This window comes from Phodopus roborovskii, unplaced genomic scaffold (assembly GCF_943737965.1).
Source record: "Phodopus roborovskii unplaced genomic scaffold, PHOROB, whole genome shotgun sequence".
Classification (NCBI taxonomy): Eukaryota; Metazoa; Chordata; class Mammalia; order Rodentia; family Cricetidae; genus Phodopus; species Phodopus roborovskii.
Genome location: NW_026126409.1, coordinates 11,942,173 through 12,064,068, shown reverse-complemented (window position 1 = coordinate 12,064,068; position 121,896 = coordinate 11,942,173). Strand labels below are relative to the sequence as shown.

The window sequence follows — 121,896 nt, the reverse complement described above, 5'->3', positions numbered from 1 at the left end:
CCAGAGTTTGACACACTCCAGGGCCCCAGAGCAACCCTTACCCAGGCTCTACAGGGGGTTGAAAAGCTCCAGTAGACATGCAGAAGGGACATTTGGTCTTGGCCTCTGCCTTGGCCCCTTGGAATTTCCATCCACTAGCCTCCACTCTGTAGCAGCTGTCTTCCACCGCTAGCCTCCAAATTATGACACAGAGACTGATTACTAGTTACAAATGCTTCGTCTTATCTTACTCTTGTCCCACTAGCTCTTACAACTTAATTTAACATGTTTCTTTTCATCCACATTTCACCTTGGGGCTTTTTACCTTCTGTGTGTCCCACTTTCCTACTTCCTCTGTATCTGGCTGGCTGATCCCTCCCTGGCCGCTGGCTGGGTGTCCTTTTCTCTCTGCCCATCAGCCATGCTTATCCCTCCTCTGCCTAACTATTGGCCATTCCGCTTTTTATTAGACCATTAAGCAGACAAGGTGAAACAGCAATACATCTTTACATTGTGAAACAAATGAAGCATAAACAAAAGCAACACACCTTTGCCTAATTAAATATTTTATTCCATAATACCACTTTGCATTGACTACTCAACTCTAGGTGAGAGAGCCAAGCTTGATGTAGATTGTTCTGATGTGGTGTGAAGAAGCCAAGGCCTCAGTGGTCAGTAGAACTGGGCAGGGCACAGGCAGGATTCTGGCTCAGGTATCTGCAAATCCCATGTCCCTTGCTCCCTAGCCTGTTAACCAGTGAGGGCACAGCCCAATATTACTAGCAATTAGACTGTGTTTCACTGAAACAGGTGGCCCAAAGCTAGAGATGCCTGCTCAGGCCCCATGTCTGCAGAGAAGGTTGAGGACAGCACCAAGAACGTCTTAGCTACAAAAAAGACTTCTAGCAGGTAGACAGCCCAGAGAGACTTGCTGGGTACATTCCTGTCCTGCCTCTGCAAAGCATTTCTGGGTCCTCCCTCTGGTCTATGGATACACAGGGGTGGTGGTCAAGATGCTACAAAGGGAAAGTCCCACAAGTTCAAGACTGTGAACTGCACAGGCAATGTGAACCACTCAGTTGGCCAGAAGCCAAGAATTCAGTAGGAACCGATCATCAGATCATACCAAAGCTTGAAGATCACTCTTAACAGAAACTGCTCAAGTGAATAAAGTGGCTTTTGACCCTGTGACCCCTCCTGGCTCCTAGGGGACCTACTCTAAAGGTTCAGGTGTGAACTGGGGCCCAGATGCTCAGCAAGGGAGTCCAGTATCCTGATGTTCTATGTCTGAGACATCAATGTCCAGGACATCCAGCTACAGAGGGTTCCAGGGCCAGGAGCAGGCAGATATTGAAGAACCTAGAGGAATGGAGAGTCGGGCATTCTTGAGGCTCCCCACACAACAATCAGAGTCTGCATTGACTGGGAAAAGCATGGAGGAATTAGCTGCTTGATAGTGAGCCTGAGGTTGCTGAGCCTTGAGCTTCACAGAAGATAAAGGAGAGGGGATGTCCCAGAGGAGGGGCACAAGATAAGCCTTGGGTTGCACTGGAGGCTATGACACAGGGGGCTCTGATGCTAAGTTTCTTGTTATAGGTATAATCAACATGTGCCCTTAGGCCTCAGGTCAGGGCTGTCATGGTGTGGCTTTACATTCAGGCTTTCAGGATAGCCCCCGTATGCTTAGGGATAGAAGTGTACCCATCATATCACTACCTTGTCCCCTCCCCCTTCAGTAAAGCTAAGAGATTCTATTTTGCACAATACCCACCAATGTGACCACCTCCAACATACCTGTGCTTACAGTTTCACCCACAGTTTCTGTTAGCAAGAAGTATGTGTGCACCTTACATGATACCACACCCATCTGTAAGAAAACAGAGGTCGGTAGTCCCCTCATTGCGGCGTAGGGACCTGGGCACAGTGGAGACTGAGCTGCGAGCCTGGCGTGCATGCGTCAAGCCTCGTGCCCCCCCACCCACGAGCTCTTCACCTTGATGCTGAGCACCGGTGCTGAGCCTGCCTGGGTCGGGATGATGGTGAAGTATTTCCTGGGCCAGAGCGTGCTCTGAAATTCCTGGGACCAAGTGCCTTCTGGCAATGGTACCCGAATCCCTATAGCAAACATGTCTTAAGACATCGTGCACTGGGAGGTGTCCCTGACCAGAAGCTTCTGTCTGGGAGACTCCTGACCAAGACCAACAAGATGCCACATTGAGCAGAGCGACTGTTTCCTGCCAACGTTGCCCACTCTGTGTACATCCTAGAGGACTCGATTGTGGACCCGCAGAATCAGATCATGACTACCTTCACCTGGAACATCAGCCATGCCTGGCTGATGGTGGTGGAGGAGCAGTGTGTTTACCCTGACAACAGCGGCTGGACCAAAATCCGTCGAGAAGCCTGGGTCTCCTCTAGCTTATTTGGCGTCTCCAGAGCTGTCCAGGAGTTTGGTCTTGCCTGGTTCAAAAGCAATGTGACCAAGACAATGAAAGGCTTTGAGTATATCTTGGCCAAGCTACAAGATGAAGCCCCTTCCAAAACACTGGTTGAGACAGCCAAAGAGGCCAAAGAAAAAGCAAAGGAGACAGCTCTGGCAGCTACAGAGAAGGCCAAGGACCTGGCCAACAAGGCCGCCACCAAGCAGCAGCAGCAGCAGCTTGTGTAGCTCCCTCCTCCCCCTTCTCATTGTATGTGACTATTAAAAATCCACCTCCAGCCCTCTCTGCTGTCTGGTGGTAGGTCAGGGTGGTGTCCTGGTCCGCATCTGCAGTACATCCGCTCAGTGTCTGCTGAGCCCAGCCTCCTTTTACCCCATTGGGCAGAAAGGTGCAGTGACTTGCCCTGGGTCACAGCAGTGTGCAGGAGAAGTCATCCATGGTAGACTGTGTGCTCCTCGAGGGCAGGGCTCCTTGTTTCATTCTCTGATGTGTCCCAAGTACTCAGAACAACATTTAGCACATAACAGGCACTCAATAAACATTTAAATTGATTGCCCCCCCAAAAGAAAACAGAGGTCAACCACAGTTCCTGTTAGCAGAAGTGTGTACACCTTACATGATACCACACACATCTGTAAGAAAACAGGTGTGAAGCATCAGGACTACAGGAATCGAAGCGACAATCTGTGGCAACACACAGAATAAACCTCTTGAGACGTTTGATCTGGTTTAATTCACAATTTAATTTTTCAAAGCAGGTTACTGGGCTATCGGTTAAACATTAGTGTTGGAGAATGACATGTCTAGTGTACGTACTATATTTGATAATTTAAAACAAATCCAGTACTTATGACAGCTACAGGTAACCATTCATGTTAAATAGAGTCTCTCCTGTTCATACATTACATCGTAAATGGACATTTTAAGTGGTAATAGAGACACACACATGATTTTAAGTCAGACAATATATGTATATTAAAATTCTGAATCTTTTGATAAGGTAAAAAATAAAGCTATATAAATTGATAAACATTTTTTCTGCAAAATTAGAATCACACTTTCATAATACTTCCAACATACACATCTTCATTAAAGCTTTGTTTAGACACAGTATCAGAACCACTCCTGTTTCTGTTCACCTGTCTTCTAGCATTTAAAAGAAAAAGATTGTGTTCGCCAAGTGACTTTTTTCCTGTCTTGACAGTCAGTCATAAACAGGAAACTTCCAAAAGAAATGTAGAACACAAGGGCCTGCTGTTCTATGGCATTGCCAATAAATTACATTAAGATGAGATAAATGTGGATGGGAGAGTCCAGTCCCAGTCAGTGCAGATAAACCTTGAACTTGGGGGTTCAGAGACCCAGGCTGGAGCTTTCTCGACATCACCAGACACCTGGCGGGTGCTCAATGACCTAGGCAGCTGCTCCTAGGAGATGTGCTCAATGAAGACAAAGTTACCCCGCCCGCCCACTGTCCTCATCCCAGATTTGGCTATGCCATCCCCCCTTTTGCTTCCTCAACCTTCAGAGCCTCCTCCCATCCAGGAGCTTCCTGGGTGGGGCCTTTGGTCTGCCTGTACTCAGGAATGAATCGATGGGATTTAGGGGCACATTTTCCTAGCTAGTATGTGGCAAGGAGCAGGTACCTGCACTCAGAGTGGCAAGAAGCTTCCAGTAGCCTGGATCTGCTTGCTGGACCCAGGGAGCAAGAGGAGGTCCTGACTGGGAAGTGCACTTCCTTGGGACCGGAGAGCTCAGCCCAGCACTGCAATGTCACCCACACAGCCCACATGTGAGCACAGCCCAAGCACCCTTTCTTAGGGTGTGTGTGTGTGTGTGTGTGTGTGTGTGTATGTATATATGTAAGTAGCCTGATCCCAGAGAGCAAAACCTCTGCACAGGGCTATCAGAATGGAGGCTGGAAGGAAAATGCACAATGCACATGTGTGCCTATGCACATATGTGTACATGTTTATACAAGCTTGTAAATGGTCATGGATGTGTGGAACAAAAAGTAAGAGAACACATATGAAGCCAGGACTCCTGGTACATATGTGAGATGGACTGCTTGCAGGGCACAGAACCATGAATTATGGTGAACAAAGTATGTCACAGATGTTGACATGTGCAATGCAATTAAGAAAATGCTTACTCCGAGTTGAACTCAATTGTTTTAAGGAAAGTAAAAAGCAGCCGCTGTGAGGTGAGGTGGAAGGCCTTCGGCATTCACATCTGGTCTCTTGTTTCTGCATTTCACCCTTGCCCTTGTCTAATTCAAATTCTTAGGCACCTTTGTCTGGTAATTTCCTAAGCACAATTTTAAAAGACACTGGAGAGTGCATAAAGTCTGGGGTGTTCTTAGGCTATCGGGGAGATGCAAGAGAGTGTCCCCACACCTAGGATGGGTTGCAGAATGCAGAGCCTGCAGGAAGAATATTCTGTTTAAGGCTGAAGGATGGAGGTAAGAAAAAAAAAATAAAAAACAGAAAACATGAAAATGCAAAGGACTGTGACAAAACAAGAGAAAATGGTTATGCTCTCAGAACGCCCTTCACCGGGTCAGTCTCCAGAAACACCAAGAAACACAGAGGCACAGAGGAGAATCACAAGGTACTAAAACATTCAGCCAGAACGCTTGCCAGCATTTAAAGTGGCCAAAAATGCTTAAACTAAAAAGCGAAAGCTTTAACAGCATACTTAAAAATCAGAAGGTATATCAACAAATGAGTAAGAGCCATAGAAACAACTATGAAAATACTTCAGTGCAAAGGCAATTTTAAGATCCCTAAAAAAATACATTACAAATAATTTGTTAACTAAACATACAGAGAACCTGCCCCTCCCTGCAGGTATTATGTTTGTACCCACTTTGGGTTCTTAGAAAGGGCTGTAAAAATGCACACACCACTATTTAAGGGCTCATGTGGACTGGGGCTCCAACCCTGGGCTGACACATGGCAATGCAGGTGGGTGAATGGGCATGAGGGTGTGCAGCCAGGGACAGCCCTTAGTGGAGCTGTACATTCTTCTGTCTGTCCACAGCTCAAGGCCATCCCCCCATCTTTGGTGTGGTGTTTTATGTTCATTCGACCTCCCCCAGCTGCCAGGCCCAATAAATAGTTGCTCCTACTGTTGGCTGGTCCCCAGTTCGAGCACACTGTTTATAGGGAAACCTTGGGTAATCATGTTACGAAATTTGTGCTTGGCAGGTTATGGGCTCCCAAGTGTCTTCGACCCTCACTATGACCCCACCATGTGACCCCACAGGGATGGGGATGGCTTTCTCCCATGCTCTGGCTGGCACTTTCTGAAATGTCTTCACTATGTTAGGCCCATCACAGCTCTGTCAGATGCTCCACCAGAAACACAAATGCCAGTGCGGCAAGCAACAGGGATTCACAGTAGGTGGCCTTCTGACGGCCTGTCCACTCCAAGTAAAGCCCTGGGTGGAATTTGTGTGGCACCAGCGGGAGGCAGGCTGAGCAGCAGACTGGAACGGATGAGTCCATGTCAGCCCCAGGCAGCTCTGGGTCATGGGACTCACCTCTGGGTGAGACAAATACCTGCCTGGGTGCCCCAAGTCTCTACCTTTCCCAGCACCTCCGAAACAAATGGTTTCCAATAAGGTAAACTGACATCATTCTGGGATGTGGTAGATATCGCTACACTCCTGAGACCTGGTTAACAGTGTGCCTTATTCATATACATAAATGGCATCTTCCACAGGCAGCCGGTGGCAGGAAGGCGACCCTGACACCTTCGAAAGCTCCTTTGTGCAGGGTCAGCATCTCCTCAGCAAACAGACTCAGACATGATCTAGGGAAATGGCTTGTGAGGGGACAGTGAATGTGAGCACAGCAAGGCCACAGTCCAGGAGTCTCACACCCTAACAGGAAGTGTGGATGGTTTACACAGGAAACACGTGGTCAGGAACATCAGGATGCAACATGAGCCCAGCCCATGTGCGAGATGGACAAGGCTGCAGACAAAGGGATAGGGTCTTCTCCTCAGGTGACGGCAGAGGATGACAACAGCAGAAGGCTGGATACTCAGGCCTGGCAAGGCCAGCTTCACAGCTGCAGTGTTTCAGATGAAGCTTATCACATGTCCTTTTCCACAGCAATAGTCCGTATGGTCACCGGGCCTAGGACAACGACGGCCGTCACACACAGTCCAGTGTGCTGTGCCTGAGTGGGCCACCCGTGTTCCCACTGCCACCTCCTTGAGGATGAGGGGCGGGGCAGGTACAGGCACACAGGCACCCAGAAACATAGCTCTCAGAGGCTGACACAGAAGGCTGTCTGTCCATCAAGCGGTGTCTTCAGGCTGGACCTACAGCACCCACACCTCGTGTTGTGGGAAAGGTCTGGGTTGGGGGGAGCACGGTGCACTCTTGGCTCTCCCACTGAGCACACTGCTTTCCCACAGCTGGAGCTGCATCGGGCAGCCAAGGGTCTGGTGCCCTGAGCACCCCAGCTCTGCAAATAGGCCAGAGGGGTGAATTCTGAAACGCTGTCCCGAAGTTGTATGTTCTGCCAAAAGAACAGAAGGCCCATCATCAGTCAGAGAGCCACTCTAGGATCCCCTAACAGCCGATGTACCTGTAGCTTGACCAGCCTACCTCAGACCACTAGGTTACCCTGAGAGGCTGGAGAGAGGGCCCATCCCATGCAAACTGTGCCTCAAGGCAATTTGTCTTCAGGTCTGGGAACAAACACCCTCTGTTAAGTGCCGACAGAGGGGCCATCCTGCACGCCAGGGACAAAATAGGAGGGCAGGGGCAGGGTGGGGGGGGGGCAAAGGGCTGAACACACTGAGTTTCTTCCAGACATCCACCCTTGAACTAGGGTGCTAGCCATCATCCCAGAAGAAGAGAGGACTCACCTGTGTAGTTTACTATGTCCTAGCCTGACAGGGACTAGGGTCGATACCGTGCTGACAACATCAAGCTATCATGCCTTCAGCCTACAGAAGTGGCTGGTACTGCCTCTGTGACATGCCACAGCACACACTAACAGCAGCAGGCAGCCAGGAGAGAGGGGCAAGAGGCTGCACAGCGCAGATCTCTCTCCTGGGTGACAATCCCCAGATTACACTACTTTCAGGTGAGCAATATGACTATAGTTGGGTGCTCTGCTAACAGTTTCAGCTGGATACTGGCTGGGCTCATGTCCAGTGTAGCTGTGAGACCTTACTTCTGATTTCAAGACAGGATCATCCCAAGTAGCTTTTAAGTGAAGCTGTGTTTAACCTAAGGACAGGAGGCAATTGACTGTCAGGCAACACTGGGCGCAGCACATTGGTCACATGTCACTTGTATGTGTATACACACGTGTATATAACATTTCCCCTGTGCTTAGCTCACTCTCAGGTGTGCTACTTACCTCGTGTGTGTGTGTGTGTGTGTGTGTGTGTGTGTGTGTGTGTGTGTAAGTAAAAATGGTATAGTTTGCTTTTAGAAGAAATCACTCATTAAAAGGGGGAGGGGGGTAACACACCAAAACTTTGGAGGAAAAGCAGACAGTCTGAGAGTCACAGCACACTGGCCTAGGGCCCAGTAGGCAGCCATACTGTTACCTAGCGCTGAGCTAGACACGTCTTGGCTGCGGTAAGAACTCCTTCAGCAGGGGCCTGTCGCTGTTCGAAGTGGCATCCGCCAATGTTTTGAGTCGGGCGTTCTTCTGCAAGGGCGAGGAAAGACACTGAGCTGCTGCTGATTGCATGGAAGGCAGCGTAGGAGGCCAGTACCTGTGCCCTGGCCACTGCAGACCCAGGGCACCGTCTGCCCTGACCTATGCCATCCCCACACTCTGAACCACGGCAGACCATGAGCTCTGCTTGCAGGGTCTGCACATTATCAGTTGTGACACCATCAAGGCGGCCAGAGCTGGCTGCTGGGGCCGCCTGTCCACAAAGCTTCCTCTAGGGGGACAGATGGCTCTGAACAGGTTCATTCGTAGGAGTCTGCACCCGGAGAAGAAGTGGCAGGGCCAAAGGGCAAGTCGCAACACCATGGGAGAGGGCCGCCAGATGGAAGCTCCTAACAAGTTCCTGCTCCCAACAGAGGTTGAGTCCAGAATCGTAACGCTCTGCATCCTGCCACGGGCACCTGTGTGCCTCCTCCTCTGCAGAGCCACTGATGTGGAGCAGTGGTTTTCACACAACCTGCCTGGCAGATAGGATATTCACAGGTCATGTCCTGAAGGCTGCTGGTTCCTGGCCTGGCATGATGCAGCTTTTAAGTACTTTCCAGTCCTCATTCACCAGTTTCTCAGTACCGAGGAGGGAGGGAGCTTTCAGAGTTGAAGGGATACAAGGCTGGACGGCAGAAGAGCAGATGGAACTGGCAAGTGTCCAGCAGGAGAAGTAGCCAGAGGATGGCGCTGTTGCCCACATAGGCACAGGGATTGGCAGGCAGGCTGCTGCAAGTGTGTGGACGTAGAGACTTGTGCGAAGACACGCACAATGTTATATATACAAGCTTGATATATAACATGCCCAGTGTCCGTCACGCTTGCCTTGTACTAGGAACAGGTTGAAAATGAGCCCCAGATGTCTCAAGTCCAATTGGCCCTACTGAGGCCTGTGAAAGGGTTATTCCTCCAAAGCTTTGCATAGTCTGTGGTGTGTGAAGTGCAGTGGCAGGGCCTGTGTGCAGGTGTGGCCCTTCTATGCTGCCTGGGGGCCACAGGAGACAGGACCACAGTGCCACCTCCCCAGCAGCCGAAGTCTACTAAGCTTCATCAACAGGGAACAGTGTTTGCAGCCTGAGTTGCCATATGTAACATTTTACAAAGTCCCTGTGACATTTTAGTCTTTCTAAAAATTCCCTCCAAAATGTTGTCAAGGGTGTAAACAGCAGCTGGAATGATGTCATTTATTCTAACAGGTTGTATGACACTAAGAAACATTTTGGATGCCACTGTTTGGAAATGTACCATCCTGCTAACCATAGTGTTTAAGATGTGTAGGTGACTGCTTTCTTTGCTTTGGGTGTCTCTCAGGCATAAGCCCTGGTGGCGCAGGAACCCCTAGCAGCTAACCCTTCGAATCTCACTAATGAAGTACACTCAGCTGTCATATTTGGGCACAGGACAATTCAGTCAGAACGCCACAGCACTATGTGATGTGGCAGACTCCTTCTGACTTCTGGGCTGTGAGGAGCAGGTACTGGCCACAGTAGCCACCTAGGAGAATGGCCCTGGCAAGAAGCTCTGTGCTGCCACAGTGACCATCAACCGCAGCACAGCACAGGGTTTCTAAAATCAGGTTTTTATTTTGAAAAGTAGAAGAGGGATCTGGTAAGTAGAGGCCAGCGACAGTGTGACTCCACCCCAGGATGTGCTCGGGGGTTCTTGAGCAGAATAATCTCTCCTGGCCTTCCTCAGTTTCCACATTAAAGAGTGGGACCTAGGGAGGTGGGTGTGTTGGTTGTGGAGAACAGGGTCATGCTGTAGTCACCTTGCTAAGAGGCTGGACTGACTGTGTGTGTGACCTGCCTAATTGTCAGATGCTTGGGGGCAAAGCCACTGCTGTCAGGCAATGGTGAATGCTTTGGACCCCCTGATGGACATGGAGAGCTGCCATGAGCCTCTGTTGGAGGAAGACAGAGCCCATCATTAGTGTACTACTCGTGGGTGATGCATTGTCACAGTGTTACCTGACCAGGTAATGGTGCTGAATGACAATACCAGGGAGTGTCCTGGGTGAACTCAACTCGTAAGTTCTTCCCACCTGGTCCTGTGGCCATCACCCCAGCATGCAAGAAGGCAGAGATGGTCACCTGTTGGTCAGAAACTCAGACCACTGGCGGTCTGGGAAAGCATAAAGACGGTGGGCTGCTCAACAGAAAGGCACTTGTTCCTGGCCTGCAGGCCGCAGTCCGGAGCCCACGCGCGCGGAGTGTTTGAACAAGTAGTGGTTATTTAGGCAAAGCAGTGGAGGATGAGGGGGGCAGGAGAGAGAGACAAGAGGTAAGTTGGTTATAGGCAAACATCCTAGCACACAGTAACACCACTGCCCTAGCTGCAGGGCGCTGCCAGGCCAGGACCCACCACCCCACTCCTCCTTCCCCAGGCCCACACCTGCTCCCTCCTAGCTCTATGCCTCCTGTGCTGCAACTGGGGACAATTTGTAGTAAAGATGCTTCTTTGGGCCTCAGATGCCACAACATCACTGGGGACTTCTCTCTGATGAAGGGGACGGGAAAGCTCCTCAGCCCTTTCCCACCCACCTTCTAAGGTCATTTCAGAAGATTCTTGCGATGCAGTGTCCCACAGTAGAAGCCACAAACATACCACAGCAAATCTCAGGAGTCCTGTAGGGGGCGCCCTTGCCACCCTGCAGAGCTGAACTCTGCTCAAATGTGTCTAGTCAACACAGAACAGTCTGTCTACATGTGGACATCAGGAACAATGTGTTATTTTGACTGTAGCTATGCTATAGCTTGGGGACCCTGGAGACATCCTGAGCTGTGCTTTTCTCTTGGGGTCAGAACTCTGCATAGTGCTGTCATGAGCATGTGCTCCCCCATCCCCAAGCGCAGGGAATGGTCATGGGCAGTGCATGAGTGTCCATTCTGTCCTTACACATGGGGTGTTGTCATGAACACAGCACCTCTGCACAAGTTATCCTAAAGAACACACTCATCCAGTGTCCCTGGTATTGTGAACACAATGTCCACTGTGGCCCTGGGCACAGGGCATCTTTGTGATCTTGTGTCCTCTGTGTCTCTGTGTCAGGAAGCTGATGTCTACTGTGTCCCTGAACATAGTGATGTCAGGAAAATGCACGTGTGCCTTGGAGCTCTTCTTCTGAAGAGCAAAGACTTCAGTTTAGGCCTGCGTGAAAGACAGTGTTCGACAGCTTTCCAGTTCCCCACAGGCTGAACAATGAAGAGCATTTTCCTGGAAAGCAGAGCAACTCCATGACAGCTCCAGGACCAACTGTGCATGCGTGCATGCGCACACATGCCCAGGGGAAGAGGGGTGTCTCAGTGGCAGGTAGATAATCTTTCCTGTTGTGTCTCATGCTATGAGATGAGAGGGCCCCAGCCCTAGAGTTAGCCCTGCCTGGAATAACTTTTAGGAAGCACTAATTTGGGACTGCTCCTAGCAGCACTGAGTGAACATGTCCATGCGCATGATCAGAGGCACAGGTGAGTTGTAACAACAGATTTTATAACTGAGGCAGGAGCATACAGCAGGGGACAACTGGTGGCACCAAGTCCTGAGAGGGTTAACCAACCTTCTAGCCCCTGGGTAGGGATATCTACTTCCCATCCCAAACATGGCCAGCTGGCTCCACCCTAGACTCAGGTTCCACATGTGGGTATAGGCAGAGTCAGGTGATGCAGAACCTATGACCCCCACCCTGGCTCCTTACTGGCTCTCTTCTCTGCAGGAGCTGTGTAGCTCTGTCTTTCCATGTACACAGGTCATGTGTTGTCAGGCTGCACACAAGTTACAGGGAAGCTGCTGAAAATGCAGATCCCACAGCCCTACCTCACCTGGAGATGAAGACTTCCGTGGGTGGGGGCTGGAGAAGTGGCTCAGTGGTGAAAGAGCACTGACTGCTCTTCCAAGGACCAGGGTTCGATTCCTAGCACCCACATGGCAGCTCACAAGTATCTCTAACTCCTGTTCCAAGGGATCCAAAGCCCTCATACAGACATTCATGCAGACAATACATCATAAATAAATAAATAATTTAAGAAAAGACTTCCATGGGTAAAGTTGAAAGTCTGTGTCTTAGGGAATCCCCAGGCAACCCCGGTGGCAGGGTCCTGTTGAGGATTCAGTGTGCTGGCTAGTTTGGGAGGTACGAAACAGAGTCACCCCTTTTCCCAGGCCACACATCCTCTTGTAAAGGTGATTTTGCACCAAAATCAAATCCAACATCCTTAAAAGTAATGTAACAATCTTTTTTTTTTTCCTCCTTCAAAGTTAGGAAATTAACTCAGGGCTTTGTAACATGCTAAGTAGTTGCCATATCACCGGATACTAGCCCAGCCCAAATTCAATGATCAAAGTAACAATTAACTACATTTTTTGTGGATTTATAGAAAATAATTTTTCCTATTAATCTTTGTTCTCATTTCTTTTTCTTTTCAGTTGATTGCTTAGGTCTAAAGATTCAATTAAACATTGCTCATCTTGAGATTTACCTAATTAATGTAACACTTACAACATGTGTCATTGTAGAATTAATTGGCAATGTGTGAGCTGGTCAGCTTTATGATGTCTAGACCTTTTCCGCTATCTCTTAGTAACTTCCTGATCAGAAGACAGGGAGAGGAAAGTGGCTAGCCAGGCTAGGCAGCCTCCATACCTGAGTCCTCTCTGTTGCCGTGGGCCACAGCTGCCTGCACAAGACCTTCTTGAGGACATCAGGGAGGAGGCTGACAGTGACAAGCAGTGTGATGCCCAGCCAGGCAGGGCCGCTGGACAGCATGTGTATGAATACATAGTACATCCGCTGATAACTGAGGAATGGCCTGGGTGGGGACAGAAAACATTAGTGAGACGCTGTCTAGCCAGGGGGGACTCTATAGCCTCATGCTGCTTACCACGCCTTCCCCAAAGACACCACCATCAGTGTCTGGGCTCTCAGTTTCTGACCCCCCCCCCCAATGCTGTGAATCTGCTACCTGGAGACTTACAAGGGGGAAAGGGACTACAGACTGTCATCCCAAAGGGAAATGGGGATCCCTGAGCTCCAGCATCTGGGTGCTCTTCACACCAGCAACAGTATTCGCGTGGCACTGTTGGGGAGCATGGCCACCAAATGCTTTGAACAAATGCCTCCCTCCCAAGGAGGCAGAGAGGAACAGGGATGGTTCCTGGTATACTGACAATAGCTTCCTTGGCTCCATGATCCCTGTTTCCACCGAAGACTTGGGAATTACCTTCTACCTTCTGGTACCACAAACAGCCCAGGGATAGAGTAAAGCCACACCTCTAAGGATACACAAACTGCATGCAGACCCAAAGTGATGATCGGGATGCAGTGTGGGGAAGGTGAGGATGCTCAGAGGTGCTGGAGCTTTGGGAAGCTCCCCATTGCTTGCACCGATAACTCAGAGGAGAGGGTGCAGCAGTTATAAGATGCACAGACCCATGGTCCTAGGCCCCCACTGATGCCTCTGCTCCCAAACAGACTTAGGGCCTGCTAGGACCTCCCTCAGTTCTGGCTTTCTGGCTTAGATTAAGGGGGCTGGAGGCCACCCAAAGCTGTTCCTGTCTCTGCAGGGCTCCAGGAGCCCACAAAAGGTCCCTGGCTGAGTGGAGAGAGGAGGCTAGGGTAGTCTTGTCTAAGGCTGTTCCTCCTCAGGGGCTATGATGCAGAATGAGCAAACTTCGCTCTGGCCAGGGTTAGGGCAGGGTCAACTTACCCAAGGAAAGGATGCAGACTCTGTGTGGCTGTCCCTCCCACTAATCTCTAGCCCCAGTGCTCAGGTCACAGGGCTTGCTTTCCCCAGGCCTTTAGCCATGGTGCTACCTCAACTGAAGGGAATACACTGTGTCCTCCAGTCAGGGTTTCATGTGAGGGTCTGCTGGAGTCCTTAGAGAATATAACCACAAAATGGGCCACACTACCAATGGCATCTGTGTCCCCAAAGAACACAGGTGGAAAAGTAAATCTCAGCTCCCATGAATGACATCTCGAGGTGATGAGTATGGGTCCATGTGACACAGCAGGATGAGTGGAGGGAGCTGGTGCTCCCCACACACTCAGGCCATGATACAGCACGAGACCTTCACTAGGTGCTGAGCAGGCTAAGCTGCTGTTGCCATGTTCTGTGTCTCCAGGCACTATGGACTACTTGTCTGCTAGAGCTCCCAAAATGCATTGCGACACCAGGGACATAGTTTCCAATAGGAACCTGCACTCCAGGGCAGGAAGCTGTAGGCTGTGTAGAATGTACATCTGGACCCTCCATGACAGGGGTGTAGAGCAGTTGGGGCCACATGGGGTTTAAGGATTCTTACCAGATAATCCCTCCCCAGAGCAGGGAGAAGACGACGTAGAAGAGCAGTGACCCCCAGATGACAAAGTGGTTTATCCAAGTCCAGTAGTGCGTGTCCAGCGCAAGCTGCAAGAGAAGGAGGTGTCAACAGTAGCTTTGTCCAGTCATGTAGAAAGGAAGGCAAGACTGAAACGCCATGGCAGCGTGCCTGCTAAAGCTTACAATCAAACCACAGCACCCCAAACCCATGCTTCCACAGAAGGAAACAGCTGGGGTGGCCAGTTTCCCAAGTCACCTGGGACCTCTGTTCCTGTGTGTGCACGCACACACGTGTGTGGTGTGTGACCATGAAGCATCTTCCATGCTGACACCCTGCTGCCTGAGAAGATGATTTAACAGCCTGTTTCATACTTTTAAAGACCCAGTGTTATGGGTTCAGGAACTTCCATAATGAGAAGTTCTTTACAGAATCTGACGGGATTTTAAAAATCCGATTTTGGGGGCTGGAGAGATGGCTCAGTGGTTAAGAGCACTATTGAACCCAGCGGACCTGATTCCCAGCACCCACATGTCAGTTCACAACCACCTGTAACTTCAGTCCCAGGGGATCAAAGGGCGCTAGGTACCCATGTGGTATACCCCCACACATCCATGCACTTAAAACAAATAAAAATAAAATAGATCTTTGAAAAAAAATGTCCAAAGTACATGAAATTCAGAGCTGTTTTCATTATATAGAGAATTTCAATTTGCATCCTTTTGTAAGCGCTCAGCTCTTAGTTTCCTTTTGAGAAATTCTGGGCGTTCATACCCTAGGCAATGTACACTTGCTGGATCTGGATACGACCTGGAGAAGATGGCTTGGGATGCCCAGCATGGGGTTGTCAGCATCAGTATGGACCTAGGATTCTAAGAGCTCAGGGAGAGCCGGGGGCAGGCTGGCCATGGCTGGAGCGTGACCACATCACTAACTCACCTTCAGTGTGACAGTGAACACCATCACGGTGAACACCAGTGTCCCGAAGGTCCAGTTCCCAAACATCTGTGGAGATAAGAGTCTGAGTGAGTGCCTGCTGCCCCTCACCTCTCCTCCCTCATCCCAAACACGGATGCTAGAGAGCACAACCATGGCCTCTGTACCTCTTAGCCCAAGGATACGGGGACTACAGCTTCCTGAGCTAGAAAAAGCATGAGATCAGAAGGCCCTAGGCCAGGACAGTGGCCAAGCCTAGCTCAGAAATGACTTGTGTTAGTGTCCTGCTGGCCCTGGCACTGGCCCTGCTGGGCCCTAGCACATGACTGCAGAGGTCCAAGGGTTCAGATTCAGCAGGGAGAGACCTCATGGCTGGAGTCAATAAGCATGGTGCTTTCTCTAGAGGGGATGTCCACCTTACTGCCTATGTCTGTCCTGTCTGTCTCAAGAACAAACTCAGGGAACCTGCTTCTGATGCCCACGGGTGAGGGGCACAGCCCCTATCACACTGCAGGAGACAGTCAGAGGAGACACCAGGACACAGAGGTGACAGCATCAGGGAGGGCTTCTCTGTGAAGACCTCAGGACAAGAAGGAGGTGGGCAGGTGGCACACACTGGACAAAAGCTACTCCTCCAACAGCCAGACCCCAGGCCGCAGCCATGGCTGCTAACAGCTAACCAGTGAGGAGGGAAGACCAGGCAGATGTGGGCTGCCCTCCTTCTAGTTGGAATGCAGGCAGGACGGCAGGAGGTACAGACATGAGTCATGCTCTAAGAACCAACACATTTCTCAACTACAGACAGACACACGTGAGGTCAGTGGCTGGCAGGCCTTTCTCTCAGGAGAGCCGGTCTGCACAAGGCTTCTGTAAGAACGGCTCCCTACACAACACATGTGGTGGACACTCCTGGGTTCTGTGAACTGGGCCTCTCAGACAATATTCTTAGAACTTACTTAAAGTTTTACTTCACAAAGAATCAAAAGGCTAGGAAGCCTGTCTTTTCATCTGTGCTTAGTTTTCAATAAAAGAAACCATACTGAGGCTAGATTTCTGTGAACTCATGGCCCACAGGATGCTGGGAATCAGTGGAAGGGGAACTGGGAACGCTCTAGAACAGAAGCATCAGGATTCTGTGGAAACACTGACTGCTTACGGATGCCACCACAGCCTGCTCTCTATCCTGCTAGAGACATGCCCTCCTCCTCAGGCCTGGAGACCCATGCCCTATTCTCCATAGGCTAGAGAAATGCCTTCCCCCTCGGGCTTGGAACAGCCACCAATAGAAGCCCTCAGATCTGCATGTGGGGGGCTTCTAGCCATGGGCTACTTGGTCACACCACAGTGGGTACTGCTACAACTAGCAGGGAGAAACCAGAGATGCTGCAAGGTATTCAGGATAGGTCCCTGGGGTGTTAGCTTTCAACACCAATGCCCAGAGTTATTGACTGATGGGAGAGTGGCACAGCACTCTGACACGTGTTTACCTCTAGGGCAAGAATGTTTTTACAACTCAGGGGCAGCAGACTGGCAGTGGCCCACGGAGGTATTCACCTAACAGGATGTTGCAGTGAGCGGTTGGTGTAATGGAAAGCGATAGGTTTTGGCCAAACGGTGACGTGCAGTGAGGGAGGGGAAGCTTTGCCCTGCAGAGGCTACATTTGGAAGAAGGTGTCCTACTGCCTCCACCCGAGCTCTTTTGTGCCGTTGGCTATCACAGAATGAATTAAAAAAAAAAAAAATAGAGGACAGCATGACACAGTGTATGTAAGCAATGCCACATGTGGATCCCAGTAGCACATGCCAGGCCAAAGTAAACTCAGCAGCTTGCTCTTCCCACACCTGTTATGGGGAGGAAAGTATGCCTCCTTCGCTGCCAGGTCTCTTCAGGTTTGATGGGTTATGGCAGACCTGGGTCCTATAGGACACACAGTCACCACCATCATTTTCATAGGTAGATGAGACATAATCATCTCAAGTGAGAAACTGGAGAGAAGCCTAAGAAATGTGGTCATCTACCTCCCTGTGCCCATGGCTCTTGGCCAGCTCGCTGGGATGGATAGATGGCCACAAAACTGTTTCTGTATAATCTTCCTCATTTGTTTCCAGTATCTTACAGATTCTCTAAGGATCTATTGGGGAGGGAACACCAGCCTCTTGGCCAAATGGTCACCTTTACACAGGCTCCAGGGAGGCCCCGGGTTCTGACTTCCTCAGGACCCGAAAGCGCACACCTCCACTGATGTCCAGCTGATTCACAGCTCCAGAGTAAACCAACACCGATGGTATGATTGCCTCAGACCTTAACAACACATCTCCACTGATGGTTCACATCTCAACAATATCCTTAAACGGATGGTCTGAACCATTAACCCCTTAGTGATCTAGCTTCACTGTTGGACTGACTGATACATACCTCAGCAATATACCTCCGTCTGTGGTCTGACTGACAGTCCTGACCCTGTAGGAATGCCTGGGCCAGTCCCACCTGTCTGCCTACTGTCAGCTTAGTCCTGTCTCCTTGATTCTTCCTTTTTCCCCGAGGACGGGCACTCTCAAGGTGTTTTCTGGTCACCAAAGCCTTTTAAGTCAATTTAATTTTTATATGCAGTAATATTCTATAACAGACATGGCTTTTGCTTAAGGTCATGGTCGTGACACCTCTGAACCCCTTGGGCCAACTCCACATCCCATCTGTCAGCTGTGTGCTGGGCTCGCTCCCCACGGACAGCTATCTCAGCTGCCCTTTAGGTGTGCCCTAACTACTGGAACATTCCAACTTTAAGATCAGGCTAGGAACAACCCAGGGGTCAGTGAGGGTTGCCTCCCTACCATCGAGAAAATGATATATTTATGGTTTTTGATGTCAGTGCAAAAATGATCCATAAGCAAATTAGGAAATTACTCATAACTCTGCTATTCTCACACTACATGTGACCGATGAATGTTCCCATGGAATGTCATGGAATGTTGAAGACCTTTCCAGAAAGGTCTTTAAAGGCAACAGAATGAACTTTTCTAAACCAAAGAATCTAGAAAATGTATCCTGGATCCATGAGGAGCATCAAACATTATGATTGCTAAACTCTAAACCCAGAGCAAGGAGGGTCACTGTCTAGTCGCCCCTGCACCCAACTCCTGCAAATCTAATATTCTCACATCACCAAACACCAGCTTAACTCAGGCTGAGAAGGGCTATCTAGAGGTCTGGGACAGGGTGGAGGGAGAAGATGGTGTACATGACTGGAAACCAGACCTTTGCCTCCCCGGCCTGTGGAGTGGCTTCCGCCATCCCAATTCCGCATTCCCACCTCACAGATGAGTGTCAGTGTCTTTCTTGAAATACTCACCAGGGGATGTCTGGTCTCCTGTCTCCTCACCCTGATCAGAGCACACTCCCCTATTACGCCTGACTTGAATATACATCTTGTCAATTAGTGTCGCCTGTCCTGATGAGCACTGGTTTGGGTCCACCCTGCCAGCTTCCTTGCGGAATTCTCTTGTGTTAAGATATGTATCACACATGCTAAACCTCTGCTGACAGCTGGAGTGTATGGAAAGATGCTTCTTGACCCTGCAAAACCGTTCTAGTGGCACAGCCGTATAGGAGGCTCAAGTGAGCCCATGTCTGCCTGCGACACTTGCTTCCTAGTCACATTTATAGTTCTAATGAACATTATTAACAATGGCTAATGGCAGACTGTGGATGACAGGTAGGGACATTTGCAGGACCACCAAGAAGCAACTTTCCAGTAGCTCACACAAGCCCTAATGAAACCAAAAGGACCGTGAGGAGTTTAGGCAAAGGAATACAGGAATCCTGAGCTCCCACAATGGCAGCAGAGATGCCACCATACACACCAGCCAGCATGGTGTCTCTGGCAAGGGTTGGGAAGTGAGCTCACTGCTGCAGTCTTTCTAAACAGACAGCCACCCTAGCACTCCACCTCCAGGGCAACCCTGGAGAATGCCTGTCATTGTACTCTGAAACTCTGAGACAGCGTGGGTCCAGGTGGATGTCACATGCTGGCACAGGTCAGGATTTGGGTTCTGCTTTGCCTCTCACCATCATTGGCCCCACACTGGTTTCCCAGCCTGTATATGCTCCTTCCTCAACCTCCCACGCCAGCGACTACCAGATGAATGGTCTTTGAGTGGGAGGTAAGATGTGGTTTGAGAGTGAAGAGGAAGCAGGATGCTGATGTCGAGAGGCTCTCAAAGGCTGACTCATGGGACACAGTGTCCAAGTCACCTACGACTCAGACAACCACTCTGTCACCATGTTTATGGACTGGTGGCTTACAGGCATTGTTTGATTAAAATAAAAGACAACAGTAAGCTACTGAAAAGCTTACAATCCTTAGAACAGTGAGATGAACTTTAGCAAATCTTCAGGGTCAAATTCAGTAAACCCTGGCTTATGTTCTAACATGAGCGAACCTTCAGTTAGGAGGCAACAGAAACATATACACGATTAAACAAATGGCTGACACAGGCCAGACGACACCTGGCATTTCAACCTAACAGTCTGAGGGATCAACACGGAGAAGACAACAGGGGGAAGAGGGGAGTTGGTTAAACGAGAAATGGAAAGCATTTCTGTCTTCAAGCTCCCCCAAGGGAGGAGTTTTCTCTGATGTCGATTGCAGTGTTTGTTTGAACAGCCATCTCCAAACCTGTGAACTCAACTGGGCTTAACACCAAGCTCAGTAGATGGGTACTTGTGTCTAGACTGAAGGTCTACTCCATGCCTCTTGTTCTCTCCAGGTGGTGCAGATATGCCACCAAAGCAAGGTCCCCACCAAGCCTCCTGTCCTTAATTTATAGCAACATGCAGTCCTATGGGGTCCGTTTAATAACTCCCTTCCACCAAAGCCATGACAGACACCCGGGGAGAAGACACTTTGCAGGGTCAGGTGGCTCTGATGGCAGTAGAGGGCAGGAATGGCTAATAGCTCATCTACCAACAAAGCACACAGAAGAAGTCACATTTGAAAATATTTTCAAGAAATATTTTATTTGTAATGCACTCCAAAAACACAGAGAGGACAAACCCACGATGTCTTACCATGCTTGTGTTGGTGGTCACTATCTGAGGTGGGAAGGGAAGCAAGTGGCAAAAAGAAAAAAGCAAGATACGAATAAAACAAACCCCAGAAAGTAGGCAAACAACAAGCTGCTGTCCACTAGAGCACTGCAGAGCTACTCACTGTAAGGGGCCATGCTAGCACACCGTGGAGTGACACTCACACAACTTAACTCCCATAGGAGAACAGTGGCTGGCTGGAACCATGGAGCCACTGGGACTAGCTCATGGTGGGATACACGTTGAGAACCTGCCAGGAAAACCTGCAGACCAACCTTCCCCCAGAGCTGGTGAATGTGATGCAGCCCTTCCTCTAAGTTGCTCCATAGACCCACACCTCTTGGTGCTCCCTAGCCACAGGCCGAGCTGTCCTCACACAACTTCTCTACACAGTGACTGCACAGGGTGAGCTTGCTACTAAGCAGTAAAGTCACAAGACGTACAGTACTGACCTGTCCGTTGCTGGTCACGGTTGTGTTTTCGAACATGAAATAAGCACCAAAGAAAAATACCAAAGCGTCAAATACGCCGAGAAACGTCCAGTAAATGAACACCCGCCAGCGGAGCAACGCGTTCTTGGCAATGTCTCTGTTTGAGGAAAAGCGTGGGAAAACCGTGACCACTGGGCATATACATCTCTGTCCACATGTTCCTAAACAGCATCAACTGTGACTGATAAACATGGCCAAATACACATGTTTTTCAGACTTCACACTGGGCTATTCACCAGTATTCTCCATTAGCGTTTGAGTATTTTCTCTCCTGTATTCAACTGTAATGTTGTTAAAGGAAACCCAGTGCACTCTTGCCTTCTGAATGGAATTAACACACAGCACACATACTATCTGACATACTGATTAGCAGACTGAGGACTTGGGCATGTTACCAGTCCACGTGAGTTTCTAGGCCTGTTCCTTGCACTGGAGTTTTGTCTGTAGCACTCCCTCTGTGCATATGTCTGAAACAGTGGACATGTATGTGCATGCATGTGCAGACTTTCTCTCTTTCTCTTTTTCTCTATCTCTCTCTCTCTCCCCCCCATCTCTTTCTCAAGCTTCAAGGTCTCATAAATGGCTAAAAATTGTAATAAAGGCCTCAAAGCCTGTGAAATGGGGTTCTGTGGAACTGGACAGGGGAAGGTTGTCTGATGTTATGTGACTTCTGAAACTACACATGTGAAAACACCTCACAGAAAGTAACCACACACATGTGTGTACAAGCATGAATATGACAAAAGACCCTGGGAAATCTGAATGAGGTAGGTGAGGGATGACAATGTAGCCACTGGTTGGCTGCTACACTGCAGTATCTAACTCATTATTACTGGGAGGAAACTGAACAAGAGCATGGGAATCTCCTTTTTATATTTTAGGATGGAAAAAGACTACAAAGAAACATTGTATCTGTCAGAAAATCTGGGCAGTTCTGATAGTATAAAAGCTAAGACTTTGTCAGGCACTGGTGGTGTACACCTTTAATCCCAGCACATTGGAGGCAGAGGCAGGCAGATCTCTGTGAGTTTGAGGCCAGCCTAGGCTACAGAGCTAGTTCCAGGACAGGTTGCAAAGTAATACAGAGAAACCCTGTCTGGAAAAACCAACCAACCAACCAACCAACCAACCAACCAACCAACCAACCAACCAACCAACCAACCAACCCCCCCCCCGCCCATCCACCCCCAAAAGGAAGAACAAACAAAAAGCTATGGCCTTAATACTAAGACATGAATTCACTGGGGCCAAGCAGAGGAAGGAAGTTTCCACTCCTAGCTTTCCAAACTCTACCAAGTTTGGAATGCAGAGGGGGTTCACGTGTACGTTCAGGCCCAGTGTAGACCCCATCACCTGTGGAGCATAGTCCAGGGCACCACCTGGTTGTTTAAACACCATACTGTGGAAGCAAGTGCACCCAGCTTTGAAACAATGCCACCAGGAGCTGCCTGGAGGATGTGTACTGCCTTCCACTGTCCCTGTACTCCAGAGCACAGGGCAGGGGCACGCACCTGTACAGGGATGGGTCTCTCTTGAGCACTTCCATGCCCACGTGCTGCTCCATGAGGCTGTACAGGAGAATTGGGAGGGAGGTGAAGCTGATGTTGTAGAGGGTCAGATACGCAGTATCATACAAAGTCTGCAAGAAGGAGAAACGTTCTGAGTGGTGCTCCGAAGTGGCTTTAACGGACTGATGTTATGATTTAGCACATGCCTGTGTGTGGGCCTGTATGCGTGCATGTGTGCATGTATTCAAGTGTGTGTGTATAAGGCAGGGATCAGCATCAGGTGAGTTGGAGAGCACTGATTCAGCTAGAGTGGTTAGCCAGTGTGCCCCAGGGATCCTCCTGCCTCTATCTCCTTATCGCTGGCTTCCTATGCTGCTATACCCAGCTTGGTATAGTTGTTTAGGATTTGAACTTGGGTCCTCATTTTTTTACAGCAAGAACTTTACCAACTGAGCCATTTCCTTAGGCCCTGAGTAAAGACGCTTAAAGATACAGGAAGTGCACCTAAAATACACAAAAGCCACCATTCTGCAGACAGACAACTGGGACAGATTTCAAACTTCATGAAGAAAATTCATCAGGTTTAAAATTTATCAGGTCCAGGCAGAGCCTGGACCCAAAATTTTGCAATTCTGTTCAGTTTCATGTTTTCTCGCTTCAGTTAGCCTAGCCTGGTGGCTCCTGATACAAGCTCTTGGCCAGTGTCCATCTGAGTACATGGTGCAGTGTGTGGTGACAGAAAAGTGTCTCCCAGGCCACATGTGCCTCATCCTGCACACTTCAAGGCCCCAGACTCCAAGATGACCCCCATATCCATGGAGGTTCAGGTGTGGGTGTAGCCTACCAATGTCATCACACATCCAACCCAAAGGCTCTCTGGCTATGCCATTAGAGGCTTGTGTTTAGGAGCATGTCAGCCTCCTGACATGGCAACTCCTCACCCCATAGCCTGCCCCTTCACCTTTCTCTGTGACAGGGCCCAGGGACGGCAGGATGGATGCACCTGGGCTCCTACCAGATCTCCACGGGGGTTTGTCTGCATGTCCCTGAGGAGTGTTCCCTCACTGTGGTCACCCGCTGGGAACGAAGACAAGATTATCTATGACGAGCTTTGAATTTATGACATTAGACTGACCTGCTGTGAAAATCCGCAGAAGAACTGGTACAAAAACTGAGGGAAAATGAAGCAGACATTCTGAAAGACAAGTCGCGGCCGTTAGTTCAAGAGCATTCTGCAGAGATACATGGACTTGCCCAGAGCTCACAAAGCCACTATCAACACATGATGTTTCATATGGGGGATCGATCCAAGTGGGCTCAACATCCTACAAGACAGCTGAGTGGGGTTTGGAAATTCTTCTCTTCCCTGTGTGTTAACTGAAATGTACACACCGATAGTGTGGCTCTGGTGATCACAGACAGTGGGTGGGAGACACACAAGAGGGAAGGTGGGTGGTAACAGAGAGCTCAGCACCAAGGACCTGCCTGCATGGAAGAGACTGTTCAAAGGAACAAGAGGCTTGCCCTCAACGTCGCACAACTCTTCCTTCTGGCTCTACGTTAAACTCTGAGAAGGCTTAAGAACTGTCAGAAATCTTGTTACAGGAGCAACTTACTTCCTGATGGTCACTTCTTTTTTGCAGATAAATGGATCTAGAAACATTAAGTCACCTGGTGAAGGGCTCATGCCACTGAAACTGAGAGGAGATCTGCCTACCTTATAAAAGAAGTATTGCACAAGCTCAGATATCCTGATATAATAAAAATGCCCGTGAACAAGAAGCATCTTCTTCAAGTGCTTGAACTTGGGTATTGCATAGTCACTGTTCCTGGCAGCTTGGCGACCCTCCTTCCCGATAACGCCTAGAATGAAGGCAGAATAATGCTGGTAACCAGAGCCAGCTACGCCCAGAGACCACTGCCCAGTGGAGGCCCATGGTCCCCCTGCATGCTATGAAATAGCCTTTATCTACCTAAAGTGCAAACGAAAGTGGAGCAGCAGCAGCTTACCTATGCCCACGTGGGCCTCCAGGATCATGCTGACATCATTTGCACCATCACCAATCGCTAGGGTGATAGGATGCTCCTTTGAAAATTTGATTAGCTTGACAATCTGGAGAAGAAAGAAATGTGGAGTTTATCTTCTCTGTTTGGATTTCCATAGGGTCATTAACTTAGCAGAACCAACAGAGGCAGCAAGCTGGTGTACATCAGAGGGAAACTGTCTGCTTACAGCTCATTTACAGCTCTCAGGCTATTTCCTCCACAGAGCATCAAATCATTTCATAAAAACTAAGACATGATCAATGATAAAGGCAGGGAGAAAAGTTAGAGTAATGTTCAGTTATTGGAAAAGCCAGGGTCAATGCCAGCACTGTAGTCTGCAAGAAGGTGCTGCAACTCCATGTTACTTAGTATCAAAAAATTAAAAAAAAAAGGAACTGTTTTGATTTTCAAACCTGCCTGCCATGTTTAAAAATCAAATATGTCAACTCACTGCAATAAGTATTCTTCATGATTTCTCTTCCTTAATTTCCAAGTTGATTTCTTTCTAGACCTCCCCACATGCCCTGTGCTTATGTACAGTTCACTTCCCCATGCCTTGTACATAATGCACTTCCCCCATGCACCAGTGAATAATACATTCCTCCATGCACTGTGCTTGAGTACAGTTCACTTCCCCCATGCACCAGTGAATAATACATTCCTCCATGCACTGTGCTTGAGTACAGTTCACTTCCCCCATGCACCAGTGAATAATACATTCCTCCATGCACTGTGCTTGAGTACAGTTCACTTCCCCCATGCACTGTGCTTGAATATGAGACTGAGATGAAGGGAAACTACAGATTGCTTTTTTTTGTTTCAAGACAAGAAATGGACGCATATTATACATTTGAAAAAAATCAATTGAGAACCCAAAAATAGCACTGGAAATCCCAGGCTGTGATCAGGGAACAGGGAAACAATTACAGGATGTTTTCATGGAGTCAAACACAGAAGAAGGTAGCAAAAAAGCCATTGCCTGTTTTCTCTGAGAATTGTCCTGGGGACATTCTGGTTGTGTCTAGTGACAGAGGTTAATTGGGGCATCAAGCTGGCATTCGAAAGAGCACCTCCCTGAAACTGGCTTTCTGCATAATGTACTCCACCTTCATGGCTGGGTCACCTGGGATCGAGGAGGCATTCAGCCCCTGAAGCATGCTAAGTGAAGCTGGATCGCATCCAGGTTTATGGACACTGTAAAGATACCATGTTCATGTATGCATTCCACAATACCTTTGATGTATTTAAAAAGATAATTTGGGTATGTTCTCACAAGAACAGGGAGAGTACAGAGAATTGTCTGGAGTTAAAAGGGGGAAAGTCAAATCCTGACTGCCATGGGCACACAGAAGGTGCTTAGTGGATGCACACCCCAGGGGTAGATTCCCAAGGCACTATAGCACCTCTCTAAGAGGGGCCATCCACACCTGACCCTCAAGGAGAATCTAAGACTCAGGTGTGAAACTTCTACACCTCCCTAATTGTTTAGCAATCAGAGACAGTGAGACTTAAGAAAGGCTTTGTCCCCACGCCAAACACCTATGTCCCATCATAGGAGTAGTTTGTGACCTGTGCCTTCTGTAAGGGCGCCATGCGGCAGCACAGCACGGCACTGCAGTTCCTGCAGATCTCCAGGAAGAGCTCTCTGTAGTTGCCTGAGGAGCTCCCATCCTCTCGGGGCTTCATTATCAAGGACAGCGCAGCTCCATCGATGATCAAGCCATAGTCATGCATATCTGTGGAAAGTCTGTTAGAGCACACAGAAGGGAGAGGTCACTCAGACACGACTCTACAGAGAAGGATACCGTACACTGGATATCTGCATGGTGCCAATCCGTGGGATCAGGACACTTACAGATCTCCTTCCATCATATGATCTTTACAGATTTAGGGCCACCTCTTTGACTACACTGTAAAATCACATTTTAATGAAAACTTTTTGTGGCAGCAGCCACAGCCTCCTGCGAGTTTGTGTGTAAGTCTCATACTGGGACACCAAAGGTGGGCTTGGAAAGGCAGGTCTTCATTTCCGGTCTCCATGCCAGCCTCTTTCTACCTGTATGGCTAATATCTCCTGGGCTTTCTGCCCTGGTGACTTCCTGTTAGAACATGGTCAAAGTCTCCCTTTGCTGGGCTATAAAGATTTACTTTTTATCATTTTACATTGTGTGTAATTTGTGTGTAGGTCTGGGCACACACCCACTGAGACCAGCAGAGTCTGACCTCCCAGGAGCTAGAGTTTCAGGCAGTGGGGAGCTGCTTGATGCCAGTGCTGGGAATTAAACTTGGGCTGTCTGGAAGAGCAGTGCAAGCTCTTAACCACTGAGTTATTTCTGCAGGTCTCTTGGCTAGGCCTTAAAATGACAAAAACGCCCACAACCCCTAACTTTCGCAAGTTAACATGGAGAGATAATTTTATGCTCTTCTTAAAACATCCTAAAATCTGCATGCACCTGGAGGGCTGACTTGCTCTGTCAAACTCGTGTGCTCTAAGCCTGACTACCCAACTTTAACCCCCAGAACCCATAAGGCGGAAGAACAGAGCTTGTCCTCTAATCTCCAAATGTACACTGTGGCACATGCATACCGACATCCACACAAATAAAAACATAGAACAATGAATCTGAGTCAGACTCTGATGAGACTACCTTGGCATGACTCACCCAACACTGGTAAGGGGGGGGGCCCTTGTAAAATGTGTGAATAAACCGGTGTATACTCTTGCAAAGACCCAACCTCAGCAACAGTGCTGTCCCAGACAGACGGCCTCCATTATGTGAACTAGCTTCTGGCTTCTCTGGCAGCATCCCGAGGCGTCCACGATGGACCCAGGAGGCACAACAGCAGATGAAAACTTTACTCTGCCCGTCAGTTTGAAATTTCCTGCCCAGGCACCTCCTATGGAATGGCTTCCATGGTCACCCACATCTAAGTTACCCACAAGAACAACACCAGATGGGCACCAGCAGCCCATAGCGACCCAAGGTCCTACAAGGTGGGAGGAGTCGCCTACCCTGAGAAGGAGTCCCTGGTCAGGCTTCCACTGCAGCGCAGTACTGTCTTGCTGAGCTCGAACAGAACATCGTGCAGGCTCTGCTCCTCTAGCCTTTTGGTGGTCAGCTCCAGCAGCTGGGTACTCCTGCGGAACAGCTTGCAGGCATAGCAGGTGGCTGAGGCCGTCTCCATCTTGTCTCCAGTGAGCACCCAGACCTTGATGCCTGCCTTCTGCAGGGCCTCGATTGTATCAGCAGCTTTCTCCTGGAGCCTGGGAAGGTGGAGCCCAGACAGTGTGGCTTTAGACAGCATCTAAAGGCCACCGAACAAAGCACTTCAAGAAACACAAAGCCAAAAGATATTCAGCTATACTAACAATAGCACATGCAAGTGGCTGAGGTCTACATAAAGGACCAGGACCTGCTCCCAGAGTGCACACCATATGGCAATGATACAAACAGACACAGATGAGTCTTTAGGAAGGCTGTTCTGTGTCATGTCCCTTTGCTGAGCCTCATATCCTTCCACAATTCAATATCATTCCACTTGGGAGAAGACTCATTAAAACCAGAAACAAAGCGGAGAAATGGAATCGGGCAATAAGGTATTATCTTTCCTTTTGGTGCCATGTGTTCTAATGCTGCTACTTACCAAAGTGGAGTCCAGGCTCTAAGTATTATATACGATGCTGGTAATAACAACATTGGCCCCACAGCTAGCTAACATTTATCACTGGCTTAGCATGTGCCAGCACTTTGTGAAAGCTGGTATGACCTTTTACCTCTACATAACCCTGTGAATTCAGACAAGGCCCTAGGAGGACTCTCCTGGCCTGAAGTGTGTGTGGAGAGGCCATTATTATAGCTGCACGAATGAGGAAAGCCACCTCCAATCTCCTCGGTTTTCTGAAACAATAATAAGGGATCAGAGGCCTAGACAGGTAAGTTTACCAATGTACTGGCTCTAGGATTTAAAGAAGTTAACTTGTGATCAAATATTACTTTAACAGGATATCATATACATAACCCTAGGAGGATGCATGTTCTGTGTCACCTGGGCTACACAGTGAAACCCTGTCTAGAAAGAAAATTGTTTTACTGTCATTTATTCCTATGTGCTCCTGGGTGGCAACCTCCACATTCCATGGCCTAACTCCAGCCATGTCAGTCATGTCAGCTGCCCACAGGGGCTTCATGGAAAGCCACTCAAAAGTGCTCTCCCCAAGCAGCCTCCCTTCCTACACCACCACCCACCACCCTCGGCCACTACGATGGTTCCTTCATCTTGTAACTGGGGATTCAGAAGAGTTCTCACAATTTTATCAGCTTTAACTACTGTGTGTGTGTGTGTGTGTGTGTGTGTGTTTTTTTTAAACGATAGTTCACTACCTTCGACAAACAATGACATATATGTCAAAGATATTAAAATCTAAAAAGTCAAGCTATGTTCAGAACAGCCAGCAGCAATTGGGAAAATAACTACTAGTTCCTCTTTAAGGTATGAAATGAAAATGTATCTTCCATGTGTAATGTGATGTGAAGATGTTACTTTCACTATTCAGGCATTCTATGTATGGTCAGTAACATTATCACCCAGCGAGGGTTTCCTGGGTCGTCACTCTATGTGCAGGAAAACAGGTGAACCTTGTCCTCAGGAAGAACACACTGGCACTGCCCATCCCATTCTCACAGCCATCTCTCATTTGTGACTGTGGACACGTGTGCCAACTGCCCTCTACCCCTCTCACAGCCTGTCCCCTTTTGTGACTGCAGATGTGTACTCTCTGTCTACCCCACTCTCACGGCCCGCTCCCATTTGTAAATGAACAGACACTTGTGGCAGCATTACCGGTCTTCGACAGCTGTAGCACCAAGCAGAATCAGGTCCTTCTCGATCTGCTCATAGGCTTCTGCTAACTTCTTCTCCCGATCTTGAAGCGCCACTTTGGCAGCCTGCAGCAGTTTGCAAACATCTTCATATTCTTCTGGCTTGAGCCGCTTGTAGGCAACACACAGGGTTCGCAGCCCCTCCTGTGGATCACAAGTCAGTATTTAATGTGAATCCAGCATCACCTGCTGAATGTATTTTCTCAGGCCTTCCTCAAACCCATCTTTGAAGACCCAGCCACCCTCAAGAGATTACTGAATTACATAAAGTATGGACAATTGTATACATGACAGAACTGTAACATATGATACCTGGACCAGGCCACTACACCCAAACACAGACTTTTTTCTTCATGTAAACAGAGAGTTCAGAAGATAATTTGTAATGTTGGGGTAATGGTGTTTCCAAAGCTGGGAGCTTGTCAGAATTTAACTGTGGTGAATACCAAGGAAGACTGAAGGGGATTCACCCACACACTGGGTTCATGGGAAATGGAAACAGGCCTGAAGGATGTGAGGCTCTGACACACGTGGGGAAGGTTCGATGCAGCTATCAAGGCCACGTGGGCTGCCACTGTGTGTCACTCTTGCCAGGACACACCAAACTGTCCTGGGTGATTGCTCCTGGGGTGGTTCCCTTGGGCGGCTCTTGCCCTTTCACCTTGATTCCATAAACAACAGTGTGACACTCACAGGCACTCACAAGCACTGCAAATTCCAGATTTTAGCTTTTTAAAACCATTTCCTGTAATGTGTGTCATCACTTCTCACAGCTCTTCAGACTTCCTCCTAACTTGTATGGACAGTTCTCATCAACCCTCATAAGGGAGGGAGGGGCACAGGGGCAAAACACTCTGCTTTGATCACGAGTCTGAAGACCCATCAGACAAGGAAGGCTCTAAGGACAATAAAGTGTCCAGGATGGCGCATGCTGTGGGCAGTGAGCAAGGCTTTCAGAAAGGAGGAGGCCTCTGCGTGTGGTGACACAAGGTGGAGGTGCTTTCCCCCAAGCCTCTTGCTAAGCATGAGTAAAGTCCTGTGTGAAATACTAGCAATCTGTACAAGACACACCTGGAGTCCACTATAAAGCGCTGCCTCTTTATAATGCACATAAAGTAGGTGTCGGCAGCACACTAGCAAACTGAATCCAACAGCTACCAAAGGACTGCATGCCATGATTGAGTGGGAGCCAGACTGATCCACATAGGAAATGGGCCAATGAAACGTGATGTTGCCAGGATGAGACCCATGTGAAGATCTGGACTGACGCAGGGAAATATCAGAAATATCCAAAAACCGCAGAAAAAAACACAGAGCTGTCTTCACGGTGGTTCCCCAAGAACTGCTCTAAGATGAGAGGGCAGGGAGTCTCTCACCTTTCAGGGAGTCTCTCACCTTTCCACTTCTGCCGAACAAATTCTGTAAGAGCAACCCAGCACTGGAGGGTGGCCCAAGTAGGGAAGGTGCCTTTCTGAAGACTGCACATGCAGATGGCCAGCTCCACAGCCAGAAAACCATAAAGAGCGTACACCCCTCCTCTCAGGAAACGCCAGAGCTACTACATGAATGCAGCGATAGCACACCTGTGACATGAGCACAGACATGCCAGCTGCACCTGTCTCACATGCTCCCAACACTCACCTTGGGAACATTCCTACCCATAATTACACTAGAAGGAAAACATTCAGGAATGAGTCTGTTCACGGAGGAAAAGACTCACAGACTGAAAACTATGAAACTGGAGAAATCACAGAAGAGTCGATTACAGAAACACGCCTGTTTCCATGGCGTGGAAGAGGCCATGTTCTTAAGACAATAACATTACTCAAAGCCATTGGAGTCTTGTGATCCTATGGAACCCTGGATGGCAATCTCTGCATGAACTCGGAATTTCAGGGTATTCAGAGAGCATAAGGGTTTAGATAAGAATAAAGTTGGGCATGCATATACTTTGTTTCCAAAACTTGCTAGCACATAACAGTAGAAAAAAACTGCAAAACAGTCCAGAACTGGTGTGGAGAGAAAGAGGGGAGGGAAGAGGAAGGGAGGGAGGGAGGGAGGAATCAGAGAGAGAAAGAGAGGAGTAGAATAGAATTGAGACCCAGAAACAAATCCTGGGAACATCTGGCTAGATGATTTAACAAGAGGAACAAGCTCACTCAACAGGGATAAAACAGCCCCTTCAACAATGATGCTCAAAATCAACTCTCAAAAAACAAGACAGACCCCTTTGCCTATCACCACACATAAAATAAGATCGATGTCTTAAACTTAAAAGCGTAATGTATAAAGTTCTTAGAAAAATACAGGATAAAGTCTTCATAATGTTGTATTTGGCAGCAGTTTCTTAATTATGATTCTCAAAACAGGCAACTAAGAAGAAATGGGCCACTGGATTTGAAGGCAACATTGGTCCTGTCTGCACTACCCACGCCATCTTTACTTGTGTAGAGCTTTACTTGTTTAAATCATGTTACAAATGTGGGGCCCGCAGGCCCCTCAGTACACTGCCTGAATAACTCCTGGCTGGGGCGTGGGCTGGAGAGCTCACTTTCCTGCAGCTATAGAATTTTACCAAGAGATATGGTCAAGCTCCTCAGAAGCAGCTTGTTCCTTCATGTTGTCCGGTGGATTTGGAGCAGGGCTCTGCCTGGACCCACAGTTCACACTGGCGCTCAGTCTCAAATGTCCATCCACAGGTGAACAAATGAATAAGCACAAACTGGGTGGCTCAGTGAGAAAAGGGACACCATGCTGTAGTGTACACAGATGTGGATGAAATCACAGAACAGTTGTGAGTGGTGAGCGATGGCAAACAGTGATGCTGATGGGCAAGCTGACAAAGTAGGCAAACGAAGGTCCAAGTATGGACTGTGTCAGTGCTCATTAACACCAAGTGTGTCCAGTGGCTCTCCTGGAGGTGACCCTTGGCAGAAGGGGTCAGAATTCCCAATGTGCCCACTTGAAATGACAGTTAATCCCAGGGCCTCAAGAAGTTTGTTTGTCCTAATAATAAGTTCAGTGTAGCCAGCACATGCCTTCTGTAGCACCAGATGGGGACTTTCTTTGAGGGAATGTGATAGTGCTGTATCTGGAATGTCTATCTAGAACAGACTTTGCAGACCGTGGCAGAAAGCTATCTAATTCAGGCATGGGGTCTCTCTGGCTCCTCAGTCCTGGGAGGCACAGCTGAGAGGATTTGAGCTGCCTCAGCAGGAGGACAGTTATGACATAAGTGGAATGACAATCTCTCGCTACTGGTTGGCAGAAGACAGGAAAGCCAAGGGACCTCTGTCATCACAAAGCACAGTGGCTGAATGAAGAGTCTGTGGGAGGGCATGGGGACAGAACAGGGCAGCATCTTACCACTGCATTGCGCTCGACTCTGGACCGGACCTGGTCCACTTTGCCTTCTATCACTCGGGGAAATATGGAAGAATCTGCTCCTTTGCAAAACAGATAGATTTCTCCTGGAAGATGAGGGGGAACAATGTGGGATTTAATTATTACATGGGGTGACAAACTTACTTTTCAGTTTGTTTTTAATGAGAACAAGTGACACCAGTATGGAAACTATTTTCAATTTTAAGGACCAGTTAACACATTAAGATCTGAAAGAAGTACAACCCATGGAAGATGCCAGAGCCCATTTTATTCCTATAGCTTGGAGCTCGGATAGTCAGGAGCCATGAACAATGAGGGCTCTGGGTGCTCATATGCCCTGGGACTGGGGTTGGGCAGGCAGAGAATACCATAACAGAACAAAGAGTGTGCTGCTGACCTAAAAGGAGTGTTCAAACTTCATGAGATACCAGAAGGCAAGTGTCTAATTCCTCCCCAAAGTGGGTCTTCCTTTTTATCACAAAGCTTCATGGGAAACTGTCTTCTATACCTCTAGTTTTGTCATCAGAACCCGAGCACCTTTGTGCTGGCTCTGCACGCTCCTTTCTCAGCATGAAAGGACTTTCTCCCTCCAGGTGAGAGATACTAACAGAAAGCATAGAAGTAGCCAAGGAGCAGAGAAACCAGCTCTGATGCAACGGGCCCCGCCCAGCTGCTCTGTAATCAGTGTCAGGCCTGACCAACCCTCAGCTGCCCTACTCTGTGAAGCACTCCCAGGCCCGCCCTACTCAGCCACCCTGCTCAGCAATAATGAAATCTCAGGCTGCAGTACTATGCTGAACAGGGCATTTGGGTGTAGCTATAGAAGCATCACAGTAAGCCATGTGTGGTGGTGTACATGTTTAATCCCAGTAGGCAGAGACAGGCAGGTCCCTAAGTTTGAGGCCAGCCTTGTCTATAGAGTGGGTTCCAGGGCAGCCTGGGCTATATAGAGAAACCCTGACTCAAAAAATCAATAGCAACAACAATTAAAAAAGAAAAAGAATTACTACTGTGCATTCCAATGGCAGCAGGCTACAGAAGGCACATGATGGTGCTCATGTTCCTACCCAGGAAGGTATAATACCCAGGTGCCTTGTGGGACAGCCTCCTACGCCCCTAACCTTGAGTGTGCTGGCAAGTGTGTGGAGGGTAAACCCTGAGGTCTCAAGAGGCTGGTGGTGACTGGCTTAGTCAACTATCCAGGGTGGGAGGAAGGAGACACACTTCTGGGCTCACCACTGGAATCAAATCCCAAGGCACAGCTATTTGACAGGCACCCACTCGACCCATTTCCAAACCCTAGGAAGTATTAGTGTGGGGGTGCATAAGCAGGGAAAACACTGCCAACAGAGACATGACTGTTGTCCAGTCATAGTCTCCTGAAAGATACTTATGGGGCCTCCAGGAGGGGCAGCCCACACTAGGCAGGAGAAACTGTGGGTAGCTCAGTGTGGATGCTGTGGCTACCTGAGAGCAACCAGGAAGGCATTCCAGGGCCTCAGTGAGAGACCCATGGAGGGGCTGCCACTTCTCACCATGATCCAGGAAGGGAAACACAGCTGGGCAAGTAGCCTATGGGTGGTAAGGAGATGAAGATGCAATCTGGGGATACATCACAGTCTATGCTGGTCAAAGGCTAGGAGAGCAGTGCTAACTGGACCTCTGACACCAGAGCTATGTGGCTATAAGCAGAGCTGGGGGCATCTAGCCCAGTGTGAGGGCAGGGAGAGGATGAGGCACATATCTACTTCTGTGGGAATTCCTCTGGGGAGGATAACAAGAACTAACTCATAAGGCCTTCTAGAAAAGATGCTGACAGGGAAGGAAGGACAGCCACAAAGCTACATGGCGGGGAGGTGGCAAGTGCCAACCCACAGAGATCACATGCCAAGGTCAAAGAGAACTAGTCAAGGGGTCCCATTGCACCCACTCCTTCACCATCTAACACTTTAACCACAAGCCACAATGTGCTACTCCCAAATAAAGAGCCATTGTCATAGTAACCAGCCAGCCAAAGAAATCCACTATAATTAGTATTCTGAATTTTAGTACAGAAATATCTGCAAACTCATACTATACATACTTAAATACAGTTAAAAACATGTGCTGGTTTTTAGGTGTGTGCAGCACAGTGGTAGGACATTCATAGATGACATAAATGTGTCTGTAGGAGGCTTAGTTAGTACCCATTTCTTTCCAGAGTTGTTATTATAGAAGAGTTTACCTACGCCTTTAAAAACGGGATAAATGGGGAGGGCGAGATAGCTCAGGTGATAATCTGCCTTGCAAGCATGATGGCCAGGTTCAATTCCCTGAGCCCATGTAAAAATGTTAGGTATGGTAGTATGCATTTGCAATGTCAGTGCTAGGGGCCAGGAACAGAAGGATTCCTAGGGTTTGCTAGCCAGTCAGTCAGTCAGTCAGTCCATCCTACCTAGTGAGATCCAAGCCAGTGAGAGATCCTGTCTAAGTTCTAAATAAGTAGGGGGCAATGCCTGAGGAACGACACCCCATGTTGTTCTGTGGCCTACACACAAACCCTCGAATGAATGTACATACATATACATGCTCTATACACACATACACAGATGTGGAATAAATACTTCATATGTTCCAAACACTTAGATATCCTAAAGAATTACCCATCAGAATAAAACCACCACTATGTGACGTTAGGAGAAATCTCACCTGTAGCAGATTTTACAATCACACTCATTCTTCTCCGCACAGAGTCAAAACTCAGAACTTCTAACAGTTCAAACCTGAAACAAACACGTGGGATGCAGTTTATTCTCTCCTGCCAAGTAGGTGCCGAGCTTGAGTGACTAACAAATTACCTTCCCAGCAGCAAGGGGGCACTCCCTGCACCCTACCCAATCTGTGTGGACCCCCCACCCCCAACGCACAGAATGCCCAGCTGCAGCCTTGTGTTGGGAATCAGTGATAAGAGGCTTTGGCCCCTCTCAGAAGGGTCATAATATCTATGTCTCATTTGGAATATGGAAGGAGCATGCAACCCTCATGCCAAGTTTGAAAACCTCTCCGGGGTTTCAGAGCTGCAGCTGCCATTGAGCTCAATGGTCAGCTCGGACAGACCCTAAAACATTGCATTGTGCACACCTGCCTCTCACATAGCCCTGGGCACCTCACTTCTAGGAATGGAACTTTGTTCTTTTCCAGGGACACACTTCATGCAGACAGCTCCTCACCTCTCAACGTCATTCTCCCTGTTCAGTATTTCCATGTAATTGTCCTTCAGTCTCAGGTAAGTGAAACCAAGCCTGCAGCAGAGAGAAGGCAAGCCCAGTGCTGAATCTGAGAGCCAGGCAGGCCTCCTCCTTGGAGTCTTCATTTTACACTAAGGCCATCTTTCTCACAGAGAAAAGTACTTTCAGTAAGACAGGTTGTTTGGTGGATTATAAACCAGGACACAGGGATTCAGATTTATTTACAACTTCAGAAAATGACCCAGCAGTCTGCGCCCTACAGGGAAGAGATGCACTCTATGGATGCTGGTGGCTTGTGGAAAGACAGCACCAGGAGTTAAGGATGCATTTCTTACTTCTAGCCATGTTTCACTGATTAGTGGGCTTCAATATTAAGAGAAGCCTCAGAGGCTACCTGCCAAGGTGCCAATGGTCACAAAAGTACCTGAACCCTAGAGCAAATGTCAAGAGTGGCTGGCAGGGAGACTTTGCCCCCCATGGGATGATGAATATGGCCACTGCAGGAGAGTTTCTGCCCTCTCATCCTCTCTCCACGCTGCCACCATTCTGGGAACAGCAAGAAACCTCTGAGATGCCTTGACCCTGACCTGCCAGCCCCCAAACTGTGAGAAATACATTCTGAGCTTTTTTATTTTTTTTTCTGTTTTATATGTTCTAAATTATGCAGCCCTCGGTCAACCTGGTTATCTGACAGGAGATAGGCCCAAACTGGCCATCTGCAGTGATATTGTCCCACACTCCTGCCAGGAGAGTGAAGTAGGTCTGGCCTTGAGCAGCTTACCAAAAGATGGGAGAGAATACCATCCTATCCTGCACCAGCTGTCACAGTAGGCAGGTGCTAGGCATATGGATGATGGTGGCCACCTTCTCTGGTGGGAGCTGGCTGTAGCTGAGAGAAAGATACCCTGGGAAGAGAAGAGCTACAGGGAAGGTGGGACAGCCTGACCTGACTTTCCTGCGTGCAGCAGCCATGGCTTCTCCCTATAAATCAATTGTTCTCAACCTTCCTGATACAGTTCCTCATGTTGTGGTGAACCCCAACCATAAACGTATCTCATTGCCACTTCAAAAGTATAATTTTGCTACTGTTATGAATCATAATATAAATATCTGATATGCAATAAGAGGTTGTGATCCACAGGTTGAGAACCACTGATATAAATGCTTCCAAACTTAGCCTCAAGGGCCTTAAAGTTTTTTGTATTTTTTTTTTGTTGTTTTTAAATTTAATTTTGTTTTGGTGTGTGTGTGTGTGTGTGTGTGTGTGTGTGTGTGTGTGTGTGTGTGTGTGTGTATGTGTATTGGGGTGGTTTGGACACATAGTGAGGGCATTATCATTCACACATCTTTGCCACTACCTAAATTGTACAGGAAAAGCAGATTTGTTGAGGCATAAAAACGTTCTCTCGCTGGTATCAGTCTCTGAAGGCTACACACATTTGTTAGTAGCAGCAGAGGGGACACTGGGAGTTTACTATTCCAGAAGAATTGTGAGTTGAGCCTGAGTGATATCCATGACTTGAAATTGTGTCCCATGTCTGGAGTGTTTTTCTGCATGTCTGTTTAACATGACATACCTCACACAACAGAAAGAACTCCAGGAAGACTCCTGGGTCAGTGTAAATGTCCCAGATGGAAAGACCCCCACACAAAGAAAGAGCAGTAAAGGGCAGAGCTTTACATCCAGCTGCTAGCTCTCCAGTTCAGGTGACAGGGAGAGCTACAGGAAGCTGGCCTTGGCATCTTAGGATCAAAGGGAAGGTCTGGGCCCGGGGCTCTGCCTAGACAGCTATAAGCACAGAAAACACAATAGCAAGGGCTTGTGTCGATGGCTTGGAAATTTGTCTCCACAAACAGTGCCAATGACCTGAGGTCACAGAGGTCACAACACAGGGTTTCCTAGCATGACTCATGAGCTGGGCTGCAGACCCAACACTCTGTGAGACCAGCAGCCTGACTCACCTCTGCACACCTTCAACCAGTGCAACCTCATCAGGCGAGGAAGATATGTACACACAGGACTTTGAGTCTGGAGATTTCCGGGGACCATCTACATCATCCCCGTGATCATCATCCTTCACCTGGACGGTGTGGCACAGGCAGATAGCCCTGAAAAACAGCTCCTCCCGCTCCTGTGGAGACAGTTGGGGAAACCTTGACACCTCTGCCTGTGGCGGGAGAATGTGGATGGGACAACAGACTGGACAGGCCCACAGAGCAGAGCCTAAGACTTCCTGGGGTTTGTCTCAGTGGCTACAAAAGAGAATCATGTGTGACTGCTTCATGCTCCAGAGCTGCTATGGTAACTACTGTAAGTATTAACAGTCAATGAAGAATGAAAGGCCTTTTGCTCACAGTGACACTCCAAGGAAACGGGAAGGTATGGCTATAAGCACACTCAAGAATGGCCATGTCACAGTGAGAAAAATGTCACCTATGTCATTGGCACAATCATTCCCAAACACATTACTCTCCAGTTCCTGGCCACAGTGGCAGTCTGCTCCCGCAAAGGATGCTGCACTCCACATGAGTTAACCTCAGCTGTGTGCCTGCAGCCTGCAGCCCAATCCTAACACAGCCCTGGAGGCAAAAGCTAGGAGCCCCATGCTGAAATGAAGCGATGTGAGTGAGATCACCAGAGGCTGACCCAGATCTGAGCTCAGCTACTTCAGTGCTGGCTATGTCCCGTAGTCATTTTGAAGATCCCCGAGGTCCTAAGTAGATGGGCAGCACAGTGGCCAATGATAGGGCTTCCCTGATAACCAATGTAGTCGATGGGAATTGGGGTGGGTTCAGGAGGGTGTGGTGCTGCTATGGCATGTCTTAGGATGACCACAAGGGTCTACTCCATCCTCTTTGTGAGAAAATGATACCAATCAGAGCTCACATTGAAGGACTAGTGTTCTGACTGTGAACTGCTCATCTATCACTGATAGTCCACGCTGGTGCTCAGAGGACCCTCAGGTTCTTCGGTCATCACTTATCCGGTGTTACCATATAACTGGTGCTGGAATTTGAACCCTGACCAGAGACACTAAGACCCAAGGCCATGGCTCTCTGGGGTGTGGTGTGTGTGTGTGTGTGTGTGTGTGTGTGTGTGTGTGTGTGTGAGTGTGTACACCTGCTTGCACAAATGCTTTATAGACAAGTGCAGTGTAAGTACACATGTATCTGTGCATGTAAATACATGTGTGTCTAGGCTCTTGTGCACACATCTATATGCACATGTAGCTTTGTACACATGCAAACTGTATATTCACAGTACACTCAGCATACTGCCTGTTCCACTTGTTTTTTCTTCCCCTGGCCCCTAGGTCAATTCTATCAGAGGGATCTCCTGGCCCTGCCCCTTGGAAGGGGACACAGCACCACCATGAATTCTAACCATGACCTCACTCAGGTCCTACAAAGGACTTCTGCCTTTGTCATGTTGTCCAAATGAATGGGGCAGGTTCTGCCAATGAGAGTACCCCACAACCCCCAATCACGTGATCCCAATCATGCAGCACAGACACACACCTACACCCCCACAAGCTGCAACCTACCCTTCCACTGACGCCTGGGGAAGAATCAATCATATCAATGCCAGAAGAGTCGGGAAGGACCTGCCCATTGCAGATGACATGGGGCACGTAGACGTGACCCTCGATGCAGCACTCCTTGAAGGCCATGTTGTTCTCTGTGAGGGTGCCTGTCTTGTCTGTGAAGATGTACTCCACCTGAGGGTACCACACACTCAGGTTAAGCCATGTTTAAGCACGTGGCAATTCTTAGCCCAAGCTTATTATAATCCTAGTGGGACAGGAACATGACAGATGTGGGTACCCAGGGTACCTGCCCCTTCTCCCACACAGGTGCGATTTTTGGGGAGGAGGCCCTACCCTCCTCACACTGGTGACAAATATGAAACGGAACACACTGTGCCCTTGCCTCCATGTGTCTGCTTACGCAGGACAGATGAGAGAAAAGGGCGAACCTTCTCTAAGCCTGAGAGGACAAGGCTCCCAGGACGAGAAGAGGGTTAGAGGGCAAGATACACACATGGAGAAGGGCAAACCACACTTCAGAAAGGAAACAACAAAGTGCAGAAGATGCCTCCAGCTTCAAACTGTAAATGAGAGGGAATCACAGGCTGCACACCTTTCATGGATAGCTGAGGTTCCAGGCCAGTCCCACAGCACTGGATGGGGAGCCAGACCAGGTGCCCCATAAAATTCTTCCCAGGAACATGTTCTTATAAACCCCAGCAGATGTCCCTCCCACCCATGCTTGGCTTTAACAAATAAAACACAAGCACAAGGCAATGCTGTACTGAGACTGTATTTAGTTAGTAACAACCCTGCTGTCTAAACACCAGCTCATGGGGGCCTCTTCCAGGGTCACCTAGCCAGAGTGTGTGTGCTGGCTACATCCCTAAGGACCCAGCAGGTAGACATTTTGTGTGATTAAGGTAAAAATTAAACAATTACAATGGACATTTATTAGGTTGTAGTATATGTCAGGCACTGGACATTACCTTGGTGGATCCTCATATCAACCATGTTACAGTTTTATGAACAAAGGTTTAAAACTATTTTTAAGATAAAAAACAAACAAACTGTTGGCCAATGGCTCAGGCTTCTTACTGAGTAGCTCTCTCTTAATTATTATCCCCTATCTACTAATCTGCATAATTCTACATGGCCTTATCTTACCAGAGAACGCCTGGCACGTCCTATCTTCCTGGTTTTTACATGGCATCTCCCCAAGGCAGACTTTCTCTGCCTTCTCCTAGCCCTGCCTTTCTTCTTGCCTCTACTGGTCAATCAATGTTTCATTCATCAACCGACAAGAGAAACATAAATATACAGAGGGACGCCCCCATCATTCAGCAGAAACAAAACTTGTTGGTGCATGTCCACTGCTGCCCTCACTTCTGACTTTCACTGTGGCAGCATATCTACACGTCAGGTCCACGGCCTGGACAAACCACCAGTAACCAAGGAGAACCCAGACCACTAGGACACATTGGATTGGGAAGGGCTAAGTGTTCATGCAGTCTCTAGAAGATACCGACCTGTCCAAGCTCCTCATTTAGATCAGATGTGTTGACCAGAGGCCCTTCCCCCATTTCCTCGTCAAACATGTCTTCATCCCAGGTGATAAAGTAGGAGCCCAGGAACTTCTGCATCTCCACTGTGACGTACATGGATACTGGGATGATGTAATTGAAGAGGACCATGAAGGCCAGGAAGTCGGTGAAGGCCCTGAGAAACTAAGAGCATTGGCTGCATGAGGAAGCTGTGGGTCACATGGTAAGGACAGGAAACCTCAGACTGACATCTCTTACCCCAGTCAGATAAGTAAACACAAGTACTTCCACCCTAACACAAAGACCCAAGGGGACCATTGCCTATCGTGTCTTGCTATGACCAAGAGTAGAATTAGATGGCTGTGGCAGTGGAGAGATGGGGAGGGACAGGGATAGAAGCTCACACTAACCACACCGGCAGGAACGTGGAGAGACCATGCTAAATGGGGCCCAACGGGAATGCCACTTTTGAGTATTCATGATGTCGCTCCATGGCTAACAATCCCCAAACTGATGACAAGATGGGACTTTGTTATATAATGATTTTCTCTTTAAACTCATGGTCCCCCTGTCTCAGCCTTGTGCTGGGATTACAGACCTGCACTGCTACACCCAGCTCCGATGACTTCTCTGTAGTTTATTCCTATCTTTGAAGCTATTAGGGAGAGGGGGCCTGACAGATGGAACACAGCATCACACGGGCTCCATGTTCATACACAGGGCTACATTTGCACACAGCCTGACGTGACTTTAGTGCACACAGGCCTAGGTTCACATATGACCCTGCTCTGAGGTCAGAGCCTTTTGTCCTCTAATTTCCACAAGAAGTAGCATTTATCCCAATGGTGTGCTGAGTTTTGTAAACATCAAAATTACTTTGGTCATTTACACATTTCCCATGTAAAGGAATACTTTCCAGGCACAGCAGGCTGCTCACACCTTCCTATACCACGTGCCAGTGAGGGCCTTTATCCTAAGTTTGGGCAAGACTCCATCCTGCCTGAAGCAAATTCCCCTGTGTAGTTTCCTGGCACCATCTTTTTTGTGACAATGGCCTAAGGGTCACCTCTGCCACACAAGGGAAGTGCTTCCATACCAGATTCCTCTGGCGCTCTGACTCAGTCTTCTGGTTGTACCATGGCTCATCCCGGAACGGCTCACTCTGCCACACATACTTCAGTACCGTGTTGATCAGGGCCTTGCTCACCAGGATGCAGAGGTACACGATCAGGAATGTATTCATTGACCTACGGCGAAGCAGGCCAGCCTTCAGAGGCCACTCCTGATCCTTCCTTACCATGAAGAGATAGCACAGGGCACTCAGCAATGCCCTGGAGAGTACTGTCCAGTCTGACCCACTAAGAATAAAGGCCAGATCATTCACAGCCATCAATGCCCAATGCCCAGGATGCAGGACCAGAGCCACAGGAAGAGAGGGAAAGGTATGTGCTGCCATGTGGCTGGAGAACCTCTCTGAACCATGAGAACCCCTGCTTACAGAAAAGGGACAGCCAGCATCAGCTCCCTTGGCCATCAGGTGCACCAAATGATCTTAGAGCTTAGTGATTCTCACTCTGGAGTGGACAAAGAGAGTACCAGAGAATGGCCTGAGGCTGGAAAATGCCTGTCCTGGATTAAGGTGAGGCAAATTTGGGGTGAGGTTTTGTTTTCATGGTCTGTTTCTGAAGCCCACATACCACACACAGATGTCTGCAAGCAAAGCATCCTAGCTGATGAAAAACCCACTTCCACTTTCACACAGCAGAGCTGCAGATAGGCCCTAGGTCACCTGCAGCACTCTGCACACGGCAGCTCCTGCAGCTTCACTCTGTGACATGGAGGTTATCTACATCTCTGACAAAACCTCAGACTCCACTTCCTCATAAGTCTGACCTCCATCCCGACAGTTGTCAGCATTCCATTGTCTAATGGAAAATATTCATTCTGCTCACAGTGACTCAGTAAAACCACATCAAGACACACTCAGCTCCTACCAGGTCCCCAGGTTGCAAGAGGCTGAATAAGACCCCCATTTTGTCGTTTGCCTGGATCAGTGGCTGGGGATACGAGGCATCTGTGGACTGATCTAAAATTAGAACTTTGGGGAATGACTTACAGGTAGCATGTTAGCAGAGATAGGGGTGCAGTCGTTTGTCTCACTGGGAGGAAAGCAAGCAAATCCCCTGAGTAATAGGCTCTTTGACCAGCAGCTCCAGTTTCTGGAGGAGTGCGACCACTAAGGATGCTGTGGGCTCCCAAGGAAACTGTAGGCCCCCTGAGGACACTGTGGGTTCCTAGAACACTGTGGGCCCCCCAAGGATGCTGTAAGCCCCCCGATGACACTGTAGGTGTCTGGAGGATGCTTGGGCCCTGCAAGGACACTGCTGTATCCACAGGAGCCAGTGATAGCTTGAAGGTAGCAGCAGGGGAGTGGCCTTACTTTTCCACAGCAGATCTCTTTTGGGACTTGGACTGATAGTTCAGGGCCATCTTGGTCTCCATGCCCGTGTAGATGGCCACACCTAGAAGCAGAAGAGTCTGTGAGATGTCCATAAGTGGGAGAGAAGGATGCTCACACAAACAGGTCATACCTCCAACTTAACCAGCAAGTGAGTGGAGTCCTCACACTCAGGACTTTCCTGTGTGGATCTAATCTGCACTTTACATTATATTCTTCAGCCCAAAATCTAATGCTAATCTAATACTAATCTGATCCAATGGGTAATCTAGCAGTGGGGCACAGTGTATATTTTAAAAGTTATTTTAGTTAGAGACAGCTAACCTGAACAAGGAGGAGCTAACGGGCCCCCAGAATGATAGCTGGGAATCCAGTATGGAACTGACTCAGGCCCCCCTGAATATGGGCTTCAGCCAGAACCAGGGTCTCAGCCAGACAGTGGAACCAGGATGTATTCCTTGTTCACAAAAGGACCTTGTGAACACATCCCCCATGGAGGGATACTGCCTTAACACAGAGACAGGAGAGAAGCCCTAGTCCCTACTTCAAATGACTTGACAGATTTACATGACCCTACCTGGATGGCATTGCACTACATGTGGAATTGGAGTGGGGGGGATGGGTGGTCAGGGTACATGTGAGGGGGCAGAGAGGGTAAGAGGGAAGGAGAGAGGGAGGGAGAAGGAACTGGGAACGACATGTTAAATAAATAAATAAATAAATAAATAAATAAATAAGGGGGGGAAAGTTATTTTAGTAAATTAAAACAGGAAACAGTACACTGTCAATGGGAGGTACTGAGTGACAAGCAGACTTAGAAACCTCTCTGCATTAAAACACTTCATGAGTATCTCCCTGGATACAGCTTCATGTTCCTGAGTCATGAACTGAGGTCCTAATAAGTTAGTCATGACGTCATTGCCACGGCTGTGAGTTCAGGTTATACCACACACTCACCTCTTAGCAAGCTGCCCTGCACCAAGTCTCAGTACTCTAAGACACCCAGTGACCTCTCAGGGTGCTGGGAGTTCAGTTTGCTTAGTATTCTAGATTTTAGGAATTATTACCAGTGCTTTGTAAATTAAAATATTTACCAAAGATCTTCTCTGTGTTTTTCAGGGTGGCGCCTCTGAGAAGCAGGTTTTCTGATCCTAACGGCCTAGAAGACAAGGAGGCCAGAAGCGGTGTGACTGGAGACTGAAAATCAACCCAACCATCCAAAGAGGAGGTGCATAAGTGTATGATTGCTCATACTGAGAGTACCAAAGTCCGGCTGCGTAAGCACTGGGCTTTTCTGAGATGGAGACTTTGCCTGCTGGACTATATCTAGTCCTGTCTTCCTCGGTCACTCACGGGGACCTGGAGCTTCATAGAGATATTTGAGATGTCTCAAGGAAGTAGGGCACCATCCTCAAGTAACCAGGAGCCTGAATGGTTTAGTGACATTTCTACCAGAAGCCACAAGCAGAGACTTCAGATGGGGTCTCTATCTGTACCACCTGCTATACCCAGGGACACTGAAAATGTCACCTAGACTGACTACAAAGGAGGTCTAAAGGCAGGCCAACAACCCTCTCCCAACACACCTCCAATGTGAGTGAGGGTGGCTGTGCTAGGAGACCTCAAAAAGTTCTGAAAAGGCCAAGACCTCGAGTTTCACCTGTCCCTCAGCTGTTCCTCTCCCATTCTAGGACTTGGAAACTCCTCCTTAGTGTGAACACAGCCCTGAGTGTGGAAGGAGGCTGGGCCTCTGGGGCCTCTGCAGTGCAAGTGTAGCATGCAAAGATCACCTGTGGGAGCAGCTGTCAGTCTTTCTTCTGAGCAAAGAGGGAGTTCAAAGCAGTGTAAATCCTACTGCTGTGTTCCAGTGACCAGTGTGTCAGAGAAGAGCATCCCAGTGACCACGGTGTGCCAGAGACGAGCCTGTTTGCCTATAATTTAACTTGCTTGCTTTTCTGTACTTTTGGGCTGATGTGAATGCACACAATATTCCACCCTTAGTGGGGTCAGTGTTTTGGCCAACACGGTTCAGACTGTACCCTGCAGGAGGCCAGGGGCTGTAAGCTGCTCAGGCACCTCATCGAGGTGGCTGGCAAGCAACTGGCGGCTCCTTTCATCTGACAGCCACCACTGACAATGGCTCTCCTGGCTGTCCAGGGCTGTCAGCTTCTGTTAGCAACTTGCTTCCAATAATTCATGTCACAAACTTTAATGAACACAAAGGACCTCACTTTACACGGGTCTCTGAGAGCTCTAAACATAATGGACTTGACAAAATACTTTGCTTCAAGTATGGACAGACTGAAGAAGAAATATAATTGAGTGGACTGGGAATTTGGATAGGGAACTGATAAAAGCAAATTTTCTTCCTGTTTACACTTCCAATATTTATAAATATCTTAAAAATCCAAATGACAAACAGTCCTGATGCTGAAAGGCTGAGCTACACCTAGCATCAAAATACAAAGTGCATTAGGACAATGGTCCTGAGTTTGGGGCCATAGCTTCATCACAGCATGAAGCTCAGGGTCCATAGAACATGCTCCCTCGGTTTCATCAATGGCCTGAGAACACACCTCACTTGCTCCTTCATCCTAAACAAATCACCTCTCCACACTGTCTAGTATCCAGAGCAATAAGAACTCTTCTTCTTTGAAAACAAAAGCAATGCTTCCATCCTCCTCCCAATTAATGCCCTATTAACCTGCCGATGGATGGTGACCACAAACCAGGGTAAGAGCTGAGACAGTGGCACCAGACTGAGCCAGCACTCAGGAGGCTGAGGCTGGAGGATCGGGTGTTCAGGGCCTTCCCAGCTTACAGTAAGATAAGGTCTCATAAATAAGTAACATAAAAACTAACCACTAAAAACACATGCTAAGAAGTGCACAGGCCATTCCCTTAAAGCAGCTGCTGACCGAGTCCCATGAGAGGCAGGCTGGCTACGGGGACTCCAGTGACTGCTTATCCTGTGTACTTTCCCTCAAGAAGTCTGCCTGATACCATATCAGAACATCAATAATCAGGAAATTCCTTAAACTGTAAGAAAAGATCTGCAAAACCTTCTGAAAGACAATTTCCTCAACAACAAATCCAAATGCTTTCTCATCAAACACACCAGCTATCCCAGTCTGAGGCAGACAGGTCTCTAATGGGACATCTGAGGTGGGTGACAGCACGTGGTGCTCAGATGGGGACAGGTAAGGTGGTACTCAGGGCCAATACCAAGCCCGCAGTGGCTGCTCTCTCCCAGTAGATATTGTGGCTGCTGGCATTGAGGCAGGGATGATGGAGCAGGAAGCCCACAACACACAATACTTCTTCATAAGGCCCTCTCTTCCTAGCTGGGCCTAAAAGAAACTTCAAGCATCTCATTCCAGTGGCAGCATGGCCAGGCTGACCTACCCTCAGCCCTTTGTATTGGAAAGGTATGAAGTCACAGCACATGTGAAGGTGCCTCTCTTAGTTGGTTTGGGCCCTCCTGCTCATTAAGAACGAATCTGTGGGCTTCTGGAGAAGCCCAGCTGGAGAAGCTACCCACTGGTAGAGTTGTGGACAAGGGGCTTTGTTAATTACATCAACATGTGTAGACAAAACCCCAGAGTCAACATGGGAGAATGGAACTTGCATATGAGTCAGGGCCTGGCCTTCTAAACTAAGCCAAGGGGCACGGTAGAACCCATCGATGAATGAGCACCTAGCGTGACAATGAAAATGGTAAAGACCTGGATCCCCGAGAAGACTCACCTCACCACAGGGTCATTCAGGTCGTTGTAAACATTGATGCGCCCCACAAACCTGGCAACAGAAAAGCCCACTTTACTCATGGTACCACGGGGCCTCCAGCCTGCACCACAGCTAGCCTGCCCTATTCTACAGTGTGACCAGTGGTGGCCCAGGCACTCAGCTCTCCCTCCTCTCTAACCTTACTTCCTGAGCTTCTTCACCCAAGGCTTAGATGACCCTTAACCCAGTTAAAAATCACTTCCTCAAAATACAGAATGCTTAGGCTTCCTTCTGTGAGCGACAGGTCTGTTATGGCAACAGTAAACCCAGTCGCTCCTGGCCAGTGTGCTTGGCTTACTTGTAAAGGTCAGGCTGTGGCTGTTCACACTCGATAGTGGCATGCAGCCCATCAACGTCTTCCTCTGTGTGGAAGCCCTTGGTGTCCTGCACTGCGTAGTGAGTCTGCAGAAGGAGAGGAAGCATGAGCTACACCCCAAAACTCCACTCTACCTGGCTTCTGGAACCCACCCCACAACTTGATCTTCACATGCATCCCTACTGTGAGTATGGGTGCAAAAGGTTATAGAAAGATGGATGAGCCTCTGTTATTGCTCTACTTGGTGGTGACAAGAGCTCTGACTCTCCAAGCTTATCCAGCATCCTCATCTTAAGACCAGCAGGACAAAGGGCAAGCCTGGGACTTCTTTAACCTGATATTTGATGTACCTTCCCTGGTAAGAGCTATCAATCGCTGATGTGCTCCTCCTCTTTTAGGCAAAGTACTACTCTTCCTAGAAGGTGCCAAACATGCCTGTTGGTTTCATTTTCCAAATTCTGCTATGAATTGTCCCCTTACCATTGCTTCTATGCACCTTGGACTAGAAGGTTCCTCAAATCTGAACAAAGTATGCATCAAAGCCACAGGAGGCTGCAATGCAACACTGTTTGGACACCTTTCAGAACTCAATGTATCAGGTCTGAGCAGAAGGCCTAAGAATGGCATTTCTAAGTAGATACCAGCTACACTGTGCTGCTGTCCAGGGCTATGACTGTGGCCTAGCTAGCACCTATGGGGACCATGAACAGGTAAACATTTTTCCTCCTTTATCCAGGGAGGAGGGGAGAGGAGGGAGGGGAAGGAAGGGAACACAAGAGGAGAGATGTATGCCAGGGGCTGTCAGGAGGAAGGGACCCCTGTACCTCTGTTTATATTTCTAATAATAAGCACTGGAGAGAGTGGTCTGACCTGGAGCAGCTGAACAGGTGAAGGCACTTCACCATTTATGTCATTCAAGCACTTGCTATGTGTTGAGAATTTGGGAAGAATTCTAATCATGAGAGTGGCTACCTTTCACAGATGTAAAAAGTCCAGAAAGGGCAAAAGGCCATGCTAACGTTATGTGAACAGTGGAAGACTCCCTGAGGTTGGTAGAAGCCTTCCCATAGTTTGTCGTTCAGGTTCACATAACTCTAGCCACCAGAGCCAAACCAAATCTCTGGAAACAACACTGGGTACACAATAAAATGCATCCTGCAAACACACAAGAGACCAGCATGAAGCAGTGGCTGCAGCATTTTCCACACTGACAGCTGTTGCTGCAGTGCACTGCCCAGGAGAGAGCTAAGCCCCTGGACCCCAGACCTGTCCAGATACTGGGCCGTTCCACTGAGCAATCACAGTCTCCATGGAATGGAGTCTTGCCGTCAGATGGGGCCCTGAGCAGGCTTTATCTAATAGAGGAGAGTAGCTCAGAAGATCTTAGACCTTAGACCATGATCCCTGTCCAAGTACAATAGCCCAAGTCATCCAGAAGCCCCCCCCCCCCAAAGGATGTTGCTTATCAACCCTTAAAGAAGAATGCTCTACCTAGAAAATATGAAATCCACCCACAGGCCTTTACACCAAGTGCCATGGCTGACCCCTAAAGATTGGTACATCCTTTGCTAATCATGTAAAAATGTGTCTCATCTTACATCACGGGCTACCTGCACCTGCAGGAATCATTACTCATTGTTTTAGAGTTTTAGGGGCTGATGCCTCTCTACTGTTCCTAGGAGCTGCCAGAAGCATCAGTGGTTTCATTATATTAGATATCATAATATCATAGAAGCTCCTCCTTCCAGATTTTAAGAAGCCAAACTTGTAAATTAACAGAACTATATATTTTTTCTCTCATGAGTATCAAAGCTTTTACATCCAATATAGAATTCCATATGGAGTTCTAGAAGATTTTCTTAAGATGTTTAACCAGACAGTGAAATAACAGATAAAATCTGTAACTTCTGATTGACTTTCACACAGTTCTAGACTAGGAAAGACACACGTTTGTACTAAGAAAGGGAAAATGTTAATACCCTAACAACCTACTTGTCTCTCACTGGGTAATGCAGGTACAACTGCCCACCTCAGATGGTGGCTGTCATAAACATTAAAGGAGGAAAGAAAATAACTGAAAATAGGAAAGAACAAAAGTAAGGTTAAAGGTTCGAGGGCATGAAACCCCCTCACCCCCAGAGAGCTCTGTGACCATAGACAGGCTTAGTCTGCACCTAGAATGTAACATCTGCTGTCAAAGCCCAGTCTGATGAAGACCCCAAGCTGCACCCCAAATCCAGGCACGTTACTTTATGGCTCGACTCTCCATCTAAGCTGGCGGTGGTGACATGGCAGGTCCCATCTGCCCGGTTGCTGGAGAGAAAGATCAGGTCACAGGGAAAGGTCTCATCTTCCTTCACCATGACAATGTCCCCAACCTGCAAGACATAGAAAGAACAGCCACTATGAGGCCACCTTGGTGTGACAGCTCATTCTGGGCTGGAATTCACTCTCCGGCTATATTCAGAGTTGGTGTTAAGACACCAACCACAGTGTCTTACAGGAGGCTGTCATGATCACACCACTATGGTGTCTTACGGGATGCCAAAATGATTCTAGGAAAAGACCACGCCGGCAGCTGTTGGGCAACTGTAGGGCACACTAGGAAAGACTGTCCCAATGAAAACATCTCTCAAACAGAAGCAGTGACACATGAAAGGGCATTTATATATCAAGCATATTTAAAGTAAACATATACATAGCCATGTGTCAATAGATCAGTATGTGGAATGGAGTTAGCAAACACACATTATGTGTCTGTGATCCTTGGAAGGGGTGCTGTTCCACATGTGGCCGGGCACTGCAGCCACTTCCTGAGACACCCTCTGACCTCAAGCTCAACAGCTGGCTGGTGAGGCTGGGAAGAGTTAGATTAATCCTATATCAGGGCTGGCTGAACTCCTTGACTGGGGCAGTCTGCAATCGGGGATGAGGTCAGGACAGATAGCAGAGCTGCCTAAGAGGGAGTGGGGTGGAGTCAGGGGAGGCTTGGGCATGGGAGGGGTACCTGGGGGAAGAGAGGCAGGGAGAGAATGAGTCCAAATTTACAGTCAGGTGATGACCAAAATCAGAGCTGGGCTGTGACCCAGAGGCAAGTTTGAAAAGCCATCCTGTCTACACAAACACAAGTGTTCTCAAGTGGCCAGCACAGGTAGAAAGGCAAGCTGCTCCAGCGACTTAAACCATTCAAATATCCAACAAAATGAGACAGGGCAGTCTGACTACCCAGCAACAGGATCATTAATGGCCAAACCTGCTTTTTGAAAAGTTACATTAAAAATGATTCTGGAAAACACATCCGTGAACCAGGCAGATGCAGTGGGTGCATGTGCCACTTACTCTCAGCTTCCGACTCTGCTTCCGGACCAGTTTGCCATGCTGGATGAAGTGCACCGGACACTGGTTCATGGCATTGTCTGCCTTGTGGCGAAGCCAGTCTTCATAACCCTAACAACAGAGAGACAGAGAAAGAGATGTGTTTAAAGAGATCACGGCTATGCATGGTCTCGCCTGGGGTTTTCTCGCATCTCCCTGGTCCTTACAGCTGCTAGTTCTCACACCAACGTAGGCTGCTTTAAGTTTCTGCGGTTATAACTGATAAAATCTTGGTAACTAGACTTCCATTCGGACCCAGGACCCACCCTAAAGCTGAGCCAGGTTTCAGGATTCTGTGATGAGTCTCCAGTGTTTGGCAGCCCCTGGGTACGGACAGACTGTCAACCACACTCACCCAACCTGCTCTGCAAACTTTCAAGCATGACCTAATTGGTCTGCAACAGAGATGAACTGTTTTCAAACCTTTACAGATGACTACCAAGTGAGCAATGAGAGAAACCAACAGCAAGTAACTGTACTTTTTTTAAAAAATTGTCCTAGATAAGATCTCTCTCTCTCTCTCTCTCTCTCTCTCTCTCTGTCAACTTAACATATACTAGTCACTGAGAAAATTCTTCCATAAGATTGGCTTATAGGAGGAAGGCAGGGGGAGCAAGAAGAGCGAAGGGAGGGGGCACTGGGATTGGTATGTAAAATAAAAATATTGTTTTAAAAATAAAAATCCCTATGGCCTACAGGCAATTCTATCGGGCATTTTCTTGATTAATAATTGATGTAGAAAGGCCCAGTTCACTGTGGGAGGTGCCACACCTGGGCAGGTGGTCCTAAGCTGCATAAGAAAGCAGACTTGGCAACGTGGAGACTCCCACACCTCTCTGAATAGTGTGAGTCCCATGGCTAGCCACCTGTAGCACCTGCTCCCACACCTGTCAGAAGAGCATGTGTCCCAAGGCCAGCCACCTGCAGCACCTACTGTTGGGTGGCTGCACTGCCCTTTCTGGGGAAAGAATTTACTTGGAAGCTGACAGTCTGCAAATTATCCAGATGACTCAAATGAAAAAGTGGATTCTAAACACCAAAATGCAAATTCACACCATCTAGTGCTCTGTAGCAGAAGGACCTAGCACAAACAAAACAGGCAAAGGTCACACATCTAACTATTTACAGACGGCTTCTCGGTCCACAGAAAGATCCCCAATCTCATGGGCTATCAGGGCCATGAGAGTAAGACACCACCAGGCATACACTGAGATAGCTACAACGGGCTGAATGCGTCAAACATCAGTGGCAAAGCCTGCAGACCACTGGCAGGAAAGTGTTCTGTTATGCAGGGAGGGAGACATAGCTCAGGCTTAAAGAAATTCTACCTATAGACAAACCCAAGAACTAAGGATATACATCCATCAGTCTATGTCCATCCCACAGACACAATATATGCAATTATTTGTCAACTAGAAAATAAATATATAGGGGCAGAGAAAGGGGAAATCTAAATAAATAAGTAATAAAGAACCAGGGACAAAGGTCAAATCAGTGTCCACACAGATGCTCTGAGCAGTGTGTTTTAGCAGAGTTGAGATAAACTAATGGGGGGTCTAAGCACACAGCCCAGAGCATCTCTCATCTATGACATGGACCAGAGCTCTAAAATGCCAGAGTGTAGGTAACCCTTGAGAACACTATGATACCTGAAAAAGACCAGTCAGAAAGAACAGTGTGTCCCCGAGAAAGCTTTCGCAGATACAGTCACTGGCTGCATTTCAAGACAGAAAACACTCCCATCAAGGGTCAGCAGAGGCTGTCCTGGAGGCTGACAATACACTGGATTGCACTGGTTGGCTCACAATGTACAGACAAACTTCCTTCTCCCATTCAGAGGCACAAAACCAGTGACCCACTGCTTTTAACTCACTTCTGCCTAAAGTAAAACCAACTTTCCCTTGTCTTAACTTCTGAGTCAGCTGAGGCAAACCAGACTGCCCACATTGAGTGGAGGCGACCCCTTGTGGCGGCAATGGCACCTGCCCCTCTGCTTGTGAGATTAACTTTTTAATTTAAGAATTGTAACAATATTTTTAAAAATTGACAACTTGATCCTAAAATTTATGTGAAAATGAAAGGTTCAAGGCCAAATTAACAGGGTTGTTTTATTTACACACTCAACTTCAAAATTTTAGTACACAGCCCTATAGTAATGAAACTAGTGCATTAAAAAATACCCTAGTGATGGAGATATACCCGTTGAATAAATAGCTATACAGATATAAACCTTTAAAATGGGCAAGATGGTCTTTTCATCCACTGTTTTGCATATCTACATGCAGAATAAAGACACATACTGTTTGGTTTATATATTGTACCATATTTTAAATTAACATAAAACATTACCCAAATTAATAACTAAAGTTATAAAACTTTTGAGGAAACACCAGGCATTTAAATTATGTCTCAATCTTTGCTGTGCTTATGGCTAAATGGTAGCTCAGTAAGGGAGAAGGGAATCCCCCCTCACACTCAGATAAAATAAACAAATAAATAACCCAATGAGAAGGCATATTAAAGGAATGTGGGCTCAAATTGAATGGGCCGGTAATGGCTAATGCAAGAACAATTTAAACATTGGAGCATTACTGGAGCCCAAAGTTTAAACTAAATATTTATAGATCCGTATTGATATTAGCAAACCCCTGGATAAAAGTAAATGGGCGTTAGACAAATATTCCCTGAGTAAGAATCTGAAATAATTTACATACATCTTTATGAAGGTGATGAACCATGTCTTCAAGACTCCTTAACTGTTGGGTTGTGCATGGTAACTTGCTTACAAAGTGGAGTATGATAGGGAGAGGGGCAAAAGGACTTCACAGTAAGGACATAGGGCAGGTGACAGTATTGTGGGTGGACAGTCGAGCCTGACTGACACCCTCAGGGTGAGTCAAACTGACAGCTTATACTTTTGACTTTTAAAAAACCTCACTGCACATCTGTAGCTACTCTCTCAAGAGTCTGACACCATCTAAGTCTGAGGAAACGAAGCGTGCAGTGTTGTGCCATGCCTCACACTACAAGGTGACCTGTGAGAGTCTCACCTGCTTGATGGCTGTGACCGTGATGACGAAGAACAGTGGAAGCCCGCTCGTCACCGGGCTTGTGGGTGTGTCGATGATCAACTGTGGGGACAAGAGAGCCCTGGGGTCACCCTGGAAACACTCGCTGGCAGCCTCACAGAGCTTCTTCCCACTCAACACTTTACCTGCTCCCTCCTTGCCTGGCAACCAAGACAAGAAGGACACCACCCCATCCTGGGGGCAACTTAATAAAGGGGTGTGCTTAAGGAAACCATGTCAGTACGTGGCCAGTGACAAGTCTGACTCTGGATACAATGGTTCATTTAGGTCATACTGCAGGTGTCACACTTGAGTTTGTTCTGACAGAGTCCACGCTGGGAGATTCTACAGTTTATAGCCATACTTGGAATACTTTAGAAAAACATACTGCAAAGTGCAATCCACCAGCTGCTCCCACCCACACCCTTGCTGTGTCCCCGCCCCACATCTCTATCTCTCTGGATGTACATCTGCTTTGCATCTCCTGAGAACTGAGAATGAGTAAATGGAGATGCCAGGCATGGCAGGAGACTTCGCCCTGTCTCCTCTTGGGGCTAGAATCAGAGAACCCATGAATGAATGAATGGTAAATGAGGTGTGCCACATTCTTGCTGATTTTAATGACTGTATGTCACTTCTTGAGAATCCAATGACATGTGCTGAGAGAGAGGGCCAGGGCATCCTTACCTGCACCAGGAAGATGATGAGAAAATAAAAGTTGGCTATTCTTCTGAACTGTTCAAACAGGTTCTTAGGTATGAAGTTCCAAAATGTGTACTGAGCAAAACAAAAGCAAAAACAGTCACTTTCTGTGGCGTTCCAGTGCCTAAGAACAGGGAAGGCAGAGTATAAAGTGTTTAGTTTTAGGTACAAACTCATCAGAATTTAGATTACTAACATTCTGCCAGTGCTAAACAATGCCCTAAGACAAACTGCTAAGACAGAGTGTACCCCCTGAAGTAATCATGCCTGAATGGCCTGGCCCATCAAGTCAAGGCAGAAAGCAGAACACTGAACAAAAGTTAGTGTGCACGTGCGGAGCGTTTCTTCACTCGCTCGGGCTCAGCACAGACTTGTGGCACAACTCTTGCTCTGAGCTGCCACTCCCTGTGTCCAGGACAACTGAGAGATGCGACAGAAGGGACAGAGTCTGAGCTGCTTGGAGACTGCTTCCCTGATGGCAGGGTGAAGAAAGAGGGCGCTGCCCACTCTACAGTCTCCAAACTGACCGCTCAGGGTCTGTACTGAGAACAGTGCTACCCTCGACATCTCCTTCATGCTGTGTCGATATCCAAGGTCACTTGTCTTTTCACATGTATTTAGAGGTATGAGGGGACCCTCCAAGTCACTGGTGGGGACTCTGATTAGGGCTGTGGAGACTGCTGGTCATGTCAATAGGAGCAACATCCAACAGCACAGTCTTCCTGCCCATGAACACTGATATCTCCTCTCTCCTCGGAGGATCTTTCGTTTCTCTCATGGCAGTTGTGCAGTTTTCCTCATGACTCTCAGGTCTTAGTGCTCTTGTCTGTGTGACACACATACTGGGAAGGACTTAATGAAGCTCAGAGCCCTGGCTAAAACAGGCACTCAATATGGGGAAGGTGAAATTCTAGAACTTGACAAACATTGCACAAACAACCCCTCTCTTCACCTGATTTTGATATACATGCATTTCTCCTTAACTGGACAAAAAAAAGAAAAAAAGAAAAAAGAAAAAAGAAGGAAAAAAAAAAAAAAAAAAAAAAAAAAGAAAGCTCCACAACTTCCTTTAGCTTTCTCGGGGAAGCATTACAGCATTACAGACACACAAAGATAATGGCAATATTTGTGGCCCTCATTCTCTCACATTTCTGGGATGAACATATTAGTTTTGTTTTTTATACAACTCTATCACCAAATGTTGTTGTTATTATTATTATCATTATTGTTTTTCTGCCGGGGTTTCTATGTGTAGCCCTGGCTATCTTGGAATTGACTCTGTAGGCCAGGCTGGCCTCGAACTCATAGAGATCTACCTACCTCTGTTTCCAAAGTACTGGAAATAAAGGAAAATGGAATGATTTAAGGCCCCATTCTGTAAAGCCAAACTTATTTCCAAGCCAAGATTTATTACTTGCACATTTGTTAATCAAAATAGTCCAGCATCCACATGGTGTGGCTCATAACTGCCTATAACTCTAGCTTTAGGGGATCTGATACTCTCTTTTGGTCTCCACAGTTACCTATACTCACACATGTACATTTCTCTATACAGACACACATACACATAATACCAGCACTCAGGATGCAGAAGCAGGTGGATCTCTTCAAGTTCAAGACAGCTTAGTCTACATACTGAGTTCCAGGACAGCCAGGGCTATGTAGAGAGACCCTGTTTAAAATAAACAAAAACCCCTACATTTCTGTAATATGTTACTTAGTAACAAAGTCATTATTGATGGTAACCAATGTTTCTCTACTGAAATATTTACAGGTGACAATCATTTGGCATCAGGATTTCTTTCAGAATGATCTCAGAGGATAAGGGGAGAGATGCAGCAGCTGGCACACAGTTCAACACCGGGTGACCAAACCACTCACTGTATGATGGGGAAGAAGTTTAATGTTTCTATTTTATATAATTTAAAAAAGAATGGGGGTGTGGCTGAGGACACTGTTCAGTGGCAGAGCACTTGCCTAGCATGTACAAGGTCTTGGATTCAATTCCCAGTATTATAATGAGTAAATAAATAAATATTTTATATTTGGAAGCTCTGGTAGAATTTTTGCAAACACACTGATAATGATACTCTCCTATCAGTCAATGAAGAAAGATTCATTTGGGAATAAAGAAAAGGAGCAAAGTCTGGAACAGACCTTGGGCTTCTGGAATGTCCACATAACAAAGGAGGGCTTGGGATTTATGATACAGGCCATCACGGAAGGAAGCCCTGAGCTGTGGCAGTCACTAAGTATGGGTGGCTTTAAAATCATAGTTGGAGGTTTTGCTGTGGCTGCTAAATGACAGTGTGGTTGAACTGGCTCTGTGCACTGTTCCTGGAGGAGGTGAGTGGGACACAGCAGGTGACCCTGGCAAGCATAATACATTTCCACACAGAGAGGCCATGTGCATGTCTGGACCTGTGCTACCTGAATGTTACTGTTCTAGTACCTGAAATTCTACCAGGTACCAGAGAACGAGGACTGCTACGCAATCCTACCACTATGAAGATGCTACCATGACTGAGAACCATTAGCTTTGTAATCCCATGGTTCACAAAATGTTAATCAGTTATTACTGATGACTGAATATACCAGAAATCCAATAAGATAATTTAAATGTCCATGAACACGTGAGTCCTCTGTGACAGATAAGACAAGGCTGGAGCCCGGTCAATAAAAGGCTTGCCACACACACATGAGGACCAAAGTTCAGGTTCCCAAGCAGCAGGGCACAGAAGTGCCAGTCAGAACCCCAGGAGAAAGTAGACACAGGGTGACCCTGAGGCTTGCTGGTCAGCCAGTCTAATCAATTAGCAAGCCATGGGTTCAGGGAGAGACTGTCCAAAAAACAAAACAAAACAAACAACAATAACCAACCAAACAAACAAACAAAAAAAGGAATGAAGGAAAAGAAAAATGTGTAAATTCATTAATGAGTACACCCAACTTTGACCTATGGCTTTCATATGCATATCCACATATATGCACATATGCCCCCCACACATGTGCATCCTCCTACATGTTCTCTCACACACATTACTGGAACACTTTATTATAAGAGCTGGTACTGGTAACGTGATAGTGGCAGGTCAGCCACACATCTTTTATCTTGCTGATCTGTAAAAGCTCACGTACTTATGGAGACTTGAGGCCAACACACCATGTCTCCGTGTCATCTACACTCAGGTTCTACATTCACTCTCCTATCAGCAGTGGAAACTATCCCTACTTAGAAAAGTCTGTTACAATGATAAAGGAGAGGAATAAAACAGTTGCTTCACCTGCAAGGGTGCTGGGAAAACAAGGAGCTCACAGCATCTCCCTCCCATGAAGATGTCTCTCTTGAGACATGATGAACCCCAAGAGACAGTTAATAAACCCTCTTTCTTCCCACTCATGCAGACTTGGGCCAGGGTCTGTTGGGCTGTCTGTCCTCATCCTGAGTAGAGTATGCCCACTGGCCTCACACTGAGTAGAGGGTGCCCGCTGGACCCTGTAGTCACGCTAAGAAGAAGGAGCCAGCTGGCCTCTCTACTCTCACACTGAGCCGGTGTGCCTGCTGGTGTCTCTGCGTTGAGCAGTGGGTTCTCCTGCTGGCATGTGAATTTCATGTCCATAAAGCCTCCTGCTCCCCTGGGTGTGCCAATCTCTGGCTTTGTGCTTCTGGCCTGGAGGGTGGCTTACATACTGTCACAAGCCCATGGGACACTGGGAGGAATTAGGCATTCTTCTGTTCTGTTAGCAGCCAGGAAATAAGAAGGAGGCCCCAGAGCTTCAGCCACAGGCTGATCCAGCCCTCAGGCCCGTGCCTGTGCCCCACAAAAGCACCAGAACCAGATACTGGCCTGTAATCAGTTTGCATAGGTCAAGGACAGAAAGTCTCAATGTTATGCAGGACTGACAGTGTTGGGAGATGAGGGTATATCATGATGGGTTTAGGAGGGAGTTAGGGGGGACAACAGCCCCACAGAAGGAACACCATGCTTAGAGAACAATATGATTGATGGCTGCTTATCTGCCCTGTGGCCACTGACATGTTTCTGTCCCTAAGCCTTAAGTTTCTTTACAAATAAGATGTAGCCTCAGAAGATTTCTCAGTGTTTAAGTGACATGGTAAATATGGAAGTCATCTGTATAAATATACATTAATAAAACACTATATACTGGGTGTGGGCTGGGGGGGGGAGCAGGCAATGCTGGTGGAGCCAGTATTTACTTTGGCAACCTCCTGAAGGCAAAGCAAGGGTCCCCATGAATGCCATGCCCTGAGGACTATTCTGCACAAGGCAGTGAGTAGCATGGTACTTGAGACCAGAGTCTTCCCCAGATACAGGGGGATGGGGAACTTGTATGGCCAGAGGCCAGGAGGAGCCATGAAGGCAGTCATCTTTCTTCCTCCATGACACCAAGTCCCCACAGATGAAACAGGAATTCGGGTCAATCACTGACCACTAGTATCGATATCCCTGCCACACAGGCTGGGGCTTAATGCAATGGTAGGCATGTTAAGGCTTTCCTGTGATTCCTCGCAGGACAAACACTGCCACAGCTCCCTGGTTTAATCAAACTACTAGGCTTTGAGGCACTGTTTGGCATTTCTAAGGTAGAAACAAAAATTTCCTTGCACACACAGACATATTACTATAGACATATTTTACAAAACTTCTGTACACCTGTTGAAGAAATTAGCACTTTCCACACATCTGAGATGTTATTTAAGCAAAGACAGTTATAAATTCCCATTGATGCTTCACAGACTTGTACTCAGTTTGCAAAAACCTATTGTCAGTTGAGGTCCAGAGCCCTGCCTCCTGTCCAAATTCCTTCCTGAACTTGACTGGTACAGGGGCTGGGCTGTGCACATTTCCCCCTGAAACATCACTGGCTACTTGTCACTCAGATATGACGCCGGTGTGCCCCAGGTGCTCATGCCTCATGCCAAGAGCCTGCTAGGAGGCTAAGATGAAAGTGTTCAAGTGGTTCTGCCAATTCCTGGCCTGCCCTCTCTCTGGCCACTCTCTGTCAAGAGTGTTGACTTAATTCTGTTGGTTCCTGCTCGAAAGCTTCCTGGTATGAAGAAACCTCTCCAGGAGAAACTGCTTCTGAACACCCCTGGGACCTGCAATTCCCACACAACCTCCCTGTGGATTTCCTTTCCAGAAATCAAGGAGGCTGTGGTGGTTCCTGTTCTCCAGGGACAGAAAGAGAAGAAAAAGCCTCTCAGAGTCACTTCGGGCAACAGGCCCCAAGTGGATTAAAGCAAAGGAGTAAGGGTGGCGCTCCCTATCTCTCCAAACACTGCTAGGGCTCCTGTCAGACTCAGAGCCCCTCACCTCTCAGAGAGCTCAGTCAGGCTGCTCTGCTGGTCACAGGCATCCTGTACAGCCTGAACAGAACCTGTGTTCACACAGATGGCACATAAACACGCACACCATGAGCCCATACGTGCATGAGCGCGCGCGCGCGCACACACACACACACACACACACACACACACACCCTCTGGAGGGGTGGCAATGGATCTGTTAGCAAAGAAATCACCTTCTGAGAGAGCTGATCAGCGTCAGTACAGTCTGTGAACACAGGGGCGGGGAGGTGTGCTTCTGGACGGGGTTTCTTTTCCATTTGTCTCTTCACCTCTTTATCAAGCCTGCATCACCTCAAGGGACATTCATATGGTGGGTTTTACTAATGAGTGTATTTTACTTGCCTATGTTGTGCTTCTGAACAAAATCTTATTATAGTATTTTTAATATTGCTGTTATAAAATCTTCCCAACAAACACAGGTCTCTGAGTTCAAAAGAGAATTTTGCAGCGCTCACAGCACACACAATAGCAACTGTGATGTAAGGGGCTCCTCCAAAGAGCCGTGCATGTCAGAACACCCAGCTGCAGATGACACAGATCTCCTTCTTGGGAGCCTTATGTGACATATATAGGCCTACCTGTGTCTCAGAACATCTAGGTGTGACTTACATGTCTGCACCTTGGCCACACACACACTATACACAGTACAACACAAATGCATGTGCTTTCAGGTATGTCTGTTCATAAGGGAAGGTACGCTTGTGTGAAGTCACAAATCCTCACACCCGCCAGTCAAACACTCTCGGATTCTCGCCATGTGGACTGCATTCCCGCACCCTGCCGATGACAAAGCATTTCACTCGAGTGAGGAGATCCAGCTGCACTCTCCCTCCCTGTCTGTGACACCTCGCTGGCAGGCTGGCAGGCCTACTTGCCAAACACAGCCAGGCAATGTATGGGTAAGGGGCAGCATTGAGAAGTGACTCCCACCCTCCACTTCAAGTCTCATTCTCTACTGGGGGAGATTAAAGAGAAGTGAGGAGGAGGATGCCAGCAAAGTGCCCGTGACATCCTTGTAGGAGTGGAGTGGTGCTGCCGGGCACAGGCACAGCAATGCAGGAGCACCGTGGCTGCTGGAGACCCTAGGGACAGTTGCACAGGACACCGAAGCTTCTCGGAAGGCGCTGTCTCTTGTGGCAGCCTCCCTTGGGCAGAAACACGGGAGAAAGTGAGGCTACCTTGGAGGAGACGATTCTGTTGTCGGGATATCTCTGTGGAATGTAGGCCTCTGCACCCGGAGGGGGCTCCTTGTGTCCCACGTAGATGGTCCGACTGTCCACCCAGTTCTCTTCTCCTGCACACTATGGAGAGAAGAGCATCGTCAGCTCCTGCCCACAATGCCATCACAATGAAACAGGGACCATCCTGCTGACATGGAGGCCACAGTCCCATACATCAACCCCCTCCTTCCCAGCCTGAGTGCATTCTGATGATGTGGAGGGTCACATAGGGCTCCCAGGTTCCCCACCATAGCCTGGACACATGACTGCCTTAGCCAACTCCCCAGGCAGGCACTGGCACAGAGAGTAGCTATCTGCTCAGGGAAAGGCCCAAAGCACTCTAACGCTGGGTGCTGTCAGACCGCATGAGGCAGGGGGACTGTGCATTTCAAATATGTAGTCAGGTGCCAGGCCCAGAAGACCAGAAGGGCCTGGGACTCACCTCCCTCCTGGATGACCTTTGCTGCTGGGGACATTTCCAGTTCACAGCCAGTAAAGGTGTTGCTGAGCAGCCTAGCACCTATTGCTATTACATCCTCTATGGCTCTCTCTAGTCTTTTACATGACCAGTCCCTCTGTTCAGCTACCTGCTTGCTGCGGCCATGAAGCTCTTCCCATTTGCCCCCCCAGGAGACCATATTGCAAGGCACATAAGTGCATAATTCTGTAATGGCATTTCCTTTTGTCTCTGTGCATGCCTCCACCTGCACTTTTTCCTCAATAGGGACCAGCTTTGTTTGTGCAATGTCTGAATAAACAGCTCAAACTGTAGCCATATCCCCAGGAGCCAGGCAGAATGAATACAACCACTACAGGAGGCAACTTCCCAGCCCTGGCCACTTCCAGAGCATTGGTCTCAGCCCACAATGAGCCAAGTGAGCATCCCTTCATCAGGATCTCAGGGTTTGGTTCCTTAAAGAGAGCTTCCAACTAAACCATACCCACCGCCCTGAACCCTCTAAGGGACAAGGGACAAGGCTGCCCAACAGTTACTATGTTAGTCAGAACAAAGGCCCAGCAACCCTCCCAGTTGGAGATAACTTCATTTGCCTCCTTCCTTTCTACGAGCCTCTAGTTTTGCGGGAAAGCTGATGAGTGCAGGGGACGGTGATCAAGGCCTTGTTAAGAGCCATACATCAGACCTCTGCCAGGAAAGCCGGGAGGGCTCCATTCCCTGCTCATGGAGAAGACAGCTGCTCTGGTGCCCCTTGCTCCATCAGGGTCAGGTCTCTGCACTGAAGTGAATGTTGCAAACACAGGGAAAGGGAAGGCACAAATGCCTTCCAGTGCCTGGTGACACCCCCAGAACCACTGCATTGGCAGTGGCCAAGCTTCAGGAATAGCAGTGAGCCCCCACGGAGACTCTGAAGGCTGAAGTCACACTAGGGCCTCAGGGGCAACCACTTGGAGGGGAGCTAACACCTTCCTCTCTACCCTTCAGCAGGAGAGAAGGTTTGGGGTGAAAACCACCTCCCAGTCTATAAAACAGGAGTCCTCAAGAAAAATCACAGTGACCATGCAAATGCAGCTCCTGGGGTATCTGGGCTCCTGCAGGACTTTCCTTCAGGTTCTTCTCACATCCCATTCCCAGTGGGGCTGTGACAGATGCATTGTGCTTAGTGTCTGGGGATGACTCTAAGCTGAGTGTACGGAGCTCTCCAGGTAAGGGTTAACCACAGGGCAACATGGGCTGAGGGCCAAAACACTGAAGGCCAGGATCTGCTGTTCTCAGTGTGCAGTTAAATATTAATTCCTGCTCTTCCTGACCAAGGCCAAGAGCTGGAGTCACTCCTACGAATCATTTGCCTGCCTGGGTTTTTAAAATAAAACCCGCAAGCATTTGTCTCTGACGGACCACCGGAACCGAGACCACAGCAAGACCACCAACTCCAGATCACAGCAAGAGTTTCAGATTAGCAAGAAGACCTTTGTGGTGCAAGAAGGCTGCTAGGGTCAGGCCCAACCAGAACAGACAGACACTTCTTAGCGACAACAAAGGTCTAGACCAGCCACAGCACCTTGTCCACATGACTAATTAATAAAGTACTAAAAAGAATGGATCAATAAATCTAAGAGGACAGTTAGGCAGACAGCACTTCCATGAATAAGGCAAAGGATCCAGGCTCGGTCATGTACATCATGGGAGTAGACAGAGGGGACTAACAAGTTGGCAGGGAGGTGACAAATCAGCAGGAGGACACTCGGACACATCACTGTAGAGCCAGGAATAGGAGGAAGAAGGCTGTGGGTGCAATGTCTGAGCCCACAAAGGCCAGTCAGCACTTCAGGGGCTCAGCAAGGACCACCACAGCCACAGGCTTCACTAGCAGAACAGCCAGCAGTTAGTTTGGGGGCTGCTGAATCTTCTTAGATGCAGGGACTACACAGGTGTCACTAGGTCAGCCCCAAGTGCCCTGGCCCAGTGAGATAGAGGCAATGGGTAGTATGCTGCAGAGTCCTGTCTACTGTCACTATCCCTAAGGACACTCTACATTTCCACTCAGACTGTAGGAGAGAAACATTATAAAACAACTCAAACTCAGAACTCTGAAGTACAGAAATAACTACTCAGGCTAGATGAGTTTTTAAGGAAATAAAATTAAAATACAGATTTTTTCAAATAGCCATTTGCATCTCTTCATTGTGGGCAATGGATGGGCAAACAGGGGACTAGGGTGACCGCACACGCCTAAGAGACACACATCCCTGGATGTTGTACTCCCAAATACCCTTTGCCTAGAACAGTCAATGCTCAGGAACAGACTCCCACTGTCCATCCTCTACCGGGTCACATCACTCATGCTCAAAGCAAAGAGAGGATCCAATTGGTACAGCTCACATGAGCAGGACAAGGACTGTTCCAGATTACACTAAAGACAAGGCCACTCTCACAGGAAGATTTAACATCCTGCCACCATGCTAAGAAATTGGTCAATTTGTCATCTCCCTCACCAGTCTTGATTACATCACTTCATCACGTCACCGTGTCCCCATTTTGATGGAACTCTGTGGCTTTAGCTGGACCCAGCCCACACTACAACCCTTTCAAAGTGTCTGGGATCTTTCCTCCACATGAGCTGCAATGTTCTTGACTCGTGGTATGCCTTCCAGCTAACTATGGACTGGTTATATATCTTTGTCACGTAGTCACACTAAAGATCAATGGCAGGGCTGCTGGATGCTGACTGCTGCACTCAGCAGGCTTTCCTAGAGGGCTCTGTGGTCTGGGAATGTGTTGACCTGTTTGTTGATTACCCTTCAAGGGACAGCTCATCCACTGGTGACTCTGAGTCCCCACACAGACCTTGGAGCATTCTTTCTAGCAGGTCTGGTGAAGATTGTAGACAGTGAATTTCTAGCGACTGAGCAGGCCCCTGCTTGAAGAAAGATGCAAATAGAGCTCTAAAATGCATGTTCAGTCAACATCCCAACATTGCATTCCTGCAGGAAAAGGTCTTAGAAAGCCAACTCATCCATCTTTGGCTGCTGTGGGAGAACCCAAGTAGTACTGCCCACTCTGTTCTGCTGGCCTCAAGTCTGAGGCCACTCAGAACTTAAGTATTCCCAGCACCAGATGGGTATCACTCAAACAGGACTGGGGAGGTTCCCATGAACCCTCTTCTGCAGGGCGTGATGCTCTGGGGCACAGGGTGGGTACTGTGCACACAAGCCTCCCTACACCCTTTTAGAACAATCACGAACACCAGCTATCCCGAAAGTGGGTACAGAACCCTGGCAAAATTGGCTAGATTTTTTTATTTTGGGAGGCAAAGTTCAGGCTGGAGGCTGCCTTCCACTCACTCCCAGAGTGGGCCCACAAGGTCCCAGAGGCAGACCTTGTGGACCACAAAGGCCAAATTCTCCGGGTGCAGTGATGGATGGCCTTGGTACCACATAGGCCTCTGCCAAGCACACACCAGATTCGTACCTTCCCTCAACCACAGGTCAAGTATGTGTCTGTGTGTACTTGTGAACACAACCCAGGGATGTGTCATCTCCCATCTCTCAAGATAAATGGATCTCAAGGCATCCTTTAGGGAAGATGGCTCACCCAGAGGCAAGAGGGCTTTGGCATGAAGAATGTGCTCTTCAGGCTGATGAGAGAGCACCAAGTCATCAGCAGTTATGAAAAGTAAAGAAGGAACAAGGGCCCTCGGGTCAGACTCACTTATGGAGGACCCACAGGAAGACAACACTGGCACTGCCTGTACTCTTTTGGTTGTATAAGGCATTCCCTGGAAATCTCCAACCCTCTGTGTAATTCTTGGATGGTTCTGCCCTATCCACAGACAGTGAGGGTTCTGGACCCTCTTCAAAGGTGAACAAGGAGATACACTGGCAAGCGTGACTGCCACTAACTCAGTTTTCCCAGTGCACCTGCCTCCATACAACTTCAGCGAAATGCACACCAGCATTTCAAGGCCGGACAATGTACCCAATTTTAAATGGAGTATGGGTTCAGCTGATTTTAAATCTGCCAACTAACCCCCCCCCCACACACACACATACTCAAACAACCCACCCTGAGAGTCTTGTACCAGGGGAAAAACCAGAGTTGCTGCTCTGATCCCTGGACCCGACTCAGGACAGAAGAGCTACTGGCAAGAAGGGAGAGTGACCAGACCCCCGGGGAAATGTCACTGGGCATGCCAAACCAGCCCTCACTTATGACCCGCACAGGACAGAGAAGGGACAGGGCTCACTCCTTGCAGGACATGGCTGCACTTACATGGGTCACCCAGGCAGAATGACCCTGTGGCCATTACAGTCTAAGTGGACGATGGAACAGCTAACACACAGGGACAAACCAGGACTCCATCCATGCAGGCTGTAGGACAGCAACTGCACACAAGTGTCTCAGTGACCAGGAGTGTCAAGAAGGAGAGAGCGAGGAGGATGTTCTTGTCATGTGCTGGACCTCAGAGCTCAGGCAGGCAGGTACAGCCACAGGGGGACAACAGGCACTAGAGGAGGCACAAACCAAAGGTGGGGACTGTGCGGCTCCACTTCAGGGAGCAAGCAAAGTGCCATATGGAGAATGGCTGCCCAGGGTAAGGTCATGGTTTGAAACAGGCATAGCCGGACTCCAGGGGCTTCTACTCTTTCAGGCTGCAGACACACTGTCCCCTCCTACCACTCCAGGAGGAAGGAAGCTGGACCCCTAAAAGGCTGTCTTCTCTCAGTTTCGGGAAGAACAAGCAACATTCTTAGGGCTTAAGGGAAGTTTCTGGTTAGTTGTGCTTTTAGATTGCTTTTTTGTTTTGTGTTTCTGTGGGAGTTTGTAAATGTGAATGCAGGTGCTCTCAGAAGAGACTGCAGCATCTGCTGGAGCTGGGTTACAGGTGGCTGTGAACTGCAGTTGGGTGCTGAGAACTGAACTTAGGTCCTCTGTAAGAGTGATACCACTGACCTATTGGTCTAGCCCCCATCAAAAAAGTTTAGTTTTTTAATGAAGATTCACTGAGTTCAGTGGGTCCCCCAAGGAGATGCCTGAAGTAACTAGGGGGTTGGGGCCCGGCAGAGGGTGGGTGGCCTCTGCAAACACATGAGATGACAATCCTGCTGCTCCAATAGGGACAATATGCACTGGAACTCAAATTCAACCAGTCAGGTATCAGCTGCCTGAGTCCAGATAGAAGTTAGCACAAGGCACAGGGGCAAGCTTTAAATAATACACAGGAAGTCAATCTTGGCCAGTGTCAGCCACCTAATGGAAGCTTTGAATTTCAGCCGAAACAAGTGAAACCCACTAACCAAATTATACAGTGGCGACAGGACAAACATGTCCCTGAGCCCAATTCCTGATGGACTTAACGGAGGCGATTCCTCCTGAGGAGGATGCTCAGACTCATAGGTATCCAATGACAGTCTTCCGCCCTGGCAGCTCCTGTTCTTCCACAGGCACATTCTGTGATGGAACCCTCCCACCCATACACCCTCCATCTCCTGTCTCTCAGAGTCTAGGCCAATGCCTGTCCATACCCTTCACTCTGCTACAGTAAGGAAAAAGGCAGCACTCAGCAGCCTTCAGGAGGCCCAGTCATCTCCTCCCAGCTTTATGTCTAGACTTGTAACCAAGGTCCAAGGTGCTCAGAAAAGAGGGAACCCCCACAAGCCTGTTTGAGGCCCAAAGCTCTCAGGGTAGGGGATACCTACAAGCCTGTCCCTCTACTTCTCTGTCCCTCTGCAATGTGAAACACAGGACAGAAACCTAAGCCACCCTGCCATGCTCATCAGTACCAACTTTCCCCTCTAGCTACCTGCAAGGCTCATGGGGCAACCCTCCGCTGTGAGCATGATTCTGAACACCAAGTCATTTAGATCATAGGAGTACATTGATTGTCCACCTGATTTGGAATAGTCAATCTGAAAACCATTAAACACTCACCGCCTAAAATGTAACTTCCCGGATCCAGAACCAAAATAGAAACAGAAATCGCAACCACAAATGACTTTGGCTTGCCCTGGGCTTGCCTCACTGTGCTCAGCAGCAGTGAGAGGCACTGAACTTCGGAGGTTCCTGGTGATGTCAGGGGTGACCAGGCAGCTGGGGAAGAGCCAGTGACAATGGGAACCACACTGAATGGCAAGCGTGATGGGAAGGGGGTGACAGTACCGTACAGCTCCAGGGAAATGCTGTTGGGGCCAAGACAACCAACCGCACTCCCTGAGATTTGCCACGTGTAGACAGTCATGTACAAACTGGCTGCAGTTCCTCTCTAACCTTGGATGGAAGCTTGGTGAGCATGACAGGGAGTGGACAGGCTGGCCTGGACAGCATCTCAGCTTCCCATACTGGCCTCGAGTTACTCATATGAAACACTGAAGGCTTAATCACAGCTTCTGCAGAAACCACGGCAGCATTACTATCATTGCTCACTGGAGAATTAGCAGTGACTGCAGGCCCAGTGTCAGGAAACCGGGAGCTGTTTTCACCATGCAGGTGAAATTGACATCTCTGGGCAATGGCCTGAGACAAGCATGTTACCAACAGTACGTCCACAGGGCTGTGTGTCTCATAGAGACCACTCTCCCCAAACCCACAGATAAAAAACAAAAAAACTTCATTTTGCTCAGCTTAATGCTGGCGGAGCAGGGAAAGGGGTGCTGGAGTACTATGAAGTCAGGTGTCAGCTCTGAGGCCAGACTCAGCTGCCTTCCATCTTCAAGACAGACTGGATGCACACTGGCCAAAGAGGAAGGCATTATTTGGAGGCCATGATGCCTGATTAGCTGTAGACCACATGGATGCTGGTTCTGTTGCCCCTCACCTGTGCCCTAGAGTCTGGGTCACTAGCAATCCTGCCTTGGCCTCCAGTCCCAGGCCTCTGTCCTCCCAGACTCAGAACAGAGATGGGCTGGAGCATAGGTCACTGCTGGCAGTGCCCTTAACTGTGGCCAAAAACATGGGCCAATACCACACCTGGCAGGCATGGGTGATGATGGTGCTTGACATGGGGAGGAAGGCCAGGGACACAAGAGGAGGTGTAGGAAAAAAAAAGTTACCAGTGTCCCCACCTACAGACCTGCCCACGAGTCATTCAACATGCAAGACACAGATCTTTGTGTCCTTAGTTACTGAACTTACAGTATAACTCCCATCCCTTCCTGACAGGAAACAAGGGTGAAGCCAAAGGACACCCAGAGAGAGAGAAAGCACCTCGTCTGTGGGCTGAGCCAGCACACCCCTGAAAGCAGCAACCCCAGGCTCCAGCCCCTTATTTCCCAAGCCACACCAAACTTGAGTGGTCAGGCATAAAAACCAAGAGATTTCTTCCATATTTATCTCCCACAATGTACTCCCTCCTTCTAAAGAGGAATGAGCCGGAGAGCTCAGCAAATGTATCCAAATTAAAAAACAAAAACCCTGTGGGTGCACATGTGAGTTTAAGAAGCTGAAATTACATACCTTCCAACTGCACTGTGGGCATATTTGCAAAATACTGAATATATATCTAATGAAGAGAAGTACAGGGCTGAGTCAGTAATTATGGAACACTGTTTAGTGAAAATACTGACAAATTGGGTAACACCACCACACACAATAACTTCAGAAAACATAATTCAGTTTGAGACATCTCAAAAATTACAAACAGAACCCTGAGAACCCAAAGCTAAGATTTCACCTTGGAGACAACACTGTATCAGAACTAAGGCTTAGCCTCAGCTTTGTGGGTCCCCACCATGCAGGCATGACTGCCACACTACAGGCAGCCAGCCAGGCTAAGCAGACAGGAGCTCCTGCCAGGTTCGAGCAGCTCCCATCACTGGTCCTATGGGAGCTCTGGGGAAAGATGAAGGACAGAAAGGAAAAGTCCCAAACAAACCACAGTTGGAAAAGCCTTGGGAGGAAAGAAACTGCAAAGCAGATCTGAGCATAGAAGGCACTGCCTCCAAAGAAAGGCCTGGAAGATCTGATAAGACCCTGGCCAACTCGGTCAACCTCCTCATTCATGGAGGGCCATCTCAGGCCATGCGCTCATGTCTGAAGGACACCAACAAGGTGTCCCCTGTCCTGACTTACCTCAGTAGAGGGAGCCTTGTCCCGTTCCAGACCAAGTTCCCAGTGTCCTGACACCCAGTCCTGATGTATCCACATTTATTCCTCCAGGTAGATGTCTCTGGCACAGGAGAGACTAATGGGGGCACAACGTGGCTCTGAGTACAGAAGCCATAGCCCAGTTAAGCAGACACACACCAAGCTCACATGGTGACATAGATGAGGTGTCTGGTCACCAGGGAAGCCAGAGCTCACCAAGGAAAAGTGGTACTCAATGAGAAACTGCACTTGGCATCACCCATTAGATCCCAGGCAGGCACGAGGACAGTGAAGAGCCATTAGGATTCATGCCAAGAAAGTAATAATGCCAAGTACCCCCGAAAATTACTAGCTTTGGTAGCATGGTGTAGGGGACATTGTTAAAGTTCATCTACATTTACTGTAACAGTAACTGTGGCATGAGGACATCAAATAGTATATTAGGCTGGTGGTGGGTGGTTCACTCAACTGGGAAGGTGTCTACAGCTTCAAAAGTCCCACATAGATACCATGGCTGTGGTAGGTTAACAATGGGGACTCTCTAGATCCTCCCCAAAAGATAGGAAGCTCTACATATGTCCCCCATTAGGGAACCTACCTTTCAAACATTCATCTGTTGTGGAAAAGTATTTTAAGGTGTGTTACATTTGTTTATTGTAGAACATGTGTTTTAATGATGCAAAGATGTGTTGTATTTTTTTATGTTGCATTTGTTTAACTCGGTGAAGCTGTGTTACTTTGCCTGTTTAAAACACCTGATGATCTAATAAATTGTTGAACAGCCAATAGCAAGGCAAGAGAGAATGAATAGAAGAAACAAGAGGAGGACATGGCTCCACATCCTTAGCTATCAGGGAAATGCCAATCAAAACAACTCTGAGATACCATCTTACCCCTGCCAGAATGGCTAAAATTAGAAACACCAATGATGATTCATGCTGAAGAGGATGTGGAGAAAGAGGAACACTCCTCCACTGCTGGTGGGAGTGCAAACTCATACAGCCATTTTGGAGATCAGTATGGCGGTTCCTCAGGAAAATGGGAATTAGTTTACCACAGGACCTGGCAATCCCCCTCTTAGGCATATACCCAAATGATCCACATCCATGCAACAAAGACATCTGTTCAACTATGTTCATAGCAGCACTATTTGTAATAGCAAGAACCTGGAAGCAACCTAGATGCCCCTCAATTGAAGAATGGATAAAGAAGATGTGGCACATCTACACAATGGAATACTACTCTGCAGAAAAAAATAATGGAATCTTGAAATCCGCAGGCAAGTGGATGACACTTGAAGAAACCATCCTGAATGAGGTAACCCAGTCACAAAAAGAGGAACATAGTATGTACTCACTCATATATGGATTTTAGACCTAGAGCAAAGGATCACCAGCCTATAATTCACACCACTAGAGGAACTGGGATACAAGGTGTATTCTAATAGATTCATATAAAGTCCCTCACAGAACTGGGAAGGGACAAGTCCCCCAGAGCACAGGGGAAGTGGGGGGGGGCAGCGAATGGAGAGAGAAGTAGGAGAAAACGAGGGGGAGGAAAGGAAAACATGTGCGACCAGGAAGATTGAGCCCGGTTAGGAATAGAAGACTGGAGAGAGAGAGAGAGAGAGAGAGAGAGAGAGAGAGAGAGAGAGAGAGAGAGAGAGAGAGACAGAGAGACAGAGAGAGACAGAGAGACAGAGAGACAGAGAGAGACACAGAGAGAGACAGAGATAGAGAGCATAAAAGAGGGAGCCAATATTGGTTTGAAGATAAAATTGAACCCAATTTTAGTCTAGAGAACTACAAGACTGATGCCAACTAATAATCTGAGCATCCATGGAAAGGCTACCATAAATGCCCTTCCCGGATAGTGAGATCAACAACTAACTTATCCATGGAGCCCTCATCTAATGCCTGTTGGAAACAGGAGCAAACACCCATACCTAAACACTGAGTCAAAGTAGAACCCAGATGCAGATGGAGAGGACAAGACCAGGCGGCAGAAACACATAGAGACAGCTGACCTGAACAAGGAGGAGCTAACGGGCCCCCAGACTGATAGCTGGGAAGCCAGCATGGGACTGACTCAGGCCCCCCTGAATATGGGTCTCAGCCAGAAGGACTGAGCAGTCTAAGGACCTCGGACAGTGGAGCCAGGATGTATCCCTGGTGCACAAAAGGACCTTGCGGACACATCCCCCATGGAGGGATAACTGCCTTAACCTAGAGACAGGAGAGAAGCCCTAGTCCCTACTTCACATGACCTGTCAGATCTATATGACCCCAACTGGATGGCATTCCCCTACATATGGAATTGGGGTGGGGGGAGGGGAGGGTGGTTATGGTGCATGTGAGAGGGCAGAGAGGGTAAAAGGGAAGGAGGGACGGAGGGAGAGGGAACTGGGATCGACATGTAAAATAATAAATTAAATTAAAAAAAAAAAAAAAAAAGAGGAGGACATCAAGAGCCAGCCACCCTGCCACAGAGTAAACCTGAAAGTAAGATATATAGAAGCAAGAAAAGGAAAAGCCCAGAGGCAAAAGGTAGTCAGGAGAATTTAGGTTAAGAAAAGCTGGCAAGAAATACGCAGGTGTTCATAAGTAAGAATGAGCCACCTTGCCTGATTTATTTGGGAGTTGAGAGGCAGGCCCCTGGAAGAGCAAAGAGGACAAAAAGACATTGGAGGTTTCTAAAAAGTAGGCCCTCTTGCCCTGATTGGGGACTCTGTAGTAACAGAATCACACCCAGCATCCCCCTCATTTCTCAGGATCCTTGCTGTACACACATTTTTGCTTCATCTGTCTCATCTGTGCACATGATGGACTCGAAGTGCAGTACACTGATGCAGGAAGCCAGGAGGTAAAGGCCTGTGTGCCGTCTCCTCCCACTCCCACACAGCACCCTTCCCAGAGAGGAACTGACAGGAAAAGCACATCCCCAAATCTCTGCCCTCAAGGCACATTGCCAGGGTAGCCATACCCCTAGATGCTGAGGCAGCATCCCTCTGCACGTTGTCCCAAGGGAGGGGAGGGTTGATATAAGAGGATCCTGCACAAGCTGCCAAGAGGGCGATGGTGCTCTCCCTCTAAGGAGGCAGGGTGCACTTGTGAGGGTAGAAGAGGCAGCCGCGCCTACTACTGCCTTCCTAAGTAAGACCTTTCTTCACACTTCAGAAGTCCCCTGCCAGTGTCTACAGGCCCTAACAGTGCGTCTCCAAAGCCCATGTCTGTGCCTGAGGTGCTGTCCCGGAGACACACTATTGTCATGGAAGGGTCCTTGAAGCCATGGTCAGGCTGAGGTGGAGGTATTTCATACACACTCACAAACATGGTAACTGCTGCCCCTGAGCAGAAGGGAAAGGTTATGCTCAAGCCCTCATGCTCTCTCATCTGGCTGGAATCTGGCAGCACCTGTGAGCTGGTCACATGCTCTGGAGAGTGCACGTTTTGGTCGCAATAGGAGGTCTTCACTCCCAAACACTATGATTCACCATGAAAATGTAATGAAACAAATCTTTACCATGAAAACATGGTTGAGCACCTCTTCTGCTGTTTGAAATTCACTTAAGAAATGCCGGTATTTTCCTCTTCATTCTCAGGACTGTTTCTTAATCTTGACTCTATCATACAAGCACACTCCCAGGAATGTCAAACAAGGAAGAGCCCAAATGAGGTGCATGACGGGAATGAAAGAGCGGTATGGCAGGGGAGGGGAAACATTCCAGTGAGCCTGCAGTCCTGGGTCAGGGCAAACACAGACCATGGTGCAGGGATGATCAAGACCAATAATGTCCCCAGGTGCCCTGGTGGCTCACACTTTCCCAAGCTGCTCTCCTCCACCATGGTGTTAGCACTCCTGGAGTTGGTATGGTTTATGTGACTCTATGGCTAGCTCTTTGCCAGATGAATTCCAGGCTAGTGGGAAGAGCAGACAACTGTCAGACACATTCACACTTACAGGGTAGGAAACATCCATACCATGCACAGTCCTCTTCTATTCAGTGGCTTCATCCCTGAAGCGGGGAGACCACGGGATGCAAATGTGTCCGTGCAGACCTTCCCTGAAGCAGCCTCATATCAACTGCGATTGTTTTCTCTCCATGACTGGAGTCTGTGGCTTTGTAAGGCTCTTGCATAGAGAGACCTAGCCCTTGCCAGTTTTTTAAAGGCTACACACTGCATCAACACAACAAGAAACAGCTGTGGTCTGTGAGTCCTTCCTGCTCTAGACCACATGTTCTGACAGTGCTCCTGTCCCTGTCACTCCTTCCAGGACCCCATAACAAATAGGGGCAAGTGAATTGAGGAAATGGCTGTGAGTCCTCCCTGTGAGTCTTCCTCAGCAGCCTCAGTTCAACCTCTGTTCTCCCAGGCTTCCTGACATGAGGGAAGAGGACACACACCCTTTCAGAACATGTTTGGAAGGCAGCCAGACCTATGAGGTATCTCCATGGAAACGGGCACGCATGGGTAATTTAAGGCTTCTGTCTTTATGGGGATGCTAGGCGCTCCTGTGTGAATACAACTGGTTTACGCTATTGAAACATGGCTGGGACAGGTTTTAACTAAAGCAGCAGATGCAGCCACAAAGCAAACTTATCTCCAGTGCATCTTTCTCCTGACACTTCTAATAACAGAGCTTTTCACACTGACAGTTCACAGTCTGGGAACAGAGGTGTGGGGGTGGCAGGAGCTCTGCTGGGCTTGCCACCTCCTTCAGTCTTACAGACCTAGATAGGTCTGGACTTGCTGATCCCAGAGTTTAAGTCTGATTTTCACTATGGAGGACTTAGGGCTGGAGAGGCCCAGGGATTTGGGAAACATCCAGTATTATAGCAGAAACAGGACAGTACCCAGAACTAAGCTGCTGACTCCACTGGAACGACCTTCAGTCCTGTTTGACATCTGTCTTTCCACTTCATCCTTACAGGGGAGGGTGGCTTCTGTCCTTAGAAATCAAGTTAAAAGTTCCCAAAAATTTTCTAGGATGGGTGTTATATTCTATGTCAGTACTTTTGGAAATTACCAGCCTAGCTGGGCCTGTGACGTACACCTGTCACCTCCACTACTCAGGAGGCTGAAGCAGGAGGATGGACTATGTGAGTTCAAGGCTAGCCTGGGCAACTTAGACTCTGTTTCAAAACAGATGAAAAACACAGGCTGGGAATACAGTTCAGGGTGGGATATTTGCCTAGTATATATGAGTCCTGGGTTTAATATCACTACAATTGGGAGGAAGGGAAGGAGGGATGGAGGAAGGAAGGAAAGGAGGGAGGAGGGGGAATTGGTTTAAATTTGGCCAAACTGAAGGGGGCGTCCCCACAAAGCTACCAGAGGTGGGTGGCCTTATTTCCTGTCCCATCCTGAGCTGTACACAGCACACAGACCAGCCTTGCCTTCAGGAGAGGCAGCCATGGCAGGGATGCTTGCTGTTCCGGAGAGGACACAGCAGAGGCACCAGAGCAAGAACACAATGGTGAAAGCTCTCCTCAAACAAGTCTCACCAATCTCAGGGAGAGGCAGCCTAACCCAGGAACAGGAAGAGGGCTGGTCCCGAGGGAGGCGCTGGTGGTTGGGTCTCAGTCACACCGACCTTCAGTAAGTCTCCATAAACTCTATCCTGCCAGAGCACAGTACACACATGCCTTTAGCTTTTGATGGTTTCATCTAGTTGTTCCTTTGAATACTGTTGGAGCTGGAGTTACTGTTTTACAGTGTGGGGATTCTGCCAACAAGGACACATGAATTAAGACAAGAATGGCCATTCTGTCTGTTTCTGGCTGGTGTGGCATTCACATGATGATGTCTGTAGGCTTTGGAGCCTCTGTGTAGATGGAGGTGAGCTCTTCAGCACCTGCTGCAGAGGACACATCAGCCACAGTGGCAGTGGGGATGCCCCAGCAGACAGCCTCTCAAAGCACAGCATCCAGTCTCAGCAGTTGCACCCAACTCGGGGGATCACTTCCCAACTCCAGCATTGGTGGAAAAAAATCCAGAGACCCAGCATCTGCCCCAAGCTTCCAAACCCAGCCAGGCAACAGGCCTGTGAGAGCATCTACTGCTCTCTGATGCAGGATCTAGGAAGGTCTTAGACTTCAGCACTCAGATAGGCAGACAGAGAGAAGACCTCTAGGAGAGGAGGCTAAGCACAGTGAAAGCCAGACAGCAAGAGGAAGACTCCAAGACAGGGATAAACGGCCACATCTGCCAGGATGGCACACAGAATACAGAGGAAGGCTCAGGCCTTCCCATGGACCCAGTGTCTGAGGTAATCATTACACTTCCTTAGCGAAGGAAAAAATGTCGGCAAGGGACAGACTCCCACACCTTCACTACCAGACCACAAATGCTAACACCATCTGGTGTCTTGTTTTCTTTGGGTACTGGCAGGGATGCTGGAGAAGGGGTCTCATTATGCAGCCTAGGCTGGAAAACACACAGTTCCTCTCAGTCTGCTGAGAGCTCAGATTTCAGGCCTGTGCCATGACTGCCTTCATTTGGTGTTTTCTTTTCCAAAATATAATATCTTTATTAATTATTCGAGAATTTCATACAATGTACCCTAGTCACACTCGCTTCCCATTCCTCCCAGGCCCATTAAGAACTACCAAGATAGGTCAGCAAAGTGGCTTTAGTGGCTAAGGTGCCTCCACCAACCCTGGGGCCCTGAGTCCAATCTTTAGTACCCATGTGGTGGATGGAGAGTGACTCCTGAAAGTTGTCCTCTGACCACCACAAGTGCACCCACATAATATAACCAAATTTTTAAAAGTTACAGCAGAGCAGACAACGCTGCAGTCCCAGGGTTCCCTGGTCCCTGCAGTCTGACTGTGCACAGCATACTGTTGCATCTGTGTCTAGCTACAGTGGGGCTGGGATGTGTCTGCATTCTTATCCACCTGTGGATGTGGAGAAGCGCCTCCCCCAGCACTATCTGTGCATTTGGCAGACGCTGTCAATAGGTATCACATTTGTATCAACAGAAAGGAGATAAGGGCTTATCAGCATTGATAAACATAGAGGCCATTCCTTTCAACCTCTGTCCAATATTCCAATGACTCAATGGACCATTTATTTACACAACCAACCCTAAGAGATCTTTCCCCACTTACAAACGTGCTGTGTACAGAGGCCTCTAGGCCACACCAGGTAACAGAATCCAGGCTTGTAACCTTAGGTCTGGTGAGGTACAGAGCAAGATGGTCCCCACATGCCTCCAAGGAGAGCCAGAAGGCCTGGACCCACACTCACACGGGACGTGTCACCTTTACCCTCTGACCCAGGCAGCAAGCCTCACTGTTGTCCTATTGGCTTATCCGATTATTAATGTGGATTTAGCTCTTATTAACATGGGCTTCCTAACAGTCACTCATATTTTGTGCCTATGTGTTCCCGTGTATACACATGTTTGTGTACATGTGGAGGCCATGGGAACACAGAGAGCTTGCCTGCTTAGCCACACAGGCTGGCCAACCTGCTTCAGGGGCTCTCTTGTCTCAGCCTCCATGGCACCGGGGTCACATATGCACACTTCAGGCCTGGCAGCTCGTTACACGGGTTCTGAGGACTTGGATTCGGGTCCTCTTTCTTGTACAGCAAGCATTTTCCCAGGGGAGTCATCTCATCGGCCCCCACTTTTTCCATTTGGTTTCTTTTTCTCACAGAGGTATAGATGTTTTCTTTACAGGTAATGATGCTAACAATTCACAGGAAGCCAGGCAGACTGTGATAAAGACAGCCAGCGCTTTAGTTTTTGGTGCCTCATCATACGGATAACCTGAATTACCAATGTTTCTGAAAACACTTCTGATACCATGATCTGGATATAGTGGTTGTCTGGTCAGTCAACTGCTTCATCAATGATCTGGTCACTGAAGGAGCCGTGTTGTAAGCTGAAGTGAGCTGTTAAAAGTGGGGGCTGGGTCCTGATTCTGCCCTGTCACATGACCACATCAAGAGGCTGACATCAGACTGTAAGAAGCCAAGCTGAAAGAGCAGAGTGTTCATGGCCTAGATCAGATGAAACTATGGGCAAAAGGGAGCCTATCTGCTAGTCTCTTCAGTGATTCCAAGTCTTAGCCACCAAGACATGACACAGAGGTTCCCCCAGAAAGAACAGAGGGGAGGGTCTCCCTATAGCCCCGAGTCACTCAAAAGGGGGCAGCTGTAGGCCAAATGTTACATGGCTCTATGAAATCAGAATCTGGCTGTGGCCCCGTCCAGTTCCCAGTTGCACACCCAGCACCCTGTGCAGGAACAAACTGAAGTTCATATGGGGAAAACTGCCTCTTGTTTTTCACAGGCCACTGTATTTCAAACATCAGCTGGATTCTTATCAAATTCAGGTCAAAGCAGTAAATATCAGCAGTGCTGACTCATAACCATATCTGAACAAACTAGTGCACGGGACTCAAGCCTCTGAGCAGGAGACAACAGTCCAGTTCGTGTATGACTGTCACTAGCATCTGTGAGAGATGGCCGAGTAGAGATGGAGCCTTTCTTTCAACAGGCATGCTGAGTAGGAGAACCCCGATTGGGGGGGGAAGGGGGGCTAAGCAGGCCATGCTGTGGCATCTGATGTATTCTCCTCCTGATAAGCCCAGCTGAAGCTCCCCCCCCTTACTGGTACACCTGTGCCCAGTCCTGAGCACCTCTGCACAGAACAGGCCCCCTCAAAGGAACATCCCTACAGCAGGCCCTGTACCTACTCTGTGGAAAAAATCAGAGTTCTCATATAAGGACCAGTCCCCGAACAGTCCTTCCTTGGGCTTTACATCTGAAGAGAAAATCAAGGGCAGTCCCCCATCTGGTGTCTGGGCTAGTTATGTGGTTGAGACTGGTGTGTCCTGTGGAGTCCTCTGGTCTGATGCAGCCCTGCATGGGAGGCACACGGACCCTCAGCCCACTAGGTCTATAATCCTGTGTTTGTAAGATGGGCTGGCCGCAGCGCCTCCCAGTCAACAGTGCAGAAATGAGCACCGTGCACTGGCTCAACAAGGCTGTGCTTTTTGTTTTTTCTTTCTTTCTTTTAAAGATGAAAACCAACTTTCATTAGCCAGTAATGAAGGAGGCAAGCCACGGCGGTTCTGAGAGGAGCTTGTTAATTCAACCCAGGGTTGTGCAATTAGACCCCATTTCAGAATTGACTTCCTTTTGTCTGGTTGGAAAAAACCAAATGTTTAATTAAACAAACAAAAACAACAAAAAAAAAAAAAAAAAAAAAGAAAGAAAGAAAGAAAGAAAGAAAGAAAGAAAAAAAAAAGGAAAAGAAGCAGCTTAGAAAAATTACTGCAAACCTTTCAGACAATCTTGGAAACATCTTTACCAGCATAAATAAAAGTGTCTGTCTCCAGTATTTCCTTGGTAAATAAAAGTAAACTTGTAGAGTTACTATGATTTCAATGAATTGTCAGCCCAGTGTGAAGGACAGGTCTCAGCCCACAGTCTGTACCTGTGCAAGGCGGCCCACGGGAGGACCACGTGTAGTGCCTGCTGGAGGAGGGCAGAGGCTCACAACAGCCTTCCCCAGCTCAGAATCACAAGACAGCACCAACAGTGCACGACTGTCTTCCCTGGATGTCAGCTTCAAAGTCGTCAGTCACTGTCTCGTGTCTTGGGGGTAGGAGGGATGGGCAGAATTGCTCCCAGTTGAAAGCCTCTACCTCAGAGCAAGATGAATTCAGGTTTAAATGATTGCACCTGAGCAATAAGATAGCTGGGGAGGGGCACTGGGGAGCCAGGGGGTGAGGTGCGCAGAGCATGACTCCTCCTATTAATGGAACCGAGTTCCTGCATGTCTAAGTATAGTGTTGGGGTAGTCCACCCTCCACACCATGGTGTACCTCAAAGCCATGCACGTGGGAAAATATGGATGTTAAGTGTTTGGAGGATGAGGAGATGATGGAGGCTTGCTCCCTCCTGGGGCTGATGCTCAGAGGTTTCACACAATTTCAAAGGCATTCTCAGAAATGTTTGTGAGTCTGCGTGGACAGCAGGAAACAGGAGTGAAATTTCCAATCCTACCCCATGTTACACCCTCTACTCAGCATGTAAATGTGCATGCCATGTCACAGCCTGCTCATAGAAGATGGTTCCGGCTTCACTCAGTTGCATGCACCTACCCAAGGCTGCCAGCCTCAGTCCATACTTCATCTCTTTCTGAGAGAAACAGGAATGTGTAGCTCCCACCTTCCCGTGTGTCTGTCTGTTCTGTTGCCCATCACCCAGCACTGGGCCACCCTCTCAGTGTTCTCCTCAAGTTCCTCTGCTGTGAAACTTGATATGTGAGCAGTGCTCGATGAGCAGCACCTGAGTCCACTCCTCCCAGAACAAGTCTTTTATTCTGTCTCAGGAGGGAAACAAACGGTAATGTAAAGCTAGCTCTCTAGTCCCTGAACACCTCATCATTTTCACAAAGGGGGGGGGCATTTTACATCACTCACTGACTGAACTGGCAAACCTCAGGGCCATCCAGTGTTCTGCATCAAAGGAATTTTTACATTTTAGTTCAAATGGTAATCTACAAAACTCAAAGTTCCAGGGCCAATGTCCTCTCCAACTTTTGCATCTGGTCACTGTGCACCGTGAAAATCAGACACTCTGAGGTAAGGAATCTCCCTCTGTCCAGAGAAGAGGGCTGGTTCCAGGAATGTCTCAAGGCAGCAAATCCACAGTGCACACATCCCTTATGTAAGAAGCCATGCACCTTCATTCAGCCTCCACACATCATCCTGCCGATGCTGACAGCACATGCAAGTGGGCTCTGCCAGCAATCATCGTGGAGCAGCTCTGGTTGCCAGTGAGAGGAGGCAGCCTGGCAGATCTAGGAACTGCCAACTACAGGTGTGTGTGAGTGTGTGTGTGTGTGTGTGTGTGTGTGTGTGTGTGTGTTCAATATGCTCACTTTATTTCAAGTATCTTCAGGTGAAAAGAAAACACTGAAATTGAATGAAAGCCATGCAACATGGCCTACAGTGTTGTTCCAGTCAGAACCTGACGTGTTCTATGGGGCTTACTGGAAAACACCGCCCAGGCAATGCAGAAAGAGGGTCACACCAGGCTCTGGGAGGCACATGACGTGGACTCCAATGAGTGTGTCACAAACCACAGGCTCAGAGACGAATATCAACCAAAGCAGAAGTCACAACAGAGTCCAGAGACAGGGTTTGGAAGTATAAGTTCCTAGTCTTTATTACATTTTCTCTTAACATAACTTGCTTAATTATTCATTTATGCAATTTAATTTTCAGTAAAGGACCTGAGACTACTGGACATCTGGCAGCTGGCTCTGTGCTCAACACAATGGCATGTCTGTAATAAAGGGACCAAACAACCAGGGACCGAAACGTCCTAGATCATAAGCCAAAATAGCCACTCCTTATTAGGATGGTTACCTTGGGTGGTTTGTCACAGTGGTGGAATGCTCTCAAAGAAACAAGTAAAGAGTGGTGGCCCAGCTCCAAAAGGGAATCTGACTCAGATCAATGCTCCTATGTGGGCTTTGAAAAAATGCATCTTGAGTAGAGAAAACATCAAATCTAAGTAAGAACAAGACACAGTTTTGATCTGAATACACTGTCAATATTCACAAATAATCACATAGCCAACAAACAAAGGCACAAGGGAAAGCTAAAGAAAATGATGGCCAGGCTGGCGGTCAGAAAACACACCAGCCAAGCACACTGGTTGTTCTGTGTCTTGTTTGTTCTCAAAGTGACAGCCTCTTGAGTCTGTCATTAATGTGCAGGACATGGGAACACACAGTTGCTTTGAACTGTATTATACCCTGTCCCACTTCTATGATGGACAGGGGCTCATTTCAAATGCTTTCAGTCAGTCATAATTTTGCATCCTCTGCCCAAATAAACAACAGCTCCAGCCCTATGCACTGCTTCACAGGCAGGAGGTGCTCCTGTGTTGGGAAATAAACCCACTTAAAACTGAGTTTTAAATGTGGTTCTTGCACTACTGAGATGGCTCAGTGGGTAAAAACAACTGCTTCCCAAAACCCACATGGGGGCAGACTCTAACATCCACACACGTGCTATGGTATGCACCCACACATACACTTGCTCACACACACAAAATCATTATAAATAATACAATAAATTTTAATTTCTTATATTTTATTCTTGTTTAGATTTATATATTTTACATGTATACATGGACCACGTGCATGCATAGTGCCCAAGGAGGCCGGAAAAGAGCTTTGGATCCCCTGCAATGGGAGTTAGAGATGGTTGTGCCCCACATGCCATATGGGTGCCGGGAATTGAGCCCAGGTTCTCTGCAACAATGGCAAGTGCTCTTAAACTACTAAACCATCTCTCCAGCCTGAAATGATTTTTAAAAATAAGATAAAAGGTGGTTATTTTTTAAATGAAATTATCATGCAATGAATCAGGTCAGCAAACTGCTTAATGTGCTTCTGCGAAAACTAGCCATTAAAAAAATTTAATTTTCACCTTTCCTTTGATGGCATCCAACTCTCATTATCAGGACTCACAATGGAGGAATGGGTCACCAGCAGATAAGCATCCTCACCTGTCACTTCATCCATGGTGACTCGTAGGAGGAACCTCAGAAAGAAGCCAGTGCTCAATCACCACTAATCTGGGGAGTCGTTCCACCCTTGGGAAGCCCCTCCCCTTCCCTACCACTCTGTCACCAGGCTGGGAACAGCCCCAGACCCACCTCCCTCTCTAGACTCAGGGGGTATAGTACAGAGTGACTGCAGCAGGCCACTGTGCAATGCCAACCTCAAGCCTGGGAGTGGAAACACAAGTCCCAATTACAGGTGCTGAATGGCACATGCAGGCAGTGGATCAAAGGAAACCAGCCGTACACTGATGAGCTCTGTTCGTGTGAACTGCCAAGGCCTATGTTTTTACTCCAGGATAAACGTGGATTTGACATAACACTTGCTCACATTTTCCTTTACACCCTTAGTGCACAAGGCTTTGTCATCAGTATCAGAGAACTGTCAAAGAGTCCATGACCCCAAGTCTAATACCCAGGGACTCTGTGACACAGCACAAGGCCTGGAAAGTGAGGTCTGACAATCCTGCACAGCACCAGGGTCCTGTATGGAGGGCTGACACTGCCAGCAAGACATGGGACGTCCTCAGTTGGAGTGTCATCCATGCTACACCTTCAAAGCAGGCTACCGATGACAACCAGCATGCTCTTGGGAAGGTGCCAGGGTCACATTCCCTGAAGCAATGACAGAGAGACTTGCAACAAAGAAAGGGCAGATAGTCTCTTAAAACACCATCCCAAGCAAGGCATGGTGGCATGAACCTGTAATCCCAGCACTGGGAAAGCTGAGGCAGGAGGAGCATCATGAGTTCAAAGCCAACTTGGGATTCAGAGTGAGTTCCAGGTCAGTGTGGGATACAGGGTGAGCCTTCTCTGAAAAACACACCCCAGAGACCACAGGGGATAACTAATTTGGCTAAATACCTATCTTAATTCACACATACACATGTATACACACACACACTGAGTGTTCAAATGTCAAAAGGCAAGTGAAAAACTAAAGAACTATTCATAGCACTCAAATTATCCCAGAGCCCAGCTCTAGGCTGCCTTTGTGTGGCTTCCCCATTTTACACCAATTAAAGTCTTCATCTGATTCACATTCACAGAGCAGGTGGCTCTGTGACACAGGGTTTCCAGTTTAATCTTCATAGCATCTCTTGGGATAGAGTGAGTGGCACGGCCATTTCTCATCTTTCAGGTGTGAATCAAGGCACAAACAGTAAAAAGTCTTAACGTGAATACAAACTTCTCAACAATCAACAGAACACGTGTGCAGCCCACAGACAGTGTAAGGCACACTCACAGGTGTTCTCAACCACACACAGAAAAGCCAGAGGCCCAACATATCTATAATCATGGACATGCCACAGCACAGGGATGTGACACCACATGGCACCTACGATGCCAGGAGAAGGAAGCACCATCTGATATGTGCAGGGCTGTAGAGGAAATGTGGCAGTCCTGCTGGCAGTGCTGGGCAAACAGATTCACACACAGGTGCCCGGGACAAACACGTCCACAGGGGGAATGAAGATGCACTATGGCAGGTGCTTGTTCTGCTGGGGGAGGAAAGGCCAGGTCAGAAAAGGAATAAGGAGTCTTGCTTCAGAAGTGGTGAGACCCGGGGCCACGCTGCCAAGGTCCGGCACCTCTGCAACGATTCCTGTTTGTGCCTTGATTCATGCCTGAAAGATGGGAATGGCAGTGCCACTCCATCCCGAGAGATGCTGTGAATTTTAAACTGGAACCCTGTGTCACAGAACTACCTGCTCTATGAATGTGACTCAGGTGAAGATTGTAACTGCTGTAAAAAGAGGAAGCCACACAAGTGCAGCCTAGAGGCAAATAAGCTCTTGAAGAACAGGTGCTGCCTTTTCAAGACTGTAGCCTCAGCATCCTCCCGGGTGAAAGCCTTGTCCACGAGGGTCAGCCAGGAAGCAGCCAGAGACACTGGGGTAATAAGGCTGGCTGTCACTCATGTGCCCCTGGGGAAACACAGATGGCCCTTCCTCTCTGCTGCTCTAGCAGTCCCCACTTCCCAGACACCAGCTTTCCTGCTTACCTCCACTCTCTAGTACCGTGCTTGATTTTTTTCCTTCTCATTTATATGTCCTTTGCCCATTTTTACCTCTAGTGCCTTTAACAATAATAATAATTATTATTATTAATAATAGCAATAATAATAGTAGTAATAGTAATAATAAACTGCAATTCCTTGTAAATATTCAGTAACTCCTTGGTCAATGCTAGGTATATTTTGTGAGTACAGTATCAGCCTAAGGAATAGTTCTTCAATAGAGAAAGGCTTTCAAACTTAATGTTAAAAATAACACAAAAGCTTTCTTAATAAAAAAGAAACTGGCCATGGCATCACAACAGAAGGCTGGGGTGGGATGCCATCCAGACTGCCCAGGCAATGCTGCTTTTAAATACAGAGCCAAGACTTGGAAGGCTGGAAGGGGCCCACAGAAATGCCATGGGCTTCTGTAAGAGCAGAGGTGCCTGGGTGCTGAGCGGCACCCTCAGAGGGTGACTATCACCAGGGCGATGCAGCTGCCATCCCTAAGGGGGTCAACTGGGTCTGTGCAGCCATCGGCCGAACACTGTGTGATGGCAATCCTGGTAAGTCTGCAATAAGGAGCCAGTGGACACAGAAGCAGGAGGCACAGCAGGCCATCCTCAGTAAGGTCAGGGTGCCCAACACCAGCTTACTCTGGAGGGTGCTCGGTGGGCGAGCATGAAGCTTTATTGATACCAAATCTGAAGGTGCAGGTCTACACAGTGTGCCTGATGGGGTGACGTCATGAAGCCTAGGTCCTGCTCTTCTCTGCCCCGTGGATGAAGGACACACTCTCTTCCAGGAAGTGGGATGGTTAGAGTGGGAAGGAACACAAAGGATAAGGAGGCGCATCTGGCAGCAGCAAAGCCTACTGGCAGCGAGGGACCTGAGGGCACTGGAAGAGGAAGCAGGAGCCAGGCAAGGTGCTGGCAGGAGACACAAACATAATAGCCTGCTCCCACACTGTAAGAAAGATGCTGGGGCCAGAAAAAGGGGGAGCAGGGGTCCCCTATGTCTGCTGTAAAGTGGACAAGAAGCTAACTGTGAAATCAACATGGAGAGAAGCTCACAACAGCACACAGGAAGATCCAAATCCCAGGCCATTGGACCACCCGAGTCAGCCTGTCCCCACTGTGGCCAAATCTCTAACACTGACAAACTGTGCCCAGGGGCGAGCCATCCCTTCTCTGTGGAGTCTGTTCTGGAGCCCTGGCCCCTCGGGTTCTAATTGACCACCTAAACAACTCAGCAAAGATGTATACACAAGTTTTGTTTGATATTATTGAAGTTAAATAATAATTTTAGAGTATTATTTATAAGCTTACATTTCTGTGTGGGGAAAATTCCTAAAGGAATTTTCAGCGGCTTGTAGGGCACAGCCAAGTGTTTGACACTGTGGGTTGGTTAGCCCTCATGATTACACTCAGTTGTATGGTTATCACCATCATTACAGCTCATAAAACTAGGGCCCAAAGAGGCTGAACAGCACTTGACCTGGCCACCAAGCTCACAGAAGGAAGAACCCAAGCTAACAGGCTCTCTGCCATGGCTGCAGCAAGATGTGGGTGGCCATCACCTAAAACTCCAACAAGCTCTTCTGTGCACTTCTCAACAACCTCTAGGACATTTGAGCAGATTCTGTGGCCAATGTAACTCCCTGCCTGGGCGGTTGATGAGGTCAGCCACCTCAGTGACTCCAGGACACTTGACGCTTGGTGAATTGTTACAACAATCTGTGAGTCACTGATGTCACCTTTCATCCTATCAGTCAGGGAGGTGTGTGACTTTGGGAACTACTTTAGTAAACCCACTATATTGCAGTGGCTGTAAGGGACTCTGACAGGTTAAGACCACAACACTCTTTCCCTTCTCCACGTAGCACAATCCTGTGATCTGATGCCCAGATTCTCAGACTTAACCCAGGAGTTCATATGATTCTGGATAAGGTCTGAAGTTGATGGCAAGAGTCTTCAGAGCTCACAGAAAATTTCTCTCTTAGGCTTCCACTATCTGAAAAAGTCACTACAGATTCAGAAATCTGACCTGAATGATGTAATTAATTCATAAAATGTCTATAGTTCTCAGAATAATCTTTCTGTATGGTGTATCTTCTGTCATCTACAGAGTGTCAGGGACACTTTAACAATATCACAGTCCACAGGTGTCTGCAACATATAAGGTAAAACCCATGAGGTCCCACTATAACCAGCAGCTGGTGTCTGTAGATTATAAAACACTGACACCATCTCCTCCTTCTACTGAACTATGATGATGGCTTGTTTAGTCTTGTCCCAAAAAGATCTTTGAGAAGTTGATGTAATGGTACTCTAGCCACATGTAAGATGGGGAATGGTGAAGGGTCAGCATTGGTGACCTCCGTGGAGGGCCAGGCAGCATCCCACCTGTGACCTCTGCTTGGCCACCTATGCATAACAGGCCAGGTTCCTGCCCTCTCCTCCAGGCCTCTATACCTGTGCCAGTTCTCATGACAAGAACTTCAGCCCTCTCCCACACAAAAGAATGTCACAGTCAAGCTGTGTGGGATGCCATCCTTTCAGGAAATGCAGAAAAATCAACTTGCTATTTAAAGAAAAAGAAACTTATACTGAACACTTTTAAAACATTAGCAAAACCACAGCTTGTAGTACTTGGGTTTCCCGTGTCCTTTATAATTAGTTCCCCTTTGAGTGAAAAAGTTTATTTCCCCAGACAAATGTATGGAAAGTCTTTCATTAGACAGAGATGGGAATTTCCTTTTTTTTTTTTTTTTTTTTTTTTTCTTCAATTTAACCAGCAGAAACAAGAAACCAAGTTCAGCTCCGAAGTTTGCTATTTTGCTTGTTTGCTTTCTGTTTTTGTTTTATTTTGTGTGCGTCCCCCCTCCCCCTTCCTTATATTGCATTTAATTACGTAAGCAATTTCAAATCATTCCTGGAAAGAGGCAGACCATGCCTCCTCATTAGAATTTCTTTCCCTGTCACCAGCTGGGTTCTCTAAGCCATGAAGCCACTGTGGCTCATAGACTTAACTCTGAATTTTAGAGCTGAGGCATGCTCAGAACAGTGTGTAGCAGTCCAGGCTGCTGTCTCAGGAGGATGTGCCATGAAGTCCCGTGGTGGCTTTAGAGATTTTCTGACCAAGGGCAGGAAGTAGGTAGATTTTAGGTGCGTGCATACACACACACACACATACACACACACACACACACACACACACACACACACTGAAAAAGACAAATTCTTATCCTATGAGCCCCGTGTCTGAAAGGCATGTGCCTGTGTTCTGATGGCAGCTATACCCAGCGACACCATAACAACCTTCAGTGAGTGCTAGGCCCTCTGGGCTGGGCCCTTCGATTTTGCATGGAGCTACAGAGATATTGAGGCATATGAATACCTATATTCTAAACCTCATCCTGCTACGTTGCAGTGACCACAATACTCGTCAAGAACAATTTAAGTTACAAGAAACTTTTATCAGCTCACAAGAACCCAACCCCATTCACACTGCCTGGCCTCCAAGCTTTCCTTAAAAATCCTGCTACAAGCCTCTGTGACCTGATAACTCCTGAGTCCTCCATGCCTAAACATCCAGCATTCCACTGACAATGCTGTCTTCTCCTGTCACTGCAGAAAGAGCTACATCACAGTAGATCAACCATGGGCTGAACCAGGAAAGCATCTCAGGCAACCCTTTTCCAGCAGAGGACTACAGCGGCATTCCTTTTTAAAAGTATTTACTTCAGAGCCTTTGATGGATGAGATCTCACCTCCTATGGTCCTCAGTACAAAGTGCATAGCTTTTGTACTGAGGGGTTGATCTTAACAACTATAGCTGTGTTGTCCATACTTACTTGTTCTACAAAGTAAATGTGCTCCTGCTAGTCAAACTGCACATTTTTCAAATCTTTCTACATTGCTTCTCCCTCACGATTCTCACTGTAAATCTGACTAAATGTAATTGGCAATAAATAACCATGCCACAGCTTGACCACTGTGCTGTCATCAAATAAGCTCTGCCAGAATTAATCAGACCCAAGGCACCTGGAGGACAACCCTAACTGTTGGGAGGAGGGAGCCAGGCAGACCCAAGGTGCCTAGAGAATCCAAGGCTTTCTCTGAGGCCCTGATGATATGGAGAAGAAACACAGCTCCTTGCCTGGAACCAGGAACATGCAGGGGCAATAATGGCCTGAGGCCAGGGCCTTGGGATCTGCTTTGAATCCAAGAATCTTAACTTTTCCCCTCAAATGAAGGATGGTGGTTATCTGTCCCAAGGCTTCAATAAGCTTGGTCTGTAATGCACATGAGACAACCTGTGTTTCTTTTGTGCAACATTGTGTGGTTAGCGTCCTGGTGATGTCATCTCATTGTAAGATGCTTTAAAGCATTATGCTTCTTACAAACTCACTTGGTATGAAGCATCCACTTGTCCGAGATTCCCTGATTCCTCAAAATTGCCTGTCTCCTCCTTTATCTTCTTGTCCCTTGGTCCCTTGGTCCCTCAGGAACCTGTCACTGAAGAATGACCTGCTGGTCCAAGTCACCCAAAAGCATCACCCTTCCCATGTGAAGCCTCATGAGCCCAACCAAGTCATTATGTACCCTGTGCTAGTCAACTGCTCCTGGGCAAGCATTTTCTGTCCTCCTCTCTGATCTGCTTTTGCTCCACAAGGCTTCAGGGAGTCACAAAGGCCCAGACAAGCACAGGAACTGCCTTAGAGTCAAGAGTCTGGGGAGAGCAGAGATGCTCCCAGGCTGGATCCTCTGGGCAGCACCTGTCATTTACTGCATGATGTCCCCCACCCTAGGGCAGCTGGCCAAGGACCTGAAGGGCCTATGATTTATGATTACTGCCACTAAAGTGTCCCACAAACAGGCTGCTACACAGCCCTCAGGACACACAGATGGGGAGTGATATGACCTCCAGTCTCTGAACTACCAGTAAACCATGGCTGTTATGAAAATATATACTGGTGTTTATTTTGTTGCAAAGTTGTTATTAAGAACTATTTAAAAGTGGTCAGTTCCAAAAATCTGCTTCCAACCATATTTGGTCACCACTGACCAAATTAACTGTGTACCAGCACCTCCAACAGAGCCCTTGTCTTTCCTGCTGGCTCTAGAACCAAGGCCAGCATTGCCTTCCTTTAGACTGCTTGCTAGATATGGCAGTTGCTGGCCTTGTTGGGGAACATCAGCTAAAGATAGCAGGGTCACTAAAAATAGTAGAGCACCGATATGGCACCTTCCGACACTGTTCACAGGTGGACACCCTTGCCACTCTGCAGCAATGCAGAAGGATGAGCTGACTGGACCTGGGCACCTTCCACAAGCAGGGAAGAGACCTGGGAAGACCACAAGGAGGGACACAGCCTCAGAGAAGAGTCACAGGGATGACATGGAAGCTGTGTCCAAACCCAGATTGGAGGGTTTGTCAGCAGGCATGCCAGAAGCCCTGTTGCTGTGCTAACAGGTGTCTTGCAAACTCAAGGCTTCTTATATGCATCCTAACGACCCCTGGACCCCTTTCCTGAACCAACCTAAGCAGGGGACAGAATGTTCAAAATGCTGCCACGGGGGCAGCTGACTGAAGACGGGGAAGAGATGGTACCGTACAAATCATTCCACAATTGCCCTTGTATTTATGTGTTCACTAAATCCTCATCATCCACTCAAACAACGAATGCAACGGAGGAAGAGAAAGATGGAAGGACCACAGAGGCCAGTAGGGCCAAGTGGGCAGTGACAACATGACCCAGGGTGACATGCAAACCGGCCTTGGTACTATCCCTAACAACCACACCTGCTCTCTAGATAGTCAGTCAGTTGCTTTGTAAACAGGCTTTGGCTTGGGGCTATCACATTCCTCACACCTGGCCTCTGGATACACCCTGACAGAAGTGGGTACCAGGGCACGGTACCCTCAGTACAGAAGAGGATTAAGGACTCTTATGACCTTCACAGAGCAGGAGAGCCCTGGCAGCAGAGTAAGGACTCCTTCCTCCTAGGAATGTGAGGACTGCAGGCACACCTTTTAACTACAGGTCCCATCCCCCTGGTTACTTAAGCTCTGAATGTGCCCTGGTTTCAGACAAGAGGCAGAAAAGCGCAAGCTCAAGTCATGGGACTGTCTCCTGGGCCAGTTGGCCTTCAGGAAGTCAGCATCCTGGAGGGAGGGAGGAAGCCTGGCAGCATTTCCAACATACACACAGGCGCACTACTCGAGGCCCTTACCTACGGGTGCCCCAGTCTGCCACATGCGGTGACAGTGGTCTGATGCTCATCAGTTGTTTAAGGCAGCTGTGCCGTTCCCTCACTAGATTTTAAATTCTAGCAGGAAGTAGAGACTCTTTGTTGTCAATATTCCTGGTGCTTGGCATGACAATGGACCCTAAAAGGGTGTTGGGTAGCCCCCAAAGTACAATCAAGCTTGCCAAAAACAGAGTAGCCAGCTGTCACCAGGGACAGTAAGGCTTAACACATCTACCCTGAGTTAGTGTAGGAGACTGACACCTCATGCAAGAGTTCTAACACTGAACATTAGGCAAAAAGTTCATGTTCCTGGGGCTTCTGAGTTCCTGGAGAACTGAGCTCCAGAGGCTCTCCACTGAGTGTAGTTCCCCTGCCTCTGATTAGCATTGACTGTGAGCTCTGAACCCTCCCCAGACTCTCTGCTCCTCTTAGCCTCTCAAATTGCCCACAGGAAAACGGATACTTCTCCCAGTTTGCAAAGCTGGGGCAGTGAGTTCTGTTCCCTGCAGTCCTTGCACCAGGATGCTCATGGGTTACTGGGGACACACAGACAGGGCACACAGAGGGTAAGAGCCATGGCCAGGGGCCAGGCTAATGACTAGCTTGTGCTCATCTACTGAGCAGATCTGGTAATCTGCCAGCAAGAGCTCTGAAGTAACTTACTATTAAGGGGGTTCCTCCTGCAGGGCAGGGCCTTCCTCCTCCCTAGAGAAGAGTGCATCCAGCCTTTCTCTGACAAGACTCCCAGTCCCTTCACCACAGAAAGACAAAGAGTCCATAACTTCTCACAGCAGACAGAGAAAGCACACTCAAGTGCAACAGGGAGTCCCTCACTACCACAGCTGGTGAGGAGGGAGTCCTTGCATCTCTCCTGGCCCCCTTATCTCACGTCTACCTCCTCACTGAAGAACTAACAAATCTCTCCCCTTAGACCTCAGACTCCAACCACCACAGTCCATCATCAGAAATGCAGTCCCCATCATTCACAGAGGCCCCTGTGTCCTGGATGGTTTCCTGAGGTAAAGACTTCACCTCTACAGTTCCCACTGGACATGGGAGGCCCATGTGCCTTTCTGGTCTCACATCCAGGTTGTTACTCTACCAAGTTCACATGGTGGAGAATGCACTACACATGTGAGCTCTGGAGTCACTGAGCACACCTCCTGCAACCCCTTTACCCTCTGAGGCACCCTAGGTGGCCTCAGGCAACTGGAGACACAGTCTGTCACCAGGCAGTGTATGAATGCATTATTGTCACAGGATCCCCATGACTCAGGGCAACAGCAAGGTTTCTGAGAGGAGTTTCGGTGAGGGTCCAGTGATGATGGTGTGCCAGAGGCCAGAAGCCTTGAACCAGACCAGTGACTCGTTGCAATAAATATTTGTGAGTGGGATTGATTGGATAAAAGGAGACACTGTATGACACAGCTCCCAATGCCCCTAGCACCAATGAAGAGATGTTGGAGAGTGAGGGGAGTGAGGTGTTTTTTGTTTGTTTTGTTTCTAATTATTTGGGGGGGGTCCTTTTGGGGGGCACAGTGCAAGGTCGAGGGATGGATATGGAGGGACTGAGAGGTGAACAGGATTGGGGTATATGATGTGAACTTGCCAAAGAATCAATAAAGAATTATGTTTTATATGTGTGTGTGTTGTGAGAATAATCATTGCCAGGACTTATCTAGAATTAGTCCTCCCCCACTGTGGTGAAGGTATCACAGGCATGACTTCCTGTGACCTCAGAGCAGATGAACTGCAGGCTGGAAGAAGCTTCCCACTTGAGGGCTTGCTTGCCACACCTGCTGGGACTTCTCCCAATGATGCTGACCATGAAAGGCTTAGTGCCCCTCCCCCCTTGCCAAGCCCTTTCTCTTCCCTCTGGTTCCTTCCTGATTGCAAAAATCACAGCAGTGAGTTGATGTGAAATCTTCACATACTGTGCAAAGCTCCCACAGGCACAGAGGAGACAGGAAAATTCCAGCCAGTTATTTTCTAGGGAGTGGCTGGGCCTGCCTCATCCAGGGTCATTACACTGTTGGAAAAAGCCAATTTCGCACTAACCAGGTATCAGGGTGACTACTGGGTGTTAATGGGCATGTGTTTGGGGAGGGGGTAAGATGGGCAGAAAAGAGCAGGTGCCTGCACCAGAGCAAAGTTAAAAAGCACCTGTGAACAGGAAGCACACTTGAGAGACAGAGGTGGGCTGCACCGGTCATGCAAGTGTAGGTACCTACTTTGATGTTCCCTCATATCCAGTCTGTCAATACTGTGTACTCTTGCTGAGCAGGAATCTTTCCAGAATGGTTTACAAGGCCTGCAACACTTAGAGGGCATGGTCTTCAGCGTGTCTCCAAATAAAACTATAGGAAACACCTGCAGAGGTCAATCATGGTGCTGGCGACAGCTGCCCACTCTACCCTGTCACCCCATTTTGCCAAGGGGTTGCTGTGAGGTATGTGAGTAGGCTCATTCAGGCCTCTACATACCCCTCATATTATTGAGTTCTATAGGGAACTGTGGGGACTGGCAGGCAGAAGGGCCAGGCACCTGTACCAACTGTGAGCCACAGTGGGATAGTCAGCATCCTGTGACCAGCCAGTTTCGCTGATAACCTCCTGTGGGGCAGGACAGCACACAGAGCCCCATGCTCTCCTGCAGCTTCATCCTGTGAAGGAGTCAGAAGGGCAAGGCACACAGACCATGTGCTCCCCTGCCCTGTCCTGTTTCCTGTCCTCCTTCTTAAACTGGATCCCTAATAAACACTTGGCCCTGCCCCTCTGGAGTTGCAAAGTCCAACCTCTGCTCCTGGACTCTACAGCGAGATGTGAGCCGAATTCTATCTCCTCTTCATTCCCAGCTACTGACAAGAAATAAAGTCAGACAAATGATGCTAAGTTCTCTAAACAAACTGTACCTTGAGGCATCCAGCATACAGGCAGCAGCTACTCACTAAGCAGTCAGCCACAGAGCAGTTTGTCCCTCAGTGAGAAAACTCCAGCTGGACATATTGGGTGATGCTGTCTCCTTGGCTAATACCGGAAGTGCCCATCAGACTCAATTCAGTTCTGGACTACAAGGTGAAAACCTTAACACGGTAACCTTCACTCTTCTCACTGCCATGTGGCATCTAACCCAAATATTCAATGTTACAATTAAGTCTCTTACATGTGCACACACACACACATACACACACACATACAAACACACGCTTAGGAACAAGAGAACTAGTTAGAACTTTTTAAATATCTTCCTTTGAAAAGCATCAAAGTTATGGAACAGAGAAAAATCACTTCAATTACAGAGACAGGAAAACAAAACAAAACAAAAATCTCAAAACAGCCTGACACTGTTCTCGCAGAACCAATCATTTTTACTAAAAAATGTAATTTTAAACGTAATGAACCCATTTCTTACTGTTTCTTTGTAGCAAGAGATTCAACATCACAGATTAAAGGAAAATAAAAGTCTTCAAGTCAAGAGACTAGAATAGGTGATCTCACAGATGCCATGGCTCCGACACTACAAGTGTACTTAGAACAAGGGCCTCATGCTGCTGCACCACCGTGACAGCCACCTCTGCTCCTGAGCTACCCAGGGTATCACACGCCCTTCCGGAAGCAATCTCCATTCACGACCCTCAGCCTAAGTGAGCCATAAGCAGTGTATAAGGCTGCCTCACACACTTGTCCTGCCTGGCTCAGAGCAATGCCAGTAACAACCTAAAAAGGAAAACCCTACCCCGGTGCACTCTTCATGGAAATTTAACTGGCCTCCAGTTTCAGCCTTTTCATCATGTTAGCTCTTTTTTGGTTTGTTTGTTTGTTTGGGGTGTGTCTTGTTTCTTTGAGACAGTATCTCACTGTGTAACTCTGGCTGGTGTGGCACTTGATATGTAGATCAGAATGGTCTTGAACTCACAGAGATTCCCTTCCTTCTGCCACTATGCCCAGCCATCTTTTTGCTTCTTATAGATTAAAATAAAAAAAAGTGTTTCCTCAAAAATCAAGGTATACAATATCAGATGTAAATTTCATATTTAAAACTGTCTACGAATCAGCTTAATTTGGAATAAGTTCTGGAAACGGATTGTGTTGGTAGTGGCAAAACACTGTTGTCTGATACCATGGAAATCACAGTAAAATGTAAATTTAGTATCCTGTGTACTATATTTAGTATTGAGTGTACCATTTTATTATAATAAAGACTATTCATAATCAACAAATCAACATGACTTTAGGAATTATGGACTATTAAAAGTCATCCCTTCGGGTTGACAAGACGAATTATCAGGTGAGGGTTCATGTTACCAAGCCTGATTGTGTAAGTTTGATCCCTAGGACCAACATGGTAGTAGAACTGACAGGCACAAGTTGTCCTCTGACCCCCACATGTGTGGTATGGCACACATCTGCACTTACACAACAGGGACAAGTACACACATATATGTGTACCTTTAAAGAAAACCCCCTCCTTAAGTGAAGTAGACCAGGCGCAAAAGGACACTGTGTGTTCCCACTTTCACGTGGGATCCGAAACTGATCTCACAGAAAGAACAGATCAGCAGTGTCTGAGCCTGGAAGAGTGTGAGGAAAGACACAGAGGCCAGGGACAGGAAGCACAGGGTGACTGCCGTTGACAACAGTCTGGGAAATATTTCAAAAATAACCAGCAAAGTCAGTGTAGATGCTGCTCAATCCCAGCATAAAAGAGTGTGTGTAGACATGTCAGTCGCCAGTAGCTCAATTGAGCCACCTGTCACACCCCTCTGCAAGCACTAAATGTCTCGCTATGCCCTCTAAAATGCTAACAATGATCCAATTTTAAAAATTATTCTGATTTTTCTCCTATTATGTAATTTTATTTCTTTGGTCATATTATTTCAAGACAGAATTAATTAAAAGCTTTCATTAAAACACACACACACACACACACACACACACACACACACACACACACACACACAAACGGGTATGGCAGTGCTCCCAGCACTTGGGGAGCTGAAACCTGGGCTACAAAGCCAGATTTGAACTTTAAAAACAAACCTTGGGCCTGGAGAGATGGCTCAGAGCTTAAGAGCACTGGCTGCTCTTCCAGAGGATCTAAGTTCAATTCCCAGCAACCACATGGTGGTTCACAAACATCTATAATGAGATCTGGTGCCATCTTCTGGCTTGGAGGTGTACATGCTGGCAGAACACTGTATACATAATAAATAAATAACCCTTTAAAAAAAAAAAACTTTCTCAAAGTGCAACACACTGTTTCCTATTTTAAGACATAAAACTTCGAGGCAGACAAGCCAGGGGTCGTTCTTGTGTCTACCGAGCTCCATGCCACAGCACCCAGGTGTCCTCGGCTTGATGGCCCACAGGCTGGCTGCAAGGCCATAGGCCCAGACCCTTTCAGGACTCTTACCTCACCAACCTCCTTCTCTAACCCAGCACACCACGTACTCACTCAGTTCTCAACTGTGTGGTAACCAGTCTGCAGCTGGTTCCCCTGAATGTGCAGTGCACACAGCATGCACTTGGTGACTCCTGGAAGATCATCAAAGGTCAAGGCTGACTTGTGCAGGCAGGTTTCTGTGCAGGAAGTTCACAGGGTGCCTGCAGACTCTCCAATGATGCTTTGTTTGTATTCTGTATCCAAGGAAGGGTGAGATTAATTGATCAAGGACGATCACAGAAAGGTTTCTGACCACCACTGCAGCCTTCTTCACACACATGATATTTCACCAATGTATACCAAAGTTGATTGTGCTACTCTGATGGTTCATACTTATCCGAACCACAACCACTGTTTCAACACTTTGTAGAGACAAATGGTGACTCTATATGCAAAGCATTTTATCTTAAAGTGACAAATGTGAGACTTGGCCTCAAGTCACAGAGGTCCGCACCAATGACCCACCTATCATTTCATTTCCACCTTCAAATCCAACTGATCTCTGAGACCTTGAAAAACTACACAAAAACCTAGATGAAATCCTCACAGCATAAGTTTGCTGTCCCTAATCCCCTGCTGAAAATAGGCTGGGGAAATCCTCTTTCCCTGAGCACAGAATATTTAACTGTTAAGGCACTTCCTCCTCCTAGGCAGTGGGAAGGTCCATAGAGGGAGGAGGTCATAGATCTGGGGAGAGAGATAACAAGCCCACTCAGACCCTCCCCTGCTCCACTGTGGCCTAATATCTGTGGAAAGCAGTTTTCCGCCCTAGCCTTGGTTCACACTTTGCAAAAGTTCCAGGTGCCTCGGGGCAGCACATGATGCCTCTAGGTCTGGGGTTCAGTGCTAAAGTTGGATGGGATTTCTCCTTAGTGCAGACTCTCCTGAGCTACCATGCCTCTCACCAGAGCAGCACTAGGCAGAGCTGCCCTTATACCTCAGCCAGGCAACATAGTAGAGCCGGCCCTGGTGGTGCTGGTGTGGACAAACCCACCTGATGTGAGGATGGGAGAATCGGTCCTGCCTCTTGCTGCATACTACATAGGGTGATCTAGCCGGGGCAGTGCTCACCAGCAGAGCTCACCCTGGTGCTGAGGATGCCAGAGAGCTGGCGGGCTTACAAATCCAGCAACCATCCAGACCCAGGAGCAGAGCTATGACCAGTATCCACCCCATCTGTGATCTGCTGGAGCATGTGAAGGGGTCAGCGTTGCAGACTCCAAATTACAAGATCTCCACGACATAGGACAACAGGATACCCAAGAGGAGCCCCAGTGAGGGCCCAGTATCGATGATATAGCAAAACCAGAGATCTCAGAGTAACACTATATAGACTAAAGGACTGTGCAAATCACTGTCACACTACAGCTTCCACAAAGAGATTTTTTTTTCATCTTTTTCTCTTCTAAATTTTATCTAGTTTTATTCTGAGAGCTCAGGAGGTACAAGGGCAGATGAGAAAGAAGGAAAGATGTGAAATTCACAAAGAATCAATAAAAAGTTCAATTGGAAAGGGGAAAAAAAAAAAAAAGGCACATCTTTCTTGCTTCATTTCCAGTCAAATGGTTGGAGTCTCCAGAATTCACAACCATGGAGGCCAGGCAGCCCGACTGGCAGAAGAGCCACAGCTGATGAGTTTCTGACATACAGACAGACATTAAAAAGACTCATTTGGGGACTCACAGCTGTCCATGAGCAGCTCAGGGCCATAGTATGCAGGCCTGTTAGGATTCTGCTACCAGAGATAGCTGTACAGATTGCACAGACCCTCTACCTCCCAGCAACCAATCCTAAATCTGCTCCTAGAAAAAGTGTTAGCGTGATGATGACAGAGGTATAGAGTTCACTTTCTAGGCCACTCGACCAGTGGGGACCATAGCTCTATCCTCACTAAGCAGGGCAGGCCCAATCCACTTTGTGATGCAACTAGTAACATCTGTCTAGCCAATAAGCCAGATGCTGTGCATCTGAACCAAAACAAGGTGTTACATTACTGTCCTATCACAACTCCCTCTGCCCTGCCAGACCCCTAGGAAGAGAGAGATCTAGCCATCAGATCACATATAAGAGTGGGAGAATTTCCTGTTTCACTATTAAAAACCAAAACGACAACAACAACAACAACAACAAAAAAAAAAAAAAAAAAAACCACTAAGTCTATTCTATACTGTTTTCCCAGATTTTGTAGAAAGTGCTATAATTTATTTGGTAATGCAGAAAGCAAAGGAAGAGTCCACATTGAAATTCACTGTCCATTTGGACACTGTCTGAACAGAGCATCCTAAATCATGTGCTGCTCCAGGCTGAACACTATCCCCTAGTTCAGGTGCTGAAGTCCTTGTAATATGTAACGGTACTTGAGGATTAGTCTGTAGCAAAGCCCTGAGGATGGTGGTGTCAAATCTGGGAGAATCAGCCTCTCTTTTGATCAGATGGGGACATCAGAACCCAGCCTCCAGACCCAAGGAAGACTCCTGCTAAGGTGGGCTGGGTAAGGCCTACCGTGCAGAAGTGTGGGTGGCGCCCACTCCAGTCCTACATATAAGCTGTCAGGGTTATCAACAGAGCCATTTACACTGACAGACTCAGCAAGAGGCATCCTCATGGCAACACCTCCAGACACAGCAGGCTTCCCTCTCTTACCCATCCTTTGCATTGGTAGACTCTGCCATCTAACTCAGATGACCATTTCAGAAACTCCAGCTGCAAATATCACCTGATGAGATGCTAGACAAGAGCCTAAAACAGACGTAGCCACCTCTGAGGCCTCCATGCAAACCTCCAGCCTGCCTGCTCTGACTTTGTCTACAGAGGACAAGAGTGGGGACAGCCACAGGCAGCCAGAAGACATCTGTAAGAACAGGTCAGACACTCAAAGGCCAAAGGGCTTGTGGCTTGCATGGCATGAGATAGGACAGGAGTGGCAGACACAGAGTCCTCCCTGAGTGAGCAGGAGACTTCACAGGAACAATGTTATTGCACTAAACACCAGGATGGAAGCAGCCAGGGCCGTGAGGGCTCTTCAGGACTCACATGTCATTTTTACATAATCCTTGATGCACTTCAGAGAGAGGCAGCTTCCAAGGCTTGTCATCACAGCTACAAAGTGTCACCACATACCAGCACATAGATGTCAGGCCACAACAGCAGTTGGCTAGGCCCTAAACACAAACAGAGTGCTGGACATGTGGAGAAAAGGGCACCCCCCCCCCCCAGGCTGTGCAGCTATTGGAATATTATCCTGCACCTCAGCCATGAGGGCCCAGCTCCACTCTGTCCTCAGCCCAAACCAGCTGCTGCTTCCTTCACCCAACCCCCACCCCAACCCCTGACCCCACCCCTGACCCCACTGCTCTCAGAAGTTTGGTCTGGGCAGTTAGTTTTCCTTGGGCTTTTCTCTCAAGTAGCAGGAGGCAGGACCTGACTGCCTTCTGACTCTCTGTCTCTATGGTGTATTGCGTAAACCAAATAGCAACCGGAATGTTCTTCAGGCACTTGCATACACGACCAAGCCACACACATGTGATTTCAGAAGCTCAATATGAGATGGGGCCATAGTGTTCCCAGGGACACAAGGAGGAGGAGCCACATTGTCACCACAGCAGTGACAATGAGGGTTAGGCCACCCTAAACCCCATCTGCCTATTCAGGAGACTGCAGTAGGCTAGTGTACTGAGGAGCTAGGATGCTCAGTCCTGCCTCTAATAATGCTGAAGGTTACGTGGGGAGGTGACTTCTCCAACAAGGTAATGGGATCTACCATCAATCTGCAGCATGACAAGGTTGGGGACAGAGGACTATAATGCTCTAGGCCCACTCTCCATCTAAGAGAGGGTTACCCATCTTACACACCAGTCTGAGGCACTTCTATGACAGGGATGTTGTGGACGATTAACTACCCTAGGACAATAGGCCTGGGCCAGGGCTGTGCTGGATGAAGTAGGTGAATGACCTCATCAGACAGCAGAGAGGGGTCTGCTCTACCAGTAGAGAGACCCAGATCCAACTAGCCACATCTCTATCACCTGTGCCCTTTTCTCCGGGATTGGCATGGTAGGGTGGGAGGCCAATGCCACCATCCCCAGACTGTACTCTCTCAAAGCGTGATGGAATGACCAATCAACTGGCTTTCGGTCCAGTACAGTTTTCACAGGGGGGAAAAAAATGTCTCTAGAAAATCTTTTATCTTCCAACTAGAAGTTACTTTCATTCCCTTTTCAAGTTGAAAAATAACTCTTTGTGGTAGGCACATACACACTGCACAGCGTCTCTGGAGCACTTTACAATGAGTAGCTGACCCTCAGGACCCTTGGGGAAGCAGCTGCATTTGCCATCTGCCTCTTCTTCACCACCCCCCACCCCAGGGAGACAAGGTGACTTCAACGGCCACCTGAGCCATCTGAGAACCACAGGGAGTGTGACTCACACACAGGGCTAGAGGGCTAGGACTTTGACGTCATATGCCACGTGAATGAGGTCAATACTTGCATGCTGGGGGCATAATGCCTCTCACCAGTAAGACCTTTCTTCTCAAGAATTATTTGTACCCAGAACACAAACTGGGCCAGGCACAGTAGCTCCCAGCATCCTTAGGAGGCTGAAGAAGGATTTCAAAGCTATCCTGGGCTACGTGGGCCAACTTTAAATAAAAAAATATTTTTTTAGTTGGATAGGACAATGTACATCAGCATATGCCTTTAACCCCAGTGCTGGGGAGGTAGAGGGTGATGGATCTCTGTGAGTTCGAGGGCAGCCTGATCCACACAGTGAGTTCTAGGCCACATAGTGAGACCCTGTCTCAACAACAACAAAACACTTGGATTGTGTCAGACTCTCAACAGACACCAGTTCTGAGTTCCTTTGGATATTCTGAGCCACAACTAATACCAAACAAGACAGGCACCATGCCATCTTCTGGCAGCACAGGTCACTCCAGAAGTAGACCTCCTTCCCCCAACCTGGCTTGCCTCCTGGGAGCAGAATGCATCATGAGCAGAAAGCAACATGGCTCAGCCCCAGGAAGACAGCTCACTCCCCAGTAGCGTAAGTCACCCAGAGTGTGGCTCACCCCAGTGCCCAATGTGCCTGAACCTCTCGGCATAGATCCCAAGAAGGGGTCTGGGTTCTGACACTCACAAAAGTTAAAATACAGAAGCAGAGGAAGCATTTACAACAGAGCATCAGGAGGGTTAGAGGGCGGTTACCACAGCTTTTAGAACAGGGAATTCCTGGAGGATGAAGGGCTCAGCCAGTGTGTTTTTGAGGGGGAAGGTCTGCCACTATCAATTCCTGCACATGGACTGAGAGGAAGAAGCAGAGAACTGCTCCCCATGAACATCAACTGCTCCTCACTGCACGTGTAAAATGCGGAGGGACAGCTGAGGGACAGGCAGTGGAGAAAATGACATAGTGCTCATGTGTGCCAGGTCCACCAGGAGCCCAGGTCACTGAGGTCAAGTGCTGTCCACTGACTGCCACAGCACTTTCCTCTTCAGGAGTTGCAATAAGAGGACCTTCCCTGCTTTAGTCACAGCACTAAAGCTTGAGAGAGAGCATGAATGTATGTCTGTTGGTCTGTGTGTGTGTGTGTGTGTGTGTGCGCGCGCGCACACACACACACACACGATGGGGGGCAGACCACAGAGATAAATAATATCAGGCAAAGCACAATAAGAACCTGAAAAGCAGCATGCAAACTGTTTTACCCTCATTACATGGTGGCCCAAACCAGAAAGGCCTGAATCCTTATCAGTGGGTGAGAGACAGGTCACATGCCAGAAACAGGCCAGGCAGCTCCAACAGCCCAAGCCAGCACTGGCCATCCCTAAACAGCCGTTCTCTCCAGCAGCAGGACAATAAGGGAAAAGATCTATTAGTATTCTGCAAAAGTCAGAAAGTGTGTATGTTGGCAGGCACTCGTCTATATATAATTATGGGCAAGAAACTCTACTACTGTTCCAGGCACTGAGTAGCCCACCCCAGCCAGCCCCTGCAGAGCTGGTCAATTACCTGATCTAGGTAGGACAGGTTCCTGCAAGAAGACATAGAACTTGGAAATCCCTTCCAAGGGGTCACAGAGTTAGCACTTGGAAACCAACAATATAAACTCCTAGGGGACCTTCAGAGCTCTGCCTAAAACTAGGCTCTGGGATGGGCACTGTTGCTGTCCCCCAGGCCCTAAGGTCCAATGGACTGGCAGAAGAAAACTGAAACAAAGCCCCAAGAGCTCAGTTCTGGTAGAGTCGGTGGGGCTAGCAGGAGCCGGGAAGGCACCTATGAGAAGCACAGGGACATCTTCAGAGGCAGGAAGGCTGAGAGCGTAGGAACTTCACTTGAAGGCCAGAGGCCCTCAGAGTTCAGTCCATCCCACATTGCTGGAGCTAGGAAACAGAATGTGGAAGTTTGAAAAAGTGCCGACCAAGACTTAAAGACTCATTGAGTGCTCCAGTGCTTGGTAACAGTATGGTGCTCCTTTCAAAACTGCCCTGCAGCACTTCCCCCAACCACGGTTAAGATGGTGGCCAGAGTCACCCAACAAAGTCATGGAGTAGCAGCTGTGCACAGGGCTAAGTACAGGATCTCGGGCAAGTACAGGAAGGTATCCCCTCCCAAAATAAGGGAGTAATGGAGAGAGAGGGGCCATGCTGAGGCCAGGATCCTAGCAGGGGGAGAAAAGTCCATGAGGGTCCCAAGAGTACACAGGCATGCAACAAGGCTATGCACTGGCCTTTTCCTCCACTGGACACACTACCCAGTCCAGCCCCTGCCAGCCCCTAAGGTTCTCAGGATGCTTCCCAACAAGGCCTTAAACCAATGTTATGGTCTGAATACAAAGTATCTCTTGCAAAAAGGCTCATGGCTTGGCCCCCAGCTGATAGGGTTAATCATCGAGAGTTAACTAGACTGTGAGGGCTCTGACTTGATCAATGGATTAATACAGTGATGAATTCATAAATGGAAGAGGTCACTGGAAGGTGCTGGAAGGGGAACTGGTAGGAAAATTGGATGACTTGGAAAGTCAGACACATGTTCTCTCTCCCAATATCCATCTCCCCCACCCCTTCCTGGCTATCTACCAAGAAGTAAGCAGGCCCCTTTGATCTGCCATGTAACACCCCACCATTATGTTCACTGCAGCTTGCCTGGTTTGAAACTATGAGTCAAAAATATATTTTCTCTTTTCAACTGTTACCTGTGATGCCAAAAAAAGAACACATCTGACCACTAATACTTGCTTATGCTCAGTTTGCCTCTCCATTCTGGGGTGGCCACCCAAGGATGGAGATCTCCATCTCACTAAAGTGTGAGGGTGCAAACCACCCCAAGGTCAAGAAGACCCTGTGAAGAGCACTCCAGGAGCGAGACTAAGACAACAAGGTGGAGGGAAGAAAGTCTGGTCAGCCAGCAAGATAAAGGGTGGACAGACAAGGACATGACTGTGTACCATGGGGCAATGATGTCATCTAAACAGGAAGACAGGGAGTACAAGCTCCAGGACTGGTCTCTATCAAAACAGGACTGCTGCCCCAAACCAGGGAGGCAGGCCAGGACAGAAAGAGCAGGGCTGTGGGATCTGCAGAGGGGTGTGCTGTCTGTTTTCTTCTCAAACATCTGGGCAGGTTGTCAGCTGCCCCATAAGAGGGAGAGTAGAAGTCCCGTGAGAAGGAGGACAGCACAGACTCATGGTGTCCAATCCATACTGGCCCAACTCATGGAGCATGAGCCGTGTGCGAAGGCTGTGTCCTGGACAGTGTGGGCACCGGGGAGTGGGCACTACTGACAGTCCTTGTTTTCAGAGGAGGAAACAGTGTGAAGAAGCTAAGCAGCAGCCCAAGGTACCAACCCAAGCGGAGGCGGAGAAAGATGTGAGGATCCAGGAGATGGATGCCTAACCTCCAAAGCTCATCGACCCTGAGTTTCCCAGCCATCAGCATCCCAGGCAAGCAAAAATAGTACCTATTCAATCTTGTATTTCCAGTGCTGTAAAAAATGGCTTTCTATTGATTTGTGTTACAAATAAATAGCACTTTCACCTGCGTTTAACTTGGTTAAAAGAACATTTGTAAGTCTGAGACATCGGAATCTTCCATCTATCCTGTTGGTGTTGAACACAGGCACCTAGTAACAATTTGTATATTCGTATTGGAATACATCTGCAGACAGAATTCCTGGGTAGTGAGACACTACACATGCCTGTTAACAGTCATGCTATCTCAGCTAATTGTAAAGTGAAGACAGTGCTCTTATTTCTAGAAACTTAACTAGCTGTGAGGACACAGTCTTTTCCCCTATGGTTATTAAATTCAGTGTCTGGCATAAAATAAAAGCATCTGAGGCTTGCTTGTCCTAATGAGCAGACAGTCAATAGGGTTCCATAGAACAACAGGGAAGATTCTACGCAAAAATGAAACAAAGTTTAAATATCAGAACACACCAGCCCCTGAAGACAGGCAGGTGCTGGACCAGCTTGTCTAGCTGCTGCCTTGTTAAGTATGTGTTAATTATAAACTTTACAAGTCCATCTTATAGACTGCTACCACCATGCTGGAGACAGACCATCCATTAGCCTGGGGTTTTTATGCCTAAGGAACCACTTACTTCAAATACCAGAAGGGCCTTGGTGGTTAAGTGGTTTCACTTTGTGTCCGGGAATACGGACTCTGGGGACTGAACAGGAAGGCCTGGATCCTCAGAGCTGGATTAGGAGTAGCAAGCCAGTGAGTTAAGTCTCTTAGAAAAGCTCATTGTATACCCTGATGTCCATGACTCAAACCACCTGGTAATAAAAACTAAGAATCTGAGTGCAGTAGCATTCACCTTTAATTCAGGCACTCAGGAGGCTGTCCCAGGCAGATCTCTGAGAGTTCAAGGCCAGCCTGGTCTATGTACTGATTCCAGGATAGCAAGAGTTACATAGTAAAACCCTATCTCAAAAAAGAAGAAGAGGAAGAAGAAGAGGAAGATGAAATAGACTCTGTAGAAGTAGTAATAGATGTGATACTTCTCCATCCTTATAAATTTCTAAACTTTTGGGGAAGTGTAGAGTAAGTGCTTGAAGTCCTCAGGCGCCAAAACTCTTTTTCTAATATATAAGAAATTAAAGACTAGAGAGGAGGCTCAGCAGTTAAGACTTCAGCTGTTCTTCCAGAGGTTTGATTTGCAGCACCCACTCACAATAGCCAGCTGAAACTCCAGCCCCAGGTGCTCTTCTGACCTCTGCACAGGCACCAGGCATGAACGTGGTGTACTTACACACATGCAGACAAGAAGACCATGCACACAGAATAAAAGAAAAAATTAAATCAGCTGGACATGGTGGTGCAGACCTATAATCCCAGCTACTCTTAAGGCTGGAGCAGGATGACCATAACATTGAGACCTGCCTGCATTCAAAGTGAGTTCAAGGCCACCCTGAGCATCTTTAGGGAGATCCTGTCTCAGAAAGTAAAAAGACCTGGGGGACATAACTCAGGGGTAGAGCACTTACCTAGCATGCAGAGAGACGTAGGTTCAATCACCAAGAAAGAAAGTTAAAGGAAGGAAAGCCTTCAGCTTTTCCTAGGCTTTCAGTCTTAGACAAAGTATGTTATATACAAAGAAATTCTGGAAGGCAGTGCCTCACAGAAGCTTGGGCAAGCCCTAAAACCTAAGAAACCAATCACAGAAACGAATCAGAAACATATCACTCAGGCAGGATGAAATGAAGCTCTTGACCTACAGAATATGAGGAAAACTAAAATCCCCTCTGCATGAACCAGGACAGCAAGAGGAAAGGGAGGGTCTTTCTTTGTGAGGAGAACGGCCTAGGAAGTTCATGGTTGTGCTGTAGCAGTATTCCATACCTTGCTTTAAATTGTTTTATCTTTGAAAAAAAAAGCATATCCACCACCAATTCTTCCCTCCACTGCCTCAGGGAAGCCCTGAGGCTGGGGGACCAACCAACACTCCCCCTTTTAAAGTTTAAAGGGCTTGGAGCCAGGTGGCCAATCCCAGCACTGGGGAGTCAGAGGCAAGCAGATCTCTATGAGTTCAGAACTAGCCGGGTCTACATAGTGAGATCCAGGCCAACCAGAGGCACACAATGAGATTCTCTCAAAGTCAAGTTTTTAAAGGGTGTCTGAGTCCTCCACCCTGCTCTGCACCAGGGCACTCAGCTAACTTCTCACTGGCAGCCCAGGGCCTGGGGAACCTTAGCCGGGTGTGGTGGTAGGCTTGCTGAGCCTCTCTGAGACCTGGCCCCATTCTTAGCCCTCTTCTGGACTAAGACACTGAATCCACACAAGCACCGCAAGGCCCAGGTTGCCATTGTCTTCTGTCAAAAGCACCAGAAGCAGGACAACAGAGTGGCCACCTGTCCTGGGTACTCACTCAGCTGCAAATGGAAGGACCCTCCTCAAGCCTCTGACAGAAGGCTCTGCTGCTTCCCCTCAAAGGGTCCACACTCCCCACCTCACACACCTAAGAGGAAGTGTCACTAATTCTACACACACTCTACACACACAACATGACTTAGACTTCGTCCTGGCACATTGGCTACCTCACGGTGCATGAGCTGTGCACCCTTCCACAACCAGGAGACTGTTCAAATGTACAACAGTGTATACTGTGGCATGCACTGGCTTTGCCTAGACAAGAGTTCTCTCTTCCATTTACCTGCCCATACTCAGTCCAGGAATTGACCCAGGACAAAATACCCACGACAATGTTTTCCAAGGACTGACGGCTCCATCTTTAGCAACCTCAGGCCTCAAAGGGAGATGTGGTAGCTTTATCATCTCAGGAATTCTGATTGTGTGAGGAGAGGAAGGAGAGAGACCCAGAGGCTAATTTTCTGTAGGTTAAAATTGCATAATCCTTGAGATAAGAATATACAATCTCTTTTTTCTCTTACAAAAGGAAATATAATATAATCTCACATGTTGGGAGATTACATGAAAAATCATAACTGTTTCTGGAAAAAGTCAAGTAACTTCATGGCTTAGACTGGTTTAAAGTCATAGACATGAGTAGTGTGTACAGGAATTCGGCAGAGAACAAACTGCGAGCAAGGGGGTAAAAAACAAAACGAAAGCAGCAGAAAGAATAACATCACATAATTTACGTTCCAGACATATTATCAAGCAGTTAAGAGTGGGAAAGTTCATTAAGGAATATCTACCTCCAAGATTTGGAAGAAAACGCCCCTTCGAAGGTAAAATAGCACAACAAAGAAACTAACCTGAAATTTTACCTAGATTAAGGAAATATAAGACAGACGGAGGCCTCGGGGAAGTACAGAATTAAAAACAGCACCCACTTGGGACGACCAAGTGTCCTCTGACCCTGGAAAGCTCTACAGGGAACGAGGGACGACCTCCACCCCTCCACCTTTCACTTTCCAGGGGGGAACTTCAGTTCCTAGTCTCATTCTTTTTCTTACTGGAAGGTCAATCTTGGAAGGGAATTAACTAGAAAAAACTCAGTGGGTACATCCCCACCCCACCCCCGAGGAAAAAACCCACATCTAAGGTCAAGTGTCCGGCTCACAGAAGCCAGAAAGAGCCGGCTCCGGGTCGATCCTGCGTACCCAGCCCGCGCCGGGCACGCGCTCCTCAAACCTGTGACCACCCGGCGCCAGCTGCCGGACAATAGGTCCTTGTGCCTAGCGCAAAAGAAGCTCCGTCCTGGGGCAGATCTCTCTATTCTGTGCACACCCCTCTGCTCCATCCTGACCCATGGCTGCCACCTCCCTGGCCTCCCCTGGTGAGGCACGCTCACTACCCGCGCAGCAGCATCAGAGGGACCAGGAACTGCGTACTCGGACCTGGCCGGCTACTTTCAGAGATGGCAAACTTCACTTTGGATTCCCTGGCGGAGGTTCCCCGCTTCCCCGCAGCCTGTACGTGTCTTCCAGTTGGTCAGTGTCGCCCGAGAGGGCCCGCCCCGCTACAACTGAGCGCAGCCCCCGAGATGGATGTCCCTTAACCTCGGCACTGAAGGGGCTGCAATCGCCTACCCAGGTGGGCCTGGCTGAGCGCAGGTGGAGCGCGGCTCGGACCTATCGGCGGGACGTTCCCGGCCTGAACCCCGAACCAGATCCCGATCTCGATCCCGACTCCGACCCCGATCCCGGTCCCGGTCCCGGTCCCAGTCCCGGCCCCAGCCCCAGCGCGCCACTCACGTATCTGCGCACGAGCGTCCTCAGTAGGCTGCAGTCCATGGTTGCCGCTCCGGGCTCCGCGAGCTCCCGGGCTGCGGGCGCTAGTGCAGCCGCCCCCCGCCCGGTCACGGCCTGGGCGGCGCGGGGGGCGGCCGCGGCCCCTCCGCGCTCATGCCCCGCCGGCGGCGGCCAAGGGACGCGGCTCGCGCGCAGGCGGCTTGGAGGAGGCGGCCCGCGCCCAGCGCTGCTCCCGTCGGGCCGGCGCGGCCTGCGCTCGCTGCTCCGCGCCTGCTCCTCCCGCGGCCGCCGCGCCTCTGGAGCCGGCTCTGCCCCGCTGCGCCCCGCGCGTCACGGGCGCCTGTGAGCATGCGCGCGCCGCAGCCCCCGCCCCGGCCCCGCGCGCGCCGCGACTCCCCGGCGCGCGCCGCCGCCCTGTTGCTTCCGCCTCCCCGCGGGACGCGAGGGTGCTGTCACCGCCCCCGTGTGGCCCGTCGGGTGCCGGCTCCCCACCTCCCCCGCTCAGTCCTGTCCTAGAAAAGAAGCCTGGCTGTGAGCCCCAGGCCCGATGGCGGATGCGGTGGGCCTGAGTCCCTGAGCCTGCCTCCCTGGTGGACCGAAGGCACGGGATCCTCAGGTGGCTGCAGGGTGCAGACACCACCACCGCTTTTAGGACTTCCTTCCTTGGAGACCCAGCCAAACATGTCGTGATCCAGCTCTTAGGACTGCTTTCTACCTGCTGCTGAGCCCTGCGTCAGGTTCTCCATCCAGACCCAGGCCTCTGGATTTTGCCTGGTGGTCCATCGAGCGGTCAAGAGCTCCCTGCTACTAGATTTCAGCTACATTACCACAGCTAGCACCCCCACCGCCAGTTTCAGGTGCGAAGCTGTCCTGGTGTGAAGCAGCACACAGCCTGCACAACTTTCCTTACCCCTAGGTCCCCCTAACCTAGCTGATGTTTCTTAGTGTTCACATCCCCTTGGTTTTGCTTCACTTAACTGTAGAACCCGATGAGGACTAAGGATCTGCAGTGACCAATCAGAAGCACCAGACCTGGATATTAGTAATGTATTTAAAACCATTCTGACAGGGTGTGGGGGGAGATCTGGTACCGCTACAGTTGGAATTAGACTGTAATTCTAATGACAAGGAACGATCGTCAGTGACTAAATAGAAAGCCCCCACCCCCAGTCGCCAGCTCACTGTTTCCCATTTTCCACCCAATCTCTCCACCGCCTTGCTGTTCACCTATGTTCCACACGTGTCTCACCACATAGCTTGGGCTGCAGACACTGAGCCCGACTCAGGGAAAGTGTTTCTCTCTGCCTTCTTGGACTTGCCACGAGCCTGCTAGTGTTGGAAGGCAGCTGTCACTGGTACTCCTAGGTTGCTGTGGACTCTTGAGGACAACAGGCCCCTGTGCCTGGGAACTAGAGTCTGGTCCCTGTACCTGGTGGTCCTGTGACCACAACTGCATGTTCACATGTCCCTGGTGATGCCATCCAATTTCTACCATGACCCGATACTGCTAGGACAAACTGTAGGCTTCTGGCAAATTACGATTGGAATGGGTGATCCTGGTACAGACCTGTCTCAGGACAAAGACTTCTATCTTCAGAGAATGTCCATTCTACTCAGAGGCATGTGCTCATTTTCTTTGTTTTTCATTTGGATTTTTGAGACAGAATTTTTATCCTGGGCTGGCTTCAAACTCTATGCAATCTTCCTGCCTCAGCCTCTTAAGTGTTGGGAGTACAGGCATGAACCCCCATGCCCAGCCTTTTCTTTATACTGAGCAAAGTATGTCCCTAGTGTTACAACAGGAGTGACTTCATCCTTGTCCTCCAAGCCTTCACCCTTTGTAGGGCTCAGGGTACTCCCTCACCCCCATGCCCAGCTAACACCAACCTATCAAGTGGCTGGCTTACTGGAAATGAGAAGACTGGTGCACACTGAGACTTGCTGGCAGGATGTTTGATGAAGATTTCCTCACTCTTAAGAAAGAATGCTTCCTTTCTGAGATGGAGAATGTTGTTTGGGGCAATGCCTAAAGCTTTGCAGCCTCCTTGCAGACATTGGAGTGGTAGCCTGAGGAATGTATTCTTCCTGGGGATAGAAGCATGAGAAAGTGAGCTGAGCAGAAAACACTATGCATGGATCCATTAACCTGTCCTAACCAGAAACTTACTGTCACAAGAGTCAATGCATTATGTTTAAAACAAGTGAATTGGATTTTCCATTACCAACAGATGTCAGCACTTTTAACCCATACAAGCAAATCAATCAGAACACTGTTAAAATAACAGAAACTCCAACTCATTTTGTGAACCTGTTAACCATGGCTGTATAACAGCCACTACCCATGCAGGAGGTATTTAAGCCACAGGCAGCCAGCATGGGCCAGGGGCCCCAGGCTTGGCAGGTTGTTTTGCTTTCCCAGGTGTTAGCTAGGAATCTCCAAGCTGTCATGTTCTTCAGGAGGCTCTGCCAAAGTAGGAATGTCTCCATAGCTTGTGCCAAATGCATGGTGTTCCTAGGTAGAGAACTGGGAGGCTGAGGGTGTGGTTGTCCCTCTTTTCAAATGGCTTCTTACAACTCGGTGACCTAGCCTGGACTTCTTCCTTCACACAGTGGTTTGGTCTCTCAAGAGCCAAAATGGACACAACTAAGTCACTAAAGGCTGAGTTTGGCGTCCCCAGAGCATTCCCTCTGCCACACTCTTCTGGAGAAAGTGGGGTCATATGCCTTCTGCCTCCCTCCACAAGAAACAACACCAAGGAGCCATATTTCCATAACAGCCTCCAGGTCACCATGGGTACTGCCCCAAGACAGCGGGCCACATCCAACAAGGGGACATCTTATTTCCTGTGCCTCCCACAATCCCTTCCTGCTCCTTGACTGTTTTTTCTGGAATATTCTTCTATAGAATAGATCTAGTTTGATCAATCCTTTTTGGTAAATTCCCCCTCCCCTCCATCTTCTTAGTTTCCTTTCATTCCAGGTAATGGCTTCTTCCCTTAGCACATAATGGCATCAGTGAGGACTGTGTATTTACTTACTCAAAGTAGCTAATCTAACCCTCATGGATTATGATCACTTGGAGATGTTTTTTGTTTGTTTGTTGTTTGTTTTTTAACAGTGCTTGCACAAGACTACCCTGCCCCAGGAATTTTGCACCAGTGACTTTTAAAGCCAGTATTTACAGCAGACTGAGCTCTGGGCAGGTAAGAAAGACTGCTGGGGATGGCTACGGTCATCGATCTTCCACTCTTTGGCACAGCTAGGGACTTTGTATGTACAGGTGCTTGACAAATTGTGAAAGGATTAAATTACACATAGCCTGCCATTTCAGCCACTGAGCGTCAGCAGGAAGAATGAAGGGAGGGTGTGAAGCCTTGCCAAAGAATAGAAAAGCATACAGTCCCCAGTCCCCAGTGGTCCATCCAGGATGGGCTCCTGGGACTGTGTAACAAGACCATGGAGTGAGGTCCCAGATTCAGACTGTCCTTGAGATTCTGTGACACTTCCCTGGGATGCATCTAGGAGGTGTTTGTGGCCAGTACCAGAGTTCATTCATTTATTCTGGCCCAGAGTTTCACCATGTAGTCCAGTGTCTTGGTTAGATTTTCTATAGCTATGATTAAACATTCTGCCAAAAAGCAGCTTGGGGAGAAAAGGGTTTATTTCTCTTAGAACTCTCAGGTCACCCTCCACTACAGAGGGACATCAGGAACTCAAGCAGAGACCATAGGGGAACACTGCTTACTGGCTTGCCCTTCATGCCTTGATCTACCTGCTTGCTTCTTCCTTTCTTCTTCCTTCCTTTCTTTCTTTTCTGAGTTTTTCAAGACATGGTTTCTCTGTATAGCTTTGGAGACTGTCCTGGAACTTACTCTGTAGACCAGGCTGGCCTTGAACTCAGAGATCCCGCCTGCCTCTGCCTCCTGAGTGCTGGGATTAAAGGTGTGCACCACCAACGCCCAGCTTCTACCTGCTTTCTTGTACCACACAGTATGGCCTATCCTAGGTGACACTGCCATTATGGGCTTGGGCTAGGTCCTCCCACATTAATCATCAATCAATAATAATAATAATAAACCCTGAAAAACAAAACAAAACAAGAATTCCTCATAGATTTGCCTACAGGTCAATTTCTCAACTGAGATCCCCTCTTCCTAGGTTTGTGTCAAACTCACAAAAAGCAGCTAGCACATCCAGCCTAGCCCTAAATTCATGATCTACCTGCCCCTGCCTCCCAAGCGCTGGGATAAAAGTGTGCCCCATAGCTGTGCATGAAGTTTTATACTTTTACAAAACAAAGGAAGTCATAAATCCAGGCAAGTTTAAAGCACATTGGTGGTGGGTACAGCAAGATGGGGGAGCTTGTCTATAGGCCTCAGATGCTATCTGAAAGCATTGTTTAGCTTTGGGGTTGGTGAAAGCTAGTGGCCTGCTAAGTACAAAGATTCCAAAAGTTTTTAGCTATTAGTCACAGGATGTTAGTTCTGACACCGAGTTGGCCAAGGAGAGGCGATGCAGGGAACTAAAGGGAGTGCAGGAACTGCCCCTAGGCCTACAGCATTCCAACCTCCCCACATCACTGTGGTTCCAATCAGTTAACCCCTGTAGACACATCTCTCCAGGAAAACCTGGAGAGGTCTCTGAGGTTTTGCCTCCTCAAGTTCTCCAGTCAGGAGAGGGTTCCAGAATCAGTGGGTTCCTGTTGCCTCCCCAGGCTGTTTCCCAAATGGTTGTCTGTTCCCCAAGTAAGACTGTTAGGGGTTAGTTTGCTCCTAAGGATCTTATTTTCTCTTATTTTACAGAGAAACTATGGAAAAGGAGAATGTTCTAGGAGTCCTTTTACCTTCTTATTTTAATTCTCTGAAGGATCAATGATTTTTATCCCAGCTTTCTTAAAAGGAAAACAAGTTCTGTGGTGTGTAAAATTACCAGCAAAGTAAGCAAAAGCAATTTGTTGTACCCATTTATTTGAACAGTAATTTTAATATAAGCTGTTAGTGTGTCTCTGACAAAATAAATAAATGGCAGGCTATCTGAAGTACAAGTTGGACAATCATTAGCAATTCATCATTATTCAAGGCAATTTGTGTTTTTGCTTGAGCAAGCCTCTTGGATATTATATAACATGGCTTTAAAGAATGTTCTATTTATGGGTACTCCAGAAAATAAGGAAAATGATCTCTCTTGCTCCATTGCTCTTATAAATAGGAAGATAAAATGTTTTTCCTTGAAATACCTTCCATTTATTGTAATTGTAAGAATATTTTACCAATTTTAACTGGAAATTACCTAAGTATACTCAGAACATGCTGAATCTCATGGTGCATGCCTGGGATTACAGCACTTAGAAGCTGAGGCAAGAGAATCAAGAGCTTAATTAAGGTTAGTCTCACTCACAGAGTGAGGACCTATATCAAAAATATAATAATTTAAAAAGCCAAAAGTATGTGTTTTAAGAAATTGGAAGCTGAATGTTGCAATGTCCCATGTGATCCCAACCCTTTGAATACAGAGGCAGGAGAACAAGGAGTTTAAGGTCAGTCTTCAGCTACATACCAAGTTCAAAGCCATAAGAGAACTCATCTCAAAAATACAAGAAAGGGGAGAGGAAGGGTGATGGATTGGTCAGTAAGGTGCTTGCTGCATAAGTCTCAGGACCTGAGTTCAAATCTTCAGCACCAATGTAAAAAGCCAGTACATGGGCATGTGTCTGTAATTCCATCACTGGGGAGGCAGAGACAGACAGACCCTGGGGGCTTGTCGGCCAGGGAATCTAATAAAAACTTTGATCTCCAGGTTCTATGACTCAAGAAATAAGGTGGAGAATGATAGGGGAAGGCACCTAACATCAACTTTCTGGCTTTTGCATATGGCTTTGTATGTTTACTACACACACACACACACACACACACACACAGACACACACACACACACACCCCACAAACTCATGCCTTATTAAAGGCATTATGATAAATGAAATAAGAACTATGATATTGTAGTTTAATAAGGATCAGGATAAACAAATAGGCCAAATAGGTATTTATTCAGGGAGAAATAACTTACAGCCTAGAGAGATGAACACCAGCAGGTTCCACCAGATGCTCTCCTCTCCACCTCCTGCCAGAGTGTTCCCTGCTCCTCCTCAGACCTAGTTCTACAGGTCACTTCCACCCCTGGCTCCACACCCCAATGGGTGTGGTCAGTGTCACAGAAGGAGACAAAATTAATATCCCACTACAATACCCCTTTTAGTCTCAAGAAAAGATTTAGGCTTGATACAAAACAGTGAATAACAATTGTGCTCTAAGAAAAGGAAAATCGAGAACAAAACGACCTACATATCTAGTCCTAGGGTGAAGGCATAATGGAGTTTACAATAGAGTTGTCCTAAGCTGGAAAACTTAAGTCTAGTACCTAATTTATCTAACTAGGAAGAGAGAAAAATAGTTGTGATAGTTTAATCTTCAACCTCATCAAGACCTGAGAAGGAAAATAATAATACTAGGGTAGACGGGAAGTGCAGATAGGCAACTTCCAAAAGGTGCAGCAAGGACAGAAACAGTAGGCTACCTGGACAGTCACCCAAGGTCTCACAACAACATTGGTACAGCTAGTTTTGGCTAAGGCCAAGAGTATCTGACAGACCACAACAAAAGCAGGGAGGTAGAAAGGCTGTCTTACCCTGACTTGGCAAGGTTCAGCAGTCTTCTATGTTTGTCTCCTGCAAGCACATAGGACTGCACGTCCAAATCAGTGGTCAAGGTGGGGGCAGTTCTTTGCCCAAGAGGCCATTAGCTGAAGTGAGGATGGACTCCAGAAGGAGTGACAACAGTGTCCAACATATTTTTGGGAAAGTGCACGGTGCTGTCAGGAGCAACAGTGTCTCATGTCAATGGAGTACTAATATTAAAACATTTAAATGCCATGTTCTGCAGGTCTATGAAGTGACTGAAGGTTAAGCATCTATGTCTGACTAATCTCATAGGTAAAGGAAACAGGGGGGAAGATAATCTGTAATACTCAGGAACTTAGCTAAAAAACTGATTAAAACTTCTCTGAGTAAATCAGGGACAAATACCTAGAGAATATATATATATATATATATATATATATATATATATATATATATTCCTAAAATAGAGGTAGAGTAGAAATATCTAGTAGAAATGTCTAGACAAGAGGTGGAACTATAAAGGGCAGCATGATAAATATCCCAAATTGTATCAATATACAAAATGTCTGGACACAAGCAAAAGTATACATACTTAGAATATGGTAAGAATAATGTGCATAAAACATCATAAATAGAAAGATTTCACACAATATGACAAAATATAATATACAATTCTTCTGGGAAGGGAATATAAAATTAATTTTACATAGGTTACCACAAATAAGAATATATAACAATGTAAGCTGTATAATACTAATATCTCACCCTTACTAAATAATTCGCAAGAAGATAGGCTAGTCTACCTATATCCATTCTAAACCATACCTTTCCCAACCATTTCATTTATATGTGGTCCTTAAAGCTACCAAAGTCAGACAACAAAGAGAACCTGTGGAGCTGGGCAAGGAGTGTTTAATGAGGAGATCCATGGGTCTGTGCATTGGAAGCCAAAAGATCATCAGGGTGATGCAGTTTTCCCAACTCAAAGGAAAATGGTTCAGTGATCACAGCTGACATTAAGCAGAGAGGCCACAGCTAAATGACATCTCTGTCCAGAGTGCCCAGAAGGGTATGGATACTCAAAAGGTGTCCCTCTTCTTTATAAATGGTACCCTTGTTGATGGTACAAGTGCCCTATGTCTGGTTGCTACACTATTATCGTATTAGACTCCCAAATAACCCCCACTTCCTCTGGAGATTTTGCGAAGTTCTCACATCAACAGTGGTTTGAAGCTTTCTCCCAGATCCACCTCTCACCTGTAAAAGACAAGTGACCCTGCCTGAGGATGGCACTCCTGTGACCTCTGGATAATCATTGACTTGTTGCTAGCCCAGTCAAGCTGGTCTCACAGACCTTTCTTCCATGGAACTATGCTATCTTTCCTTCAAGACTAGTCCCTGGGAATGAACCCACATAGGAAGGAGGCTGGGACAGTCTGGTAATTGGATATTAACAAGTCCCAGAATGTGTTCTGATATTCAGACCCCAGGAAGCACAACCTCGAGGTGCATTCCATTCAAAACCACTACTCAGCTGTATCATTCCCATCTTCTCTGGAGATGATGTATGCAGAAATGTTAGGCTTCATCTACCCATTTCTCTAAAAGTGTGTATGTTTTCTGTATTACAGTGAATTTTGTTATATGAGGAAACATGTTTCCATTTTGCCAAATGAATACATTTGCATGACTCTTTGAAAAGATGGGATGACATAGTTCACTCAGCTCTTGCTGTGAGGGTGGCTGTCTGCAGCCTTCTACCTTTTCTTTGTGCTTCCATGTTTCTAGGTTCTGAATCCATGCTGGAGTTTCTCAAAGATGTTCCAACAGGCACCCACTCTTCAAGGCACCACCTGCCAAGGCTCTGCTCAGTGTCCTCATTCGGGGAGGTCTGCTATGGGGCCACCTGTCACTTCCCACTGGCATCCAACTGCTGCCTGCTAACCCAGCCTTCTCTTAGGGGACTCCCAAGTCTGTACTTCTAGAACAGAAGGTAAGTCCTGGCCAATTATTCCTCTTCTTCACTAGGGTGGAGGATAGTTGCCGGTAGTTGCACACCTCTTACCTCTTTGGGAATGCTTTACTGCAGGTTACTCTTTGCTCTACTTCCTCTCTTACCTGAGATAGCGGAGGGGACTATGGAGATCCCATAACTCATGTTCTTCTTCTGTCCCCAGGACAGACAGTGGGACTTGTCCAACTAGGCTGATGGCTTCTTGGGTGAATAACCCAAATGCAGTGGGAGTGTTCACAGCTCAGAATGGAAGGAATTTGCCCATGGTGTGGTCTCAACCTGGTCTTGTCATTGTCTGTGTCCATTTTCTGATATTGTCTTTCCAGCTTCCCTGAGTCCAATGGCCTCTTTAGCCTTGCAATCCTTGTCTCTTAAGAGTTGCTGATTCTAAGTGACCTTTGCACATGATGAGAGGAGGGGGTTTAGTTCCAATTTTTCACATGCAGCTTTCCAGTTTCCTACAATCATTTGTCTCACTTTAGATGAAAACAAACCAACAAACCAAACACACACAAAAACAGACCCCCAACCTCTGAAACTGCTAGAGGAGAGCAGTTTCAGATATAAGCACATGCAACAATTTCCTGAACAGGATACAATTACCCAGAAAACAGAAGCAGTGATTGGACAATGTGATTACATGACAAAGCTTCTGGGCAGCAAAGAAAATGACTGGCAGAGTGAATGAACAGACTATAGAATAGAACAAAATATATGCTGGCTATACCTGTGATAGTGGAGTAATATCCAGAGTATGTAAAGAACCCAGAAAACTTAAAAAGAATGAGTAAGTCAATCAATAAATGGGCAGACGGTCTGACCATACACTTACCAAAACACAAAGTACAGGAACCAGCAAGATGGCTCAGCAGGCAAAGGTGCCTAAGGGCCTGAGTTTGATCTCTGGAACCAACATGGAAGGTGTGAATGAACTGACCCTGGAGGTTGTCCATTTGACCCAGCTGTCCAGGCCCTGCATGTAATACACAGCCTGCACAGCCATGCTTATTGCTGCATGTAGTCAACTTACAGAAGCAGCCCAGTTGGCCTCAACAGAAGGACAGATGAAGATAATGTGGCAGATACACACAGTGGGGCTCTGTTCCACCATCAAGACTATTGAAACCACATGATTTGTAGGACTATGCATAGAATTCATCTTGTTAGGCAAAACAAGCTAGGCTCATAAAGACAAATGTTACACATCTTCTCTCATTTCGAGTATGGGGGTATGACAAAAGATCACCTGAAAATAGAAGGGACACTAAACTAGGGTGTGTGAGGAGATGGAGTAATGGGGACAAGAAAGGGTGGCTCAGAGTATGGATACCACCAACACATGATACACATGTGAGTCATATGTCACAGTGAAGCACACTGGTGAGAACAAAGGAAGTTGGTTGATGACTGTAAAACAGAGCAAATTATTTCTTTCAGTTTCTTATTACCAAGAACTCTGGTTCACCTTCCCTGACTTGCTGGCCTTTCTGGTGTTTTCCAGGGGCATAGCCAGTAGTTGTGGCATACAACATAATATGCAGACAGGCCTTTGGGGTAGACTGATTTGTAGGCTCTGGAGTTGTGGTGTTGGGGTTCAAACCTTGGGTTTCACTCCCATTGGTTGTCACCTTGGGCAGCTCTAGTGCTCATGCTCTGCCAGCCTTGCTGTAATGGGGGTAATAACATCCTTGTCCCTAGGAGTTATAGGACTGCATGATTGAAGTACCTGAAGCTCTTGACCCTGGGTCTCTGTAAATGTTTGCTATCATTTTATCCTATTGATTGTTGACAGTGTTGCCCCCAGTTAATTATTATTTCCTCGTCTAGGGAAAGGATACTTTAGGAAAGGTGTTATTCTTAATCTTCAGTCTCTTCAGAGCATGACTCATGGTAGAGGGCCCTGATACAGTTTAAGTGTCATGGTGTCTGTGGCTACTAGCATTCCCTCCCAGTGAGACAAACCTATTTGTAGATCTCAAAACCTCACCAAAAGTACAACTTAAATGACTGTGTAGACTCTGTTCTGTGCATGCCATATTCTCCCAAGAGAAACTTGGATCCCATAGTGGAACTGACAGAAGCTGGATTACCCCTTTCACCTGTCACTCAAAGAAAATGATGGGTGATGCATGCCTTTAATTACAGCACATGGGAAGCACAGGCAGGTGGATCTCTGAATTCAAGGACAACCTGGTCTACAAAGTGAGTTCCAGGACAGCCAGGGCTACACAGAGAAACTCTGTCTTGAAACAAACAAGCAAACAAAAACTAATGGTATCATACCCCCCTTTCTACTTTAAAATCTCTCCAACTCTGAAGTAACTTCTGCTTTCCTCGTGACATAGGTGATAGGATCCAGGATTTTTCCTTTGACCTAGAGAAAGCACAAATGTTTGTCTACGAAGATCATATTTAAGGGCAACACTTGGTACAGCTGGAGAGAGTCAAAATATCGGACATGCAGAACAGCATTAGAGCTGTCCCACTTGTAAGTACCCATGAAATGAACCAAGGCATCCTGCTATAATGTCACTCTGAATGCAGCAATTGAATCAAGAGTAGACTAAGGAAATCAAAGGATTATAAATACTTAAATTTTATGTGCTAAGTAAATAAAATAGCAAAGGAAGGAAAGCAGAAGGCTGATGGGTATGGTAAAAAAATAGGATAGGATAGGATGAAATAGGGTTGGGTAGAGTGGGGTTGTGTGGGGTTAGGTGGAGTAGAGTGGGGTTGAATGGGGATGGGTGAGATTGAGTGTGGTAGAGAGGGGTTGAGTGAGGTTGTGTGGGGTTAGGTGAAGTAGAATGGGGTCGAGTGGGGTTGTGTGGGATAGGGTTGGTTAGACTGAAATGGAACTTAAAATTAAAGTAATATGGAAGGGTCACGGTGACTAATCAAAGCAGGGAAAGCTCAAGCTGTAACTAACTGAGATCCATCAGAGGACTGATCTGTGATAGCCAGCCAGCCATATTGAGATTTTGGGCCCTTTATGATGAGCCAGGTGTCCAAGATATACCACAACCCATGTTTTGTACTGTGCTATAAGGAAAGTTGTCTCCCCACTCAACTTTGCTGTGGTCTGAGGAGGAGGGGAGAGAAGATGTCTTGAAGAAGATTAAGATGTGGGAAGCTGTGCATGTTAAGCTGTGAGGTGTATATACTGAGGTCTCTGTAACTGACAATGTAGATGGACAGTCATGCAAGGAAATCCAACAAGCTTTTCAGGAGTCAGTGGTCAGTTAGATGCATTGGTTTCCTCTAAGTGTTACTGCTAACTTAATAAATTCTGATAACTGTATTATTAATGTTGCTTAGACTACTATCCAGTGCATTAAGTGATAACATGGTCCATGTTTTACACTGAGTATGACTTACCAACTTACAACCCAGGGAAAAACCTTGTTGGTAGCTTTTGCTATGGGGTGGATGTCAAATGTCCCTCATGAACTTATGGGTTAAAGGGTTTGTTTCTAACACAGCAGCATCCAAATGGTGCTTTGGGAAGTGATTGGATCATGAGGAATCTGACCTTATCAATGAATTGGTCCATCTAAAGATACACAACTAAATGGGATCATGGGAGTTGATATAGATGTTGGGAAATGATCTTAATAGGAGGAAGTAGGGCAAAATGACCTGCCAATGGGAGGGTGGGGGTAGGGGTGGAAATTTTGTTTCTCTTTTGTCTTCATGGCCAACGTAGTGTGAGCAGCCTCCTCTACCACACATTCCCAAGGCAATAAGTTCAGTGGCCACAGACAGACACTTCCCAAACTGTACAACAAAATAAATCTTTCCCATTTTTTTTTAGATATTTATTTGGTATTTTATCACAGTAGTAAATGTGAACACTATTCCTAAAGGCAAACTGTCTGGCACATGCCACCTGCCCTTCTAGCTAACATTAATTGTCAACTTGACACTAAGAATCATCTGGGGCAGGGAAAGACTCTCAACTGAATAATTTGTGGGAACCCGGCTTTGTGAGACTTCAGATGATCCAGCCAACTTGCTCAGGGTTTGTACCTGGGGGGGGGGTGGAGTGTAGATTGAGAAAGGGCAGGTAAAGATAGTCAGGAGGGCAATTCAGTGAATTGAATACTGAACAGCCTGAATTAATTCTTCACCATTCTTGGTATTCACCAATTTGATATTATGTATATGGAACAGACTTTTCTTCCTTAGTTCTCCAAGTAACCACTCCTTAGATTCAATTTCTCATTATCTGGCCTTAACCACACCTCATACCAAATCTGTTGTCATTTAGATAAGATACCCAAAGCCAAGATCAAACATTCTACTGTAGCCATGCCTTACACCTTTAGATCTTGTGACTTATTAAGGACAGTTTTGAACTATCTGAACTTGAGCCAAGATGAAGCAGAGCCATCTTTATGGGCCCTGACAGTAATTGTCTTTACCAGATTGGTCTGTGGGCATGTCTGTGAGGGATTGTCTTGACTGTTTCTTGATGTAGGAGAGTCCAACCCATGGTGGGTGGCACCATTCCCTGGGCAGGTGGTCTTGGGCAGTATAAGGAAGGTACCCAAGCTACCCTGCAAGAAGTATTCCTCCATAGTTTCTGCTTCTGTTTCTGTTTGAATTTCTGCCCCAATTTCCCTCAATGATAGACTGTGACCTGGAAGTGTAAACCAAATAAATCATTTCTTCTCTAAGTTGCTTTTGGCCATGGTGTTAATCCAGAAACAGAATGAGGCTATCACACAAAAGCCCTTGCAAGAACCCCGGTGTCAGCTGTCTGCCACACTTGCTCATCACACTGGCCCGTGGATCCTGCCTCAGACAGTAGAGCAACATCTGCACAGCACTGCCATCCCAATCACTGCCATCTACTGTCATGAT

The 121,896-nt window shown here is 47.8% G+C and overlaps 1 protein-coding gene and 1 pseudogene across 1 annotated transcript; one reads left to right on the top strand and one right to left on the bottom strand.

The window, feature by feature from the left end:
- Positions 1 to 2,015: 2,015 nt before the first annotated feature.
- LOC127220472 (PRELI domain-containing protein 1, mitochondrial-like) lies at positions 2,016 to 2,661 on the top strand (annotated as a pseudogene).
- Positions 2,662 to 3,138: 477 nt separating this feature from the next.
- Atp11a (ATPase phospholipid transporting 11A) lies at positions 3,139 to 108,673 on the bottom strand. Its single transcript, XM_051182000.1, is given in 31 exon segments — positions 3,139 to 6,795; positions 6,798 to 6,826; positions 6,828 to 6,952; positions 12,750 to 12,915; positions 14,411 to 14,514; positions 15,365 to 15,430; positions 20,900 to 21,035; positions 22,450 to 22,577; positions 23,582 to 23,641; positions 24,164 to 24,309; positions 24,457 to 24,559; positions 26,062 to 26,239; positions 27,506 to 27,757; positions 29,335 to 29,516; positions 32,739 to 32,842; positions 35,445 to 35,518; positions 35,966 to 36,037; positions 37,946 to 38,115; positions 39,529 to 39,702; positions 41,040 to 41,237; positions 42,151 to 42,301; positions 43,495 to 43,576; positions 44,607 to 44,671; positions 47,260 to 47,310; positions 47,597 to 47,700; positions 49,864 to 49,992; positions 50,954 to 51,061; positions 54,040 to 54,120; positions 54,745 to 54,834; positions 61,309 to 61,431; positions 108,347 to 108,673. Coding segments are annotated over 31 exon segments (3,588 nt in total). The 5' UTR covers positions 108,386 to 108,673; the 3' UTR covers positions 3,139 to 6,697.
- Between the last annotated feature and the right edge of the window lie 13,223 nt (positions 108,674 to 121,896).